The 144,179-nt window shown below is 40.9% G+C and overlaps 1 protein-coding gene and 1 long non-coding RNA gene across 2 annotated transcripts; one reads left to right on the top strand and one right to left on the bottom strand.

The window, feature by feature from the left end:
* Positions 1-24,595: 24,595 nt before the first annotated feature.
* On the bottom strand, positions 24,596-76,499 carry LSMEM1 (leucine rich single-pass membrane protein 1). Its single transcript, XM_087873282.1, has 4 exons — positions 76,390-76,499; positions 75,117-75,239; positions 28,710-28,850; positions 24,596-27,400 (listed from the first exon to the last, which is right to left on the bottom strand). Exons 2-4 carry the CDS (start codon positions 75,232-75,234, stop codon positions 27,234-27,236), a joined length of 426 nt encoding a protein of 141 aa, XP_087729408.1. The 5' UTR covers positions 75,235-75,239; positions 76,390-76,499; the 3' UTR covers positions 24,596-27,233.
* A 10,111-nt stretch (positions 76,500-86,610) lies between these two features.
* Positions 86,611-97,944, top strand: LOC148112883 (uncharacterized). Its single transcript, XR_015728986.1, has 2 exons — positions 86,611-86,769; positions 91,647-97,944. It is a non-coding gene; the product is annotated as an uncharacterized LOC148112883 (long non-coding RNA).
* The last annotated feature ends 46,235 nt before the right edge of the window (positions 97,945-144,179 follow it).

The raw sequence follows: 144,179 nt of genomic DNA, 5'->3' as shown, positions 1-144,179 counted from the left end.
GTGAGTGGCTCAAAATCACCGGCTTTGCCAGTGAAGCCCTGTGTTTTAAACAGTGGCTTCTCTTTGCGGAGTCATGCACTCCCCACGGTCTTTGGGCAGCCATTTTGTCACTGCCAGCCGCATAACTGTTAGTGGAGTTTTTCGCGCTCCCTGCCTCTCGCTGCTTGTCGGCCTTTCACCCAGGCGCGGCTTTTCTCCAGCAGACTCAATAGAGCCACTTCTCAGCTGTTTGAGACTAGCTGCCGGGTTCTGAGTGGAGTCTTTGCGCTCCCTGACCATCACCGCTTGTTGGTTCTTTTCCTCCAGGCTCTGATTCTTTCCTGTGGAAATGAACAGAGCTCTGCCCGCTGTCACTATTAACCGCTTCTCAGCTGATTGACCTTGCTGCCGGCTTCAAAGTGGAGTTTTCGCACTCCCTGTGGTTTGCCGCTTATGGTCACATCACAAGGGCTTGGTGAACTGTAAAATCGCCCTGATTTATTCCTGCTCAGCTCTTTGACTTCTCTTACCGGTCCGCATCTCAGCTGTTTGACATTGCTGATCTGCTCAGTAACGGAGCTTGGTGATCCCTGAGTTGGCAGCTTTGGCTGCCATTTTGTTTAGGGGTGAGGCGACACGTTGAGTTTCTCTCAGGCCTCCAGTCTTTCTGGCTGTGCCTGCTACCCTGACCTAACCTTGCCTTCAGCCCTTTTGGCAGACATTGCTGCACCTTACAGGCTTGGGGTTAATTGCCTTCTCCTTTCTCTGTTGGTGCCTCACATATTTATCACAGACTGCATCTAGAATTTGACATTCCCCTGATACAGGACTGCCTTGCTTAACACGGAATCTATTTTCCACTCCTTGGGTGTTATACGGCCTATCATGCCTAGTCAAAGTCAAAACATGGCCACCAGGCCACAGTAAGGGAGCAGTCAGTTGCTTCCAAGCATAAAGATGCCAAGCATGCGCAAGGGGATGGAGTATCCATTAAACCTCAGTCTAAGTTTTCTGCTAGACGTGAGGAAAAGCTTCTATGGAAGCCTGTAGTCAAGGCCAAGGACAGTGGTTCTACATCATCTACAACAGCCAGGGTTTCTCCAGGGGAACGTAGATGTGACCCCTCTCTGACCCCAGATCAGATGTTGCTGCAAGACTTCCTGGTGTCAGTTGAGTCAGCTGACTTATTGGGATCTCCCCCGTCTGTGGGGTGTCAATGCTGTGGAGTCTAGCACTCCAGCTGGGTTGGTGGTTCATCCACCTGTATCTTATGCTCTGGTCCGAGCCTCTATGGAGGCCAGCCCAGCCCGAGACCATGATTCTACCCCTTTACGTCCAGAGGACATTCAATGTATGATTGCAGCAATGGTGCAACGATCCCTGTCGGCTCATCCTTTTTCGACTGCCAGACCGATTACAGTGTATTCGGTCCATTCGGACCATTTGGCTTCGCCCAGATGGTGGCGGTCTCCAGCCATTTCTAGGGGCTGCCTTTTCTTTGAACCGCAGTGGCTGGTCGAGTCATCATTAAACATCAACTGGCTCAAGTTACATGCAGTTTATTTAGCCCTTCGAGCCTTTCAACATCTAGTGTCCGGATCTCACATCTTAGTTCTTACAGATAATGTGACGGCAAAGGCGCACATTAATCGCCAAGGAGGCACCAGGTCCAGAGCCCTTATGCGGGAGGCCAAGAGATTGGGACTCTGGGCGGAGAGCCGGCTGGCTTCTTTGAGGGCAGAACACATATCAGGGGAATCGAATGTATGCGCAGACTGGTTAAGCCGACAACTAATTGATCACGCAGAGTGGCGTCTGAATCCTCGTTTGTTCCAGGTCCTGTCATCCCGGTTCGGCACTCCAGTGGTCGATTTGTTCGCATCGCCAACAAACTCCCAACTTCCACGATTTTTCACAAGATTTCCGGCACACCAGGCAGAGGCTGTGGATGCTCTGCGCTCCCGTTGGCCCCACTGGTTGCTTTATGCATTCCCCCCGATTCCCCTCATCCCGAGGGTTCTGCGGAAACTCATACAGGAACAAGCGGAGTTGCTCCTTCTAGCTCCACACTGGCCGTGAAGGTCGTGGTTCGCCAACCTTCTGCAGTTGTCGGTGTCTCCCCCCTGGAGACTTCCCTGCCCCGTGGACTGCCTATCTCAAGGGGCGATACTGCACCCGGATCCCCAGTGGTTGCAACTGACCGTTTGGAGATTGAGTGGGACGTGCTGCTGCGAGACAATCTCCCTGCCACGGTCATAAAGACCATCCAGGCATCTAGGCACCCATCCACGGACCGTATTTACTCAGCCATTTGGCGGGCATTTTCTACTTGGTGTATCCTACACGGCGTTGCTCCCATCCGGGCCTCGATAGTTCATGTTCTCATGTTTTTGCAAGACGGCCTAGACGAGGGTCTCTCTCCCAATACTCTCCGACGATAGGTGGCAGCTCTCGCTTCGGTCCTAACCTACGGCTCCCTTCCTTCATTGTCACAGGATCCTTTGATTCGCCGCTTCCTCAGAGGAGCCTCTAATTTATGCCCGCCGGTGTTACATAGGTACCCCACTTGGGACCTTTCTATTGTTTTGACTTCTCTCACAGGTGCACCGTACGAGCCGTTGAAGTCTACCAGCCTGCGGCTTCTGTCTTGCAAAGTGCAGTCCTAGTGGCAATTACGACAGCTAGGAGGATTTTGGAAATTGCAGCGCTATTGATGAGGAGCGACTTATGTGTCTTCCATGCGGACCGTGTGGTCCTAAGGCTAGATCCTACCTTTGTCCCTAAAATAACTCTGTGTTTCACCGTTCACAGGAACTTATCCTTCTAGACTTTTGTCCTCACCCAACCACTTTGTCAGACAAGAAGTGGCACACGTTAGATGTCCGGAGGGCTCTCCGGATATACCTCAACAGAACAGCAGCGATCCGTCGTTTGGAGTCCTTGTTTGTCTCCTTCCTTCCTGTCTCCTTAGGTTCTAAAGTATCCTCTTCTACCATCGGTCGCTGGATTCGCCAGACGATTGCTACGGCCTATGAGCTTCGCTCTTCTCCTGTACCGGCAAGGTTGACAGCGCATTCGACATGCAGCGCGGCAACATCCGCGACCTGGGCCACGCATGCTTCCTTAGTGGACATTTGCAGAGTGGCAACCTGGACTTCTCCTTCCCCTTTTATTAAGCATTATAAGTTGGACAGGTTTGCCTCACAGGAGACATCTTTTGGACGTAGTGTGTTACAAGGGGTTCTTGCGGGAGGAGAGTCGTTGGCCCAGACTGAGCCCTCCCGTGCCTAACACTGTGAACTTGGGTATGTCCCAAGCATGGCTGCTGTCTCCACCCTCAATGGAGAAGAGGCGTTGGTCCTACCTGACACGCTCCTTCTCGTTGGGTGGAGACAGCAGCCATCCCCACCCATTTTCAGTCTGGGTCTTTGGGGTATTGTTTTTTTCTCTTTCTGGTACTCTTCACGAATGTCTCTGCCACACGACAAGCCTGTTTCCTTCCGTCTTCACCAAAAGCTGGGATCCCTGGCAACAGAGGCGGGACTTGTCAAATTTTACAGGCTCAGTCCTCCAATCTGATCGTATGAGTCACTACCCAAGCATGGCTGCTGTCTCCACCCAACGAGAAGGAGCGTGTCAGGTAGGACCAACGCCCCTTTTCTTTTTTCTATTCTCAATCCAGTTGTACCATTTCTCCCATGTTGCGTAGTATTCTGAATCTATTTGTCCTTTCATTTCAATTGTTAATTTGTCCATTTCAGCACAATCAAATATTTTTTTAAGTACTAAGCCTTTGGAAGGTATGTTTGTATTTCTCCAACATTGCTCAAAAGCTATCCTTGCTGCGGTTATTATATGTAAAATGATACCTAAATCTTCTCCTTTTTTAAATTTAAATTTTAAACACAAATTTTAATCTGTTTAATTATGGGGTATTTTAAAATTCAGCCTAAATTATTTAATTTGTTTTAATCTATTTTAAATTTTGTATCTCTGTGTTTTATCCTCTGGCTGTTCACCACCCTGAGTCCTTCGGGAGAAGGGCGGTATAGAAATTTAATAAAATAAATAAATAAAATAATAAATAATATTTTTTGTCATATTTCCTTTTAACTATCCCTAGGAGAAATATTCCAATATTTTTTCGTTTCAGGGCACAACCACCATGTATGATAAAATGTACCTTGTTTTTGACCACATTTCCAACAATTCGGGCTTAAATTTTGGTATATCTTCGCTAGTCTAGAGGGTGCCAAATGCCAGTGATAGAACATTTTATATTGGTTCTCTTTGTACTTTGCAGATTTAGTTATCTTATAATTTCTATTCCAAATTTTCTCCCAATCCTCCAATTCAATACTATGCCCGACATTTTTTGCCCACGCTATCATAACTCCCTTCACTCTATCTTCAGCTCTATCAAATTTTAATAAGTAATTATAAATTTTTGTTATTAATTTTTCATCTGAGCCAATCAATAATTTGTCCAATTGTTCTGGCACCATCTCAATTCCATACTCATCTTTATCTTTTTTGTACTGTGATTGAAGTTGCAAATAAGGCCACCAATCTATAATTATGCCGTTTTTCCAATTTCTGCCTGTTTTTTAAATTCCCTTGGTTATCTAGAATTTCATTGCATTTGACCATTTTACCTATATCCAAAGTGTTAGGATGGATCATCGCTTCAATTGTCGATAACCAACTGGGGAGTTTGATATAATGCTTTCTCTTAGTCTCTTGCCATATTTGCATCAGAGCTTCGTTTACTTTATGTCTAAAAAAATATAAATGAGATTTATTCTCCTTATCCCATAAGAAGGCATGCCATCCTTTTTGTAAATCATGTCCTTCCAATGTAAGTAATCTTCTGTTTCTCAAATTAATCCACTCCCTGATCCATACTAAAGTTGCTGCTTTATAGTAAGTCGCCAATCTGGAAACCCAAAGCCACCTCTGATTCTACTATCCTGGAGATCTGTTAATTTTATTCTTGTTTTCTTACTTGCCATATAAATTTTGTTGAAATTCTATTCAAATCCGTAAAAAATTTCTTCTCCAATTTTATAGGTATAGTTTGAAAAAGGTAGAGTAATTTCAGCAAGATATTCATCTTGATAGTTGCAATTCGACCTAGTATAGATAGCTGTAATGCCCCCATCTTTCCAAATCCAATTTTATTTGTTGTATTAATTTCATATAGTTGTCTTCTTTAATCGAGGAAACCTCGCTGTCAACAATTTCCCAATTTATTATATTTCTGGTCTTGTTTTTTGATATGCACTTCCTGGAGACATATAATATCTACATTCTCATGAATATATTTTTCGTTTTCACAAGATCATTCAATCCATTCACATTTATTGACAATAGTTGGGGTTTTTTTCTCCATTTTCTTAGTTGTTCACTGATCTCTGATTTCTATTTATTCTGGTAGTTCTTTGTGCCCTAGTTCTAGTACCTCTTTCTTCTTCTTGGTTCTCTTTTATCACCTTGCTTCTTTCTTCCAACTCTTCACCTCCGGATTCTTGCCTCTGTTCTTCTAGACTAGCTGTCTCCAATTTCTCTCTGCTACTTGAGTCTTCTCCCATCAGTATAATTCTTGGGCTTTGTCTAAATCGTTGACTTTAATTCTTTTACCCTGCCAGGATATCGACATTCCTTCTTTGATGATCCATCAGAATAATATGCTCTTCTTATTCAGCAGAGATGCTAGGAACTGGTAGTCTTTCCTCTGTTACCTAATCTGCCTAGGGAATGCTTCAACATTATGATTTCTTTTCCATTATAAAGCATAGGTTCGTCCCTTGTAATTTTATAGATGATATCTCGGACCTTCTTTCGCACGAACCTGATATGTACTTCTCTGGGCAGGTGATGGTGTTTTGCATAGTTTGGACTATTTATTTATTTATTTATTTATTTATTTATTTATTTATTTATTTATTTATTCATTCATTCATTCATTCATTCATTCATTCATTCATTCATTCATTCAACTTGTATGCCCCCCTCCCAGATCTTCTTTCATTTCCACAACATTTTGGAACCTCAGATCTATCCATTTCAAAGTGTATCAACGAACTCTCCAGATCTTTATTTACCGCCATATTTTTTTGATCCATTTGTTCTAGTTTTTTTTTCCATTTGCTCAGTTTTCATTTCCACTGACTTAATTTTTTATTCATTCCTTTGTATCGCCTCTTGAATTATATCAGCTTTATTGTCCAAATTCTGTATATCGGTTTTCAGCTCTCCATGATTTTTTGTCATATCATCTCCTGCAGCTTAACCATGGTGTCCTGTACCGTTAAAAGGGTAGATTGCATCATTTGGGAAGTCAGGCTAGAACTTGATTTTTCCATGAGTATCATCTCTTCTATCGATCTCTGAGTTGACGGAGAAGCTGTTGCTGCCGTTGGGTTGGATGCTGTCTTTTTCCCTGCCCTCAGTGTTGTAGTGGTAATGCTTGTCATTTCTCTTAGAATTCTCTTTTGTTCTCCCAAAATTTTGTAAATCTTTTCCCAAATTACCATCCACCATTTTTATAAATACTAATAGTTCCTTTTTATCCTTCGAGATTACTTCTTTTATATCTATAATTCTTTCCTTTAAATAGATTAAATTAAACCACCGATAAGTTGCTAATGATTATTAAATGTCTTCCCAATGTCCTATAGCTATAAATCAATGTAAAAGTGTACAGTACAATACAATATGACTAGAAATCATTAAATATATTTCCTCTATATTCAACCAATTAAGTTGATTTAATTAATTAAGTTGTCAGGTTTCGAAGTCGTCTTGAATAAATTGCATTTCAAACAAAGTCTTTGAAAAGAAACTCTAATTTATTAAGCATGTACATTCTATCTCCGACTCATTGCAGCCAAGCCTGGCTTCCTCAGGCAAACCCTCCTTTTCCTTTCTCCACTCCTCTATACTCATTGGCCATCTTCCCCGTCACTCTGCCCCTAATCTACTGCTCCCCTCAAAGGAATTTCCGCCCTCCCATCCCATCTCTTAGGTGATATTCTCTCCAGTGAAAATAAGTAAGTGAAGGGTCAAATGTCTCTTTCCAAATGCCTCCGCTTCTTCTTCTTATGTCAGCATTGGAGTAAGTGCGGTGTGGAATGCTGACATCAGTAATTAATTAAATTAAATTAACTATAGTAGATAAATATAATTTCCAATAAATATTAATTATTAATAATTCTGTTTTAAATAAAGTACCTTCAATACAATCTAAATAGCTATAAATTAATATAGATATAATTATGTATGACTGTAAGTACAAACTTACTAAGGGAAACAATACACAAAAGCAATATTCAAGGAAATCGTATTAATCAGGGTATTATTCACTATATACAAAGTAACAATCTGTTTGATACTCAGAATTGGGCGATTCCACTGTTTAAATATTATAGTTCTCTGGGTTTTTCAATGATCTTAGATAATGTCGTCCTCGTTATCCATTCTGCCTCTTTCAATTTTTCTGTTTAGTCACTCAGTGTTATGTCCAGATCTCTCAATCCCAACAATTCCTCTCCCTTCTCCTCTCCGCCCTTTCACTGTCTCTTTCTAGCATTTTTACTTTCACTGTTAAGCTCCGGATTACCCAAAACACTCACCTTTTACTTCTTCATCTTATATCACAATTCTCCTCCAACGGACACTGTCCTCACCAATTTATTCCTGGCTCTGTCTGTTCTCCACTCCTCTCCAGGCTCCTCTCCTTTCACTCTTGTGCTCTCTCTGGTCACCCGTTTTTCCTCAGTCCTGAATCTCCTTTTTTAATCCCCTGATTCTCTTATCAGTTACCAGTTATCAGTCTTTTCCATCCTCCGTTGTCTTACACTCTCCCGCTCTTGCTCTCACTTTTACAGTCTTTTCCAATTTTTCCTTTCTTTTAGCTCCTCTCTCTTGGCAGTTGCTTTTTAGTAAGTCACAGCTCTTCTCTTTAAATCGCCACTAGTTTTCCAGTGCGCTGCGTCTACACTCCATAGCTGGGTAAATCCTACTCATCTCTGTCAACAACTGAGAGAACTTTCAATTAATTTAAGTCGTCACTCTGTACTCTAACCAAGCCCCCTCTGCCCTCAATTCCCCAGTCTTTCTCTCAGTTGCTGTCAGACTAAGAGGATTTTTTTGCCTCTGTGCTCTGTGTAGCCAGTGCGTTTAGGATCTTTATTTTATTTTGATTATCTCCCTTTTTCGCGATCGGTGGAGAGCGGAAGATTTGATTTTAAGTGCCCACTGATCAGCTGTGTGGCCGGTAGCATGCCTGTGGCTAAAGGCAGCTCCGAGCGTAGCACGGGGAGCGCTCACAGCCGCTGGACTCTGTCCCTTCGGGGCGGATCCGGCCAACAATACAGCCGCCGGTGGTGAAAGGGCTGGGCGGTTCGCCGTCATAACCCTCACCACTCCATTTCCCGAGCTCTCCTGTCAGTGAGGGGCGGCGGAGCGGTGCGCGCTTTGTTTTTCGGTGCCTTCTTTGCCTTTGGATGAGCAGCTGCGGTCCCGGCAGTTACGGGCGGCGCCGTCATTCGTGAAGCATCTGTCAGTAGCTGGCCGGCAGATCCCATGGGAGTGAGTCTGCCTCATCTTGGGGGGCTGTGCGGCCACTTCTAGGTCGCCAGCCTCAGCGTCTCCCTTTTACCACTTTTGGGGCCTTGCGCTTCGTAGCGGTAACGAGCCTTCATGGGACTAACGGTTGCGGCCGCCATTTTGTTTGCCGCTATCCCGCCCGCTATTTTGCCGGCGTGTTCCCTTTTCGCCTCGCAGTGATCTCTCTCTGCTTGTTTGGGGGGGGGATTCCCATCCCACACAACGCTTTGCGGGCCGTTTGGGCTGAGTCGGCCCGGTTATTTGGCTGCATTAAACCTTGGGAGGCTCGTTTGAATTCAAGTTGACAGTTTCGCTGTTTGGTCATTGTTTTTGGTTCGACTTCCTGGTCGGTGCCTTGTGGGACCTCAACCTTGCGGCAATTCATCTGTTTGGCTTCCGGAGCAACTTTTTGCCGTGTGGCAATGGTAGATTCGTCTCTCTCGTCGGAGATGGAGCAAGACACCAGCCCTCCCAGGCCCGCCAGGTCGCAGAAGAAGAAAAAACAGGGCAAGCGGCCTAGATCCGACAGCCGCAAATCCCTTCCTGCTAAAGTCTTGGCGGCTGCCGACAAAGACACTCTCCGACGCCATAAAGCCCTTGAGCGGCGGTTCGATAAGGCAAAGCAGGCTGCGGCATTTTCGTCCAACAAGGCGCCAGGGCCTTCTCCGTCGACATCGCTGGGCTCGATATCTTCTGCTCCTGGAACTCTGAATCCAGTTCCTCTTGCTTTGTCGAAGGGTGTTTCTCAATCTCTACCTGATGTCTCTGCTGCCGGCTGGGGTGCTTCTCAACCATCCCGCAGACGGGCTCCTACTGCCACACTTACTCCTACTGCAGCGGGCCTTTGTGCAGCTGAGCCGCTGCCTGTGGGGGCTCAGTTTGATTTACAGACTATGCTTTCCACGGCCTTAGTGGCCATCATGTCAGCGAGCACTCAACAATCTTCTTCAGGACAGTTTACTGGGGCGTCTCAGGCGGCGCCTTATACTTCAGCTTCCCATAAATCACGTTCTCCTCATAGACACGAGTCTGACTCTTCTTCGGATTCGGATCATAGGGACGACTATCCTGAAGAGCTCAAATTTTCTGAGGATGAGGGTTTGCTGCCTGATGCCCCTGCCTTTATGGGGTTATTTCGACCTGTTTTGTTTAAGTCACTCCTCCACAAGGCGCGTTTAACAACTAATTTGGGGTCGGTGGGGGTGCAACCCACTCCATCCCAGTCGGAGGTTGGTCCACATGATGCTTTGTTCAAGCAGGCAAAGCAGGAAAAAGATTTTGTACCATGTCCCCAACTGTTCATGGACGTTCTTCAAGCTCCCTGGGCTCAGCCCGGGTCCTTAACTGCACCCAGTAATCAGGACAGAAAACTTTACTGTCCTGCCCCGGAATTGGAGGCGTTACTGGAATTGCCAGCTGTCGATGGGCCAGTGGCGAGCCTCTCTTCTCAGTCGGTGATATCGTCAGATCTGTTGGACGGCCTGAAATCGGATGATATGCGCATGGAACTGGCCTTTCGCAAATCTCATCAAGCAGTGGCCTGGGCCATTAGAACAGCTACGGCTACTTCCTTTTTTAATCGCGCTTCATTGATCTGGCTGCGACAGTTACAGGAACGCTTGCCTCCCGAGGCAACCATTTACACCAAGATGTTAATAAGATCATTGCGGCCACAGAATGTTCAGCATACGTGTCACTGAATTCTGTTAAATTCGCTTCACGCACCATGGCGGCTTCCATCACGTCCTGACGTCTTTTTTGGCTGCGTCCTTGAAAGGCTGACGTCAAAACAAAATGGAAGCTGGCAGCAGCCCCTTACAAGGCGCCCAGTCTTTTCGGGGCCGCACTTGAGCCGGTCCTTGTAGAGGACAAAGATAAGCAAAAAGTTCTGCCTTCCGCTTTTTGCAAACAGGACAGACGTTACACACCCTACACACCACGGCAGTCCTTTCGGTCCTATTCCAGGGACGGGGGTCCTCTGCCTATCGGCAACCATTTCAGTCTTCGGACCGCTTCTCAGACAGGCAGTGGTTTCGCTACTGCGGACGACCTCAGACCACTGCGAAATGTCCCTTTCGGGGATCCGGCTCCAAGTCCTTCTGGTGGGGCAAATGACTCACCAGCGTCCGGGCCGGTTGGCGGGTGTCTCCAAGCATTCCACCGCCAGTGGGAACTGTTGACATTAGATGTTTGGATACGGCGTGCCATCTCCGAGGGCCCTTTGATCGAATTCGCGGACCGTCCACTGAGCCATTTCGTCCGGTGCCCCATTCCGCGCTCAGCCGAGCTCCATCGCCTGATGCTTGCGGAGATAGCGCACCTGCTGGACATCAAGGCGATAGAACCGGTTCCGCCAGACCAGTTGGGGACCGGATTCTATTCAATTCTGTTTTTGGTGCCCAAGAGCTCGGGGGGCATCAGGGGGATGCTCAACTTAAAACGACTGAATCTGGCAGTACGTTACCGCCGTTCAAAATGCACTCCCTACGTTTGATCCTTTCCTCAGTGCGTTAGGGGGATTTTATGCAGTCGGTGGACTTACGCGAGGCCTATCTACACGTTCCAGTGCATCCCTCGCATCGCTAGTTTCTACGCTTCGAGTTTGCAGACAGACATTTCCAGTACTGTGCCATGCCGTTTGGGCTTTCCTCAGCGCCCAGGACTTTCACCAAGTTGGTGGCGGCGGTCACCGCAACTCTCAGCATGATTCCTGTAAGAATTTTTTTTTTCCCCAAAAATATTTTTTATTTTTTCCAATATAACACTTAAAATACATCTCTTTCGAGAGCGAAGTCTCGATCCGGTCATGAACAGGTACATTTTAAAAAGGCTCCATTCACAATTTCCCATTATATCTTTTAAAATTCAAAATCAAAACACAGAAAAAAATTTAGTCAAAGCTCTACAGTAAAAGTTCGAAACCTATAAGAACAAGATTTAATATAAATTCTAACATCATCATCTAAACAAATCTATTATATCAATACAATTTTAATTTCAAATTAACTCACTCATTTTTATTTCTATTAATCAATCTTAATCATATCTTGTTCTTCTTCACCTTATATCTTTTTCCATCAGTATCAAAAAAGATTTTTTTAACAATATTCTAACCTCTTGTTCTAATTATTTACCTTACAATTTTATCACCACAAATCTTGATTTCAAATTCTATACCACTCCATTCTTATTACACTTTATAAAGCAAAGTTCTATCTAGTTCTTAGTCTCTTGACCTTTTCCTTAATTCGTAATATCTTAAACTTTATCAATTTATCTTTGATTTTATCTCCCTTGTCATCTATTACTCTTTTCATGTTACACAGATTTATCACAAAAATATGTTTTGTTTAGTCTAATTTCCAGGATATTTTCTTCCATACCTCCCTCTGTTATTTGGCTATTATTCAACATATTCTGTTTGGCTAGTTCCCAACATATTTTTCTCCAAAACACGAACTATTTTTGGCTAATTTCAATATAATCTCCTCTAAGCCTATCATCGTTATTGGCTGCTTTCCAGCATATTATATTTGGCTGATTTCCAGCATAGTTTCCTCCTATACTCCCTCCATTGTTTGGCTGATTTCCAGCATATTCTCCTCCAGCTCTCCTCCTGTTTGTTTGGCTGATTTCCAGCATTTTATTGGCTGGTTTCCAGCATATTATGTTTGGCTGATTTCCAGCATAGTCTCCTCCAGGACTCCCACTCTTATTTTGCTGATTTCCAGCATAGTCTGCTCCAACTCTCCTATAATTATTTGGCTGATTTCCAGCATTTTAACTAGTTCCAACATATTTCCTCCGAGTCTCAAACTCTTATCTAGTTGGTATCCATCCCTCTTATTTTAACTTCCCCTTAACATATAATTATCTATTTTATGTCAGCTTCCAGCACAATCTTTCAAATTAATTCTCAATATATTTCATAATAATCATCATTTCCAATATATATTAAATTAAATCACAATTTATCGCTAATATCTGTGTGTTTGATAGTTTGTTCAATAAAGCCTTAGTCCAGCATACTCATCAAATTAACATGTTTACCAATTAACATTAAAGCATATTACATCAAGCAGTAAATTTTCCTTAAAATTGTCTCAGAATAATATATACTCTTCTTTATTGTTTTTAACCACCTGTATATCATCCTCTATTTTAATTGCCATCTCTTATTTTCTATTTTTATTACTCAAAAAGCTTTTCTGTTTTTTTCCAAAAATCATATATACTTTTAGGCTTTTAATCTTTACATTTCAGTTCAGTTACGTTTAAAATTTATTACTTTACTTCCTACTTTTCTTCCTTTTTCTATCTGTCCATAATTGTTCCATTTCAAAGTTCATCCATTCGAATTAAAAAAAATTCTGTATGTTCCTTTAATGCTTTTATAGTCTGTTCCGTGTGTACTGCATCAACATCAACTTGGACGTTAGACAATGGAAATTAACAAGCCTTGAAAAAAAAAATAGGTGTGGCGCAGATTCCTGTAAGAATTCTATGTTATCTGAACGATGTCTTGGTGCTATCGTCCTCCCGGACACAAGCAGCTCTCGACATGGAACTGGTGCTCTCGGCCTTTCGTTCTCACGGGTTCACCATAAATCTGGACAAGAGTCATCTAGTGCCGTCCACTTCAATCTTGCACCTCCGTTCCGTGATAGACTCTGTGAGGGGCCAGGTGTTCTTGTCGCCAGAGAGGGTGCGGGACATTGCGACCTTGATAAGTCAAATACTGGATCAGAGATCTGTCCCCTTGTTGACACTATCGCAACTGCTCGGGAAGTATGTTTCGTGCTTCTGCATTGTGCCGTGGGCACGCAGGCACTCTCGCCCGCTCCAATGGCTACTCCTCCCCTTTCAGTGGACGGGATCCTCCAACACGATGAAGAAGGTGTTGTTGCCCCCACAGGTTCGTCTCTCCCTGCGTTGGTGGATGTCGTCAGCCATCCAGAGGGGCTGCCATTTTCTGGATCTGGATCGGATTGTGATCACTACCGATGCCAGCCTCCACGTGTGGGGGGCACACCTCACCAATCAGGTTGCCCAAGGACTGTGGTCTCGCTCGGAATGTCTCCACAGCATCAATCTTCTCGAACTTCAAGCAATTCGGCTTGCTCTTCTGCACTTCCATTCTGCCATTCAGGGACATCACATACTGGTCCTTACGGACAACAAAATCGCCAAGGCACATGTGAACCGAGAAGGGGGGACGAGGTCACGTTCCCTGATGTTCGAGTCGGAGAGGCTCTTCAATTGGGTGGAACGTCATCTTCTATCGTTGCGCGTGGACCATATTTCCAGAGCAGACAACACACGAGCTGACTGGCTCAGCAGGGAGTTGATCGATTCCACCGAGTGGCAACTGCATCCGCGGTTGTTTCACGAACTGTCACTCCGCTTCGGAAAGCCGCTGGTCGACCTGTTTGCCAGTTCCGCCAACGCCCACCTTCCTCGCTTCATTTCCCGTTATCCGACACCATTGGCAGAGGACACCGATGCCCTACGGTGTCGCTGGCCGACCGGACTGTTGTATGCTTTTCCCCCCAATCACGCTGATTCAACAGGTAATCCGGAAGATGATTGCAGAGAAGGCGGAGGTACTGCTGGTGGCTCCACATTGGCCACGCCGGCCCTGGTTTGCCGACCTAGTGGAGCTTTCAGTGATCAAACTGTGGTTGATCCCTCCACATCGGATCGCCCTGTGCCAGGGGGCCATTTGCCATCCAGAGCCTCAATGGCTCCAGTTGGCCGTCTGGCTTTTGAACGGGTCATCCTGCAGAAAGGTCGGCTGTCTGACAAAGTGATCAGCACAATGTAACCGTCTCGTAGACCTTCCATGACATGGATCTATGAAGCTTCCTGGAGGGCATTTTGTCGTTGGTGTTCTGGACACCATGTGGACCCGACTTTGGCAGTTATCCAGGACATTCTTGACTTCCTCCAGTCAGGTTTGGACAGCAGTTTGGCTCCCACCACCTTGTGTCGGCAGGTGGCGGCACTTTCCACGGTGATTTCCATTCCTCCATACCACTCCCTGTCTCACCACCCATGGGTACGTGACTTTCTTCATGGCGCTTCGAATTTATGTCCTCCGTAGGTCTATCGTTACCCGTCCTGGGATTTGCATTTGGTTTTACAAGCTCTTATGGTTCCCCTGTTTGAGCCACTTGGCTCCGTTTCTTTAAAGTTCCTTTCGTTTAAAGTGGCCTTTCTTTTAGCGATCACGTCGGCTCAGAGGATTTCCGAACTTGCAGCGCTTTCTGTCAGGAAAGACCTATGCATTTTTCATGCTAATACAGTGGTGCTCCGGCTTGATCCTGTGTTTACGCCCAAAGTAAACTCGTGGTTTCACTGCTCACAAGAAATTATTCTACCGGATTTCTGCCCTTCGCCCAGGCATCATCATGAAGTTCTTTGGCACACCCTCGATGTCCGCAGGGCTCTGCGTCATTATATTCACCGAACTGCTACCTTTCGTAAATCAGAAGCTCTTCTCGTTTCGTTTCACCCGGGTTCCATGGGCCAGAAGGTCTCCTCGTCAACGGTGGGCTGCTGGATTAAGGCCTGTATCTCAACCGGTGCCGGCTAGGATTTTACCTCACTCTACACGGAATGCGGCCACTTCAGCGGCCTGGGCGACACAGGCCTTGGTTTTAGACATTTGTCGAGCGGCCACTTGGACTTCATTGTCGTCCTTCATCCGCCACTATAAAATTGATGTTTACGCCTTGGCTGAGGCATCTTTTGGGCGGAGGGTTTTTACAAAGGGTGGTTTCGGGGTCTGCTGATGGGAGCAGTCAGCTGCCCGGCCCTGTGGATTAGGCTTGGGTATGTCCCAGCTATGGAGTGTAGACGCAGCGCACTGGAAAACAGACGTTGACTTACCTGAACGTCCATTTTCGGGGCGCTGCGGATACACTCCATCCCCACCCTGGTTGTAGTTAAGGCTTCCTGCTCCCTTGTTTTCTTATGATTGACGTAATGAGTTTGTTTCCTAATAAAGTTTTTGGTTACACTTTCTGTACCGCGCCCTCGTTCAAGACTGGGGAATTGAGGGCAGAGGGGGCGTGGTTAGAGCACAGAGTGACGTCTTAAATTAATTGAAAGTTCTCTCAGTTGTTGACAGAGATGAGTAGGATTTACCCAGCTATGGAGTGTATCCGCAGAACCCCGAAAATGGACGTTCAGGTAAGTCAATGTCCGTTTTCTGCCGGAGCTTCCTTCCTCTTTGCCAAATATTTTAAAGTTACTCTTTGACAGTTCAAGCTGCTGCATGTATAGGAGTGCCTCACAAATGAAAATGGGCACAATCTGCTAATAACGTTTTCTCTTCCAAGTCTATTGTGGCTTGTCACGGCCTTAGGTCCGCCATGTCAAAATGACATGACAGGACACTTTTGCGCCGGGTTAAAGAGGGTTTCCCTTGTTTCAGCGGGTGGTTGCTTTCCACCTCGCTGTCCCCCGAGCTTCCCCTCTGTTTTGCGTGGCTCTCCAAACTCAACACGCCTTTGAAGGGTCCCCGAGCACAAAAAAATCAGAGTCAAAGGGCGGAGATCATCCTTTTCTCCCTGCACTGCCCCAACATCGCCACTGGAAGTCCAAAAAACCCCCCCTGAACTTCTAACTGGAACCCAGACTATGAGCCTTGGTAGTACAGGGGTTTAAGGCACCCTGTTATTAAGCTTATTAAGACCAGCTGCCTGCAATTACTGCAGGGTTCGAATCTCGCCAAGGCTCAAGGTTGACTCAGCCTTCCATCCTTTCTAAGGTAGGTGAAATGAGGACCCAGTTTGTGGGGGCAATAAGCTGACTTTGTATAAATATACAAAAGGATGAAGGCTATTGCTGAGCACATTGTAAGCCGCCCTGAGTCTTCGGAGAAGGGCGGCATATAAATCAAATAAAAAAAAAAAAAAGACAACTGTTTCTTATCTGATGGTCAGTAGTAGGATGCTAAGAGCATATGTTTCCAATATGCTTCTTTTTTTTTAAAAAAAAAAAGCTTTACGTAATAGCAATATCTTTAGTATTTTTCATGCAAAGAAAACTAAATATGACGCTCTTTAGATTTTTTTTTTTTAAGGTCACAATATCACATAGCAATTTTTTGAAAGGACAAAAATCAGCCTTTATCTGAGAAAATGCTTCAGCCATTTTGTTATGCTTGCCCTGCTTTCTATAAAGTCATCCTGCCCCAATCTCTTTCCCCTTCTCCCAAAGAGATAAATGGGAAGTTCTGGGTAGACAGAATTAGGAAGCCTTTCCAGATAGTAACTGCTTGTCAGCCCTTTTGCCATGCAATTTATGTGACAATTAGCACCATTTTCTTTTCTTTTTTAAAAAATAATTTTTATTGAGTATTTTACATTTTAAAACCAAACACACAATAGCAAAAGAAATCAAGAGACAAAAACAAAAAACAAAAACACACACACATCAGACGTTAAAATACAATATTAACAACAGATATATACAATTTTACAACTTTCTGCATCGACTTTTGTCTTTACTCTTAGCTTTTATCCTCCCGCTCCTTTTCTTTATTTTTAAATATTCATAATTAACTGGTTTGTTAGCAGGATCATTATTTACATTTATATCCAGTATGTTAATATCAAATTTCACTTTATATTCTTATTTCTTAATTTGATTTCTGTTTTCCAGCCATGTATAAAACCTATTCCACACTTTATAATAATCCGAGTCTTCTCTTTCTTTGATCTCCATTGTTAATTTATCCATTTCGGTGCATTCGAGGATTTTCTTTATTATTGTTTCTTTCGATGGTGTATTGGTCGACTTCCACATTTGTGCTAGAGTAATTCTGGCCGCTGTTAGAATATGCAATATAATATAATAGATGAATAATAAATATAATTTTTTCCATTTTTCTATCAATCATTCCTAGGAGGAACATCTCTGATTTAAAATCTATTTTTTGGGGTGTAATCTTTTCCAACCACCCTTTAATTTTATACCAAAATTTCCTCACCTTAGGGCACATCCATCACATGTGGTAATATGTCCCTAGTTTGTGACCACATCTCCAACATTGGAGAAAATAATTAAATAATTATTAAAATTATTAAATAATTGGCTCAATTATAAAACCCCCAAATTTAAAATCCCACACTTAAAACCAATTAAAATCTTTACATTGATAGCCCGGCCTGGCGGAACAAGAAGGTTTTGAGGGCACAGCGAAATACACGGAGGTCGAAGATCTTACGCATATCTGGGGGCAGTTCATTCCAAAGGGCAGAGGCTCCGACAGAGAAGGCCCTCCCCCTGGGTGTCACCAGCCGACATAATTTGGCCGATGGCACCCTGAGGAGACTCTCTCTGTGGGAGCGGACTGGCCGGTGGGAGGCTACTGGTGGGAGAAGATGGTCTCGAAAGTACCCAGGTCCAATGCCATGGAGCACTTTAAAGATGGTAACCAACACCTTGAATCGCACCCGGAAAACCACTGGGAGCCAGTGCAGCTCGTGCAGGAGGGGTGTCACTTGGGCACAACGAGTTGCGCCCATAACCACCCGCACGGCTGCATTCTGGACCAGTTGGCGCTTCCGGGTGCTTTTCAAGGGGAGCCCCATGTAGAGAGCATTACCGTAGTCCAGTCGGGAGGTGACAAGGGCGTGAGTGACCATGCGCAAGGCGTCGCAATCCAGAAAGGGCTGCAACTGGCAAATTTATCATAAATAGTTTTTATCATCTTTTCAAAATTTGTTCCAAATCCCATTATTTTAATTTGTTTAGTCATGAAATTCCAATTTAAATTATCGAATGCCTCTTGGGCATCCAAAAAGACTAAGGCCATCTGCTTTTCCGGGTGTTCTTCATAATATTCTAGGATATCCAACACAATTCTCAGATTGTCCCTAATTTGCCTCCCCAGGAGGAATCCGTTTTGATCTTTGTGTATCCAAGTGTTTAATATTTTTTTGGTTCTTTCCACCATTCTGCTCATAAATAATTTGTAATCAGTGTTTAGAAGAGAAATTGGCTGTAGTTCTGAATTTGTTTTAGGTCGGCACCTTCTTTCGGCAGAAGTGTGACATGCACTTCCCTCCACGAATCTGGGATTTTTGAGCCCATCAAAGCCTCATTGAAAATTTCCACTAATTTTGGTTGTAATGTTTCTTCTAATTTTTTATATATTTCTCCTGGGAATCCATCCGGGCCTGGCGATTTGTTATTTTTGAGTTTAGACAGGGCTGTTTTAAGTTCTTCAATTGTTATCTTTCCATTGAGCATTTCCCTCTCTTCCTCAGTTATTTGTGGAAGCTCAGAGTTTACCAGGTATTGCTCTACTTTTTCTTCTGAGACCTCCTCTTCTTTGTATAGGGCTTTATAGTATTCCCTCGCTCTTTCTAATTTATCTTCTTCTTTATTTAAGAGGTTATCCTCAGCGTCTTCCAATATTTGAATTGTCCCTTTTTCATTTTCCTTTTTTAATTTATAGGCCAGCCACCTGCCCGACTTGTTGGCATTCTCAAAATAATATTGTTTTGTTCTTTTTATTTTTTGTGCTAGCTCCTCTTGATCTAAGATATTCAATTTATGTCTCCACATCAGCCAATTTTCTTTTGCTACTTTATCTCCGGGGTTTTTTTGGAGTTTTCTTTCCACTTCTCCTAGGTGGTTTAAAAGATCTTCCAGGGATTTTCTTTTTTCTTTGTTTTTATACACACTATATGATATCACAACCCCTCTTAGATAGGCTTTCATTGCACCCCATACTATTGCACAGGATGTTCCTTGGTTTTCGTTTTCTTTAAAAAAAGACTTTACTGCTTCTTTCAGTTTTTCTACACACTCTTTATCACTCAATAGTTTCACGTTGAACCTCCATCTCTGTTGTTTCTTTCTCTTTGTACTCTTCTACTTTATTTCTAGGGGGTTATGATCTGCCCAAGTATTTGGGCTGATTTCTGCCGTTCCTATTCCTAATCCAAGCTTCCTGGTGACCCATGACATGTCTATTCTCGACCATGACTTTTGCGGGTTGGAATAAAATGTGTACTGTCTATCACTCGGATGTAGGGTTCGGCATATGTCAATTAGATTCAATTCCTCAGCTAAGTCAAAAAAAGCTTTTGGTAGAGTTGCCCTTTTATTTTTATTGGTTTTATTACTTTTATGGTCTTTATCCGAGTCCACAATTTCATTAAAGTCACCTATTATACAAATGTCGTTATATTCCATTTTTCCTAATTGCTCATGAAGTTTTTTAAAGTATTCTCCCTGTTTTTTATTTGGAACATAAATACCCACTAGTAACATTTTGGAATTACCTCTCATAACTTCAATCATAAGAGTTCTTCCCTTTGTATCGTTGTATTTTAGTTCTGCTTCAATTCCTTTTTTAACATAAATTACTATCCCCCTCTTTTTTTTTTCTGCTAATGAAGTGAATGTTTTACCATATTTTTTGTACTCTATAGACATTTACCCTCATCTTTTTTTTATGTGGACCTCCTGTAAGCAAATTATATCTACATTTTGTTTTGCTAGTTTTGTAAGTGTTAATTTCCTCTTTTTACGATCATTTAATCCATTAACATTTACTGAAATTAGTTTCAGATCGTTCATTCCTATTTTCCTTGTCCGGTTCTTAATTTCTGTTTGTTCTTACGGCTCTTACTGGTCTTGTTTTTTTCCCCTTGGCTTCTTCTTCTATCTTCTTCTCCTCTGTGGTTCCTTCCTTGGTATTCCGTTGGTGTGAGGTTTCCTCTTCTAGATTTGTTGCCTCTATTTCCTCTTTGCTGCTTTGTTCTTCTTCCGCACCTCTTAGCTGGTCAAGAAAATCTTGCGCCGTACTCAAACTGTCTATTTTTATTGTCCTCCCCTGCCAGGTGATTAGCATCCCTTCTGGCAGGAGCCATCTAAATAATATATTCCTTTTATTCAGTTGCACAGCTAGAAATCTATAATCCTTTCTCACCTCCCTCATTCTTCTTGGCACCTGTTTTTAAATTATCATTTCTTTTCCTCTGTATGTTATTTGTCCTTCTCTCACCATATTGTACAGGATGTCTTTCACTTTTTTTCTCACGAACCTGACATGGACTTCCCTAGGGAGCATATTCCTCCTTACGTAATTTGTTTGTACTCTGTAGATATCGTCCAATTCTCTGATGATCTCTTGCTTGTCTTGTTGGAGTACTTCCGCAATCAGTTTTGCCATCTTCTCTCCCAGATCCTCCTCTTTGTCTTCTACAACATTTTGGAAACGTAGGTAAAACAACGCCCTGTCCATCTCCAATTGAATTAACGAATCCTCTAGTTTCCTGTTTTGCATCGTCAACGTCTGGTCTACCATATCTAGTTTCTTCTCGTTTTGTTCTATTCTTAGTTCCGCCTTCTGGATCCTTTGTTCGTTGTTAAATATTGAGACTTGAATCTCGTTCATCTTCTGGTCCAGTGCATGAATATCTGTTTTTAATTTGGTATGATTGTTTGACATTTTTTCCTGCATAGCCATCATATTTTCTTGAATTAGCATCAAAGTTAATTGCACGATTTGCAATGTTGGTGTTGCTATGGATTTTTCCGTTTTGGATAGCCCTTCCATTGATTTCTGAGTAGCTGGGGAGGTCATAGTTATGGTGGGATTTGAGGGGGTCTTTTTTCCTGTTTTCAGAATCGTTGATGACATGCTTGTCATTTCTTTCAGGATTATTTTTTGTTCTCTAATTATTGTCTCAATGTTTCTCCAGATTATCATACACTGGCTGCCGCCTCTTTTTGTCTAATATTATCTGTTGTTTTATATTGCTAATGCCTTTTCTGATTCTTCAGATATGGGTAAGATCTATTTATCAATCAATATCGATCTATCAGTCTGTATCGCTTCCAATCAATATCTTAGACAAGTATCAGTTTGTAGTATTAGTAATAGAAATTAATTTATGGTTTATAGTTAGTTTATACTTAATTAATGTAGCAGTTAATAATTAGTTAATAGAAATTGGTTATACTTGGTTACACTTGGGGTGATAAATTGGGGTACATTTTTGCTAGTCTCGCTAGTGCTAAATGCCACCTATAAAACATTTTATAGCTGTTTTCTTTGTATGATACTGCCATGGTCAATTTATAATTTTTCTCCCACAATTTTTCCCATTTATCCAATTCTATGTTATGTCTGGAATTCCTAGCCCAACTTATCATCGTTTCCTTTACTGTTTCTTCTTCCAATTTGTATCCTAATAATTATAGATATTTGTAATCATTTTTCTTCCCGATCCTAATTTATCTAATTCCAATTGTTTCCTGTTTATGCCAAATTGTTCCTTATCTTTTTTAAATCTAATTTTGATTTGTAAATATGGCCACCATTCCAAATTTATTCCTTGTTTTTTTTCAAATCTTGTATTGATTTTAATTCTCCTTTTGTGTCTAATAAATTTGTGTATCTTACCATTTTATTTAGATCTGTGGTATTTGCTTCCATTGTAGACAACCAAACTGGGACTTTCATATAATGATTCTTTTTAATCTTTTCCCATACTTTCAGTAGTGCATCCCTTACCTTGTGATGTTGAAAATAAGTGTGTGGTTTGTTTTTCCCATCCCATAAAAAGCCATGCCAACCAAAGGTCATGGCCTTCTATCGTTAATATCCGCTTATTTTTAAGTTGTATCCAATCTTTGAGCCATGTTAAGGATACCGCTTGATAGTAAAGTTCCCATTCTGGTAAACCGAAACCTCCTTTTTTCCTACTTATCTTGCAATAATTTGAATTTAATGTGCGGTTTTTTGACCATATGAATTTCGATGTCAATTTATTCAGTTGTTCAAAATAAAATTTCCCTAATGTTATTGGTACTGTTTGAAATAAATATAGTAACTTGGGCAATATGTTCATTTTTATCGTTGAAATTCTGCCAATTAATGATATTGGTAATTTAGTCCAGTTATTCAAATCTTTTTGTATTTGTAATAGGAGTGTATCGTAATTGTTCCTCTTTATGGTAGTACACTTTTCTGATAACCAAATTCCCAAATATTTAATTTTCTTTGTTATCGAGATTCCCAGTTCCTTCTCTAAGTGTTCACTCTGTTGTTTAAATTCTTAGTCAATATTTTAGTTTTGTCTTTATTCATTTTAAATCCTGCTACTGCGCCAAATTGGTTTATGTCTTGTAGTAAAATAGGTCCAGATTCTAAAGGTTCCTCAATAATAAATGCCAGATAATCTGTGAATGCTTGGACCTTATATTCTTGTGACTTAATTTTTAATCCCTTTATTTCCAAATTATCTCTAATTTGGGACATTAATGTCTCCACAGACAGAATGAACAACAGACAGAATGAATGACACAGTGGGCAGCCCTGTCTTACTCCTTTAGTTATTTCAAAACTTTCTGTTTGTTCCCCATTGATTATTATCTTTGCCTTTTGTATAGTGTATATGGCTCTAATCGTGTCTATAAATTTTTCTCCAAAATTCATTCTTATTAATTGGTTTATCATAAAGTCCCAGTTTAAGTTGTCAAAAGCTTTTTGTGCATCCAAGAAAACCACAGCTACCTGTTTTTCGGGGTGAGCTTCGTAATATTCTAATGCAGTGATGATAATTCTTATATTGTTTTTTATATATCTGTTGGGTAGAAATCCATTTTGGTCCAAATGTATAATTTCGTTCAATATATTTTTAATTCTATTATGGCCATAAATATTTTATAGTCAGCATTTAGCAACGAGGCCGATAATTCTGTATCTTCTGTTGTTTACTATTGTTTTTGGGGATGAGAGTTATTAATGATTCCCTCCAGGATTCTGGTATCTTGGCCTTTTTCAGCACTTCATTAAATGTTTCTAATAGCAGTTGTTCTAACGACTCTTGAAATGTTTTATAAAATTCAGCGGGAATTCCATCTGGGCCTGGAGTCTTATTATTTTTTTGCTTTTGAATTGCTCTTTGTATCTCCAGTTTTGTTTCCTCGTTTAATATTTCTTTTGTGATATCTGGTATTCTGGGAAGATTCCTTTTTTGAAGTTATCTTTGAATATTCTCCTCTTCAATTTTTTCTGTACTGTATAGTTTTTGAAAATAGTTTACTGCTATACTTTTCTTTTTTTCTTCCTGTAGATGCACCATTCCATCCACATCCTCTAATTGTTTTATTAATTTCTTTTCCTTTTCTTTTTTTAATTTATAAGCCAACCATCTTTTGGGCTTATTGCCATTTTCAAAGTAATTTTGTTTAGTTGCTCTAATTTTTTGTGCTACTTCTTCTTGGGTTATTAATTGTAATTTGTGTTTAATTAACTCTCTTTGTACTTTGATTTCTTGGTTTTGGGGTTCTTTCTGTAATTTAGATTCTGCTTTTTCTAATTTTCCTTGGAGTTCTGCCAGTTGTTTCTTTTTATTTCTATTTTTCCTTATTGTATATGCTATCGATAAACCTCTTATATAAGCTTTTGTTGTATCCCATAAGTTTTGAGTTCTAGTTTCTTCATTCCAATTTTCTTTTAAAAACAGGCCTAATTCTTTTTTTGAGTATTGAATAAAATTCTTCTCTTTCACTATCCTTTGGTTCATGGTCCATCTCCCTCTCCTCCTGACTTCTCCTTTCCAACTAATTTTTAATGGATTGTGGTTTGCCCAGGAATTGGCTTCAATTTCTATTTCTGCAATGTCTTTCCCTGTTTCTGGGTCCATCCACGCCATATCTATCCTTGACCATGATTTTTGGGGGTTAGAGAAGAAGGTATATTGTTTTTTTTTTGTGGGTTAATTTCTCTCCATGTATCTTTTAAGTTAAATTCCTGGGCCAATTCAAAAAATGTGGGTGGTAATATTTTCCTTTCATGATTTTTCTTTTTTCCAGTTTTGTAGTCTTTTTTAGGGTCTGCCACCGCATTGAAGTCACCTAATATGCATAGGTTATCTACTTCTAATTCTATTAGTTTTCTGTGTAACTTATTATAGTATTCTCTCTGATGTATGTTGGGTGCATACCCAACAATGACATAAATGACCACAAGTAATGTTCTTTTTTGTTTTATTGAGATTTCAATCATTAATGTCCTTCCCTCATTATCTGCATACATTTGTTTGGGATTTAACCTTTCCTTTATATAAACTGCTATCCCTCTTTTTTTTTGTTTTTGCCAATCCTACAAATAATTTCCCTAGTTTGGGGTCTTCCAAAAAAACCACTTTTCCCTTTTGGAATGTGCACTTCTTGTAGGCATACTATTTCTATGTTCAATTTTTGGAGTTTAGTAATTGTTTGTCTTCGTTTTATTGGTGCATTCAATCCATTTATGTTGATTGATATTAAATTCACCACCTCTTCCATTAAGTTACTTATTTGTCCTTCTTGCTTCCCGTTTTTGTGTTACTCCCCTCTGCTGTCTTGTTCTTACACCCTCTCTGTATTGGTTTCCAGTCTCTAACTGCTCTTCCGATCCTCGATTTGATTCGTTTTCTTCTTGACTTTTGGATTCTAATTCCTCTCTACTTTCCAATTCCTCTCCAAAGTTTTGTTCACTGAATTCCTGAGCCTTTTCTACCATATCTATTCTTATTTTTTTGTCTTCCCAGGTTATTAACATGCCCACTGGTATTAACCATCGGAACATGATTCTATGATTGGTCAATGTAACAGAGAGGAATTGATAATTCCTCCGTTGCTCACAAATTCTTTTGGGTAATTGTTTTAATATTATGATCTCCTTCCCTTTAAACATCAGTTTGTCTTCCCTTGCCTTTCTATAAATTTTGTCACGAATTTCTTTGTTAATCTGACATGAATTTCACGTGATAGTCTATGTCGTTTCGCATAATTTGTATAAATTTGGTAAGCCTCATCAATACTGTTCCCTAATTCCTGTCTATCTATATGTAGGGGTTCTGCTAGTACTTCCACTATGAGTTTATATAGATCCTCTTCTCTGTTTTCTACCACATTTTGAAATCTTAAGTAATAGGAGGATCTCTTTAGCTCAAGGCGGGTCACTGTCTCCTCCAACTCCTTTTTCTCCATTTCCCATCTCTCTTCTGCAGCTTCCAGTTTCTTTTTGGTTCTCTCTTAGCCTCTATTACGTTTATTTTTTGTTCATTGTTTGCTATTGATTCCTGAATCTTTTCCATTTTGTCATCCAGTTTTCTTATGTCTCCCTTCACCTCACCCATATCCCCTTTCATTTCTTCATGATTGTTTTGCATTTCTTCATGATTTTTTTGCATTGTTTCCTGCATTTTCATCATGACCTCTTGAATCATATTCAAAGAGGTCTGCATGTTCTGCACAGCTGCTGCTGTTCCTAATTTTTCAGTAGATGGCATATCTGTTATTAATTTTTGCCGTGCAGGTGAAGCTGTCACAGGGGTTGTCTTTTTTACTGTTTTTGTAATTGTAGCTGTATTTGACATTTTAATTTTTTGTAGAAGGGTTTTCCACAACACTATATATATATATAAGTTTTTACCCCAAGTTGTATCTATAGTTCTTTCTATTTCTAATCTTTCTTCTTAATCTTAAATTAATATAGAATACAAGATTTTCAATAGCAATAGCAATTATCAATAATATCAGACAATTAGCACCATTTTCACTTCAATGTCAATTTCTACTGTTAAAGCTTCTATTTCTTTTCTTTTTTTTTTTAAACTTCCACAAGAAAAGTTTCAAATACCTGGCTTAGCTAGTTCATAAATTATCATAAATCCTAAGGAAATGTGTTTCTTGTTTGTTTAGTAACACACTATTCAAATATACTGACTACAGCAGTTTGCAAAAAAGAAAAACAACCCTATAACCTGCAATGTGCAAAGAAGAATAGTAGGTTGAAAAGGAAATTGCACCAGTGGAAAACCAAAGAAACTATAATTAGGTTCCATAAATTTGCAAATTGGATTTTTTTTTTTTTTAGAATTAGAAGTGAGATTGCTGTTTCAAGAATGAAGTCATTGCCATTCAATACTTCAAATGAGCATAATGTGAAATAAAAGGTAGAGTAACTGAGACACGTGGAAAAACTTTCCATAAATCTCTTATGAAATATAAATTATTGAGCTGATTCTATAGTTGTTTACAGTTCATATATGAATCTTTTGTGGTAATCTTAAGATCTGGGAATCAGATAATTCATGTAAACTGCAGGTTTAATTTTTTTGCTTTTTCTTCTCTTTTGGCTCGAAGCACAAACTGCAGTGATGCCACACAACTGGAATCTAAATAATATAGCTGGTGTTTTTTATTACTGAGCAGCCTGATTCCAAAGTGTTCTTTTCAAATTAATAATGCCTTCTCCTTTTTTTCTATCTCATGATGCAAGATTCTTTTATAAATATATAAATTTGCTATTTGGTATATATCACAAAAACTTCCTATTTGGTAGTCCAGATGCTGCCATAGATATAAGTACTTGTCATAAGCTCACCCATCTAAATGATAATAACCATGTGAATGAGCATGGATTTAAAAATTGCAATGCTACAGAAAATCAATAATTTAAAAAACAGCTTGATTTTGCCAAGCTATGCCTGAATGTTGTAAAATGATTAATAGAAATATTTGTTAAAGAGAATACATCCAACATTTGATGACCAACTTGAGAGTGGATTTCATAGCAGAGGAACCTCCTGTCATTAGCCAGTAATCTGAAAAGTCAGGCCTCAATAGTCTTTTTTGAGCACCGTGCTGAAATTTCCTATAATCTCTATTATTTCTGTCTGGTTGAAGTATTGTAATATCATGTCATTTAATTTCTTGAGATTGTCAATGCTCCTCCTTTGTAGTATTATTTTTCTTGAAACTTCATCCATCTTCTCTCCAGTGTGTACTGTTACAAAAAGAAGAAAAAAAGAGAAAGAGAAGAAAGAAAGAAATGATTAAGTTTAAACGAATCTTACCATGTCAAACTCCATGATTATTATTACCAAGCTATTAAATAGCCTATTTTAAACATCAATCTAAGTGTGATCGAAATGCAATATGTGATATTTTATGACAAGTTGCTCCGTACTAGCTTAGCATAGTGAACACAACAAATCCTGCCACTTTATCAAAATCCTAACTAAAGTCTTATATACATTGCAAATGGTCCAACATTCACTCCTTTCCATCAGTCCATAGTAAAAAAGGACAGATTGAGACCATTTGGCTTCTCAACTCAATATCTGAAGATCTGGTAACTGCAATGGCATAGATTTTTTTCAGCTTATCTAGTTATTAACACAAGACATATGCAGATGTAGTCCAGAAACCATTATAATTTCTCAGCTACTTTACAGTAAAATCTGTGCTGAAGGCTGCCATTGAAGACCCTTCACAAGTTAGAATTAATCCTAAATTAGTCCAACTGTTAGAACTCTAGTTGGAATTAGGAAAATCAGAAGCATCATACCATTTTATTTCAATTATATATGAATTTTTTTCCAGGTGCAATTCAAGATAATTCATATGACTGAAACCTGTAAGCAGCTTGGGATAAAGAACCAAATTGACTATCTCCTTCATCATAAATGTTCCCATTTCTTAAGATATGTTACAGAGTTAGGATTGCTGCTTCTTTCTTTTAGAGAAGTGCTGCTTCTCCCTGAAACAAAACCAGCATCTACACAGATCTGGGATTCTCCCATGTTATAGAATTCTTTACTGTCCAACATTTGGTCAATAGTTCATTTATAGCTTTCAAATATAATGATAAGCAAATTTAACAATAATCTTCCATGTTTTTTAAATTGTTTTAAATTATTCCAAATGCTTGAATATTTTTTTTAAATGACTTGCAGTAGAAAATCAGGATTTTTTTAAAAAAAACATAAACAAAATTTAATAAATTAAAAAATTAAACAATATTACTAGAAGGAAGGTTAATAAAGTTTTTGTATATTACCAAAATTCTATCACTCCAGCTGTAAAACAAGTCAATGCTGAGTCAGTAAAAGATTTTTTAAATTTCTGTTGGTCTAAAGTTCCTGAATATACACACTCCTGTTAAAGGAATTTCATACAATCAGTATGCAATATGCATTCATTTGTTCATATTTTGTTTATGAAGAGAACATGCTATAAGCATAAAACATGCCATTAACTTCTAGCTTAGTCATCCATTACCATATCCTAAAAATTAAAGTGTATTTACTTACCTATTAAGATTACTACAAAGGAAACAAGTGCCAGGCTGACAATTAAAATGATGATTAATGTGACAAAGTACCAGCTTTGACATCTTATGCCCCTTTGCATTATTGGACACCCATTACTATCTATGTCGTCTTCGCAGGCCACTATGAAACAAAAATGAAATTCTAAGATAAAGTCTTATAATGGACATTAAGAATAACTATTATAAATTGTTCTAATTCCATGGAATAAATAAATCATATTTGTTGAACTTAATCCAATGATTCCTCTTAGAAAAATGTCAGCCAAATAAACTAAATTACATCTTGTAACATTTTATAAATATTTAAATTCTACATCTGAAGAACTTGTTTATTTCACAGTTAATTATATAAAGTACATAGAGATAGAAAATGTGATAGAAAATATGGGATATATGCACACTATCACATGAAAAATATTCTGTACTACACCCTATTCACTGAAACGGTTTATCAAAAAGTTTGAAAGGAATTGGTAAATCTGTATTGAGAAGAACACAGGCTATCTACCAGTCAGTGTTTATGAAAATTACTCTTAACCACTACTGCAAATTGGATCCATGAATAACAGTATATCTGGTGATCACAATAAGAAAGTGAGTCTCATCAAGAATATGAATTCCAGTGTTTAGTTTATCCTTTCAACCTTTAGTTTATCTTTGATTTCTAAATCTCATCTTCCAACGACAGACCTTTGTACTCATATCATTAGATCATTGGATTCATACATCTTGCTGCTCATACTCCCTGACCCTTCTGCTAGTGTCGAAGCAGACCAGGATTTAGTCTTCAGATTGTTTGGCCTATGAAGTTGGCTTTGCTATACATTATTGGGTTCTTTATTATAGACAAAACCCCAAACCAAACACAATAATTGATTAACTGCTAGGGAAAAGTGTACGAATGTATGCACTCAAGGAATTACACTCAAAATTTCTTTTTCTTCTAAATGAATGCATACTTTGCACAGAGTTGGTGTCACCAAAGCTAAGTGATTGTTATATGTTTACATAATAGTCTTTCTGACTTGAACCCCATTTGGTTCCTGCCTCAGGCCTTATACACCCTACCTGCTGGAATATTTTTCATAAATTCCAAACATTTTTACGTTTTCCAAGGCAACTGTTCAACTGTTCCAAGGCAACTATTGCATTCCAGGGCAAATTATGATGACCAGAGTTTTGCAGCAGATTTTGAAATTTGGGCAGGGTGGGTTGGTGTTATCAATAATTTTGGAACTATTTAAAAAATACCTAGGTTAAGTAACTAAAAATGAGTTTTGAATTGTTGTAACTGAAATAGCTCTTGGATCCCTTAGGAATACATTATCAGAAAGCCTTCCTTTAATTTCCCTCAGTGCTCAAGATTAATACTAAATAAACTGCATTCTAGAGAATGCCAGGTTTTCTCATAGCTTCAGATTTAATCAGGCAAGTTCTATCTGTTGAGGCTCATAATAAAATAATACAGGTAGTCCTCAACGTATAACAGTTCATTTAGTGACTTACAATGGCACTGAAAAAATGACTTATGACCATTTTTCACACTTACAACTGTTCAGCATCCCCATTTCACATGATCAAAATTTAGATGCTTGTCAACTGATATTTATGAGGGTTGCAGTTTTCTGGAGTCAGGTGATCACCTTTTGACAAGCAAAGTCAATGGGGAAGCCAAATTCACTTAACAACTGTGTTACTAAAGTAACAACTACAGTAATTCACTTAACAACTGTGGCAAGAAAGATCGTAAAATGGGGCAAAAATCTCTTAATAATTTTCTCACTTAGCACAAAACTTTTGGGCTCAATTGTGGTCGTATATCAAGGACTACCTGTACAGAGCCATCTTTTAAACTTAAAATCTTAGACTAAATAGCCTTCCTGACTACTGCTTTTATACCCTGCTAAATCACTACACTGGACAACAACCATTTTGCTTCCTGAACACTCTTGGATGTATCTTATGTATCTTGATTGCTAATCGTGAAAATAATCTGTAATTTAATCTATCGCATACAATTTTATATAAATATTCTATTTTTACACAATGGCAACGTACACCCTTCAATACATTTTGGCTATGTTGCACACATGAAAAAAACAAATGAAACTATGCAACTGTTGTTGTAGCACATCCAGTACACCAAGTACAAGTGAAATATCCTTATAGATCTAAAAGTCATGGTTCTGCTGCCTGCACTTCAACTTGGATATACCAAGTACTGTTGTTACATATGCAAATAGGACAGCCATGCAAGAGATAAATATACAAATTAAAGGTTATTTGACTATAGTAAAAAAAAAAAAAAAAGAATATTTAATAGTTTCCAAACAGGATCAGAAACACATGTATAGTATAAATACCAACCAATCTTTTAAAATAGGTTTATACACTTATACTCTTTACACCGTTAGCTAACGTTTGTTTAAAAATTATAATCTTTATTTCTGTAGCCTAAAATATTTAGCCATAGATTACTATAAACTTTGAATTAAATACTTTTTTTAATAAAAAAAATTTATTCAAAAATACAAACTAAACAAAACAAATCACGACAAAACATGTAAACATATAAACAAAAATTCAAATATATATCAAGTTTATCGTAACTGTATTGTATTTTGGATATTTTTGTGCTTTTGACTCCTCATTATTATTAGTCTATCTCTTATGTCTATCTTGGTGGTTCATTGTTAACCTGTGTTCATAGTTTATATTCCTATTACTATATTAGGTCACTCCACTTACTTCCTAATTTTTCCTTTTCTGCCTTCCAACCAGGTGTACCACTTTTCCCATACTAGGTAGTAATCGTGTTCTTCTCTATTTTGTAATTTTAAATTAAATACTTTTAAACTGAAAAATTCATATTGGACTTCTGGCAGTGACATCAGCGTGAATGGAGCGAGGGGACGGGACTCCATTCCTGAAGCCTGAATTTCCAGCCAAGAAGCCTAAAATAGGCACTAACAATCCCGGAGAGATTGGTAGAAAAAAGGGGGATCTTTGAGGACCTCGGGAAGAAAGGCAATTCCCCTGAAGGTTCAGGAGAAAACTCTTGATTCCAGCAGGGAAGAAAGCAGCCATTTTGGCTGGCCCGAAGCGCTTACAGCCACGGAGAAGGAAGCGAAGATCGAGAAAACAACATAACTGCAATCGGTAGGAGAGAAAACCCAAAAAAGGAGGTACAACTATATTGTTGAATGGTGGAACTGAAATATTGAGACTCTAAAACTAGAGGCAGGAACAAATAAATGTGGCGACTAGGAGGACGGAGAGGAGCGAAGAAAATAAACTGACAAGCAGTGACAGCGCAAAAAGGCGAAGTAACAGATGAAAAGAGGAAAGAACTCCGGCTGGATACAACTTTGTGACTGAGTGAATTGGTGATTATAAACTCTATATATCTATCTCTTTATTGTTAATAGTACTGTGAAACTTACAGAAGACTTTAAGGGTGGAAACTTTTGATATAGTTAACAGTGGAATTTGAATGGCAATTCTGGACATGGTGGATTTAATGGCTGTCTAGAAGGAATAGAGGTAGAAAACGAGGATTAGTTATTGTTAACTAAGACTGTCAAAATTGGATATTTTGGATATTTTTGGAGACTGATAAAAAATTTACAAGTGGAGAGAACTGAAGAGGAGGCTAAAGGACAGACAGGATAAAAAAAGAGGGACCTACAGAGAATGATGCAAGACTGAGTGAAGATTACACAGACTTAATAAAAATATATATGTAAGAGACTTCACTTTGTGGAATACAAAACCTTCAAGAAACAAGTTCAATTCTGAGAGATGAAATAAATGTTCAACTGAAAGTAATCAAGATAAAATTGTGGAATATATAAACTAGTAAGCCTACAAAGTTTTGTATGGTTAAGTAATTATTGATATATATTTGAATGTTGATATGTGAAAATTAACTCTGAATAATCTAGATTAGCTATAAGCAATAAAAGATAAGAAATATAAATCTGTGTTTTATATTATATCCACATATTATATTATATTATATTTATATTACATCCACAGTAGTGTGTGTGTGTGTGTGTGTGTGTGTGTTTTCTGAGGTTTTCGCGGGTGTTTGTATGTAGGTCTTTGCTTATTCGGGTTTTCTCCTGCATAAAATTGGAAGTGTCTTGGTGACGTTTCAATGAAGTCTCATTCGTCATCTTCAGGCTGGTGTTTTCTGCTTCGTGCTTCTAGGAGCAATGTGTGATCGCAGCTGTTTCTTCCTTTTAACTGCCAGTGGGGGTGTGAACTGATTGGGTGGGAGCTTGGCTGTGTTCTGATTGGGTGGAGGTGTGTTCTGATTGGGTGAGGGCTTGGCTGTGCTCTGATTGGCTGGGGGTGTGTTCTGTTTGGGTGGGGGCTTGGTTGGGCTTGGGTTAGTCTGAGTTGCAGGGGGATTTGAGCTGGTGAGCTGTGTTGCTGTTGTTTGGCTTTGCGTTCGTGGTCATGCCACATCATGGTGGGTGTCAGTTTGCTTCATGTATGGATTGGAGGGGTTTAAAGTGGCTAATGATGCAGCTCTGGTCTGGCTTCTGGTTTGTGGTCGTGCCTCATCATCAGTGTGGGTTTGAGTTCGCTTTTTGCGTGGATGTCTGGTGGTGACATCCTGTGTAGTTTTCATGAGTATGGGTCTGGTGTCATTCTTTGTGGGAGGTATCATCTCGTTTATTCATGCTGTGTGGGCGTTTTTCTATCTCGATGGCTTCTCTGATTATTCTGTTGTTAAAGTGTTCAGTTTTGGTGATAGTTCTGGTCTTTTTAAAGTCAATTTCATGTCCTGTGGCTTTGAGGTGTTGGACCAGGGAAGAAGTTGGTTCCTCTTTTCTGACTGAGTTCTTGTGTTCTTCAATGCGTGCACTTATTCTTCTGTTGGTTTGTCCGATGTATGTGGTGGGGCAGGCGGTGCATGGGATTTCATATACTCCTTGATTTTCTAACTCAATTTTGTCTTTGGGATTTCTTAGGATGGTGGATATTTTTCAGTTTGTGCAGAATGCTGTCTTGATGTTGTGTTTGTGGAGGATCTTGCTGATTCTGTCTGTGGTGCCTTTTATGTATGGGAGGAGGGCTTTGCTGTTTTCTTGTTCTCTGTCTTGGATTTTAGTGGGGGTTTCTTTTTGGATTAGGTTGGTAATCTTATTTCTTTGGAATTGGATGTTAGTACATTAGTTAGAGTGTGTAGTTCGGTTTTTAGGTGTTGTTCGTCAGCTAAGCGTTTTGTTCTGGAGATGAGTGTCTTGGGTTGATCTGTGCTGGGTGGTAGTGTGAGAGTGCGTGCAGATAGCGGTTTGTGTGTGTTTTCTTCTGGTAGATGGTGTGTCCTAGGGAGCCATTGGATTTCTTGTAGACTAAGACATCCAGGAAGGGAAGTTGGTTGTTCGCTTCTGTTTCTATGGTGAACTGCATTTTGGGGTGTTCATAACCACTGTGGCGTTGCCCTTGTCTCCTGATAGGATTATTATGCTGGTGTCTTCTTTCAGGTTAAGTAGTGCTGTCTGTTCCTCTTTGGGTAAGTTGCTTTTGGGTGGCTTGCTGGTGCAGAGGATGTTGGTGATTTCGAGTCTGATTCTGTTAGCATCGTCGGGGTTGATTGTGGTCAGGCTGGTTTCAACTCCGCATATAAGAGAGCCGAAACACAGACCACCCTCAAGACAGACACACACACCAACAAACTCTGAAGACTACAAGAACGCCAGAAACAAACCCCTCCCCCCTCACAGCCACACATGAAACAAACAGTGCATAACATTTCAGATAGGGTCCTCACCAAAGCCGAAACCAATGTCCTTTCCAAAGGATTCAACTTTGCAGTCACTCCCAAACACATCCCCACCGAAACCATTATATGCGGAGTTGAAACCAGCCTGACCAAAATCAACCCCGACGACGCTAACAGAATCAGACTCGAAATCACCAACACTATCACCAATCCTAGCTCCCTTTGGGCACTATTAATTAGTGATTCAAAGGATTGCCTCTGAGTCACTGCATGTTAGGGCCTGATTGTGTAGGCTAAGACACTCCAGAGATGATAAAAGAGAGTGGAACTTTCTTTCAGTCTTGGAAGACCATTTGATCCTCCTTGCATACGAGGCCACATAGGGATCCAATATTTGGGGGCCCCTAGGCAGATGTATATTTGAAAAGAGCCCAATAATTGTAACCAGGAAGTAGTGGTCGCTCTCCGTGAGGCAGTCCACAAAAAAGACATGGACTGCCTGTCTTAGTAGCTGGGAAACCAGCACAAAATCGATAACTGTCAGGTGTGCTTCCTTCAAAGTCCAGGAAAGAATGACCCAAACTCCATGTTTTATAGAGGAAGGTACTTTTACTAGAAATGAAGTGAACGCAACCACGGCTAAGCTGAAATTAAAGCAATAGGCGCAAAAAGTGCATATAGAAAGCATCCCCTCCCACTGTCCATCGTAAATCATCCAATCCAAAGGTCTCCCAGGGTCAGGTGGAAGCACATCTGGCAGCGTCATCAATCAGGAATGTCACGACGGTTACCCAATAGCCACTCCAAGGATTCAGTTTTGTTTCTTCCGAAGCCACGCCCCTCCTCCAGCATGCTTCCCTCCCCCAAGCTCCCTAGCTCTCCCCCCTCCCGGTTCCTATGGCAGCCAAAGCAGCAAAAGCGGAGGCTGACAATAACACTACTCCCCTGTGAGGAACTGAAAGTAAATTCACCCACTAGATCGCCTGGGGTACTCCCATTAAGGATTATCTTATTATGTTGGGATGCTAAAAGGGCTAGCTGAATGCTGGCAAAATTTGTTAATTCATCCTTAGAATGTCTGGCTGAAATCTGGTGTCCTATGACCTGGCAGATTTCTTGGGAGTAGAGTGCCTCAATCGATGGGGGAACTTGGCATTAAAGTCACCCCCTATAAAGATGTGCAGTGCTGAAAATTTGGTTTCAATACAGGTGATATAACTCTCCAGCTCGCCCCATTGAGCCTTAGTATCGGCTTGCCTCACTGTCGGGGGAAGGTAGACGTTGAACACTAACATTTTGCTGTGACCTCTCTTGATTAGGAGTGCCATAGCTAAGGAGCCACAGGGGGGCAGCTCCACTGCCTCCACTTTTAAAGAGGTAGAGACCAAGCAAGCTAAGTCACCCTTAGGTCTTCCCGTCATAGATTGTTTGGTAGCAGCCAAAGAAATGGCTGTAAATCCTGTAAGGGATATCTTATCATATGCCCAGGTCTCCTGAAGCAGGACCACATCAAATGACTGAATATAGTTGATAAATTCTGTGGTGCCGCACCTTCTCCCCCAACCTGCTATATTCTATGAGAGGCATTTAAATGTGCAAGGGGGAAATGCCAGGTTTGCTAGTCATTCTGTATAATTAATTTTTTCCAGAGAGCCCTTCAGAGCTGAAAAGATACACCTGTTATTAGATGGGAGTGCCATCCTCTTGGGAGACAAAGGCAACGAAGAGTGGGAGGGAGGCGAGCCATCCTCTTGGGAGACAAAGGCAAAGAAGAGGGGGAGGGAGGCTGTAGGGCTCTGAACACAGTCCAGTTTGTGCTTGTAACATTAGTTGGTTGCTTACCTGGCAGGCATTCAGTGACATCAGCAGACAGGGTTTGAAGTAGCCCTGGATCTTCAAATTTACAAATTGGACATTCCGGAGAAAGGGCCGAGGGAACTGCCTTTGGTAAATCAGTGTGTACTCCCTGAAGTCCAAGGGGATCCTTATCAGGTAGTGAAAGACTCCAAAGCTTGGATTTAACTGCAGTCAGATGCTTTATAATTTGGGCCCTTTCTGATTGTGGGAGTGCACAAAAGGAGTTGAAAAGGTGTATCTCCTCCAAATTCCAGAAATCGTCTAGAGATGAATCGATTTCATGGATGGATGGAATCCCAGAGGCACTGGCCGGAGGCTTTTTAACTAAGGAGCCTTGGAAGCCCAGGGCTGGTGTCACTTCCTTTGGAGCCATTTCTTCCCAACTGATCAAATCATGGCAAACTTCCTGATGAGATGTACCTCGCTGAGGGGGGTTGGTTTGACCGGCTGTAGGAGGAACAGCCAGGGTACCATCTGAGAGGACGCCATCAGGAGGTCTTACAGGAATGGATGAATATTTAATAGATGGACTAGTATTGGGAATGGCATTCAAAATTGGCATATGTGCTGCTAAGGGGATATAAATCTGATGCTCACAGGTTGTCGATTTCTTAAAAGTGGCTTAATTGACATATCTTTGAAGACTCTACTTGGCAAGATGTCGAAAGCTCTTAGCAGAGATCTTCTCCTGAAGAATAGTTTAGGGGTGTTGGGGTTGTCAAAATTGAGTAACACTCTGGTACAATATACAGAGGAGGGTAAAAGTTCAACCTCCTTCAAATCATCAGCAATCAGCTCCAGTAACTGTAGTATATGGCCCCTTGCCAGCTGTATTGAACCCCATTGAGGCAAATTGCCATTAATGGGATTAATTAAGGGCCGCCTGTTTTGCTGTAAAACCAAGTGGCTGCCTGCATCCAGAGGTATGGAATTCGACTCCCTGGCAGGGCCACACTGACCAGTACTCTCGCTGGGGCCCGACAGGGAGGGCCCTGTCACTGCATCAGGTTGCCGAGCAGTCAATCCAGGGCAACCAACGGTAAGCCAGGAAACTAGGCAGTCTAAAGTACTTATTATTTTATCAAGCTGTGACTGTATGCTCGCTGTTGTTTCTGCAACCAAGAAACATTGCTGGGCCAAAAGTTCAATAAGAGTAGGCTCATTTGAAGGTTGAGTGGAGACCGTAGTTTTTGGAGAGCCTTTGTTCTCAACTCGGGGGATGACACCCTCAGCCAATGGAGATCACGATGACCAGCAGCAGTCAGATAAAAGGGAGCTAGAGTTTCCAAACAGTGAGGTCAAGGTCGAGTTAAAGCAAAGTCCTCAATCTTGGATTGCTTCAGAGAAGGTTGGGGAGCCAGGTCAGTAAGGGATCTGGTCCTTTTCCTTGACTTCATTATGTTAAATAACGCAACAGAGGGGGAGCTGTATAATATAACCTAAAGTCTAGTTTCTGAGGCGAGTCCGGAGGGAGAGGAGTCGAGAGGAAACTAAACAACTCTGATGCAAATAATTACTGAACTCCTCACAAGTAAGGCAAGAATCCTACCCTCCTGGCAGAGCAGGGAACAGGGAGTAAGTAAGTAAAAATGATAAAATAAATAGAGTAATAAAAATGGTAGATAAAAATGACGACAAGCAGCAGTCAGATAAAAGGGAGCTAGAGTTTCCGAACAGGGAGGTCGAGGTCTGTCTGACAGCAGAAGTAAAGGTTTTTAATCTTGGCAACAGAGTTCTGATAATAATTGTCTTGTGACTTGGCAGGGGAAAGAAAAAGAACCAGCTGTATAATAGACTAAATATCCAATTGCTTTCCCTCTATTTTCTGGATCTATAATTTTGAATTTTTGGATTTCTTTTGACATTTGGAAATTTTGGAATTAAATTTTTGGATATTTTTTAATTCCTTTTTTTCCTTATCATCATCATCATCACCATTATTATTATTATTATTATTATTATTATTATTATTATTATTATTGGTTAATCTTTAGTGAGATTCACAGCCTTTGAGGCTAGTTAATAGCTCAGCAGCTCGAGTCCTAACCAAGGACCTAGGAACTGTTAAGGTATCGTTGGAGGATATAAGCTGTTCCGAGTAAGGTGGTTTTTTGTAGGGTCAAAATGTTCAAGTCCGGCAAATTTAGAATTTCTAAATAGCGGGGTAGTCCTTTGGGTATTGCTCCAAGGGCTCCAATTACAATCGGGACAACACACGATTTCTTTTTCCACAGTCGCTCAACTTCAATTTGCAAATCCCGGTACTTTGTGATTTTTTTCTTGCTGCTTATCTTCAATCCGTGCATCACCAGATATTGCAATGTCAATGAACCATACTTTTTTCTTTTCAACTATTGTTATGTCAGGTGTGTTGTGGACCAAGTGCCTGTCAGTCTGAATCCTAAAGTCCCACAAGATCTTGAGTTTCTCATTCTCTAAAACTTTCTCAACCTGATGTTCCCAGTGGTTTTTGCTGTACTCAAATCCAAACTTCTGGCACAATTTCCAGTGAATGATCTTAGCAACACGGTCATGGCGTTGTAGGTAGTCAGTTTGTGAAATTTTGCTGCACCCACTGATCAGGTGGTTGACTGTCTCATCTTTCTCATTGCAGAGGCGGCATTTGCTGTTGGTGGTAACATGTTGAATTTTTGCCTTCATGCAGTTTGTGGCTAGGGCTTGTTCTTGAGTTGCCAAAATAAAGCTTTCTGTTTCTTTTTTCAGTACTCCTGATCTTAACCAGTTCCAAGTTAGTTTCTGGTCAGCTTTGCCTTCAATACTTTTCAAGTATTGGCTATGCAGAGCTTTGTGTTTCCAATTTTCAGCTCGCTGCTCAATTACTTCTTTCTTATATTCTGCTTTTGTTTTAGTTGTCTTTAAAAGGCCTCCTTTATTTACTTCCTTAATCATTAGTTCTTCACTTTTCTGGATGTAATCATTCAAACTGCATTTTTCTTCTTCCACAGTCTGCTTTACTTGTAGGAGTCCTCGACCACCCTCTGCTCTTGGTAAATATAATCGGTCAACATCACTTTTAGGGTGCAAGGCATGATTCATTGTCATAAGCTTCCTTGTTTTTCTGTCCAAATTGTCTAACTCCATCTGGGTCCAGTCAATTATTGCTGCAGAGTATCTAATCACAGGTATAGCCCAGGTATTTATGGCTTTTATGATGTTTCCTCCACTCAATTTGGACATTAGTATCTTATGAATTCGCCGAATGTACTTGGCTGAAGTTAATTCCTTGACTTTATTATGCATTAAGTCAGAGGCTTCTAAAATCCCCAAGTACTTGTAGCCTTCTTCTGATTTTACTGCCTTTATCATTTCTTCATTCTCTAGTTCTATTCTATCCTCTTCTATGATCTTGCCTGCTTTGGTTGCTATTGTTGCACATTTGTCAATTCCAAACTGCATACCAATGTCTTGGCTGAATTCTTTTGTGTTTTCAATTAATAAATTCAGTTCAGTTTTTGTTTTACCAAACAGCTTCAAATCATCCATGTACATTAAGTGCGAGATTTTCAATCCTTTCTTTGCAAATTCGTATCCACAGTTCATCTTCAAAATGATGGTCAGTGGTAGCATTGAAAGTATAAAAAGTAGGGGTGAAAGGGAATCACCCTGGAAAATGCCTCGTTTAATTTCAACTTCACCCAGTTCTTCTTCATTAGCCATAAGTTTCGTTTTCCAGAGGTTCATTGAAGATTCCATGAATTTTTGTATGTTGCTGCTGATGCCTAAGATTTCCAGGCATTTCTTGATCCAGCTATGGGGAACTGAATCAAACACTTTCTTATAGTCTATCCAAGCCATGAACAGGTTGGTGGTGGTATTATTATTATTGTTATTATTGTTATTATTGTTATTATTATATGCTTTTCCTTTTTTATCCTGGGCAGACATTTTTTCTCCTTTTGTTTTTGTTGGATATTTTTTTTTCTTTTTCTTTTTTTCTCTTTTGTTCCTGTTCTATTTCCTTCAAATTTATGTGGATTAGGGTAACAAGAACCTGAAGATTTTGGATTGAATTTTAATTTGGATTTGGATTTGGATTAAATTTGGATTTAATTTGAAAGCGGAATTTGATTGCTTGGTGGTGGAACAGAGTGGAAGTGGATCAATTTCAAGATAACAAATGTGGATTACAATTAAATTCGATATTTGGATTATAAATGTTGTGGTTTGAAAACAAAGAACAAGATGAAGAAAATAACAGCACATTTATCATCACCATCAATAACAACAACGTCCAGCTCCACAGTACAAAAGGTAGTAGATACTACAACACAACAAGAGAAAGCTAATATGGAATTAAAAAATATGTTACAGGCAATGCATGAAGATCTTAAGGAACGAATAAACAAAGTAGAATAAGAAGTAAAAGAAGTAAAAGAGATGGGGAAAATGAACAACAACTGAAGATAGTGGAAGACAAAGCAGAATCAACAGAGAAAAAAGTGGAAGAGATGGATTATAGACTTACTACAACACACAAAAATCAGGAAAAGACAATTATATCATTGGAAATGGACAAGGCTGATTATTATCTAAGATTCCAAAATATTGAAGAAAAAAAAGGAGAGAATCTACCCCCAAAAATTGCAGAGATATTAGCAGAAGCAATGGAAGAGAGTACAGAAAAGATATTAAATGGGATTGATTAGATTTTCAGAGTACATACAAGATATGCAATGAGAAATAATTTGCCTAGAGAGATACATGTCAGATATATCAAGAAAACATTGAGAGCAGAGATTTTGCAGTTAATAAGAAATACGATGATAAAACATAAGGGTAGAGAGATAGTGGCATTGAAACAAGTTCCAAGAAGGGTTAGAGACTTAAGAAAAGAATACCAGTTCTCCTGTCAGGGTGGTCACGGCAGTCAGGATGGGAGGCGACACGGGTGCGAGCTGTTTAGGACCGAGTCTGCAGAGGAAACGAAGCCCCGCCTCCCTGCTCCAGGAGTCAGTTTTTTCGACTCGGTAGAGTAGGACAGGCGTGTCTCATATCCTTTCCTCTACAAACCCGGCTAATTTAGCGAATTTCCAGCGTGAACGGCATCGGATTCCGCTGAAGACCGCTAGACGGTAGGGCGGCCGGCTGGCTGAGCCCTCGGCGCGCACGAGCCTGCTCTTCCGCGCTACGCAGAATTCGCCGATTTCGAGCTTGGGGCTGCGACTCGGGCTTTGCCCTGCAGCCGGGAGGTGCGACGGCCATTCCGCGCCTCTTCTTCGCGCCAATTTGCCTCCGCAGCTGGAAAGCCTCCCTCTTCATCAAAGGACGCTGAGAGCTTTCCTCTTCGCCTGGCAGCTTCAGATTAACAGCGGGAGGCTAGAGCGGGCGGCGCAGTGAGTTTTTATTAACTTTTACCTCAGTTTGAGTTACCGCTCCTCAGCAGCTTTTCAAGATGGCGGACGCCAGTTTAAAAGTAGTTTCCCGCTCTAAGAAGAGCAGGGAGAAACGGGCCCGAGGGCCCGATCCAGAGGAGGGCTGCTCCGGGACCCAGCTTGCGAAGAGGGCCAAGAGCCAGGAGAACCCTAGACCATCAGGGACACGCTCCTCGTCAACATCCAGGCATACGAGGGACGAGGAGCGTCGTCATAAGGCCATGGAGAGGGCCTTTAATAAGGCCTCTTCTTCTGCCTCAGTTCGGGAGAGATCCCTGGCTTCTACAAGCGTGTCAAAGGACAGCCGGCCGGCTGGACCTTCCTCCACCCCTCCTGAGGCTCCCTCTCTCTCCCCTGACCGATCCACTCATGATGACGGGGTCTCGCTTTCTGACGCAGCAGCGGTATTTCAAGGAGGCCAAGGGGTGACAGTGGGGGCCCCCGAACCTAGTCAGGCCCCTCAAGTGGCAGAAGCCCTGACCCAGGGACAGGTGGTTCCTCTGACCTCATCCATCGCTAGTCAAGGACAGGCTATTTCGCCGGATTTGGCTAATTTAATTGCACTATCCATAAGACAGGGAATCGCCCAAGGCCTGCAAGAGAGAGCCTCTTCTCGGGTCTCCGAGTTTCTGGATGATCAGGCTATCTCTCTTCATTCGGACCCCATTGAGTCCATCCATCTTCATCAGGATCGGGCCCTATCTCCTTCTAGGGACAGTCAGGGTTCCGTTTCAGCAGAAGAAGAAGAGGGAGAAATTCTGATTGACCAGGATTTGTCGGAGGACGAGGGGTTACAACCTGACCAACCCTCTTTCGTGGGTCTTTTTCGACCACAAATGTTCCGCTCCCTCTTGTTTAAGGCCCAGACTACCACCCGCTTGGGCATTCCTGGGTCAAAACCTTCAGATCCGGCTTCGGAAGCTGACCCCGCTGCAGCCTTGTTTGAGGAACCTTTGATTATGACCGAGACTATTCCTGCGCCCAAGTTGTTCTCGGATGTCTTACAGAGGCAGTGGAAGTTTCCAAGCTCAGGTCCGGTGTCCAACTCCTTGGACCGATGGTTTTACCACTTAGCGACGGAATATGCCGATCTATTGCAAGTACCTAAAGTGGATACTCCAATAGTGGCTCTATCTTCTCTGACTCCTTTGTCTGGTCCCTCTGAGGAATCGTTACGACCAGAGGATCGGAAATCAGAAAGATCTCTAATCAAAGCTCATCAATCATCAGCATGGTCGGCCCAGGCTTCCTCAGCAGCCTCCTTTTTTAATAGAGCCTCTATCCTCTGGCTAAAACAATTACAAAAATGCATTCCTGGTTCGGATGTCCGTTCACACCAAGATTTAAACAAGATCCTGGCGGCGGTGGAATTTTCGGCCGACACCACCTTGAATGCTGCACGTTTTTCGGCCAAGGCCATTGGTTCTACTATTACTTTGCGGAGATTGCTCTGGTTGAAGAACTGGCAAGCTGACATCCGCCACAAGTGGCGCCTTGCCTCTTCTCCATATACAGGGACTAATCTATTCCTCCCTGGATCCGCTGCTTATTGAAACCCGGGACCACCGCAAAATTTTGCCATCCATTTCTCGTAGGTCTGAATACCGCCAGTCTGGTTCCTTTTGTCCTTCGTCCTTTCGTCCTTCAGACTCACCAGCCTTTCAACAGCGCTATCACCGTTCCTTCCAGGCCAGAGGAGCTCCTTCCCAGGATCATCAGGTCAGACAAGGCCCCCGATTTCCCTCCAGGAGAAACCAGCGGGAGGGATGTAGTAGACCATTTCGCAGATCTCGTTAACCTTTCCCAGTCGTCTGCGATTGGTGGGCGCTTAGCCCTTTTTGCCTCCAAGTGGGAGTCTTCTGTTTCAGATAATTGGGTTAAGAATGTAATTAAATTCGGTCTTCCCCTTGAGTTCAAATCCACACACCCTCAGCTATTTTTACGTTGCCCAGTTTCCCTGGTTAGAGCTAAGAGGGCCAGGGTGGAGGCTTCTATTAAACATCTTTTGGCCTCCAGGGCTATTCAACCGGTTCCGACCTCGGAGTTTGGGAAGGGATTCTATTCCCGTTTATTTCTCGTCCAAAAGCCCTCAGGGGATTGGCGTCCCATCCTCGACCTTAAATCCTTGAACCAGCACATAACTTATCGCCGGTTCAAGATGCAATCCCTTCAAACTATATTGCTTTCCCTTCAGGTAGGAGATTTCATGTCATCTATTGACTTAACCGAGGCCTACCTTCATGTCCCTATACTTCCGGAGCACCGTAGATACCTTCGTTTTTGTTATAATGGGAAACACTATCAATACCGTGCTCTTCCCTTTGGCCTCTCCTCAGCGTCCAGGGTTTTCACCAAGATTATGGCAGCCCTTATGGCCTATGTCAGTAATCTCCCCATAAGGGTTCTCTTTTACCTGGACGACATTTTGATTTTGTCCCGTTCAGCCGCCCAAGCCCAACATGACTTAGTTTTGACCCTTAGAATCTTGCAAGAACATGGCTTTTCCATTAATTGGCGGAAAAGCCACTTAACCCCTTCCACTAGACTACAACACCTGGGAGCTATTATAGATACGGTTTCCTCAGAGGTTTTCCTTTCTCGGGACCGTATCTTGAGTTTAAAGTCTCTGGCAGCCCGGGTACAGGGACAACGCTCAACTTCTCTCCTCACCTTGTCTTGTCTACTCGGCAAAATGGTGTCTTCATTTGGGATCGTCCCTTGGTCCAGACTACACAGCAGGGACCTCCAGTGGTTCCTCCTGCCCTTTCAACGGTCCCGGCGGGGGTCATCAGCCATAAGAGTGGTCATTCCCTCTCACGTGCTACGGTCTCTGATGTGGTGGACCACAGACAGGATCTCCAAGGGCAGTTCCTACCGCGAGCCCCAACGGCAAATCTTGACAACGGATGCCAGCCTGTCAGGTTGGGGCGCACATCTAGGGAGCCACCTGACGCAAGGACTTTGGTCTTCCCAAGAGTCGCAGCTGAGCATCAATGTATTGGAGCTTCGGGCCATTTTCCTCGCTCTTCAAAGGTTCCAGCCTCTGCTGCAGGGCCGGGACGTCCTCGTCCTAACGGACAATGTCTCAGCCAAGGCCCATATCAACAGGCTGGGGGGGACGAGGTCTCGACTTCTCATGCAAGAGACACACAAGCTAGGCGCCTGGGCGGAAACCAACCTAGCCTCCATCAAAGCGGCGCACATTTCGGGGACCGAGAATCGGGCGGCGGACGCCCTCAGCCGGTCCACCATAGACCCAGCAGAGTGGAGCATCCATCTGGATCTCTTTCAGGAACTGGTGCTGCGATTCGGTCGCCCGGCCATAGACCTGTTCGCCTCGGGGTCAAACCATCAGACACCTCGATTCTTCTCCAGGTTTCCGACCCCGGGAGCGGAGGCGGTAGACGCCCTACGCAGCAGCTGGCCATCGGACCTTCTATTATACACATTTCCCCCAATACCCCTAATTCCCCTAGTCATCAGGAAGCTTCTACAACATCGAGCGGAGCTCATCCTTCTTGCTCCCTTCTGGAGCCGACGTCCTTGGTTCGCGGATCTCAGGTCCCTCTCCGTACATCCACCCTGGCGGATTCCGGAAGATCGGATCGTGCTACTGCAGGGACCCCTGATCCACCCGGACCCGCAATGGCTTCGCTTAACCGTGTGGAGACCGAGCGGCTCCTTTTAATGAACATCCCCCTTTCTCAAGGGGTTATTGACCTCATTCAGGCTTCCAGGAGAAACTCCACGACAAGGATTTATGAGGCCACCTGGCGGTCTTTCTCAGCATGGTGTCGGAGGGGTCACCGGTTACCTACTTCCGCTTCCTTGGAGCAGGTTTTGGAGTTTCTACACGAAGGGTTTGTGTCAGGTCTCTCACCAAACACTCTGCGGCGCCAGGTGGCAGCTCTCTCTTCTGTCCTCTCCTGTGGTTCGAGGGATCCCATTTCTCGTCATCCCCTAGTTCGGCAGTTCTTGAGGGGCACTTCTAACGTCCATCCTCCACCAGTTCACCGTTTTCCGACGTGGGACCTCCCTAGAGTCCTTTTGGCTCTTACGAAACCTCCATTCGAACCTTTGCGGGAGGTGTCCCTCTGGTTTCTCTCTCTGAAAGTTGCTCTTTTAGTGGCTGTCACTTCTGCTCGAAGAATCTCAGAGATGAACTCACTGTTGGTCAGCAAGGAGCTCTGCACCTTTTTCCTGGACAGAGTTGTCCTCAGACTGGACCCTTCCTTCATCCCGAAGGTGAACTCCTTATTCCATAGATCCCAGGAGTTGATTTTACCGAACTTCTGCCCCCGGCCACGACATCGTTTGGAACAAGACCGGCACATGTTAGATGTGCGACGTGCTGTCAAGATTTATATCGCTCGTACGTCCTCCATTTGACGAACGGATGCCTTCTTCGTGTCCTTTCTGCCCTCATCATTGGGACTCAAGATCTCTTCAGCAACCTTGGGCCGATGGCTTCGGGCCTGCATCTCAGCTGCTTACGTCTCCCTGTCTCTGCCGGTCCCTCGGGGCATTACAGCGCACTCCACGAGAAGCGCCTCAACTTCAGCGGCCTGGTCGACTAGGGCCCCCATGGAGGAGATCTGTCGGGCGGCCACGTGGGCTTCTCCAAACTCCTTCATCAGGCACTATCGCCTAGACGCTTATGCCTCGGCGGACGCAGCATTTGGCAGGAGGGTCCTACAACAGGTCCATCAGGCTTCCTGGGTCCAGGGCCGGCCGTTACCCTCCCGACAGGACACAGAGCTTGGGTATGTCCCATTCTGACTGCCATGACCACCCTGACAGGAGAATGAGCGTTGGTACCTACCTGATACGCTCCTTCTCTGGCTGGTGGGCACGGCAGTCAGCCCCACCCTTTAGCGGCCGTCCCCGGTCTGGTATCTTCTCGGGGAGGGGTGGGATACACTTACCTCTATTTCTTCATTTGTTTCCTCTAGACACGCCAGTCTGCATTGAATTCCTCGTCTCAAAACTGACTCCTGGAGCAGGGAGGCGGGGCTTCGTTTCCTCTGCAGACTCGGTCCTAAACAGCTCGCACCCGTGTCGCCTCCCATCCTGACTGCTGTGCCCACCAGCCAGAGAAGGAGCGTATCAGGTAGGTACCAATGCTCATTCCTGACAAAATGTTTGATTAAAAGAAGACTGAGTTCTAAAATGGTTGGTTCCAGAAAGAATCTTGGTGAACTGGCAGGAACAAAGACATAAATTGGATACAATAGAGAAGGTGGAACTATTTTATGAACAATATATATATAGGATTCCAAGAAGAAGAGAGATTGAGAGAAGAAAGAGGGACTGGATATCAGGAAGAGAAAAAGGAACAACCAAAAGAGACAGCTAAAGAACAAGAAGAAAGAGCAATAAGAGAAGGAGCAAGAGTGAAAGAAGCAAAAGAACAAAGAAAGATAAGAATGACTAGATCTACTAAGGAAATAAATATAAGATATGGAAGAAAAAATAAAAATGATATCAATAAACATAAATGGACTAAATTCGGCAATAAAAAGAAGAATATTTAATAAATTAGAGAAGTTAAAATTAGAGATAATATGCTTACAAGAAGTCCATATTAGAAAACAACATAAGAAGTTTTTGGATCAGATTAAATTGGGGACATTATTTACAACACTTGCTTGTCAGAGTAAAAGAGGAGTAGCACTATATATTAAAAGGACAATTCAATCCAAATAAATTTTTGAGGATGAGGAAGGAAGAGTATTAATGGTAGAAATAGTAATGAAGCATAAAAAATATTGTTAATAGCGATATATGCTCTAAATGAAAATCAAGAAGAATTTTATGCGAAATTACATAGAAACATAATAGAATATGAAGATGAAGATATATGTTTAATAGGAGATTTTAATGTGATTGTAAATAATGAATTAGATCACAAATCTACAAAAATGAATAAGAAGTTAAGAAAGACTCTTCCTAGAGCATTTTTTACAATGACAGATTAATTGAGCTTGCAGGATGCTTGGAGAAGAAGATATCCAAAAGAAAAGCAGTACACATTTTATTCAAACAGAAACATGTCATGGTCAAGAATAGATATGATGTGGATGTCAACAGAATTAATATAAAATACACAAAATTGATATAGAAATGGGCATGGGCAGACCACAACCCAATAATAATGACATGGAAGGGGCAGAGGAAAAGAATAAGATGGACATTGAATGAAAAACTATTAAATGAAAAGAATTTTCAGCAGTATATGGAAAAAGAATTGATGTCAACTTGCAAAGCTTTCAAGTTACCATGAGCAGGAGGGAGGGAGAACTGATGGAGCTGATTGATTTCCCTAACTGAAACTACATTCCACAGATGCTTTCTTACTGCAATCAGTAGGAGAGTGTTGGGTTTCACAGCCAGCCAAAGTGGTTAATTGGAGAATGTGATTTATGACATGGCCAGGGAGGAGGGGAGAGACAGGGTCATAGGGGAACATAAATCTATGTGGGATTAGTTCTAACTGCATCCGAATATTGCCAAAATGGTGCTTCTAATAAATGACTGTATTTCTTTTGATGTGTGACTGGTGGCTCATGAATTAATTAGGGCATCTTTTGGAAACTTCACAGACAGTTAGAACTACTTTTAAAATCTATCAAGATCACCAGGTTTCCTGAATCCTGCACTCTCCAATCGCTCCCCGATATCTAGGGTGCTGGGAGGGAAAATCAGGCAACCATGGCCAAAGACGGGCTATCTGAAGAGAGCCTGATTTCAGCCAGAGTGCAGCCTCCTCAGACATCAAAGCTGAGATGCCTGCTCCAGCACCAGAAGCAAGAAGAGATAAGTATTGGTGGAAGTTAATCCCTAAAGCAGCTGAGGTTGAGTTCCCCCACCCCAATGCCCAGAGAAAGGGGAAGCCCCTGAGCGATCTGGGAAGACTGGAGTGGAGGCTGGACTGGAAACAAGCCAGGCTCCCAAAGCCTCTGGGGAGTTCCAGAGAGCAGCCGAGGGAGGAATTTGACTGGGCCACCCTTCCCAATGAGGGGCCATCATGCAGGCCAAAGGAGGGGGGAGGAGCAGTGGATCCCTGTGAAGTGAGGAGAAGCAGACAGGAACAGAGCCCCCCTTCTCCACCCATCAGAAGGAGGCTGCAACCAGTGTCTTTTCCATGCAGCAGGCAGGCTGCCCAGGGCAGACAAACCCCTCTCTCCCTCCAAACTAGAGCTGGGGAAGAGGGCCAGCCACATCAAATGCAAGCAGACAGAGGCCAACGGGGGAGAGAAGAACAGTGCTGAATGAACCACCCCAGTTCAGAGGAAAGTTTGATGGGGACTCAGACCAGCTAGCTCTATTCCTTGACTCAGCTGAGATCTACCTAGAATGTTATGGACACCTCTACCCATCCCCCAGAGCCATGGTGAATACCATTGCAGAGGGGCTAGAGGGGGAAGCAAGGGAATGGCTAGCAGCCCTCCACAAGAGGAGAGCCCCCCAACTGCAAGACACAGATGACTTTCTATGACTGCTAGAGGCCAGATTCGAGGAGGCGGATGAAGACCCGTATGCAGAAGATGAGCTCAGCTGTCTAAAGCAGAGGGGCCGCCCCATTAAAGAGCACATCCACGAGTTTAGGAGAGTCATTGGGAGGCTACCCCCTTTACCAGAGTGGTTGCTAGTCACTTTTTCATAACAAGCCTGGACAAGCAAATTGGCCAGGTAACCGCTTACTGGGACATCCCGAACCAGCTCTCTGAGTGGTTCCGAGTAGCAATAAAAGTCGACAGTGGATTGCACGCCAACAACATGAGAAAGCAACCAGACACAAAAGAGAGGGGGCAACCCGACCTGAAACCTCCCAGCCAATGGGGAACCACAGCACCACGGCAGAACCCGGAACCAGCCCTCCCTCAAAGTCTGCTGAAGTGCTACAGATGTGGGGGGAGGGGCCACATGGCATTTGCATGCACGACTCCAGCCCCGAGGCCTAGGCCAGGGCACAACTGGAATGAGGCCCCAAACGGCCCACCCCAAACACATCCCGGAAGGTCCTCCAGGCTGAAGAGGTCCCTCCCACCCAGCCGAGGTGGGGGGGCAACCCCAGGCAACGATGACCAGTTGCCAGAATCCTATGACAGCGAGGACGAAGGCGAAAACGACCTAATGGTGAGGGGACCAGTTCACCCTTTCGTTTTCCCAATATGCCTCACAGCCCCAAAAACGGGAACCCAGGGGGCTTTTCAAGCCCTGATAGACTCAGGCTGCACTAGATGCTTGATCAACCTAACCACAGTCCTGAAACTGGGGATCAGAGCAAAAAGACTGGCCCACCCAATCCAGTTCAAACAGGTTGATGGGTCCCTAATGGGAGGCGCCTATGCCACTCACCTGACCGAACCAGTGAGGCTAGAGCTAGCAGATCACTGGGAAGTAATTCAATTCGTAATAGCCCCCAAAATGACAGATCCAGTCATACTGGGACTCTCCTGGCTAGACAAGTGGGGACCAACCAACTTTCACACTTTACACACACAAAATTCCACATACAGCTTTGTGAGATTTTGTGTGTTTGTGTAGTTAGAGTGAAACACTACAGAAACACACAAAATCTCAGAAAGCTGCAGAAATATTATTTTATTTTTATTTTTATATAAAAGCAGCTAAAATTAAAACTTCCTAAACTTTAAATGGCTAGGTCTAAAAAGAGAACAACTAAAAAAAACCCCAATTAACTATTTTTTTAAAGCTCCAAACTTACCCAATTGAAGGGATAAGGCAGGCAGGGCTATAGAGCTGCTCACTGATGAGTTTGATTGCAGGCAAGGAGATTCAGTTGCTTGCTGATGCAATGAATTGCAGGGATTACAGCAGGCAAAGCAAGGCAGGCGTTGCGACCAGCAGCTCAGGATTTGAAGAGCAAAGGTAAGCAAGCTGGAGGCTGAGAGGGGAAGGGATTTTTGCTACCGGTTCTCTGAACTGCCCACCGCCATCACTACCTACTCGCCCGAGCTGGTCCTAACCGGGAGTATTTCACCCCTGCTATACCCCCTCCCCCTCATGAAGGACATGCTATCTCACCTGGCCAGAGGAAAAATCTTCACCAAACTAGGTGTCAGGTTTCGAGGTCATCTCAAATAAATTGCATTTCAAACAAAGTCTATGAAGAAAAACTTCTATTTATTAAGCACAGCATTCTAAACCCGACTACAATCGAAGCCAACACTGACTTCCAGCCCCAAAACCCTCCCTTTCCGTTCCCCACTCCCCTGCACTCATTGGCCATCTTCCAAGTCATTCTACCCCTAATCTACTCCAGCTCAAAGGAATTTCCCCCCTCCCATGCCATCTCCTAGGGGATATTATCTCCAGGGAAAATAAGTAGGTGAAAAGTCAAACGTCCCTTTCCAGACGCCTTCGCTTCTCCTTTTTATGTCAGCACTAGAGTAAATGCAGGTTGAAGTGCTGACACTAGGCCTCAGAGAAGCATACTACCGAGTACGCATCAGGAAGGGAGACAAGTGGAAAACAGCATTCAACTACCCCCTAGGGAGCTTCCAATTCAAAGTGATACCTTTCGGACTGCAGGGAGCCCCAGCGGTGTTCATGCAATTAATAAATGAGGTGCTCCATGAGCACCTCTATAAGGGGGTTCTTGTCTACCTAAACGATATCCTCATTTCCACTGAGACCATGGATGCGAGGCCCTGGAAAAACCTCTGGCAGCCAACCTGTATGTCAACTGTCCAAATGCGAATTCCACTGTGCATGTCACTGCGTTATTTTATTTACCAGCTGAGCTCATTATTTCTGGACTGTCAGACTCTCCGTAGCTTTGCCAACTTCTTATCAGTAAGCTACGTGTTTCCGTATCCACCCACATTCCTTCACTTGCTCTCACACTCTTCCTTTGTCCTTTTCCAGCAAGGTCCGGCTGAAAGATAGCCGGCCCGAATTACTTTCAAAAATGTAACAATTAACTTTTCTTAGTTAGTGAGGTGTTTTATTTTCTTTATAACAAATAAATGAGTTTTATTAGAAACCTTCCTTCGCGTTTCTTTTCAAAATATTGCAACAAGGATAAGCCTCGATTCATCTCCTCCAAACCAGGGTAATTAGTCCCAGAGCCAAACATGGGATTAATAAATGCCCTGACATTCTGGTAGCACGAGGATGGTCTGATTTATGGCTTTTTCCTTGTTTTTGTTACTTCTGATAAGAGTGCATAGGCAATTAGTTTTTAGCTACTGAGGTACGCTAATTATATTGTTGAGATGCCGAAACAGAAGAAAAAAGGCAAAATGAAACTAAGACCACTCTTCGTAAATGATTTGATTGATCTTTCCAATGAAGAGGTGGCAGAAAGTAGGTTTCCAGATTTCCAGCCCCTTACTTCAGCCACACGCCTGGAACAAGAAAAAGCCGTGGGAACAGAAATGGAGACAGATAAGACAGAAGCTGTTTTTGAAGATGATGATTTACGACTGAGGTCAGTAACATTTTCTTCTGATCTTCCAAGCTCTGAAAAAGTCTCCCCAGAACCTTCTGAATTTGTAACGCTCGGTGCAAGCACTGCTGAGCAAAATTACTCCCACGCACAGAGAGAAACAATTCATTACTCTTTTCAAAGCCCTGAGCTCACCCAGCGTGAGATGGCTATGAAAGCCTATCGTGACCGTATAAAACTCTATGAACAGCAGCTATCCCAGGCAAAAATGACTATATCTATGCTTGAGCAAGATATGGGAGATAACTTAAATTTTTCAAAAAGCGCCATATTGTCTTCTTGCTCAGAGCCAAAGACACTCCCCCTGGTGGATTCTGTGTCAGGCCAATTAAGGCAAAGAGCACTGCATACGTCACATGAAAGTCTCCCTGATCAAGTTACACATGTCTTACATAACCACTCCTACTCTAAAGCATACAATGCCACGTATGCAAAGCTGCCCAAAGGTGCAGCGCCATCTGCTGGTAAAAGTAATTTACTACAGGAAGCTGAAATGCCACAAGTGTTTCCACAGGCCCAAACTCAAACACCCCCTGGCGGTGTTGGTGTCCTTTTAGATGGAACACAGCAAAGGCAAATGGCTGCATCTCCAGCAGGTCATGCCAATATTGCAGATCAAGCACAAATGGCAACTGGAATACAGCAGATTCCAGTGCATCAGCCACAGCAGCTACAAATGCCTGCATATGTGCCCCAGCCACAAGTGCAAATAGGGCCACCTCCTGGCCCACCTCCAATGGCACAACCAAGACCATTTTTAGGTCCACAACAGGCACAGCAAATACCACAGGCATTCCTGCCAGCACAGCCAGCATACCAAGTGCAGGCTCCTCACCAGGCATTTTCTGTCTCTCCACTAACTGGTGAGTCAAAACTAAAAATGTCAGGACACAATTACAAAGCCTGGGTCAGTGAGATTACACTATTGCTTCTTAGAGAAGGCAGTCACTGTATGGTATTTAACCCACCTGCTCAACCATGGGACTTTGCAATAAGAGATTTAGAGATAAGGGCTCGCACAACATTATTGATGTCCATGGATACTGAACTGCAGGTCACTTTTCCACCAAATACAACAGCCCGACAAATTTGGGCTGAATTGGAAAATTGCTACAGGCCTATCTCAATTGAATCTTCATGTTTAGTCATGTCTGAACTCCACGGTTCGAGATTGAAACCTGGTGAACAAATTGGAGGACATTTGACCAAACTGAAAGGTCTGAGAACAGAATTGAGAGAAAGAGGTCATAACATTGAAGATATTCAAATGATCAGCATCATTATTAACTCTTTGAATTATAAATGGAAAGATGCTGTTACAAAAATTAACCAAGTCCCTATTGCTCAACGCACAGTGGACAATGTTTGTAGATTTTTAATTGAAGAAGAGGCATTCATGCTAGCTACTCCACACTTGAGAGGACCACCCGCATCAAGAGCTCCAGCTAGGCGCCCCTTCCGAGGAAGGACCTACGCTCCAAGGACGCCAAGATGCAACACCTGCAATCATGTGGGACATGCCACCCGGGATTGTCCCCAACGAGTTCCAGCTCCTGTCACACACCAGCCCAGAGGAACAGATTCCAGAGGCAGAGGCAGAGGCGGTAGACAAGGTCATCGTGGTCCCCGGCGTGATCCACAAACTCCACTCGCCACATTGGCTTTAATCAATGATCCACAACCTCAACCAGAGTATGACAGACGACTCCTGTGGACTTTGGACAGTGGTGCAGCATTGCATGTTACCTACAGAAAGGAACTTTTCACAGAAATGCACGAGCCTGAACCTGAACTACGTGAACTTTATTCTTTTTCAAATCATCCTTGTCAGGTCAAAGGAAAAGGAACTGTTTATGTTGAAGAGCTCGATGCATTCATTCCTGATGTTTATTACATACCAACAGCAACCAGTAATTTGCTTAGTCAGTGTCACTTGTCTAGAATGTTAAAGTTCCAGGTTCACCACCTTGAAAAAGCAAGTTACATAGTTAAAGATGGAGATATTGTTGCTGAAACCATATTAATTGGTGGTGTTTATTACTTAAAGCCAAAGCCTAAAACACCAACACAGGCAAGTATGCAAACTCCAAAAAGGCAGAGCACAGGCCCAGAGAGAGATGCTCCAGAGAGAGATCCTGTTGCTATTCCTAAGGCTCCTAAAGCCAACAAAAAGAGAGTTGGTAAACAGGTTGCTCAGAGCAAGCCTGAGGTTCCGCATAAAAATGTTAATGTTGAGAATTCACTAACAGGTAAACCTTTGCATTCCAGGTGTATCCACAAATGGCATAGAAGATTGGGGCATGCCAGTTTCCGTGTTCTTAGGAAGATGCCGGAGTTCGCAAAAGGTTTGGATCTAAAGGGGTGTAAGGTGTTTTTGGATTGTGCTGTCTGCAAAAAGGGCAAATCCAAAGCAGCAGCCATTCCCAAACGCGCTACACGCCTGTCAACACGCATTTTTGATTTGGTTCACATTGACATAGTTGGTCCATTCCCGCCATCATTTGGTGGTAGAAAATATTTTCTAACAATTGTTGATAATTACTCTAGATATGGATATGGATATCCTATGAAAGAAAAATCAGAGACCTTTCAGATCTTTAAAGACTTTGCAACCCTTGTTTCTACCCAACACCAAGTTCGCATCGCCAGAATCCAGAGTGATCGTGGTGCCGAGTTCATGTCTCAGCGTTTCCAGGACTGGATGCGTAAGAATAGAATTATTCATCAGACTTCGGCCCCTGACACATCGGCTCACAACGGAGAGGTACTGCAAACCATGATGCGTTGTCTCCTAGAAGACGCCAATCTTGATATGATATACTGGGGTGAAGCTATCAAGTACGCAAATTACATTGTCAACCGTACTTGGAGCAGTGTAACAAATCAGACTCCTTTCTTCATGTTGTATGGCTACAAGCCTGATCTTAAAAACATCCATATTTTTGGTTCATATGCTATGGTGAACATTCCCTTAGCTCAAAGAAGAAAAGGAAGTCCAGCAGCAAAGAGACTGAGATTTATGGGTATTGATGATAATTCAAAGTGGAGCAAATTTATTGACTCTAAACATGTAATTGTGATTTCCCAATCTGCTAATTTTGAAGAAGATATTGACTGGTCCAGGATTCATTCCAATGATCCTGGAGTTTATTTTCCTAGAGATGATACTGCTGATGCCACGCAGATTGATGATCAAGATTCCACTGATTCTTCTCAACCCGATGTTCCGTCTTCGCAAGCCGCGGATGCTGACGCTAGCGACGAAAGTGAGGATGAGGAAGCAGAAGAAGACTGGACAGTTGTTCCGAGACACTCCAAGAGGGCCACAAAAGGAATCCCTCCACAACGATATTCTTGGCAACTGACAAAAGCACCCTTGCCTTTGATTTGCAATGTCACACTTCCACCTGATAATTTCACACAAATCAAGCAGCTCCCTGATTCAGAGCAAGACAAATGGTATGAGGCAATGCAGGTTGAAATGGACAGTCTAAAGAAACTTAAAGTATTTACACCTGCAAAACCTCCAGCAAACAAAAAGGTCATTGGCACCCGATGGGTCTACAGAATCAAAAAGAAACCAAATGGTGAGTCATTGTACAAAGCCAGACTTGTAGCTCAGGGTTTCGCTCAACGTTATCCTGAGGACTACACAAATACTTACTCACCGACAGTCAGAACTGAGAGTGTAAAAATTGCTTTAGCAACTGCAACTATCCTTGGTTTAGAAGTTTTCCAGTTTGATGTTGACACGGCTTATCTACATGCAGACCTAGACGAAGAGATCTACGTGAGAAGTCCTCCAGGATTCCGACAGCAAGAAGGGGATACCTGGTTCCTAAACAAAAGTCTTTATGGTCTGAAACAATCTGGTTTAATGTGGTATTTATGTCTTACTGACAAACTAAATTCAATGGGCTTTATTAAGTCCGAAACTGATGAGTGCGTGTTCACAAAAAGATCTAACAATGCATATGAGATAGTTCTTGTTTATGTTGATGATATTGTTTATATTGGTCCAAATAAGCAAATGAATGAAATTTTTGCCAAAGCTTTGCAGAGATACTTCACATTGAAATCATTAGGTCACATTAGCACTTATTTAGGTGTTCAGATTGAAAAAACACAGAAGGGGTTTAGTCTTTCACAAGAAGATAAAATTGAACAAATTTTGCATCATTGCAACATGAAAGATACTAACACAACAAAGACACCCATGCAAACAGATTTTCACAACTTGACACAAGAAGAAAGTCCTGAGTTCGAGGATCAAACACTTTATCGTTCAGTCATTGGGTCACTGTTATACATTAGTAGTTGGACCAGACCCGACATTGCACTTAGTGTTAATCTCTTATCACGACACGTAGGTAAGGCAAAACAGTTTCATTGGACATGTATTAAGAAATTATTGAGATATCTAAAATACACTAAACACATGAAGTTATTGTTAGAACCAACACATACTGATTATGCAGAATTATGTTGTTATGCAGATTCTGATTGGGCAAGTGATAAGAAATCACGTAAAAGTACTTCAGGTTATATGATGTTCTTAAATGGATGTCCTGTTTATTGGCAAGTACGTAAACAGAATTTTGTTTCTTGTTAATCTACTGAAGCTGAATATGCTTGTGTTTCAGATGCATGTAATTCCCTAACTTGGTTTGATGCTTTAGTTACAGATATCTGGACACACTCGATCCGACCGATCACCGTGATGGAAGACAATGAATCGGTGGTTTATATTTCTGAATCTCATTTTACAGGTTCTAGGTCCAGACACATTGACATTCGTTACCAAAACATAAAACATTTAGTGAAAAAAGGTTTTGTCAAAATGCAGTATGTATCTACACATGATCAAATTGCTGATATGCTCAACAAACCACTTCCAGCAGCTCAACACGAGTATCTGCGTGAGAAGATGTGCCTTATTTGATGATGAACTGATATTCGCTCAACTGGCAAAGAAGGGGAATGTCACTGCGTTATTTTATTTACCAGCTGAGCTCATTATTTCTGGACTGTCAGACTCTCCGTAGCTTTGCCAACTTCTTATCAGTAAGCTACGTGTTTCCATATCCACCCACATTCCTTCACTTGCTCTCACACTCTTCCTTTGTCCTTTTCCAGCAAGGTCCGGCTGAAAGATAGCCGGCCCGAATTACTTTCAAAAATGTAACAATTAACTTTTCTTAGTTAGTGAGGTGTTTTATTTTCTTTATAACAAATAAATGAGTTTTATTAGAAACCTTCCTTCGCGTTCCTTTTCAAAATATTGCAACAAGGATAAGCCTCGATTCATCTCCTCCAAACCAGGGTAATTAGTCCCAGAGCCAAACATGGGATTAATAAATGCCCTGACAGTGCACGGCTAGACTACCTGGGTTATCGAGTGTCAAATGAGGGAATAGAGATGGATCCAGCCAAAGTGCAAGCTGTCCTAGGCTGGCAACCCCCTCACACCCGTAGACAGCTACAAAGCTTCCTAGGGTTTGCGAACTTCTACAGGAAATTCATCCCCTCCTTTGCGAAGATTGCCAAACCCATGACGGGCCTCCTAAGACAGGGAGCCCAGGAACAAAACGAAGCAACCAGTGTTGAAGCATCCTGACCCTGAACAACCCTTTGTCATCCAAGCAGATGCCAGTGACATGGTAGTTGGAGCAGTGCTACTCCAAAGAAATAGTCAAGGAAATCTACAGCCCTGCACCTACACCTCCCGCAAGCTCACGGACACAGATGATGGGCAGCATGGGAAAAGGAGGCGTTTGCAGTGAGATGCACACTGCTAACCTGGTGACACCTGCTGGAAGGGGGCCAGAAACCGTTCGAAGTCTGGGCTGACCAAAAAAACCTGGAGGCCCTCAGGACCCTGCAAAAACTATTGCCCAAACAAGTCTGTTGGGCTCAATACTTCAACTGTTTCAACTTCATACTTAAGCACATTCCAGGGGGGAGGAACTTTCTAGCCGACGCACTCCCACATGTCCCAGTACAAATGCAAGCGGGAGCAGATAGTGGATGCCATTGTCCCCCCTGCCCAAATAGTGGTCCAAGTATCCACCAGACGACAACGCCGTGACCAGAATGACCAGCCAACATGTGATCTAATTGCAAAATTCAAAAATGAAATGCTGGCAGACCCCTGGTTCTGAGACAATCAACACATCCTGACAAAAAGGGATGACCTCACATGGAAGGGGACAAAGCTCTACGTCTCGGAATCCCTAAAAGTCAGATCCCTAAAAGTGATACTGGAGGAAGTGGAGGAAGGGGGGACTTGGATTCGATTTACTAGCATGGCCTGGGTCATCAGATATTTTACAACCTATATCCTGGCGCCAAGGAGGCCTGAGATTCCCTTTACATGCAGGAATTTATATGATAGCCATGTGGGTTGTCTCACTTTAAAGGGTAGTGGTTTGTTCGGGTTCTCAATGGAAATAGTAAAGAAAACATCTTCACACTTGTGTATTGGCTAAAATCTGCATTCAGACTTAAAGGGAGGGGTCTCTACCACTTTAATCCTACTGCTATGCCTAAGGGCATTCAGATTGTGCTTTAACTGGATGGCTGTCACTTCTGCTTAATAAAATAAATCCTTTTGAACAACCACATTTCAAGAGTTCTCACTTTATTAAGTTGGAAGGAGAGGCGATCCTTATATACGCATCCTGATCCTCCAGAGGAGCCATGACGTTAAACCGGCAGGCCACTTTGGATTCCTAAAGACTTTACACTTAGCACGGAGGCAGTTCTGGTGGCCCAGCATAAAGAAAGACAATTATGTGAAAAGTTGCCCCATCTGCGCCACAATGAAGAAACCACCAGGAAAACCCCCTGGACTGCTACAATCAGTAGCAGAGCCAACAAGACCATGGGAGGAGATCGCAATGGACTTTATAGTGGAGTTGCTGGAAAGTGGGGGAAACACAGTGATCTGGACTGTAATAGATCTATTTTCCAAACAGGTGCACTTCATACCCTACAGCGGACTACCTTCAGCCCACCATTTGGCCAAACTGTTCCTGAAACACATGTACCGCCTGCATGGAGTACCAAGAAGAATTATCTCAGACAGAGGAGTCCAGTTCACGGCTAAGTTCTGGAGGGAGTTCCTATGGTCCATTGGGTCATCCCAGGGCCTTAGCTCGCTTTTCATCTGAGCACCAATGTGCTCAGCAGAGAGGCTGAATGCCACCTCAGAGCAGTACCTGAGGTGCTACATGAACTATCAGAAGTCCAATTGGGCGGACCTCCTGTCTTTCACTGAGGTTGTGTATAATAATGCAGTTCACAGTAGCACGGGGCTAACTGTTCTGTCCCCCTTCCTCACACAGACAAACATAATACCAAGCACGCCTCCCAGTATTTTATTAGGTAAACAGATTAGAATTCTTTGCAGACCAAGGTTTTGGCAGCAAAGTGCCGAATGCCTGCCAAAACCGTTTTCACTCCCATAAAGCAGAAGAGGACTTATCTTCAGTCCATTCCAGGAGCAACAAATTATCCACAAGACAAGAGTTTAGTCAATGTTCAGTCCAAAATATATCCAAGCCGAATTTCAGAGATCACGATGTGACTTTCAGGGTTTAACTTTGTCCATCACAAAGCCTGAAGAGCAATCCCACCCACTTTTATTCCTGGTGGGGCATGGCTCTGTGATTCAGCTCAATCTCTGACCCTCCCACGCCTCTTCCATTGCTGCGCACGCTTCTCCCTCTGACGCTGCCTGGGATCAAGCCAGGATTCATCATCCTCGCTCCCTATCAATTGGTGCTTCGATATGCCTTCCTCCTGGCACATCCCAGGCTGTTCCTCCTGGCCTTCGGATGGAACCTGAGGCATTGCCAGAAAGGAGGGTCCTGGAGAGGGAGGCCTTGTCAGTTCCTCCCCATTACCTTCTGAGTCCTCTTACTCTGTTAGGACAGGCTCGGGAGTCAGGGTCACAACACTAACCCCGTTCAAGGTAGTGAGCGGCATGGACTTTGTCCCAATGCCTGAGTACCCAAGGGAGCCCCCCTCCTCAGTCAGCTTGACCAATTGGACAGCGACGCTGAAAGCAACCTGGGAGAATGTCAAGAAAGCGCTAGCTAAAGCAGCACAAACCTATAAGAAACAGGCAGACAAACACCGAGCTCCCCAATGTCCATTTCAATTGGGGGAGAAAGTTTACCTCTCCACAAAATATTTGAGGTTAAAACTCCCTAGCAAGAAACTGGGGCCAAAGTTTATGGGACCATTCCCCATAGTAAAGATAATCAACCCTGTCATGGTGCAATTGAAATTGCCCCAACTGCTAGGGAAGATACACCCGGTATTCCATAGTAGCCTCTTAAAACCCATGGTCAGATTGACCCTGAGGCTACTACCCCATGAGCCCCCAGATCCCGTAGTCATAGAGGGCCAGACCCATTATGAGGTGCAGCAAATCCTCAATTCAAAGTGGCACAGGAGACAACTCCAATATTTAATCAAGTGGAAGGGTCACCCCTTATCAGAGGCATCTTTGGTAAAGAGTCGAAACATCCAGGCTTATCGTCTTATAAGCCAAATCTCACATGGAAAATGCAAACAAGCCAGGTGGGGGGTTGCATCCCTAAACTCTACATCTGTATTCAAATTGTTTTGCTTTCCGCAGGTCACCCTCAGGAAGTCAGGGGAGCCAAATGTCAATTTGTAAAGCTTTCAAGTTGCCATAAGCAGGAGGGAGGGAGAACTGATGGAGCTGATTGATTTCCCTAACTGAACCTACATTCCACAGATGCTTTCTTACCACAATCAGTAGGAGAGTGTTGGGTTTCACAACCATCCAAAGTGGTTAATTGGAGAATGTGATTTATGACATGGCCAGGGAGGAGGGGAGAGACAGGGTCATAGGGGAATGTAAATCTACGTGGGATTAGTTCTAACTGCATCCAAATATTGCCGAAATGGTGCTCCTAATAAATGACAGTATTTCTTTTGAAGTTTGGCTCATGGCTTATGAATTAATTAGGGCATTTTTCAGAAACTTCACAATTGACCTATTTCTTTAATGAAAATAAAAAAGAGGATATGTCATTACAAAATGTGTGGGATACTAACAAAGCAGGGGTGAAATGCTCCCGGTTCGGACCGGATCACCCAATCCGGTAGCTATGGCGGTGGGTGGTTCGGAGAATCGGTAGCAAAAATCCCTGTGCCCCACCCCCCCCCCATCCACCATGCCCAGCTGAGCCTTCTGATCATCAGAGGCTTTTTTTTTTGGTTACTTTTAAAAGCATTTTTTCTATAACTTCTTCCGCTGAAAAAATGCTTTTAAAAGTTAAAAAAAAAGCCTCTGATGATCGCGCGGCTCAGCTTGGATCTCAGAGGCTTTTCAAAGCATTTTTTTCTGCAATCTCTTCCGGGGAAGAGGTGGTTAAAAAAATACTTTGAAAAGGCTCTGACGATCAGACAACACAGCTGGGATCATCAGAGAGACTTTTAAAGCATTTTTTTCTGCAAACTCTTCAGCGGAAGAGGTGGTTAAAAAATGCTTTGAAAAGGCTCTGACGGTCCCAGCTGTGTTCCTGATCGGCAGAGGCTTTTCAAAGCATTTTTTTGCATTTGCAGAAAAAATGCTTTGAAAAGTTTTTTTTTAAAAAAAGTTGGCCACGCTCACCTAGTCATATTACCACCACCACCACCAAGCCACGCCCACAGAACCAGTAGTAACAAATTTTATATTTCACCCCTGTAGCAAAGCATATATTAGAGGACTGACAATGACTTATTTAGGAAAACAGAACAAACAGAATAGACAAACACAAAAGAAACTGGAGGAAGAGTATAAGAACTTAGAGATGGAACTACAGAAAAATCCACTTGATAAAAAGATTAAGAATTTGATGGACCTGCAAAAAACTAATTGTGAATTTAATGGAAAATGAGGATTTGGCAAATAAAATAAAATCAACAAAGCAAAACTTTCTTGAAAATGCAAATAAACCAGGATGATGGTTGACATATAAAATGAAAAAAGAGAAAGAAAAGAAGTTAATAAACCGACTAGTAGATCAAGATGGGAATATATGCTACCAAAATGAGGAAAAGAAAAAAGTAATTGAGAAATATTACAAACGACTATACCAGCAAGAGACAGTTGCAGAGGGAAAGATAGAACAATATCTAGAAAATGGTGGGATACCCAAGATTCCAGAAAAATTTAAAAAGTTATTTGAAGAAAGAATATCAATGATGGAATTAAGAGAGGGAATTAAGAGACAAAAGAATGGTAAACCACCAGGATGGATTTCCAGCAGAGTTATACAAAATGTTGCAAGTTGTATTAAGTAACGTAATGTTGCAGGTATTTAATGATTTATTACTAGAAGCTAAGAGCCTGGACTCGTGGATGGAGGCATACATAACTCTTATACCGAAAGAAGAATCAGTTCTTCAACAAATAAAGAATTATGGACCAATTTCCCTATTAAATGCGGATTACAAAATTTTTGCATCAATCATGGCTGAAAGACTGAAGAGACTGCTAAATGAACTTATACACACAGATCAGAATGGTTTTTTTACCTAAAAGGCAGATTAGAGACAATATGCGAATTATATTGAATACATTGGAATACTATGAAGCACATCCAGAGAAGCAAATGGCATTGTTATTTTTGGATGCACAGAAAGCGTTTGACAATGTTAATTGGCAATTTATGATAACACAATTGCAAATGATGGACTTTGGGGATAGGTTTATAAATATGGTCAAAATTATATACAAAGGACAATCGGCAAAGGTAATTGTAAATGATGAAATGACAGAAAAAGTGGGTATTAGAAAAGGAACCAGACAAGGATGTCTGTTATCTCCATTATTATTTATATTGACATTAGAGATTTTAAACAGAAAGGTAAAACAAAATAAAGAAATAAAAGGAATGAAAATTTAAAAAGAATATAAATTGCAAGCATTTGCAGATGATTTAGTGTTTATTATGGAAGATCCTATAGAAAAAGGCCCAAAGTTACTGGAACAAATAGAGGAATATGGAGCAGTAGTGGGACTGAAAATTAATAAAGATAAGACAAAAATTTTAGTTAAAAATATTAAAGAAAAACAAAAAAAGGAAATTTTATTTATTTATTTATTTATTTTAATTTGATTTATATGCCGCCCTTCTCCGGAGACCCAGGGCGGCTTACAGTGCGTTAAGCCTTCATACTTTTGTATATTTATACAAAGGCAGCTTATTGCCCCCACAATTTACCTACCTTAGAAAGGATGGAAGGCTGAGTCAACCTTGAGCCTGGTGAGATTCGAACTTACTGTAATTGCAGACAGCTGGTGTTAATCACAATGCTATCAGTCTGCTGAGCCACCAGGCCCTCCAAATAATGGAGAAATTAAATATTCAAATAGTGAAGAAAGTGAAATATTTGGTTATTCAGCTAACTTCAAGATGCGTAACCATCAAAGAAGATAACTACTATAAATTGAGAAATCAAATTGAAAAATCCTTGGAGAAATGGAGAAATTTGCAATTATCATTAATGGGAAGGATAGCGTTAATTAAGATGAACATGTTACCCAGAATCTTTTTTGCAATTTTTTTTTTAAACAGAAACAACATAAAAACATCAACCTTCCAAATACTTACAGACAGTATTTCGATCGGTGAAAATCTTTCGTGCTCTCAAAATTTTCAACCTCTCATTATATGACAGATATTCTTACCTCTAACAGGAAAAACAAGTGCTTAAACATTTTATCCAAATTTCATTTCATATACAGTATAATATTTCATCTCCATACTTTATTATCTATCCATTGATAAAATAGCTCCCATATCAAATAATATTGTTTATCCTGTTCTCTTATTTCAAATGTCAATCTACTCATTTCGGCACAATCCAACATTTTCTTAATAATTTCTTCATCAGTAATCATCTCTCCTTTCCAGTTTTTTGCAAATACAATTCTAGCCGCTGTTAATATATTCACAATTAAATATTGTAATTCTTTGTTAAATGTCTATGGTAAGATCCCTAATAAAAATATCCCTGGTTTAAGGTCAATATGTCTCTTTGTCGTTTTTTCCAACCATGTGTGTATCTTAGTCCAAAATCTCCTTGCTTCTACGCATGTCCACCACATATGGTAATAAGATCCTGGGGTCTGATGCCACTTCCAGCACTTCTCCAATTTGTTCTTGAACATTCTGGCTATCCTCATTGGGGGTAAATGCCACCTGTAAAACATCTTATACAAATTCTCTTTATATGCTGTAGACATTGTCATTTTATAATTATGTGACCACAATTTTTGCCATTTCTCTAAATCAATACCACAACTAAAATTTTTCCCCCATGCTATCATTGACTCTTTAACTTGTTCTTCTTCCAATTTTGCCTCTAGCAAGTGTCCATATAACTTTTTAATTACATGGTCATCAGAACTCATCAATATCTTATCTAAGATAATCAAAACATTATAAAAACCTTCTTGTTTAAGATCCTCTCGATATCTAGAAAATATTTGCATATATGAAAACCAATCCATCTTAAATCCTTGATCTTCTAAGTCTTGCTTTAATTTAAATTCACACTTTTCATCCAATAATTCACTATATCTAACAATTTTTTCCGTTTTGAATATCACTGGATACGAAAAAGCTTCAATTGTAGACACCCAGACTGGAATCTTCAAATAATGATATTTTTTAATCCTCTCCCAATTCAAAAGCAAAGCTTCACGTATCTGATTTCTTCTAAAATACCCCTGTATTTTAGTTCCTTTGTACCATAAAAAGGCATGCCACCCCATCAACAAATCATGTCCCTCCAAATTCAATAGTCTGGTATTTTTCAATGTTACCCATTCTTTAATCCACATTAAACTAGCTGCTTGATAATATAATTCAAAGTTAGGTAAACCAAAACCACCCCTCACTTTAGCATCTTGTAACAACTTAATTTTTATTCTTGCCTTTTTCCCTTGCCAAATATATTTCAATATCATTTTATTCAAATCTGTAAAAAAATCCTTGTTCAACTTTATCGGAATTGTCTGAAACAAATACAACATTCTAGGCAAAATATTCATCTTAATGGTTGCAATTCTCCCAATTAAAGATAGTTGCAAGTTTCCCCATTTTTCCAAATCTTATCCTATCTGTCGTTTAACCTTATAATTATTTTCCTTAAGAGAACTGCACCTTGCTGTCAATTGTATCCCCAAATATTTTACCTTATTCATAACCTGTATATTTGAAATCTCCATCATTTTTTCTCTTTACTTTTTCAACATATTTTTAGTCATTATCTTTGTCTTTTCTTTATTAATTTTTAGACCAGCCACTTCTCCGAACTCTCCAATTCTTTCTAGCAATTTATTTATTGATGTTAAAGGTCTTCCATAATAAAAACCAAATCGTCTGCAAAAGCTTGTAAGTTATATTCCTCTTTCCGAATTTTCATACCTTTTATCTCCTTTTCTTCTCTAATATTTGTTTAACACTTCCAGTGTCAATATAAACAACAATGGGGACAATGGGCATCCTTGTCTAGTGCCTTTCTCTATTTCAATATATTCAGACAATTCTCCATTTATCATTACCTTAGCCTTTTGTTTTGCTTCAATTGCTTGAAGAAATTTTTTCCCAAAGCCCATCTCCTCCATCTGTAACATCATAAATCGCCAATTGACATTGTCGAAGGCTTTTGTGCATCTAAAAATATCAGAGCCATCTGCTTTTCAGGGTGCACTTCGTAGTATTCTAAAGTGTCCAAGATTATTCTTATATTGTCTCGGATTTGTCTTTTAGGTAAGAATCCATTTTGGTTGTAATGTATAAAATTATTCAAATATCTCTTAAATCTTTCTGCCAATATCATAGCAAAGATTTTATAATCTGCATTTAGCAGGGATATCGGCCTATAGTTTTTGATTTGTTGTGGGTCTGTCTCTTCCTTACGAATCAAAGTGATGTATGCCTCAGTCCATGTCTTGGGTATTTCTTTTTTTATCATTACTTCATTCATAACCTCCAGCATTGGGATTACCAAGAATCTTATTTTTCTTCCAAACGATACCAATAAAGATTGAGAGTACTTTGAGAATTTGAATAGGACAATATGGAAATATATATGGCAAGAGAAAAAAGCAAGAATTAATATAAAAATGTTACAAGATTCTAGAATTAGAGGCGGGTTTGGACTTCCAAATTGGGAACTGTATTACCAAGCGGAAGTTAACGTGGATTAAAGAATGGATCTTATTGAGAAATACAAGATTATTGACTTGGAAGGGACATGATTTGCAATTAGGTTGGCACGCCTTCTTATGGTATGGGAAAAACAGGATACATGGATACTTCCAGAGATATTATTTAAGAAATGGTTTATTAACAGTGTGGGAGAGAGTGAAAGAAAACATTACATGGAAATACCAATGTGGCTTTCGACAATGTAAGCTTTGACACATCCAAATATTGTTGATATGAAAAATATTATTAGATATAAGGATATTTTAACAGAAAATGGAGAACTAAAACAAAAACAAGTTGGAAAAGTGACCGGAAGTTGACGCCGCAGCGAAACGGATGCACAATTTTGGGGCTCCAGAATCGCCACTGATAGCCCCGCTGCCAGACGGTCCAGTTAGGACCCCACAGTCTAGGTTTGACTGTGGTAGTGGAGGGCACCTCCTGTCAATCTCAGGGACATCGCAAACTCCCTGATTGATCCAGGAAAGCCCTTTTTCCGGCAGCGGGGACGCAGCCATTGCGGCTGCCAAGGCTGGGGCAGCTTCAGAGGAAGAAAGAGGAATGACAGCTATCCGATCTGATGGGAGAGCTTTATTTTGACTGACAAGTTCACCATAAGGGATGAATGAGTGGATGATTATCTAAAGGAAGTTAAGCAGCGAATTTATTTTGAAATAGACTATTTAAAATCCAATTGTTGATTGGAACTGCTTTTAAACTAATTGTTTTTTTTAAGACCGAGGCTGGACTGAAGGGAAGGCATTGATTTTTGGGACTCTGCTTTGTTTAAAAAAAAAAAGAAAGAATCTTGTCTGAATTGTGATTGATCCATTGTGAAGCCTTTTTTTTTCTCCTTTCTTCTGATTTTTTTTCTCTTTTATAACTTTTCCTTTTTTTAAAAAAAAATAACTTTCAATAAAGATGATTTGGATTTTTAAAGTAGGAAAGCTAAGAGAGTGAAAGTGCTGCCATCTACTGGGGAAAAGAAAAGAAGAGAAGAAATTCATTTGCAATGTATCCAGGCAGAAAGATCAAAGATATATTGTAGCCAAAATAATAACAAAGTGGCTCTGAGCTCCAGCTTGTTTAGCATAAGTGAAAAGAACATCTGAGACAGTATCTATGTGCATTGTTGATTCAGGTGTTCTTGGTGACTTTGAAGTAGGAGCCTTGGAAAAGTGTGAAGGGGAATTTTCCTCTCTATTATCATCACTCTTTGGGGCAGCTACTATTATTCTCTCTTTTTGAGGCTTGTATGAGAGAGAACTCTCTGTACGCTTTCCGGATAAATATAAGGAAAGATCTTTTTTCATTTTAAGGCTTTTTAAGGATTGAATCGAATTGGATTTAGGCATTCAAGAGTCTGAAGCTCTTTTCTTTTTCTTTTTTCTTTTCCTTTTTTTTTCTTTTTTCTATTTCCTGTGGTTTTTTTACTCCCCTCCATATTGTTTCCTATTGTGGATTTTTGATTTTGGACCTCTATATTTTTGTAATTCATCATTTTTTTTCTATCTCCTTGATATTTTGTTTATACAAGATTTTTTTTTCTCTCCTCTTTTTTTTTTTTTTTCCTTTCTTTTTTCCTTTTTAATGGAATCTTAGTTGGATTAAGGTTTGGAAGAACCTGAAGAGTTGGCTTTTTTTCTTTTTTCCTTTTCCATATTTTTTTTTCGCTTTTTGCCTCTCCTTTTCCTTATTCCCTTTTTGGTTTCCTTTTTGCTTTTTGCTTTTTAATTTTTTATCTCCTCTTTTGGTCTCTACACCATTGGATTATAATAAAAAGAGTAAAAAAACAGTAACAGTGGGAGCTGCAACCACATCTTCTGCATCTCCAGCTGGAGGACAACGTCCGGCCCAGACCATGACACAAGAGAAAAAGAAAGAAGCGTCACTACAAGCAATTTGAGTGCAGTTCAGAGGATGGAACAGCAATTACTTAAGACAGATGAGAATGTCCAACGGATGGAACAACAATTAATAAAGACAGATGAAAAAGTGGTTAGCATACAACAGGCAATGTCAAAATTTGAAGGAAGACTACAAGAGCTTGAGAAGAAGGATGACCAAAAGGGGGAAAAAATGAAAGATTTTGACAATAGACTAAGAGAGGTGGAAAGCGAAAGAAGTGCAGTAGTGGAATTGGAAATGGATAGAGCAGAATTCTATCTTAGATTTCAAAATGTAGAGGAAGAGAAAGGAGAAAATCTTGCGAATGTCATGATTTCTATGCTTGCTGATGCTTTGGAGATACCTAGAGAGTAGATGGCATACGGTGTGGACGAGATTTATCGAGTTCACACTAGATATGCTATGCGCAATAAATTACCAAGAGAAGTCCATATAAGATTTACTAAGCAATCGATCAAAGCACAAATTCTTCAAGTGGCGAGAGAAAAAACATTGAAATTCAAGGAGAAGGAAGTGGTAGTCTTGAAACAAATACCAAGGAAAGTGAGAGATGCGAGAAAAGAGTATACATTTTTGACTAAGATACTAATTCAAAAGGGTGTTAATTTTAGATGGCTGATACCAGAAGGATTGATCTTAACATGGCAACTGCAAAGATACAGGCTAGATACAATTGATAAAGCAAGAGCTTTTTATGAAGATTTTTTAAAGGAAAAGGAAGTGGCAATGGAAACAGAAACACAAGCTACATTGATGTCGACAAAACCTACAGAAGAGGAAATGGTAATGATTGAATCAACAGAAGGCGCTGTTGGCGGGACTGTGGAATTCAAAGAACAACGGGAAGTAAGATCAACTAGAGCAATAAAACCTACATATAAAATATGAATATGGATACAATGAAATTAATTTCAATAAATATAAATGGACTTAATTCAGCTGTGAAAAGAAGAAAGGTTTTTCATAAATTAGAGAAGCTAAATTTTGATATAATTTGTTTGCAAGAAGTTCACATTAAAAAGCAACATGAAAAATTATTGGTACGAACCAAACTTGGGAAAAAATTTTCATCATTATCGCAACACAAAAAGAGAGGCATTGTTCTATATATTAAAAATTCAATAAAAGGGGAACAAATATATGCAGATTCAGAGGGTAGAGTTTTGATAGTGGAGATAATTGATAATAACATGAAGATACTTCTAGTTGCAATATATGCGCCAAATAACAGAGTGATTTCTATCAAAATTTACATATGAAAATAATCGAAATGGACTATGCTAATATATGAATATAAGAAGAAATTTTAAATGTTTTAATTGGTTTGTATTTTTAATTTTGGGCCAAATTTATATATATTTTAATTGTTTTTTAATATTTGTATTTTATGTTTTTTAATTCTGGCTGTACACCGCCCTGAGTCCTCAGGGAGAAGGGCGGTATATAAATTTAAAATAAATAAATAAATAAATAAATAAATATGCATGATGGGAGATTTTAATGGAATAGCAGATGAAAAATTGGACTATAAAACAACAAAAACAGGAAAGCATAATAGAAAGACACTACCAAACTCTTTCTTTAAAATGACAGAGGAAATAAATTTGAAAGATATATGGAGAATTAGAAATGGGAAGAATAGACAATACACTTTCTATTCAAACAGGCACTTATCTTGGTCCAGGTTAGATATGATATGGACAACAATGGACTTAATTCCAAAAATTGAACAGGTGGAAATAGACACTAACTTATGGGCTGACCATAATCCAGTGATAGTAACTTGGAAAGGTCAAAAAAGGAAAGCTAGATGGACTTTGAATAATACAATTCTAAAAGAAAAAGAATTTGTACAGAAAATGCAAAGAGAGATGGAGTTATTCTTTAAGGAGAATAAAAAAGAAGATACATCGATACAAAACCATTGGAATACAATGAAGGCCTACACTAGAGGTATAATAATAGATTATATAAAGAAAAGGAATGTGAAAAAAAGACAAACTTTTACAATATTAAAGAATGAATATAAGAGATTTGAAAAGGAACTCCAGAAAGATTCGCATAAGAAAGATGTAAAAATGAAAATGGATATGTTAAAACATAAAATGGACTTACTGGAGAAGGAAGAGCTAGCCCAAAAAATAAGAAGTGCTAAACAGAATTATTTTGAAAATGCAAATAAACCGGGAAAGTGGTTAGCATATAAATTGAAAAAAGAAAGGGAATAAAAAAAAATAACGCAACTGATTGCGCAACCAAGGACAAAGTAAATTTGGAAATAAAGAGATGGGGAAAATAATACAAGAATACTATAGGCAACTTTATAAAAGAGAGCAGGTTGAAGAGGGGAAAGTTAAAAAATACTTACAGAACGCAAAACTACCTGTGATCCCTAAGAACATTGAAGAAATGCTAAACGGGCATATAACAATGATGGAACTAACAGAAGCAATTAAGAAACAAAAAAAATGGAAAGACACCAGGACCAGATGGTTTGCCTGTTGAATATTATAAGACATTACAAGAATCCTTATGCCTCCCACTTTTGGACGTCATGAATGAAGTAATGACAAATAAAACAATACCCCAATCATGGATTGAGGCTTATATCACACTGATTCATAAAGAAGACACAGACTCACAGCAAGTTAAAAACTATAGGCCTATATTCCTGCTAAATTCGGATTATAAAATCTTTGCTTTAATACTGGCAGAAAGACTTAAGAGATACTTGAATAACTTTATTCATTCAGATCAAAATGGATTTCTTCCAAAAAGACAAATCAGAGACAATATAAGAATAATTCTGAATACTCTAGAATATTATGAAGCGCACCCTGAAAAACAAATGGCTTTGGTATTCTTAGACGCACAAAAAGCATTTGATAATGTGAACTGGCGATTTATGATGTTACAAATGGAAGAGATGGGCTTTGGAAGGAAATTTATTCAGGCAATTGAAGCTATATATACGAAACAGACAGCAAAGATAATGATTAATGGAGAATTGACTGATGCTATTGAAATAGAAAACGGTACTCCACAAGGATGTCCCTTATCCCCAGTGTTATTTATATTGACGTTGGAAGTGTTGAATAGAAAGGTTAGAGAAGAAAAAGAGATAAAAGGAATGAAAATTAGAAAGGAAGAATATAAATTACAAGCCTTTGCTGATGACCTGGTTTTTATTGTTGAAGAACCATTAATATCAATAAATAAATTGATAGAAAAAATAGGTGAATTTGGGGAGGTTGCTGGTTTGAAAATTAATAAAGAGAAGACAAAGATAATGACTAAAAATATGTTAAAAAAACAAAAAGAAGAACTCAGGGAGATCTCTAAGATGCAGGTCACAAATAAGGTAAAATACTTGGGGATTCAATTAACAGCAAGATGTAGTTCTCTCAAAGAAAATAATTATAATAAGCTTAAGCAACAGATAGGACAGGATTTGGTGAAATCCTGGGGAAACTTGCAGTTATCTTTGATTGGTAGAATTGCAACTATTAAGATGAATATTTTACCTAGAATCTTGTATCTTTTTCAGACAATTCCTGTAAAGCTGGGTAAGGAATTTTTTGGAGATTTAAATAAAATGGTTTTGAAATATGTTTGGCAGAGAAAGAAGGCAAGGATAAAACTCAAACTGTTACAAGATGCTAAAATGAGGGGTGGTGCTAGATTACCGGATTTTGAATTATACTATCAAGCGGTTTGTTTAATGTGGATTAAAGAATGGGTGACATTGAAAAATACTAGATTATTAAATTTGGAGGGACACGATTTGCTGATGGGATGGCATGCTTTCTTATGGTATAAAGGAACTAAAATTCAGGGGTATTTTAGAAGGCACCAGATACGTGAAGCTTTGTTTTTGACATGGGAAAAGATCAAAAAATACCATTATCTGAAGATTCCAGTCTGGGTATCTACAATTGAAGCTTTTTCTTATCCAGTGGTATTTGAAGGGGAACAAATTGTTAGATATAATGAATTATTGGATGAGAAGGGTGAACTTAAATTGAAACAAAACTTAGAAGATCAGGGAATTAAGATAGATTGGTTTTCATACATGCAAATACTTTCCAGATATCGAGAAGACTTTAAACAAGAATGTATTTATAGTGTTTCGACTGGTTTAGACAAGATATTAATGAGTTCAGATGACCGTATAATTAAAAAGCTATACAGATATTTACTTGAAGCAAAACTGGAAGAAGAATAAGTTAAAGAATCAATGATAGCATGGGGAAAAAATTTTGGTTATAGTATTGATTTAGAGAAATGGCAAAAATTGTGGTCACATAATTATAAAATGACAATGTCAACAGCATATAAAGAGAATTTGTATAAGATGTTTTACAGGTGGCATCTACCCACAACGAGAATAGCCAGGATGTTTAAGAATAAATCGGAGAAATGTTGGAAGTGTCATCAAACTGCAGGATCGTATTACCATATGTGGTGGACATGCGTGGAAGCAAGGAGATTTTGGACTAAAATACATACGTGGTTAGAAAAAATGACAAAGAGACATATTGACTTTAAACCAGAAATACTTTTATTAGGAATTTTACCAGAGACATTTAATAAAGAATTACAATACTTAATTGTGAACATTTTAACAGCAGCCAGAAATGTATTTGCCAAAAACGGGAAAGGAGAGAAGATAATTACCGATGAAGAAATTATTATGAAAATGTTAGACTGTGCTGAAATGAGTAGATTGACATTTGAAATAAGAGAACAGGAAGATAAACAATACTATTTGATATGGGAGATATTTTATCAATGGTTTGACAAAAAAGCATGGAGATGAGATAGCATATATGAAATGTTTAAATATTTATCTTCAGTTTAAGTAAAGAATAATTGCTATATGAGGAGATCTGGAGAATTGTAAGCACGGAATGATTTCAGCCGATTGAGATGCTGTCTATAATTGTTTGTAAGGATGATATTTTTATGTAGTAGTTGTGTTTTTTTTTTAATCTAAAATAAAACTTTCAAAAAAAAAACAAGTTGGAAAAGCAAGGGATTGAGATAGATTGGTTTACACGATTGCAAATATAATCAAGATACGAAAAAGATCTTAAACAGTATGGTTTTAATATGGGAAAATCAGAATTGGGTGAGATACTGATGGGAACAGATGAAAAAATGATTAAGAAATTATATAATTACTGCAAATTAGATTAGAAGATGAAGAGGTAAAAGAAATAATGATAGCGTAGGCAAAAAACTTTGGTTATACGATTGAATTAGAGAAATGGCAACAACTATGGGAAAGGAATTATAAATTAACAATGGCAACAGCATATAAAGAATATCTATATAAAATGTTTTATAGATGGCATCTGCCACCAGAAACGTGAGCAAAAATGTTTAAAGACAAATCAGCTAAATGTTGGAAATGTCATCAGTCGCCGGGATCATATTACCATATGTGGTGGTCATGGAAGGAAACAAAGAATTATTGGGTTAAAATACAAACATGATTAGAAGGAATGCTACACAAGGGTATAGAGTTAAGAGCAGAGACATTTTTATTGGGAATTTTACCAGAGAAATATGGCAAAGAAGATACGTATTGGATTATACATATAATAACAGTGGCTAGAGTAGTATTTGCACAAAACTGGAAAGCAGAAAAAAAAACTGTTAGAAGGAGAGATAATAAAGAAAATGTTAGAATGTACAGAAATGAACAGATTAACATTAAGAATAAAAGATAAAGAGGAATCAGTATATTTTAAGACATGGGGACGTTTTTATGATTGGCTAGAAAAGGAATATGAATAAAAATAAATGAGAGAAAAGACCCCAAAAAATAGAAATCCAGATGATACCTGAGTAAATGAAAAAGGGGGAAGGAGGGGGAAAATGAAAAAGGGTACTATATAAATGTATGTTAAGGATCATATATGTGTAACCAGCAAAATAGAAAAGAAATGGAAAGGAAAATGTGGGTAAATATAAGTCGGGGTTGCTCGAATACCATCTTGATAAAATATTGAATTGAAAATGGACATAACAACGGAGAGGGAAGGGAGAGAGGAGTAGAAGGACAGGTAGGAAGGAGAGAGGAGAAGGGAGGAAAAGAGAGCGAGAAGAAAGGGAAAATGAGAGGAGGAAAGGGAGGGGAAATAAGAGTAGGAGAGAGGGTTAGAAAGAGAGGAAGAGAGGAAGGGTGGGGGAAAGGAAGGGGAAGGAGAGGAGGAAAGAAGAAAGTTGAAAAGAATAGAAGGAAGGGAAGGGTAAGAGGAGAAGGAGAGGAATGGTTGTTGTGGAAGAAGGGAAATATGGAATGGTAGAAGAGCAACTCCAAATGTTTTAAAGTTTTAGGATGAAGAATGAATATGGAAACCAAAAGATAATATGTGTGATAAGAATGGTTAAAGAGATTGTACATATATGATTAAAGCTGCAATACACACATCATACCCTCTACTCTATGAAGAAGCTAGTTTGTTTTAATTCAATAAACCCAAATGTGTTTTACTCTTCAAACGATGGCAAATGGTTCCAGAAATTATTAACCCACAATTTCCAGCAACTCTGACCTGCATGATCAATGGTGCTATTGGAAATTCTAATTCAGCATCATCCAGAGGACCAGGAGTTTCTTGCTCCTGTTTAATTATTTATTCTATTCATTTTTCTAAATTTAAACCATTCAGAAAACATATTTATCTTGTTAAATGCCATCAAGTGAACAGCATACATAAATCTGAAAAGCTATTAACAAAATATTGTGTAGCATACATACTTGGGGGCTGAGTTTGAGCTGCAGAAACATGTTCATTTAAATTGTTCAATGAATCAACAGTATAAAGTTTCCCTTCTTCGTGTAAATTTTTAAACACACTTTCAGAAGAACTCTCCATGATACCTATGAGATGACAACAGACTTTATTTAAAATGAAAAAAGGATTGTTCAATTTTTTAGGAATTGTAGTCAAGCATGCTCAAGATAAGGGAAAGAAACATGTCCTAGTTATGCAGCATAGGCTATATGTAAATATGCACATTTGAATGATCATATATAAACTCTCCAAATGGCCTAGATTCCTTAAATCTTATCTTCCCCTTGTCTACATGCTCATATGCAAAATTGCGTTCAGTTACACTGCTTATTCAGCCTATACTACACAAATACTATATATGAATTTGGTTTACTGCTATTTCTTGATTCATGTATTGCTTATTTGCTGTCAATCTTAGAACTTAAGCACAGACCACTTTTAAGTTCAATTAAATATTCAATTCTTTAGGGAAAACTGTGGAAACAGGATTCTTTCAAACAGAATGACATCATAAAACCCAGAAAACTTCATTCTGCTCCAACTATTGAGGGCTATAATGAGAGGTTCCAATTATAAAAAATGGACCATGTTGATTAGAAAATTATATATACAACATTGATTGAATTCAGAACAGATGAGTTATTGTTCCTTTGGGAAAATATGTGTTGGAAAGGAATAACATTCAATAGCCACATCGTTGTTGCTATTTTGGGATAGTCCCTTTGGAAGCCATTCAGGATAAGCTCAACATCTAGGTCAGACTGCATTTGAAAACATGTTCTGCAATCCTCTGAATCTATACCACAAGTATTGAGGTTATTTGATATTTTGAAGGTGGGTGCTCTATTTTTCCCTAGACTCAAGAAGCAAAAATTAAGAAACAGGATGATACTTAAATGTAACTCAAATATATTTATCTAATATAAATATATGGTGATTGATTTTAAATATCATCTGAAATAACTAAAGCTTGCTATCCCATTATACATTTATGATTCTTGAACAATTAAAAACATAATGTTATATCCATTCTTTACTTTCAGACGACTAGAGGTAGAAAATGGAAAGTTTCTTACAGAGGACTCAGGACTAATTCTTTAAGTTACCACTATCAGATGTCTTATGAATAACTTTAATACGCAAAGGCTACCAATAAATACATCAATATATACTTCAGTTCATGAAGGAATAAATTCTTAACACATTTAAAGGCTTAGAGAACTGAATATTACTCACATCTAAACCATCCCCAATTAATCTTCTATTTTCTTTCACAATAAAATGCTAGAAAAAATGCATATATCAACAGCGTTGTTCCTTTGTCTTCTCCAAATCCAGTTGAATGTGTTAATGAGAGCCACAAGCTCAGCCCTGAAGCAGAATGTTGTTGCCATCTATATTTAGCATTCATTTTTGCAAGGTGTCAGGTTTCAAATATTTGATTGGACATGGTAAATTAAAAGCCAACATGTAGAAAACACTGTTAATTTTACCACATTTACAAATGTGCTGATGATCTTCACTTTATATTATCCTCTTCTTCATTATAATCAGGTTTCTGAAAACCAGCAGAACATTATCAGGGTGGGAACTAAATGGTTCTCTAGGGAGAAATCTTTTTAGAGAGCAGGTATGCAACACAGAAGGAGGTCTCCTAAATCCCAATAGACTGCATTATTTCATCAAATGCACTTGAAACATGCTAACTCTTTCTGAGCTTGCTAAATAGTCGGGTTGTGGGAGATAGGTTATCCCTTTAATAACCTATGCCATAAAGAGCATCCCAAAATAATTATTCCCCTTAAAATAGTTCTGTATTTTTTTATTATTATTATTATAAAATTTTATTATAAATTAGAAACAAAAAACAGAATAAAGACTATAACAAAACACAATCACATACATACGACTGAGGTTGATTCAACCCCCATATATATACAGTTTCTAAATAACATTACATATCATCATACTACAGCTTCAATTTGGTTTATCATACTGCATCTTGCATTTGTTAAACTTCTTATATCTAATATTCCCTTATTTATATTTAGCTTGCTATTTACATATCTATGCTACATGCTTTCCTAACATCTACCTCATGACATTTTTACTTCTATCCATTAGTACCATTTATCCCAGCTTTGATTGAAAATTGATTCTTGTCTGTTGCATTCATCCTGGCGGGCTCCTCATGTATGGTCCAGATTAGAGAAGACACAAGGACAGGTGTTTCTCGGGATGATGGAGCCCAGAGCTGACTCCGTCACCCTCTTTTATCATACCAGGGTATAGGGCGTATCAGAAGGCATGATTACAGCTATACATTCTCATATTACATCTGTGATACAAAGGATTTTCTCCATATCTGGACATAACTTTCACATCCTACCATATTACAGTAAATCACGTGAATTCTAGGAAAGCAATACTTAAGGTGCAAAACAAAACTTAACTCTGGCTGTGTTATCATATTTGGCTTTGTTCCCAGCATCCCATCACCTGCCAACAAAGAGGCCCCGTTCTATAAGGAGATGTCTCTGCTTATGCAGGCACAGCCTATGTTATTAACAAAGAGAGAACGAATAGGGCCCTTCAGAGAGTATCCATATGAACCCGCTTTTCATAGTCAGATTATTTCGGTGCTAAGCTCCATACACGTGTCCAACCAGTTAAACTGGTCTATACATGTACTATGGCCACCGCATTCCCACATTTCCTCTGTTTTTGTTTTTTGCAACAGGGTTCAGCTGTGTTGTTAATATGATGTTCTCTTTATGCCTGGGAAACATGCCCAAAAGGCATTCGACAACTTGAATTGGACGTTTGTGATAAATCAAATTGACCTAATGGGATTCGGTACTAACTTTAGGAAGATGATTGAGAATATCTATAAAAACCAGAGGGCAAATATACTAGTGAATGGAGACAGAACCCAATTGTTCCAGATTCAAAAAGGAGTGAGGCAGGGATGCCCCCTGTCTCCCTTATTATATATTTTGGCGCTAGAGGTGCTACTTAGAAAAATAAGAGCTAACAATGATATCAAAGGATTAAAGATTAGGAACGAATTATTCAAAACCCAAGCTTTTGCTGACGATGTAGCCCTCATAATGGAAGACCCATTAGAATCCGGTGGAAAATTAATGCAGGAAATACAGGAATATGAAGAGGTGGCGGGCCTTAAACTCAATAAGGATAAAACTAAATTATTAGTGAAAAACATGACAGACCTTCAAAAGGAAGAATTGGAAGATTTATTAGGCCTCCAGACAGTTAGGAAAATAAAATACTTGGGAATATGGATCACCGCGAGATTCTCCTCATTAAAAGATGATAACTATATCCCCCTTCTGCAGAAAACACACCAAGATCTTGAAAGATGGAAAAAGCTCAAATTGTCTCTGATTGGTAAAATTGCAGCGATTAAAATGAATATCTTACCAAAAATTTTGTTCCTATTCCAAAACTTTCCGTTATCTTTAGATAAAAAATTCTTTTTGGACTTGAACAAACATATCAGGAATTTTCTGTGGGAAGGCAAGAAATCGCGGATTTCTTTTAAGATACTCCAAGGGAAAAGGAATTTGGGAGGTTTTGGGCTCCCTGACTGGGAACTATATCAAAAGGCGGCAAAAATAATCTGGATTAAGGAGTGGATCAAGTTACAAGATAGGAGAACCCTGACCTTGGAAGGACATGACCTTCTAGAAGGATGGCACTCCTACCTTTGGGATATAAAGAACAAGAAAAAATCCTATTTTCATAAACATAAAATTAGGGAGACCCTTATTCACACGTGGGTCGAAATTAGACAGAAGATCTATACGAAAGTACCCAACTGGCTTTCCATCATGGAAGCGTTGGCGGCACCAAAGAGGAGAGATGAGTACAAATGGGGTACATACAAGGATATCCTCGATGAAGAAGGGAAACTTAAATCGTTGGATCTATTGAGAGATCAGGGCCTAAACTTGGATTGGTGGAACTATTTTCAGATCAACTCAAGATTCCAAAAAGACAGAGACAAATTTGGTATAGCAGCGAAATTTGGGAACTTTGACAAAATTATTTGGGGAACAGATAAGAAAATGTTATCAAAAATCTATAACTTTCTATTAGATGAAGATAGGGCAGAGTCCATAGCAAGAAATCAACTGAACATCTGGGAAAAAAATCTAGGACATAGACTAAATTTTAATGATTGGGAGATAGCTTGGAACAGAAACTACAAAATAACTAAATCGACAACGTTTAGGGAAAATCATTACAAATTGTTACACAGGTGGTATCTAGCCCCAGCGAGGCTAGCCAAGATGTTTCCAAATCTCTCTCCCACATGTTGGAAATGTGGAAAAACGGTCGGCACCTTCTACCACCTATGGTGGACCTGCCCTGAGACTAAAAAGTTCTGGTCCAAAATCCGACACTGGCTCTGTGAAATAACGGGACAGGAGGTAGACCTAGCCCCAGAGCTTTTCCTCCTAGGCATAACCGAAGAAGGCTTTAACAACAATAAAACCCAACTGATAATCCAGATTATAACTGCGGCTAGATTAGCTTTCGCAAAATGCTGGAAAAACAAACTTATGCCCTCAGAAGAAACTCTAATAAATAAGATCCTAGAGTGCGCAGAAATGGCGAAACTGACAAGTGAGTCAAAAAACGAGGACAACTCAAAATATTATGACGTATGGGGTATTTGGTATCACTGGTTGAACAATAAGACGAAAACATGACCTTAGAATTTGACTTGGCACATGTATTATAGTTGTATTGTATAAAATAATGTATAGTTAAGGATGAAGTCTTTTTTTTAACTTTTGTTTCACTATATTGTATAAACACTGCACCTCCAAAAGGAGAGATAGATTGTATATTTTCTTTTTTGTTTTGGAAAACTCAATAAAGTATTTAAAAAAAAAACCATGTCTATCATCATAGCAAACAAAGCAGGAATATATTGAATACTACAACATACAGAAATAAGCAAAGCAATAATCATGAGTACAGTAGACAATATGTTCTTCAGCCATCTGGTTTCTGCAAATGTTTTTAGCTCACCCATCCTTTTATTACGGTGAACAAAGTTAGTGGAAAAGTGGCCAGGAGATGTCAAGCGAGGTAGGCCATCAAGTTTCTGAGTTGTATTCCAGTTATACATTTCCACAAATCGCTCACATAAATTGTAAATCCATCCGGTTTCAGGCACCCAAGAAAACCACATGTCAGGAGTTTGTAACCTCTGAGTTATCTTGGAAGCCCTATCTTGCAAGTCCCGAGCACCTTCTCTGACTACACCTGATTTGTTCCTCCAGTTCCAGAAGGGCTTTGGTTTCACTTTTCAGGACGTCCTTCCTATTGGAGGGAATAAAACCTTTGCACATTTGCAGAAGGGAGGGGAGACATTGGATACAGCAACAAAGCAAAACAAGCAGTACAATTATAGATACAATAATTGGCATAATTGATTTCAACCAAGAACCATCCGGGAGCCATGACCAAAGAGCAGCCCAGATGTCAATGGCGCCAGATCCATTGGATGATAAGGGATTGTTTTTTGATCTAGTTTTCCATATGTTCTATGGTGTGAGTGATGTTATACTGATAATCAGATACATAGGTACAACAATGTGAGTGTATGAGGGCACAATCGCCTCCTTTAACTACCAGCACAATATCTAAGGCATATCGGTTTTGTAAGACTACCTCCCTGATTTCAACCAGTTCTTTGTTCATCAGCTTCAGCACCTTGATAGTCTCGTTGAACATATGTACTGTCCAGTTATTTAATAAATGAAGTTCCCGATAGTTCATTGCCACCCGAGATTGGGCAAGATGCCTCTGGATATCTGAGTTTTTAATGAGCCACCCAGTGTCAGTGGTGGGTGTGGTTTGAGAAATAGGAGTAGTGGAGTTTGTCCGATTAGCAGCTATTTGAATGTCTTTTATTACTGTCCCATCATGATTGAATATAGAGATTGCTGACATGAAGGATCATGAGATGTAGGGGCAATAGATGCAAGATCGTGACTTAATTCCAGAATCCGTGATATATAGTCTCCTTTATGCAATTGTTACAGAGGCCCATTGTCCTTATCCACTCCCCCCTCAGCTGGAAATGTCAATATGGGAACCTTAGGTGGTGGAGTAGACTTAGGTAGAAAGTAAGGAGCTTGTGCATAGACATTGCGTTTGTGGCAGGAGTGTACTTGACTTGAAGTGTATGTATGTGGGGATTTGATGTTCCTTACATGGTCATTTGAGAGTCCCAAAGCTAACAATGTCCAAGGCCATAAACAAATCATAGTCACTTATACGTGTGAAACAAAATTACTAGCAAAATTAGAAAAACAATTCTACTAACATTAGTATGTGTAAGAAAGTGTTAAAATGTATATGTACAATATGAAGGTAATTTCCTCCTGATGAATCTTCCGCTGTGCGCAGGGACTAGCTTCCGGTGTAGTCCTGCAAAGCTGATGGTCACCACCGTGCGTTAAGAGTCTGTTGCCAGGAGGACTCAGCAAGGCTGTTTTCTCCTTAAATCTCAGCACCAGGGGTTTCTCCTTCTTTTTGTTGTAAATGAAATGGTCTTACGTGTCTTCTGGGGGTCCAAATGATGTGATCATTGTCCTGGACAGCAGCATACCCATGGCCCCGGGTAATAAGGTCAGCAGGCCCTCTCCATGCAGGATCAGGTAGTTGGTGGAAATAGACCTTCGGTTTTAGGGCAGCTGATGGATAAGCAGAAAAATGACAGGTCGCAGCCGATGTGGGAGGCTGTCCAGTCAGGTTAAGGAAGTTCAAAGTATATAAACAAAGATTGAGTTTGTTTTGCATGGCTGGGAGGCCGAGGCATTTTTCCTCATTCAATTTTATAAGCCAAATTTGTGTGTGATGGACCACTTCTTACAAAAGTCTGCAAAGGCAGTACTGGTGTATGCAGGTCCATTGTCAGTTTTAAGTTCAATTGGGCGTCCCATCGATGCAGAAGTCCGAATACAATGATTTATTACATGTTTGGTTGCTTCTCCCCTTTTTTGGGAATGCCAATAATAAATCCTGAATAAGTATCCATGGAAACATGCAAATATTTCCATGGGGCAAAGGATGGATACTGAGTCACATCCATTTGCCAAATTTCACAAGCTTTGAGTCCTCTAGGGTTTACACCCATAGGGATAGAATGAGCTTGTTGACTACAGGTAGGACATTGTTGTATGATGGCAGTCGCTTCGGCTGCCATGAGACCAAATTGTTTCGCTAATGCTTTTTATTTTGATGAAAATAGGCATGGCTGTCCCATGGTGTGATGGAAGATATAACCATGAGCGCAGTTGCAGCTTTGTCATTTCCCTCTTCCAATCTCTGTCTCCGCTACCCACAATATCTATAACCTTCCAATAAACAAATCTCCTTATAACACTAAACATTCAAGTCCTTCTCCCACTGCCATTCTGATTTCCAGCCCAAGTCTGTGCAAACCAACTTTCTCTTAAACAATTCAACTCCTTCTCTGCACCAATATCTGATCGTCCTTCTAAATCTCCTTGTAAACAAGCATACTTCCAAAAGTCAACTTTCTGCTTTCCTTCACTAACTCTCTGTTACATTCCCTGTAACACTGGGTTCTTTGCATACCAGTCTTTATACAAAATAGCACAATTATCTATTCACAGCCTACAATATCCAGTCAATCCTAAAAATTTCCTCAACTCTTCAGGTGTTATCTTCTGTCATTAATTAAATGTCCTATGTATTTTATCTCTTTTTCTACATATTGTAACTTCTAACTCATCTCTGTGATAATTCCTAAAAAGGCAGCAGCTTATGCTGCTGACAAACAAACAAACAAACAAAGAACAGACAAACAAAGAACAAACATGCCATCTGTTAAGTATGCAAAATGCACGCAGACATAAAAACATTAAGGAGTATTTTGAGTCAATGCTCCGAAACTGCAAAGGCAGGTATCAGATATCACCCTTTCACTCCCGCCTTTCTCTGGCTGGTTCTCTGAGAGAGAAAAAAATGGTTAAAAGAACAGAAAAACTGTAGGGCCCCCCCCCCTCTTTCGTGCCTCTCATCTCCCAGGGAAAAAAAGGAGGGGGTGAGGGAAAGGATTTTTTTTTTAAACAGACAAGAAAGGTGCTTATACACAAAATTACATTTCATGCAATCCAATACACACCCATTCACATCTGTACTGCAATCAGACCTTTTGTATAATACGTCCTTCATGCAAATCAGTCATTCAAATTATTTCAATGAACTAGTTTATCCCCAAAACCATGCAAAACATAGGCAGCAGTCATAATCACAAAAGTGATATTTGGGCCCATAACCATTGCCCTGTTTCCCACAGTTTCAAGTTCAAACCCAGTCAATTTTTGCTGGCCAGCCAAAAATATCATAATTAAAATTATTTCAACCACATACAATTCCACACACTATCATTATAGATGTACATCAACAAAATATTTTTAACAGAAATCAAGTTGTTTCAGCCTGTCAAACATACTGAGAGTCATAGATCAGATTAAAAGCTTGTTGAGAAAAAGTGTGAAAGCTAAGATAGTCGCAGACAATTAGTGTAAGATTCTTTCCAGATGTCGTCATGAGTATCCTTGTAAGCAATGGCTCCTCTGGAGGAAATCATTAAGCAAGTAAACCTAGGATCTTTAGGCAAATGATATGAAATACAGCTTACATAGTCAGTTAGAGCACACTGAAGAGATGAATTATTCTGAAGATAAAAGTGAAAGTCAGATTTTGAGATAGAAGAATAATATTTATTAGATTAGTTCCATTTCTTCGACAGTCTGGCGTACGCCCCAAGGTTATAATTTCAGCAATAGCTTAAATAAAGGGTAAAACATTTTTAGATGGTAATGAGACAAATAAAGCAATGTACTTTTTGCTGTTCTAAAACAGAATTAAATCTCCTGGCTTTTTCTTTTAGTCAATAACTCAAATAATGGGCTAAGTAAATGCATAGGTAAAGAGAAATATGAGCAGTCCCAATTAATAGTACCCAGTAATTGTTGCAAATTTAACTTTGGGTAACTTTAAAAGCCAGAGCAGAACGAGATTGCACATACAGATAAGGAGTGTACAGCTGTATTTTCTCTGGGGCAATGTGCAATTCATTTACACATAAATCATTTTGCATTTCAAAAGGCCAATTAGATTGTATTTTTTGCGCTCCATTTAAAATGTCTTAATACTTTTCCTTAAGGTTTGCTGCCTGATGATAAGGCAGTGCTAACAAATTAGTTTTATACGATGTTCCTATATCCTGACACACTTTAATCATATCTGCCAAATAAACGTGCAAAGTTGCAGCCGGTAGACAGACTGAAAGCAATTCAAGAATTTATTCTATATTCCATCCCCCTTCTTTTTGTCTAAACTGTTTCTTTAAATTCTGCTTAGTGGGGGTGTAACTGACTCCTTCAGAATGAGCTGATGTTTAATTTCATGCCGTGCGTCTGCGTGGGTGATTTAACGCGAGATCGCAACTTGAAGTCTCTCAACAAAGTCTGAAAAGGAACCATTAACAGTGTCCTGAAGGCTTTTTCTTTTTCTTTTTTGCATCATTAAACACTCTATAACTAATCTCCAGAGTGCAAAAAAATTTTTTCAGGGCTGGGGAGGTTTGTGGAGGCATGTTCCCATCTGCTTCCACATATTCACTTTTAAAGAGCCCTTTTATTGCCAAAAGTATTTTAGAAGGTAAATCAGATTCTTTTCACGGGCAGGACTTTCCCGTTATCTTTTTAAAACAATGATTGAGGACTTGGCCAATTCTCTAAGTTTGTGGAGGAGTTTAACCTGGGGCTTAGAGAATTCTGCCCTCATACTCACGATTTATGGGAGGGTGCTTCGTTCGCAGATGACCGGCCCTGGTTTGCAGAGGCTCTTGCATGTCTAGCCGAATGAGTATGAGGGTGCCAAGAGACGTGCTCGATCCACGAATCACGTTGGGGTCACCATATGTTGCATTCATCCTGGCGGGCTCCTCATGTATGGTCCAGATTAGAGAAGACACAAGGACAGGTGTTTCTCGGGATGATGGAGCCCAGAGCTGACTCCGTCACCCTCTTTTATTATACCAGGGTATAGGGCGTATCAGAAGGCATGATTACAGCTATACATTCTCATATTACATCTGTGATACAAAGGTATCTCCATATCTGGACATAACTTTCACATCCTACCATATTACAGTAAATCACGTGAATTCTAGGAAAGCAATACTTAAGGTGCAAAACAAAACTTAACTCTGGCTGTGTTATCATATTTGGCTTTGTTCCCAGCATCCCATCACCTGCCAACAAAGAGGCCCTGTTCTATAAGGAGATGTCTCTGCTTATGCAGGCACAGCCTATGTTATTAACAAAGAGAGAACGAATAGGGCCCTTCAGAGAGTATCCATATGAACCCGCTTTTCATAGTCAGATTATTTCGGTGCTAAGCTCCATACACGTGTCCAACCAGTTAAACTGGTCTATACATGTACACCGCATTCCCACACTTGTCTATCTTTAAGTATATCTGTTAATCTATCACATTCTGCACACCACAAAATTTTGCACACCACAAAATTTTGTTGATGATCATCTGATCCTGTTGAATGTGTTCAAGGATCGCGCCCAATAACTCCACAAGCAAGTATTCATCAAATCAGGTACTGTTTATTAACAAGGCATCTTATCATTACAGGTACAAGGCTGGAACTGCTGCAGGACCGCATGACTGACCCTTAAGTACCCCCTGGGCGTGGCTAAGGTAAGGAAGGGTTATTGGGTTAGAGTGGACCTTGGGGGTTGGCTTGCCCAGCCCCCCTGCCTCTAGCTCTGTGTGAGAAATAAAGAAATTAGGATTATTCCTGTAAAACCATATAGCCTAAGTTACGCCATTTTAAAATCATGTCAAGGCTTTATTTTACTCTGTATAACCTGATTATATAATTTAGCTGACAGTTTAAGAAACATGGGGAAGGAATTGTGTGGTTCCTGTGTTCTTGAGAAAGTGTTTATCTAGGAGGAAGTATGTTTTAGGTCGACTTGACCTCGTTAAGAAGGGGAAGTACGCATATGCTGATATTACACGTATAAGCAATATTTTTAAGTAGGGTATTTTTATATATTGGAGTTATGGGGACTTTCCATAATGGGGATATCATGTGTTTATGTGCTTATCTGTTATATAAAGTCTGAAATTGTACTCAAGGGACATGCTTGTATCCTGTAAGGTGTAACCTGAAATTGTATAAAAGACGGCGAGAACGAATGGTAAATTGCTCCCTCACTTTGAGGGGGACCTTTGCAAAGAAATAATTAATAAATTGTATTCTTGTCTTATCTCTCAACTCTCTGTCGATTATTTTCTGGGTGACAGGCATTTCCTGTATATCACAGTTGGCGCCCGAACAGGGACCTTGAGGACCTTTCGTCAGGTAAGCAAATAAATCTAAAAAGCGCGCTAAACACTGTTTTGGCATTAAGGTTTGTTTTCTTGCCGGACGGGAGCAGCTTCTCTAACAGCCCTGGGACGGAGACTTGGAGGTTAAGACAGGAGACAAGAGGAACGTTCCGGGGGACTGCACTGGGAGTGAGTATTCTTTTTCTCTCTGGGGTTATTATTAGGTGTGCTGTGTGTGTGAATGTGACAGTATGGGGCTTTCTTGGAGTAAACGTAGTGAAAATACTAACAATGAAATACCCTCTAGCCCTCCGATATCACCTTTAGGGGAGTTGTTAACTCAGTGGACAGAGGATTGGTTGAAGGTTTATACCAAACAGTTGGATAAAGTAGCTATGATTAATTATTGTACTAGGGTGTGGCTGAAATTTATATTGATAAAGCCTAATTATAGGTGGAGTAAGTTTGGGGAGTCTGACCCGTATTGGATCAATGCCTTGAAGAAGGTATTGGAAGGCAAGAAACTTATTTCTCAGTTGCCATATGTTGAACCGTGGTTTCATGTTCAATGGTTTGACCCATTCCCCCCCAGAGATTCTAGAGTGTTGTATGGGGAAGAGGAAGAAGAGAAAAGGTGGGACCCTTTGGCTTATGCTACATGCCCACCTTTACCTCCTCCATATAACCAGAATGCTGCTGGGGCAGTGGGTGGCTTAGCTGAGGCAGCTGCTGCTGGGAGCAGTGGGGGAGTATCTTCAACAGCTCGGCGATATCAACAGATAAAGAGGGAGTCGGAGGAATTGCCAGTACCTGTAAGACCTCCTTCCCCTCGCAGGACACGTTTGCAAACTAAGAAAATGTTGCCTTTAAGGGAGATGCCAAATGGTTTAACTGGTGCAGGCCTCCCAGTGACAACGTTTGTAAATGTGCCTTTAACATCTTCAGATTTGAGAAATTACAAGAGTAATATGCCGTCTTTGCAAGCGGATCCGATTAAGTTGTCAGAATCATTGGATCTGTTCTTGGGGCCCAATTTGTATACGTATGCTGAGTTACAGCATATATTGGGTTACCTGTTCTCCCCTGAGGAGAGGTCACAAATACGGAAAGCGGCTATGGCCTATTGGGATAAGACCCAGGTCGGGGCTGCTCAACCCGTGGCTGCAGAGACAAAGTTTCCATTAGCAGATCCTGGTTGGAATAATAACAATGTAGCTGACTGCGGGCAAATGGAGGACCTGAAGAGGATTATACTTCAGGGAGTTAAGACAGCTGTACCTCAAGGAAAGAATTTAACTAAAGCTTTTGAGGTGGAACAGCTGCGAGATGAAACACCCTCAGTGTTTCTGGAACGTATTAAGGACAATTTAAATAAGTATTCTGGTCTTTCTCCTGAAACGCCAGCTTATGAGTCCTTAATGAAAATGCAGTTTGTGACAAAGGCATGGCCAGACATCAAGAAGAAAATACAAAAAATTGATGACTGGGCTGGGTCTGATATTACCGCTCTGTTGAAGGAGGCTCAAAAAGTGTATGTAAATAGAGAGGAAGCAAAGACTAGACAAAAGAGTCAGATGATGGTGTCGGTAATGAAGGCTGCAAATAAGCCAGCAGACAGGAAAGAGGTGATAGGGCGAGGAAGTAGTTTTGGAAAGAATCCGTCCACTGTATTGAAACAGCGTCCTGGAATAGGAAAAGGGTTTCCCCAGTTGAGAAGGCCTGGAGTTAGTGGCCAGGAAAGTAGGAAATGTTTTGCGTGTGGCAAGGAGGGGCATTTCGCTAGAAATTGTCCAGAGAAGAGGAGGTCCCAGAGGATGGAACCGCGCCTCTATACCCTTATGGGAGAAGAGGATGATTAGTGGGGTCAGGGGCTTTTGATAGAGGGATCCCACCAAGAGCCCTTGATAAATTTGTTAGTGGGACCAGAAGAAGAGGAATATGTGTTTTTAATAGACACGGGAGTAACTAGAACTTCTATTTGCAAAATACCTAATGGAGTGCATCAAACAGGTGCAACCATTAAGATAAGGGGTGTTCAAGGAATACCTTTTGAAGTGCCATTATTGAATAATATGACTTTAGGTTGTGGAAAGCGAAAAATCTATCTAGATGTTATATTTGTACCAGAAGCTGGCATTAATTTGCTTGGGAGAGATGCGTTATCACTTCTTGGTTGTGAGTTAAAATTCTCCTGTAATGATTCTATAGTTAATGTGTTGACTGAAGAACAGGAAAGGAATATTGATCCTATTGTGTGGGAACAGGAAGGTAATAGGGGTGTTTTAGATATTCCCCCATTGAAAGTGACTTTGAAGGAAGGGACAGTTCCTGTGAAGGTTAAGCAGTACAATATTCCTATAGATTTGAGGAGAGAGTTAAAGCCAGTGATTGAGAAGTTGTTAGCTGATGGATTGATTGAACCTACTATGTCCCAATATAATTCACCTATATTACCTGTTAGGAAGCCTGATGGGTCGATCAGAATAGTTATTGATCTGAGGAAAATAATTTATTGGTTGCCAATAGACATTCAATAGTGGGAAATCCTTATACGTTGTTAGGGAGAATACCACATAGTCATAAATATTTTAGTGTGATAGATCTGAAGGATGCGTTTTGGACATGTCCTTTAGATGAAGAGTCAAGAGATATTTTTGCTTTTGAATGGGCTGATCCAGATACTCATAGGAACCAGCAATATAGATGGTGTGTTTTGCCACAGGGATTTTCTGAAAGTCCGAACTTGTTTGGACAGATGTTGGAACAAGTGTTGGAAGGATTTTGTATTCCTTCTGGACTGCAGGTGTTACAATATGTAGATGATTTGTTGTTATCTGGAGAGAAAAAGGTTGAGGTTGAGAAAGGAACAAATGCATTGTTGAATTTTCTGGGAAGAAGTGGCTTGCGGGTGTCCAAAAGGAAACTTCAGTATGTGGAGTTGGAAGTTAAATACTTAGGTCACTTGATAAGCCAGGGAAGTAAACGGATAAATCCTGAGAGAGTAGAAGGAATAATAACTCAGCCTTTGCCAAAAACTAAGAAGGAAGTTAGGAAATTGCTTGGTTTGGTGGGTTATTGTAGATTGTGGATCGATGATTATACAGACAAGGTGCAGTTTTTATATGATAAGTTAATAGAGGAAGAACCTTGGACAGTTGTATGGAAGGAAGATGATGAGTCTAAATTGAAGGAATTGAAAAGATCTTTGATGCAGGCTCCGGTTTTGAGTTTACCAGATTTGAAGAAACCGTTTCATCTGTTTGTGGCAGTAGAAGATGGAATTGCAAAAGGGGTGCTTGCTCAAACTTGGGCGGGAAAGAAGAAACCTATAGCTTTTTTGTCAAAATTAATGGATCCTGTAGTACGAGGGTGGCCGTTGTGTGTGCAGGCAGTGGCAGCAACTGCCTTATTGGTGGAAGAGAGTAGAAAATTGACATTTGGGGGTGCATTAGTTGTGAGTAGCCCACATCAGGTTAGAACTATCTTGATGCAGAAGGCGCATAGGTGGTTAACTAATGCAAGACTTTTGAAGTATGAGGTTATTTTATTGTCTCAAGAGAATTTGGTTCTTTCTACAGATAGGAATTTGAATCCAGCAGAATTCTTGTCAGGAGAGAGACAGGAGTGGGATTCTATAGAGCATAATTGTGTGGAAGTAATTGATTTGCAAACCAAGGTTAGGGAAGATTTAGAGGATAGTCCATTAGAGGGCGGTATTAACTTATTTATTGATGGTTCTTCTCGAGTTGAGGGCGGAAAGAGAGTCAACGGATATGCTGTTGTGAATGGGGATACTTCAGAGATTTTAGAAGCGGGGAAGTTACCGTCTGAATGGTCGGCACAAACGTGTGAGGTTTTTGCTTTATTGCAAGCTCTGCATTTGTTGGCTAATGAAGTGGGAAATATTTATACAGATTCAAAATACGCTTATGGTATTTTAAATACTTTTGGAAAAATCTGGATGGAGAGGGGATTGATTTCCACTAAGGGAAAAGAACTTAAACAAGTTGATCTTATAACCGCTGTTTTAAAGGCAGCTGAAGGTCCTACTAAGCTTGCTGTTATACATGTTGAAGCTCATAAGAAGGGAACTTCAAAATTGGTAGTGGGAAATAGGTTGGCAGATGAAGCAGCTAAGGAAGCAGCTTTAGGGGAAGAAGCTATTATGATTTTAGTTCCGGCTTTGACTGTTGACGTAATGCCAGTATTTACTAATGATGAAGAACAACAAATGATAAATGAGGGTGTGCGTCAGGTAAAAGGTAAATGGATAACTAAGAATGGGGTGCAAGTTTTGAATAAAGCAATGATGAGGAATGTACTTGAACGTGTGCATGAGGGAACTCATTGGGGAACACAAGCTCTTATTGATTTTGTTAAATGTACATATGTGTGTAGGGGGATGTATACAATAGCTATGCAAATATTACGAAAGTGTATACATTGTGTAAGAATTAATAAAAAGATTATGAGAAAACAACTTATGGGAGGTAGAGAGTTGGCTGTCTGGCCTTTTCAACGAATCCAAGTGGATTATACTGAAATGCCAGCGGTTGGAACTCTTAAATATTTATTGGTTATAGTGGATCATTTGACGGGATGGGTTGAAGCTTATCCTTGTGCTAGGGCAAATGCTCAAATGACTGTTAAAATTATATTGGAGCAATTGATACCATGTTATGGGTTAATTGAATCAATAGACAGTGATAGAGGTACACATTTTACGGCCCAGGTGGTAAAGCAAGTAATGAATCAATTGGGAATTGATTGGCAGTTTCATTTAAGTCATTAGCTAGTTCCTCTGGACATGTGGAAAGAGCTAATCAGACTATAAAATCTGCGTTAAAAAAATTAATGCTAGAATTGAAGTTGCCTTGGACGAAATGTTTGCCTTTAGCTCTATTGAGGATAAGAACAAGTCCGAGAAAGGATATAGGAATATCTCCATATGAGATGATGTTTGGATTGCCGTATACAGGAAAAGTTGGAATGCCCAGAATAGAATTGAAGGATGTTTTTCTAAGAAAATATATACAAGGACTGTCCCAGTGTTTTTCTCTTTTAAGGTCTAAAGGATTATTGGCGCAAACCCCACCGCTTGAATATAAGAGTGGAGACTGGGTCCTGATCAAAGCACTTAAGGAGAAAAAGTTGCAGCTGGTGTGGGAAGGACCGTTCCAAGTTTTGCTGACTACTGAATCGGCTGTGAGAACAAAGGAACGAGGTTGGGTGCATTATTCCAGAGTAAAGGGACTGGTGTCTTCGCCATATGGATGGACGGTGGATGCGAAATCTACAGATCCGCTTAAACTGACCTTTCGTCGACAACCCTTAGATGATTGATGACCAACGGATGGAAGAAAAGTTTTATGAAGAATTTTGTATTTGGCTAGGAGTGATATTAATTTTTGTTATATTTTTGATTGTATTAAGAAAAGATATAATTGACTGGTGTAAATCTATGCTTTGGTATCCAGTGGATGTAAGTTCACCTCGACAGTTTGATACTTTGGTGGTGAGATAATAATATTTTATCTTTCTGGAGCTATATAGAAGAGGGGGATTAGTCCACTAGGAAGATGGGGTATATGGTGTTTCTGTTTATTCTTTTGGAGGTGCAGATAGGGATGGAAAAAGAGATGTTGGATGTGTTACATGATTATCCAATAACATGGCAGCAGTTATGTTTCCATACTGAATTCGAGCATCAATATTCTTTAATAGAAACACTGACCCTGATAGAAGGTGCTGAAGAAGCTGATATATGTATAAGATCATCTTTTGTAGATGGTATACCCTTGGGCAGATATGCCAATTGTAATAACACATATGACATTACCCCTAAATACACTGATTTGTCAAATAGAATGGAGTTTTTATATAATCAATGTACTGATCTTTATGGTAATCATACTCCTTCATATAAGATGTTCCGTATTTTGGAGGAGGGATTACATTTTCCATATTTTGAAATAAAGGCCCCTTCGAAGTTAATGTTTCTATGTGGAAATTTGGCTTTGCCTAAATTGCCTTATTTCTGGAAGGGAAGATGTGCTGTTGGTTATCTTAAGGCACCTTTACGATATACCAGAAGTATTGCTGAACGGAGAACTAGAGAAGGCAATATATTTCTGGATTTAATGAAGGTAGCTTTAAACAGTACTTCCTTTTGTATCAGGGGTGAGACAACTGTCTCTGATATAATGGCTACATGCTTTGTGGGGGTACCAGTACCGGGAAAGTTTTTGTTTGAAGAAGCAAATATTATAATAGAACCAAATAATCTTAATTTGTCACATATTATAACATTATTTGGGAGTCCACAAAAGCCAACTAAGTGGACTAATCAGAAGAAACTGGTGATTGAAGTTAAAATGATATTGCCAGCATATGATTGTGTAATATATAAACATCCTGAGAAATGACCAGAGAAGGTAATATATGTTCCTGTGCCTAATAAAAAGATTTTTCATTGCTCAGAGACGGAGGAAGTGGAAGCTATAAATCAGGTTCTATATTTGCCTAAAGGTTGGTTTCTCTTTTGTGGATTATATGCTTATGCATATATTCCGGCACATGCCGTAGGTGATCCTTGTACTATTAGCCGTTTAACTACTGTAATGGCTGTTGCACATTTCAAAGATATAAACTATAAAACAGAGTTTTATTATGAAATGATGAATGCAAGTCTGTATCATACTGACCGTGTTCAGAAGAAAGTGATGACTAAGGTAACTACGCATGAAGGTGTTGAAAATGTAGAGGGACATGGAGATGGAGAAATTCCTAGGCCTGAAAGAGAACCTCATTTAATTATATATGCTCCTAAAGATCCTACTAAATGGCATATTACTCCAATAGAATCATATGACCATGTTGAAGAAGGAACATATAAGGGGATTTATAGAGGTAAAAGAGGTGCTACACATTTGGAATTTGATGCTAACTGTAATGATGAAGTGGTAGTACTGAATAAGGTTCAGGCTGGACTTTTGGGAATGTTTCCATGGATGTCTACACAATATAGTCAGAATCAACTTGGACACCTAGCTTGTGCTTTAGCTAAGAGTATAAATGAGACATCGTCTGCTATTGCTGCATTAGCTGATGAGATGGGAGAAATAAGACAATCATTATTACAAAATAGAGTGGCTATAGATTATATGCTATTAAGAATGGGTCATGGGTGCGAGAAATTCCACGGCCTTTGTTGTTTCAATATATCCGATAGGTCTCAATTTATAGAATCTAAGATAAAAACATTACATAATATTACTACACATTTAACATATGTAACTGAGAATACAGCTTTTAGGGGAGTTTGGGATATATTAACTTCATGGTTACCTAGCTTTGCATGGTTAAAGGAATTGTTTGTAGGCATATTATTGATTGTAGTTATATGTCTTATTTCTTGTCTTTGTATTAAATGTATACCTCTTTGCTGTAAGTGTTGCTGCCGAATAAAGAAGCAAAAGAAATTAGTTGGGGATTCGCATGGTGGCTTAGGGAGAAGAGAGGTTTCTATAATGTTGCAAGATATACATAGTTTACAGGAATAAAAGATAATGAAGAGGAGAAGGGGGGATTGTGAGAAATAAAGAAATTAGGATTATTCCTGTAAAACCATATAGCCTAAGTTACACCATTTTAAAATCATGTCAAAAGTAGAAGGGGAAAGTAGAAGTTAGGAGGAATCACAAGAGGAAGAAGAGGTAGAGGAGAGGAGAGAAGGAAAGGCGGGAAAGAAGGGTGGGGGAATACGAAAAGCCGAGGAATTAACAGCACCTCAGAGGGAGACAAGACAAACAGTTAAGAAGGCTATAACAGCGGGAAAGTAAAAACTTAGGTGAGAAAAGAAAATGGGGGAATTAGTGCGTTTGATATCTGTAAATATTAACGGTTTAAATGCTCCTAATAAACGTAGTAGGATTTTGAATAAATTAAGAAAGGCTAAGTATGATATTGTCTGTATGCAGGAGACTCATATAAAAAAAGATCAAAACCATTTGTTAGAATGCCGGGCGATGGGTAAAACTTATACCTCATTAGCAGGTCAAAAAAAAAGAGGGATAGTGGTATATGTACGACATCATTTGAAATCCCAACAGGTTTTTGCTGACCAGGAAGGCCGGGTTCTCATGCTCGAAATAGAAATTGCCCAGTGGAAGTCTTTATTGGTTTGTATTTATGCCCCTAATGATAATCAGAGGACTTTTTATCAAAACTTATATGTTAAATTGGGGGAACTGGAATATGAACATGTCTGTCTAGTGGGGGATTTCAATGCTGTAACGGATAGAATGCAGGATTATGTCCCGGGAAACATACAAGGAAGGTTAAAGGATATTAAGAGAACATTACCAAAAATATGTATGTGGAAGAAAGGATGCAAAATGGATTAACCCAGACAACATTGATAGAGGAAAGGGAGTACTGGCAACACCAGATTAAATTATTAGATCAAGAGGAATTAGCAAATAAACTAAAGTGGACTAAACAAATTTTTTTTGAAAGGGCGAATAAAACAGGAAAATGGTTGGCTTACCGGCTTAGAAAGGAGCAGGAACAACGGAGAATAGAAGGGCTGAAAGATGTAATTGGGAATTTCCATTGTACTAAGGAAGGCAAGAGAATGGTAGTTCAGGATTTTTTCACACAGCTTTATCAGAAAGGAGAGGAAAATATCTGTGAAATTCGGAAATATTTGGAAAAGACAGACTTGCCTAAAGTCTCGGAAACAATGAAGGAAATTCTTAATGCAGAATTTACGATGGAGGAAGTAGAAACAGTTATGAAAGCACAGGCGAATGGCAAAACCCCGGGTAGAGATGGCCTTCCAGTTGAATTATACAAAATAGTGTTTGACGTGATAGGAAGACACATGACGGATTTATTCAATGCGGTTATGAAAGAGGCTCAGGTTCCAGTATCTTGGACTGAGGCTTATATTTCTATTATCCCAAAAGAAGGAACTGATCTATCTCTTATTAAGAACTATAGGCCAATATCATTACTAAACTCCGATTATAAGATATTTGCGGGGGTTCTTGCAGCTAGGCTTAGCTGCTTCCTTAACCAATTCATTCACTCAGACCAAAACGGCTTCCTTCCTAATAGATATCTACGAGATAATCTTAGAATTATCATGAATACATTAGAATTTTTCGAAAATCGCCCGGATAAACAATTAGCCCTAATTTTTGTTGACGCCCAAAAGGCATTTGACAGAATCAGTTGGGAATTTATGATTTCTCAATTGGAATATATGGAGTTTGGTGGGAATTTTATTCGGGCAATTCGAGCTATCTACCGAGAGCAGACTGCAAGAGTTCTCATAGATGGAGAGGAGACGGAGAGAATTCAAATTCGTAGAGGTACAAGACAGGGATGTCCCCTTTCCCCATTGCTATTTGTATTAACTTTAGAGCCCCTGCTTAGAGAAGTGAGAGGAAACACGAAAGTAAGAGGAATGAAGATTAGGCAGGAGGAAGTTAAAGTTCAGGCTTATGCAGACGATCTTGTATTTATCTTGGATCAACCACTGGACTCGGGCCTGAAATTATTATGCTTGATTAGAGAGTATGGGAAGGTAGCGGGGTTAAAGATGAATGAAGAAAAAACTAAAATCCTAGTGAAAAATATGACTCAGATGCAAAGGCAACAGCTGGAGCAGTTAATGGGCTTAAGAATAACAAATAAAATTAAGTATCTGGGTATATAGTTGACCGCCAGATGTTCCTCCATAAAGGAGGATAACTATCTTCCTCTTTACAGCCAGATGCTCAGAGACTTAGAAAGATGGAAAAATCTCCAGCTATCAATTTTGGGAAGGGTGGCAACCATTAAGATGTGCGTGTTACCCAAATGGTTATTTCTATTCCAAACAGCCCCGGTAAGGTTGAATAAAGAGTTTTTTACAAATTTGGATAGGAGTATATCTAAATTTATCTGGCAGGGAAAGAGGCCGCGGATTAGACTTAAAATGTTACAAGAACCCAAAAATAGAGGAGGATTTGGACTCCCAAATTGGGAGCTCTATCACCAAGCAGCGAACTTGATTTGGGTGAAAGAATGGATGGTCCTACAAAAGAGACGACTTTTGACATTTGAGGGAGCCGGTCTTCAACATGGCTGGCACTATTTTCTATGGCCGGGAGCATCCGGCCGTCCTAGACACTTTGATGATCACTATTTACGTAGGACGCTTGGGTACACTTGGGAAAAGGTTAGAAGAAGAGTATATACAAAAGTTCCATGTTGGATTTCGGCGCAGGAAGCTCAGGTTTACCCGACATTGTATAAAGGGGAGAAAACCTTGACGTATGAAGGTTTCTTGGATGTTCAGGGTAATCCAAAGTCACGAGAATTATTAACTCTTCAAGGATATAAGATAAAATATGATCAAGTTCAACTAGAAGAAACAGAATTAGATAAAATGGAATGATTGAAAACTAATAAGTAGACTATACAAGTTTCTAATTCGGTATAAAATGGAAGAGGAAATGGTGAAAGACACGATGATCAAATGGGCACAAAACTTTAACCATGTGATAGAACTAGAGAAGTGGGAGAGGATGTGGAAAATGAACATGAAACTAACAATTGCGACGGCATACAAGGAAAACCAGATGAAAATGTTTTATAGATGGCACCTCCCACCGGCCAGAATTGCAAAAATGTTCCCTACCAACTCCCCAAAATGTTGGAAGTGCAAGACTGGCTACGGAACATACTATCATCAATGGTGGACCTGCATGATGGCACAAAAATTCTGGAAGAAAATCAAAATTTGGATAGTAGAAATAACTCAGAATCCAATAGAGGGAAAACCGGAACAATTTCTGTTAGGAATCTCAATAGACAATTATACTAAAGAAATACAGTACCTTATATTGCATATATTGACTGCAGCACGTATTGTATACACATAATATTGAAAGAAGGAAACACTACTAATGGAAGAGGATTTAATTAAAAAAATTCTAGAATGTGCAGAATTAGATAAATTAACTAAAGAAATTAAGGGAAAAGAAGAATCAAAGTATTATAAGGTTTGGAGTAGATGGTATGAATGGTTGAAACATAAGGAAATAAGTTAAATGAATGAAGAAAGGAGGGGGGAAATGTGTATGATCTTTTGTTAGTAAAGAAGAAATGATATAAAGTAGAAAATGAACGTCAAATAAGTTTATACTTAAATATTTGTAAATATTGATGTATAGAAAGAGCAGACCGCTGTGTATAGCTGAAAAGAAAAGTGATATTTTTCTTTTTTGTGTTACTTTTTGTTGTATGTACATGTTTGATTTTTAATGTGTTTTTAATGTGTTTAAAATAAAAAACTTTTTTTAAAAAAAAAAATTCTGGTAACCTTTTTTGATATATACTTCCTGCAAGCTTATTATTTGATATCTCCCCCGCTGTAACTTCATTTGTATTTTCTTCCTTTTTTTCAGCAGGTTTAATCCATTAATTGATATTAACCGAAGTCTGTCTCCTGCCAGTTTGTTTATTTGGTTCTTTTGATCTGTTTCTTTTTCTGTCTCGTCACCATCTGGGATCCCGAGCCCCCAGTAAATTGGTCTTCTTCTTGTTCTCTTAAATCCTTCTGCTCCTTTATCGCTTCCGTTTCAAGCATCTCTTCTTGACTTTCACTTTGTACCTCTTCCCCGCTCTCTTGCTTATCAGCTTTAAAGTGCACGTCAAAAAATTCCTGCGCATCTCTTAGATCTTCTATACGTATCCGCTTATCTTGCCAGCTTATAATCAGCCCGTCTGGTAATAGCCATTTATAACGAATTCCAGTCTTCTGAAGCCTCCTCATAAGAAATTCATAATTTTTCCTTATTTCTCTTACCCGTTTTGGTAATTGACGTAATATAATTATTTCTCATCCTTTATACGTTATTATTTTTTGAATTTTTTGAATTTATTTTAGACATAAAACATCTTTTTAGAGCAAAAGTTTGATCTGGTATAAAATAAGCATAGGTTCCAAATTTCATCCATTACCATCTTAAAGAAGAAAAAAGAAGAAAAAGAAAAAAGAAAAAAGTTCTAAACCCAATTTTCCATTCAATCTAACATTTTGTTCTAACATTTAACATTCTATTAAGTATCTATTAATCTTAAATTCCAAATCTAGACAGCTTTTTATAATATTCATTTATCATTTTAACAATCAGTATTTCATATATTTCCCTTACTTCAAAGACCCAAATTCAATCAGTATTTCTTCAAAATTGCATCTAAAAACCAACACAAAGTATTTTATTCCTCTCTTACAAACATTTCAAAATCAATTCACTTTAAAATTAACTTCTACGATATCTCCTTCACTCCTCCTAGGTTTATTTTTAACTTGGTCAGCTGATTTCCAGGGATGCTTCCCTCCACTCCTGACCTTGTTTAATGATTGGATCACATTTTGGTTTTAAATGCTCTCCAATTTCTCCTCCACTCCTCCTAGTTTTATTTTTAGCTGGATAACGGCTTAATCAGCTGTTTTCCAGGGATGCTTACCTCCACTCCTTACCTTAAATTTAACTGGTTCACAGTTTGGCTCTAACTGCTTCCCAGCATTGTCTCCCCTACTCCTCCTAAGTTTATTTTTGGCTGGTTCACAGCTTAATCAGCTGTTTCCCAGGGATGCTTACCTCCACTCCTTACCTTATATTTAACTAGTTCACAGTTTGGCTCTAACTGCTCTCCAGTATTTTCTCCTCTACTCCTCCTAGGTTTATTTTTAGCTGGTTCACAGCTTAATCAGCTATTCTCCAGGAATGCTTTCCTCCACTCCTAATCTTATATTTGACTAGTTCACAGTTTAGTTTTAATCATCTAATCACCCAGATTGTACTTCTTTTCACTCCTAATTTCCATTTAATTAACTGATTCATAGTATTTTATTTTAACTTACCAATTAAAAATAATAATACATTTTAATATCTATCTTCTCTCCTGTTCTCTCCTAAACTATTAGTTTTCTAAATTTATTCAAAAATTCATTCCCATTCTTTTATTTACTATACAAAGAACAAACAGTATTTTAATCCATTTTGGAATCAATTTTCTATAACCATTAAGACTCTTATTAATATTTAAAATATTTTTTTTCCATAGTCTTCACATTTCTTATGGTTTTCCTATGGTAACATTTCTCACTTTAAAAAATAATCATAAACTCTATAAACAATTCTTGTTAATATTCAAAGCTTCATTTCACAAACCTTTTTTTAAAAAAAAACAATTTTCTGTAGTTATTAAATCTATCAGCAATTCTTGTTAACAATCAAAAATTCGTTCATCATTTTCATATTTATTATAATTCTTCTATCATCACATTTTTCCCACCTTAAAAACACTTCTCTCAGTGATAATAATGAAAAATAAAAAAGGAAAGAAAAAGGGAGAAGAAAAAGAAGAGTATGGCAAGAAAAAATTAAAAAGAAAGTTTCAAAAAAAGAAGAGAAAAAGAAAAAAAGAAAAGAAAAAAGAGGCATAAGATAAAAAAGATAATAGGAAAAAAGAAAGAAAAGAAAGAGAAAAAAGAGAGAAAAAGAAGAAAGAGGATATCTCCTCCTTACATTATTTAAACATCAATTATCTAAAAAGCATTTACATCCATCTTAATCAGACTATAACGCTTTTTTCAACTTACTACCCAATATATTCCAGTTTTTCCCTTTCTCTATTCTGTCCAAGCTCTTTTTTTCCTTTTCGATTCCAATATCAGTAAGCTTATAAAGACTAAAAGACTTAGTTCTTTTGTGTTCCATATATGGTATCATCTTGTCTTCTTCCGCTGCTACATCCTTCCCTTTTATTAGCATGCTATTAATCAGCAGTTTTAATTATTCCAAATAATTCCTTCTTTCCAACCATCCATACGTAATCCAAAGTCAAATTAAGTGCATCTAAAGTCAAACCTCTTTAGTTTTTCTTCAAGGTAATCCAATTTAGGAAGCAAGAGTTAAATATACATTATTTTTTGATCTCTCGCTTTTTGTAGTACTTCATCACATAAAGTCTTCTTGGTGCATCGTACATGGACTTCTTTTGGTAAATTATGACGTCTAGCATAACTGGTATATACTCGGAAAGTTTCATCTATATATCAATATACTTCTTCTCTGTCTCTCCCTGTAATCTCTGCCACCATAGCTGTCATAATTTGGTCCAAGTTCTCATCTTTGTCCTCCGAGATATTCTGAAACCATACATAGAAGGCTGCTCTATCCATTTAGATAAATATTAATTCGTCTTCCAACTTCCTATTTACTCTAGATTGTTTTGTTTTAGTCACATCACCTTCTCCTCCACTTTCCCCACTTTAGTCTCCATTTCCACAATCTGCTCCCCATGTGACACCATTGTCGAGTTCATCTCTTCCATTTTGACATTCATTTGCCTTAACTCGTCCCTCACCACTGTTACATCTGATTTCAATTCATCTATTCCTTTAGTTGTTGATTCTTGGTTTTTTACCATTGTCGTCATTGTATCTTGTAGTGTTTTGAGAATGTAATGGGCGCTTCTGGCATGACGTCATAGCAATAAGGAGCAGGGTAAGGAGCTCTCCTAGATACCCATTCCCTTTTTGGCGGCTTAATTTGGCCATTGCTGTTCGTGTTTAGATCGGCAAAAGAAGAGGGGATCGCAGGGCGACTGTGGGGTGGTGCGGACCCCTCAGGAAACCCTGAAATTTCCCAAGGTGCCGACACTGAAAGAAGGCATCCATTATGGTGCCCCTAAGCTGTGAGTCTGCCGCTATCTGAAGTCTATTATCATCATACTATAACCAATAAGTGGCTGGTAGCTGATATTGAAGATCAAACTTTATTGTATTACTTCTATCTATATAGGATCGGATATTTGACCTATCAAGCCAGTGATCGGGAAGCGGCAAGGAGGAGGCTGAAAACAAACACAGAAAAACTAACCAATGATCGCCAAAGGCTGCTGGTTCAGGTGAGATTGCTGCTGGAGCGAGACAGTCTGAAGGTGATCGTGGAGCTGCTGTCGGATTTATTGGATTTTTTGGATTTTTCTATTTGCTACTTGCCTATTCGAATTGTCCCAGACCGAGTTGAGTTGAGTGGTAGAAGAGGGAAAAGGAAAGAGGAAGTTGATAGATTGCGCATTCCTACTGGAGTCATAATATATAAAAGACTTGAACACCATCTTGTGGCTGGTACTGGAACTGCACTTTGACTTTTTCTTTTTTCTCCTTTTCCTGACTCTTCCTCTCCCTCCCAACTTGTCTCCTTTCTCAAGCCTTAAAGGTTGAAGTTGAATAAGTTTCAAGATTATTAGCTATAAATTATTTAAATTGGTTTTTTGCTAAATAGCCTAATTGATATTAAATCAAAACCTCTAGATTCATCAAGTGTTCTAAATTAATCAGTTGACGGTTGATTGATATATTTAATTAAGATTGAACTTGATTATTTGTTTATTTTGTTGAACTCCTCTAATTGAGATATTTACTTGTGAAGACTAGGGTAAAGATATACGCTGTATGTTAGAGTGGAGCAACCTTTTCTGTCCAACAAAGATGGACAGAACCACAACCACAATTACTACCAAGAAGAAGACTCTCACAGTACCATCAGTATCATCTCCAGTTATGACCTCCCCAAAGGCACATAAATCATTGGAAGATATGACATCAATGGCATCAGTAGGGAAAGCTTTAAGTACAACTGGAATACCCTCAAATCTCCATGACATTCTCAAAACACTACAATAGTTCTGTATTTTTTGTGTGCCTGTAAAGATCTGCTTCAACTCCTTTCCCAAGAAAGTAAAACTCTTGAAACCAGTCACATTTCAAAAGGAACTTTTACTGAGAGATATTGATTGCAGAAAAGTCAGGTGGAGTCTGAGAATCAGGTGCAAAGTGTAAAGCTAATTTTCCCCTTCAGCCCCCATCTCAATACCCAGTGTCCATCATTAGCCAATCATTTGCTGCAAATACGCTTTGACTTCACCAAGGTGGCATGGTGGAGAAGATGCCATCCTTGGAGCATGGCAGCCTTGAACACCTGGCATGAACCGGTCAGAAGGGGTTGATGGAAATGGTATAAACCTCTCCACCCTCAGGCTCCCAAGCAGTTACAGCTAAGTGAAAGCATGTAAACTATTTCTAATGCCTTCCTGCTCCCTTCCAGAATGGCAGCCGTCTGACAGGAACCTGACATGCTGCCCCCCTAGAAGAAGGAGATCTGCATCTGCAAGAGAAAAGGACAAGATAAACAAGGAAAATGGGTAAACTGGTTTGTTAGGATATTGGGCATGGAAATGTTTGAGCAATGTAGAGGCTCTGACATACAATTTATCCACCCACTCACTCTCAGAACCTGAGAAATCCTTCCATGGGACCAGATATTGAATCCTTCCCTCTATGAGCCTGTGAGTCAAGAATCTGTTTAATCTCAAAATGCTGTTCACCTTCAATCATAAAAGGTTCAGGGGCAGGAGGAGGTGTTGGCCATAAAGGCGAGGTTGACTTGGGTTTTAACAAACTGCAATGAAAGATAGGTTGGACCTTCCTCAGCGATTTAGGCAATTCTAGTTCCACGGTGGCTGGATTGATAATGCATTTGATGGGAAAGGGGCCTACGAATTTAGGGCCCAGTTTTTTTAGAGGGTTGTAAGGATTGAAGGAACTGTGTGGACAAATAAACACAATTCTCAACTTTAAAGTCCTTGGGCTAAGTTCTTTTTTTGTCTGCTTGAATTCTGTAAGCAGCCCTAGTGTTGTCCAGGGACCTGCGAACAACTTGCCAAGTGTTTTGCAACTGTGAGATCCATTCCTTTAATGAAGGGACTAATGCAGGGCTGCCAAACTCCCAGCCCATGGGCTGGATGCATCATGCTCAGATGCTCAGATTTGCAGAAGAAACACATAGTCATTTTCCCTATGGTCTGAAAAGCGCAAAAAAACATTCAGTTGTCAAGTACGAGCTTTCCCTTAGGAGTTAGACCAAAGTGTATCTGAGAATTGTCAGTACGGATCAATTCAGCCAGAAAACGAAACTTGTGACACAGAATTCTGATTTGCAGAAGAAACACATATTCATGTTCCCTATGGTCTGAAAAGCACAAAAACAGATTCAATGTTCAAGTACGAGCTTTCCCTGAGAAGGTAGACATAATGTATCTCAGAATCGGCAGTAGGGCTCAATAGAGCCAGAAAAAGTAACTTTTAACACAGAGCTCCGATTTGCAGAAGAAACACATATTCATGTTCCCTATGTTCTGAAAAGCTCAAAAACACATTCAATTTTCAAGTACGAGCTTTCCCTGATCTGTTACACCAAAGTGTATCTCAGAACTGGTAGTACGGATCAATTCAGTCAGAAAACGTAACTTTTGACACAGAGCTAAATTTTCAGAAGAAACCCATATTCATGTTCCCCACAGTCTGAAAAGCACAAAACACATTCAATTTTCAAGTATGAGCTTTCCCTGAGGAGTTAGACCAAAGTGTATCTCAGAATTGTCAGCAGGACTCAATTCAGCCAGAAAATGCAACTTTTGACACAGAGCTCAGATTTGCAGAAGAAACACATATTCATGTTCCCTATGGTCTGAAAAGCATAAAAACAGATTCAATTTTCAAGTACGAGCTTTCCCTGAGAAGGTAGACATAATGTATCTCAGAATCGGCAGTAGGGCTCAATAGAGCCAGAAAATGTAACTTTTAACACAGAGCTCCGATTTGCAGAAGAAACACAAATTCATGTTCCCTACGGTCTGAAAAGCGCAACAACACATTCAATTTTCAAGTACGAGCTTTCCCTGAGGAGTTAGACCAAAGTGCATCTCAGAATTGTCAGCAGGACTCAATTCAGACAGAAAACGGAACTTTTGACTCAGAGCTCAGATTTGCAGAAGAAACACATATTCATGTTCCCTATGGTCTGAAAAGCACTAAACACATTCAATTTTCAAGTACGAGCTTTCCCTGATCAGTTAGACCAAAGTGTATCTCAGAACTGGTAGTACGGATCAATTCAGCCAGAAAACGTAACTTTTGACACAGAGCTAAATTTTCAGAAAAACCCGTATTCATGTTCCCCACGGTCTGAAAAGCACAAAACACATTCAATTTTCAAGTATGAGCTTTCCCTGAGGAGTTTGACCAAAGTGTATTTCAGAATTGGCAGTACGGATCAATACAGCCAGAAAAAGCAACTTTTGACACAGAGCTCAGATTTGCTGAAGAAACAGATATTCATGCTTCTCACAGTCTGAAAAGCACAAAAACGCTTTCAATTTTAAAGTATGAGCTTTCCCTGGTGAGTTAGACCAAAGTGTATCTGAGAATTGGCAGTACGGATCAATACAGCCAGAAAACGTAAGTTTTGACACAGAATTCTGATTTGCAGAAGAAACACCTATTCATGCTCCTCATGGTCTGAAAAGCACAAAAACACATTCAATTTTCAAGTACGAGCTTTCTGTGAGGAGTTAGACCAAAGTGCATCTCAGAATTGGCAGTAGTGCTCAATTCAGCCAGAAAATGTAACTTCTGACACAGAGCTCAGATTTGCAGAAGAAACCCATATTCATGTTCCCCACGGTCTGAAAAGCACAAAACACATTCAATTTTCAAGTACGAACTTTCCCTTAGGAGTTAGACCAAAGTGTATCTCAGAATTGTCAGCAGGACTCAATTTAGAAACAAAACTTAACTTTTGACTCAGAGCTCAGATTTGCAGAAGAAACACATATTCATGTTCCCCACGGTCTGAAAAGCGCGACAACACATTCAATTTTCAAGTACGAGCTTTCCCTGAGGAGTTAGACCAAAGTGTATCTCAGAATGGTCAGCAGGACTCAATTCAGACAGAAAACGGAACTTTTGACTCAGAGCTCAGATTTGCAGAAGAAACGCAAATTCATGTTCCCCACGATCTGAAAAGCGCAAAAACACATTAAATTTACAAGTACGAGCTTTCCCTGAGAAGGTAGATCCAAGTGTATCTCAGAACTGGCAGGAGGGCTAAATTCAGCCAGAAAACGTAACTAATGACACAGAATCCTGATTTGCAGAAGAAACACATATTCAGGTTCCCCATGGTCTGAAAAGCGCAACAACACATTCAATTTTCAAGTACGAGCTTTCCCTTAGGAGTTAGACCAAAGTGTATCTCAGAATTGTCAGCAGGACTCAATTTAGAAACAAAACTTAACGTTTGACTCACAGCTCAGATTTGCAGAAGAAACACATAGTCATGTTCCCTATGGTCTGAAAAGCGCAAAAAAACATTCAATTGTCAAGTACGAGCTTTCCCTGAGGAGTTTGACCAAAGTGTATCTCAGAATTGGCAGTACGGATCAATTCAGCCAGAAAACGAAACTTGTGATACAGAATTCTGATTTGCAGAAGAAACACATATTCATGTTCCCCACGGTCTGAAAAGCGCAACAACACATTCAATTTTCAAGTACGAGCTTTCTCTGAGGAGTCAGACCAAAGTGTATCTCAGAATTGTCAGCAGGACTCAATTCAGACAGAAAACGGAGCTTTTGACTCAGAGCTCAGATTTGCAGAAGAAACACAAATTCATGTTCCCCACGGTCTGAAAAGCGCAAAAACACATTAAATTTACAAGTACGAGCTTTCCCTGAGAAGATAGATCAAAGTGTATCTCAGAATTGGCAGTACGGATCAGTTCAGCCAGAACACGTAACTAATGACACAGAATCCTGATTTGCAGAAGAAACACATATTCAGGTTCCCCATGGTCTGAAAAGCGCAACAACACATTCAATTTTCAAGTACAAGCTTTCCCTTAGGACAGGGATGGCGAACCTTTTTCTCGTGTCGTGCCGGAAGTGTGTATGTGCGCGCGCAACAGCTCCTGTGCGTGCCAGCACCCATAATGCAATGCGAACCCTCCCGCTTGTGCATATGACCCTTCCCCGCGCATGCCCCCAACATTGTGCATGCGCGCCCTGCACATGCACTTCGGGCACCCCTCTCCCAGTTTTTGGCCTGGAAAGTCATTCTTTTGAGGGCAGTCCGGGGCTTCCCTGTGTCCCCGCCCGATAAGACTTCTGGCATAGCCCCAGGCCTCCGGAGAGAAGCCCTGGCCTGCTGCTCCTGGCACCGCCATCCCCTTGCCCCCAGCAGGAGCGGTTCTCGTACTGCCCCAGGACTGGAGGAGAGCGCAGCTGCTCACTCATGGAGATCCACCGGTGGGGAAATGATCATGGAAAGCGGTAACACATTCAATTTTCAAGTACGAGCTTTCCCTTAGGAATTAGACCAAAGTGTATCTGAGAATTGTCAGCAGGACTCAATTTAGAAACAAAACTTAACTTTTGACTCAGAGCTCAGATTTGCAGAAAAAAGACATAGTCATGTTCCCTATGGTCTGAAAAGCGCAAAAGAGCCTTGATAGTACAGTGGTTTAGTGCACCCTGTTATTAACATAGCTGCCTGCAATTTCTGCTGGTTCGAATCTCTCCAAGGCTCAAGGTTGACTCAGCCTTCCATCCTTTCTAAGGTAGGTGAAAGGAGGACCCAGTTTGTGGGGGCAATAAGCTGACTTTGTATAAAATATACAAAAGAATGAAGGCTATTGCTTAACGCATTGTAAGCCGCCCTGAGTCTCCGGAGAAGGGCGGCATATAAATCAAATTTTAAAAAAAACAGACATTCAATTTTCAAGTACGAGCTTTCCCTGATGAGTTAGACCAAAGTGTATCTCAGAACTGGTGGTACGGATCAATTCAGCCAGAAAACGGAACTTTTGACACAGAGCTAAATTTTCAGAAAAACCCGTATTCATGTTCCCCACGGTCTGAAAAGCACAAAACACATTCAATTTTCAAGTATGAGCTTTCCCTGAGGAGTTTGACCAAAGTGTATTTCAGAATTGGCAGTACGGATCAATACAGCCAGAAAACGAAACTTTTGACACAGAGCTAAATTTTCAGAAGAAACCCATATTCATGTTCCCCACAGTCTGAAAAGAACAAAACACATTCCATTTTAAAGTACGAGCTTTCCCTTAGGAGTTAGACCAAAGTGTATCTGAAAATTGGCAGTACGGATCAATACAGCCAGAAAACGTAAGTTTTGACACAGAATTCTGATTTGCAGAAGAAACACCTATTCATGTTCCCTATGGTCTGAAAAGCGCAAAAACACATTCAATTTTCAAGTACGAGCTTTCCCTGAGGAGTTTGACCAAAGTGTATCTCAGAATTGGCAGTATGGATCAATTCAGCCAGAAAATGTAACTTTTGACACAGAATTCTGATTTGCAGAAGAAACACATATTCATGTTCCTTATGTTCTGAAAAGCGCCAAAAAACATTCAATTGTCAAGTACGAGCTTTCCCTGAGTAGTTTGACCAAAGTGTATCTCAGAATTGGCAGTACGGATCAATTCCGCCAGAAAACGTAACTTTTGAAAAAGAATTCTGATTTGCAGAAGAAACACATATTCATGTTCCCTATGGTCTGAAAAGCGCAAAAACAAATTCAATTTTCAAGTACGAACCTTCCCTGAGAAGGTAGTCCAAATGTATCTCATAATCGGCAGTAGGGCTCAATACAGCCAGAAAATGTAACTTTTAACACAGAGCTCAGATTTGCAGAAGAAACACATATTCATGTTCCCTATGGTCTGAAAAGCGCAAGAACACATTCAATTCCCAAGTACGAGCTTTCCCTGAGGAGTTAGACCAAAGTGTATCTCACAATTGTCAGCAGGACTCAATTTAGAAACAAAACTTAACTTTTGTCTCAGAGCTCAGATTTGCAGAAGAAACACCTAGTCATGTTCCCTATGGTCTGAAAAGCACAAAACACATTCAATTTTCAAGTACAAGCACCTCTTACTGCGCCCACTCCATGAGTGAGAAGCTGCTCTCTCCTCTGGTCTTCCTGGGGCAGCTCGCCTCCCCGCTGGCAGCTTTTCCTTCTCCTTGCTGCTCCAGGAGAAGCCTGAGACTCAGCTTTCCTCGACAAAGTGCTTCATCATTTCAGCGCAGGGAACACGCGTGGCGCCGGGGGATCCGTGCAGCTACTATCCCACCCCTCCTCAGCCTTGGCCACGCCACGAGGCTCCAACTCAAGGAGGAGAAGACGGAGGAAGGGAGGGGGAGTCCAAATGGCAGCTACCTGAAGCAAGCTGCAGCGCGATTATGCAGGGCAGTTGGAGAAGCGGCAGAAATAGCAGCCAGGGCTGGGCTTTCAGCGGGTAAGCAACGCTACCTCTGCTTTGGGGAACTTTGGATAGGGCAGGGGCAGGCTGTGCGAGCAGCCTGTCTCTTAGCTGGCGAGAACGGCTACAGCCTGCCCCGGTCTCTCTCTCCAAAGTTCCTCATGGCAGAGGCAGTGTTGCTTACCCGCTGAAAGCGCAGACCTGGCTATTTCTGCCTCTTCTCCAGCCACTCGGAGCCCTGCATAATAGCGCTCCAGCTTGCTTGAGGTAGCCCACGTTTAGACTTCCCCCACCCCCCTCTTCCTCCATCTTCTCCTTGAGTTGGAGCCTCGTGGCGTAACCAAGGCTGAGGAGGGGTGGGATACTAGCTTCAGGGATCCTCTGGTGCCACCCATGTCCCCTGCCCTGCAATAATGAAGCGCTTGAGAAAACAGCAGAAAGCAGAGGATGAGGAAGTTGGGAAGCCATGAAACAGGATTAAGGGAAGGAAGGGAACGGATAATTCAAGCAGTATATTGGTCTTTCCGTACAACGGAAGGAGCAGCAGACTGGGGCTTCAATCCCTTCCCCCAAAGGTCTGGGCCATGCCTTGCACAGCCTGCCCCTGCCCTCTCCAAAGTTCCCCATGGCAGAGGCAGTGTTGCTTACCCACTGAAAGCCCAGCCCTGGTTGCTATTTCTGCTGCTTCTCCAACCGCCCTGCATAATCACGCTGCAGCTTGCTTCAGGTAGCTGCCATTTGGACTCCCCCCCCTTCCTCCATCTTCTCCTCGAGTTGGAGCCTCGTGGCGTGGCCAAGGCTGAGGAGGCGTGGGATAGTAGCTGCACGGATCCCCTGGCGCCATGCATGTTACCTGCACTGCAATGATGAAGCGCTTTGACGAGGAAAGCTGAGTCTCAGGTTTCTCCTGGAGCAACAAGAGAAGGAAAAGCTGCCAGCGGGGAGGCGAGCTGCCCCAGGAGGACCGGAGGAGAGCACAGCTTCTCACTCATTGAGATCTACCGGTTGGGAAGTGGGCGCGGTAAGAGGTGCGCTGACCACAAAGCGGTCATGCTCCCTAGCCAGAGAGGGTTGCACAAACCTTTGCTGGAGTGAACATGCAACCCTCTCCTGCCAGGGAGCATGATCGCTTCCTGGCTCGTGCATTTCTTACCACTTTCTGCGACCATTTCCCCACTGGTGGCTCTCCATGAGTGAGGAGCTGCGCTCTCCTCCAGTCCTCCTGGGGCAGCTTGCCTCCCCACTGGTGGCTTCTCCTTCTCCTGCCTGCTCCAGGAGCAGCCTGTCTGTTGCCCAGCGAGAATGGCTTGCCACCACAGCCTGCCCCCGCTTCTCTGCCCCGGCAGTTGCTCCTGGTGCTGACGGAGAAGCGGCAGCACGACAACCGCTCTTGCTGTGGGCAAGGGGGTGGCTGTGGCAGGAACAGTAAGTGCGGGCTTCCCTCCACCCCTCCCTTCCTCCCTCTGGAGGCCTGGGGCTATGCTAGAAGTCTGCTCGGGCGGGGAGACAGGGAAGATCCGAACCGCCCGTCCTTGCCACCACCGCCCCTTCGCCCTTGGCGGCAGCGATTCTCACACAGCCGCTTCCCTGGCAGTGGTAGGAGCAGCTGGCAGGGGAGAGGGGATGGCGGCCGGCTGCGGCAGAAGACTGTTTGAGCTGGCTAAGAGGCAATGTTCTTCCTCCTGCCAGCCTCGAGCTCAGCTCCAGGCAGCATCCAGCCAGCCATACCTGGCCTCCCCCTGTGGCAGACCACATGGATTCCAGGCAGCGCAACTTCGGGGCCTTTCCTCATGGTGGCGGTGATGAGGCAGGCAGGCAGCCGGGTGCATGGGAGAGACTGGCGGCAGTGCTCCTGGCTGGTAAAGGGCGGAGTCCCGGGGCTGCATGCAGGCAATGACGGCAAAACCGGTGCGCACGCGTACTAAGACATTGAGGCCAGCCGATCGTTGCACACGGATACGCACCAGTAACCAGCAGACTAGCTGGCTGTAGCGCATGCGTGCCCTGGAAACCTGGAAGAAGAATGGGTGATGCCACGCGTGCCGGGCGACATGGCTCTGTGTGCCACTTCCGGCACGCGTGCCATAGGTTCGCCAACACGGCCTTAGGAGTTAGACCAAAGTGTATCTCAGAATTGTCAGCAGGACTCAATTTAGAAACAAAACTTAACTTTTGACTCAGAGCTCAGATTTGCAGAAGAAACCCATATTCATGTTCCCCACGGTCTGAAAAGCACAAAACACATTCCATTGTCAAGTACAAGCTTTCCCTGAGGAGTTTGACCAAAGTGTATCTCAGAATTGGCAGTACGGATCAATACAGCCAGAAAATGTAACTTTTAACACAGAGCTCAGATTTGCAGAAGAAACACATATTCATGTTCCCCAGGGTCTGAAAAGCGCAACAACACATTCCCTTTTCAAGTACTAGCTTTCCCTTAGGAGTTAGACCAAAGTGTATCTCAGAATTGTCAGCAGGACTCAATTTAGAAACAAAACTTAACGTTTGACTCACAGCTCAGATTTGCAGAAGGAACACATAGTCATGTTCCCTATGGTCTGAAAAGCGCAAAAAAACATTCAATTGTCAAGTACGAGCTTTCCCTGAGGAGTTTGACGAAAGTGTATCTCAGAATTGGCAGTACGGATCAATTCAGCCAGAAAACGAAACTTGTGATACAGAATTCTGATTTGCAGAAGAAACACATATTCATGCTCCTCACAGTCTGAAAAGCACAAAAACGCCTTCAATTTTCAAGTACGAGCGTTCCGTGAGGAGTTAGACCAAAGTGCATCTCAGAATTGGCAGTAGGGCTCAATTCAGCCAGAAAATGCAACTTTTGACACAGAGCTCAGATTTGCAGAAGAAACACATATTCATGGTCCTGACGGTCTGAAAAGCACAAAAACACATTCAATTTTCAAGTACGAGCTTTCCGTGAGGAGTTAGACCAAAGTGCATCTCAGAATTGGCAGTAGGGCTCAATTCAGCCAGAAAATGTAACTTCTGACACAGAGCTCAGATTTGCAGAAGAAAAACATATTCATGCTCCTCACAGTCTGAAAAGCACAAAAACGCATTCAATTTTCAAGTACGAGCGTTCCGTGAGGAGTTAGAACAAAGTGCATCTCAGAATTGGCAGTAGGGCTCAATTCAGCCAGAAAATGCAACTTTTGACACAGAGCTCAGATTTGCAGAAGAAACACATATTCATGCACCTCACAGTCTGAAAAGCACAAAAACGCCTTCAATTTTCAAGTACGATCTTTCCCTGGGGAGTTAGACCAAAGTGCATCTCAGAATGGGCAGTAGGGCTCAATTCAGCCAGAAAACGTAACTTCTGACACAGAGCTCAGATTTGCAGAAGAAACACATATTCATGCTCCTCACGGTCTGAAAAGCACAAAAACGCTTTCAATTTTCAAGTATGAGCTTTCCCTGGGGAGTTAGACCAAAGTGCATCTGAGAATTGGCAGTAGGGCTCAATTCAGCCAGAAAACGCAACTTTTGACACAGAGCTCAGATTTGCAGAAGAAACACATATTCATGCTCCTCACAGTCTGAAAAGCACAAAAACACCTTCAATTTTCAAGTACGAGCTTTCCCTGGGGAGTTAGACGAAAGTGCATCTCAGAATTTGCAGCAGGGCTCAATTTAGCCAGAAAACGTAACTTCTGACACAGAGCTCAGATTTGCAGAAGAAACACATATTCATGCACCTCACAGTCTGAAAAGCACAAAAACGCCTTCAATTTTCAAGTACGATCTTTCCCTGGGGAGTTAGACGAAAGTGCATCTCAGAACTGGCAGTAGGGCTCAATTCAGCTAGAAAACGCAACTTTTGACACAGAGCTCAGATTTGCAGAAGAAAGACATATTCATGCTCCTCACACTCTGAAAAGCAAAAAAACGCCTTCAATTTTCAAGTACGAGCTTTCCCTGGGGTGTTAGACCAAAGTGCATCTGAGAATTGGCAATAGGACTCAATTAAGCCAAAAAACGTAACTTCTGACACAGAGCTCAGATATGGAGAAGGAACACATATTCATGCTCCTCACGGTCTGAAAAGCACAAAAACACATTCAATTTTCAAGTACGAGCTTTCCGTGAGGAGTTAGACCAAAGTGCATCTGAGAATTGGCAGTAGGGCACAATTCAGCCAGAAAACGTAACTTCTGACAGAGAGCTCAGATTTGCAGAAGAAAAACATATTCATGCTCCTCACAGTCTGAAAAGCACAAAAACGCCTTCAATTTTCAAGTACGAGCTTTCCCTGGGGAGTTAGACGAAAGTGCATCTCAGAACTGGCAGTAGGGCTCAATTCAGCTAGAAAACGCAACTTTTGACACAGAGCTCAGATTTGCAGAAGAAAGACATATTCATGCTCCTCACACTCTGAAAAGCACGAAAACGACTTCAATTTTCAAGTACGAGCTTTCCCTGGGGAGTTAGACCAAAGTGCATCTCAGAATTGGCAGTAGGGCTCAATTAAGCCAGAAAACGTAACTTCTGACACAGAGCTCAGATATGGAGAAGGAACACATATTCATGCTCCTCACAGTCTGAAAAGCACAAAAACGCCTTCAATTTTCAATTACGAGCTTCCCCTGGGGAGTTAGACCAAAGTGCATCTCAGAATGGGCAGTAGGGCTCAAATCAGCCAGAAAACGTAACGTCTGACACAGAGCTCAGATTTGCAGAAGAAACACATATTCATGCTCCTCCCAGTCTGAAAAGCACAAAAACGCCTTCAATTTTCAAGTACGATCTTTACCTGGGCAGTTAGACGAAAGTGCATCTCAGAATTGGCAGAAGGGCTCAATTCAGCTAGAAAAAGTAACTTCTGACACAGAGCTCAGATTTGCAGAAGAAAAACATATTCATGCTCCTCACAGTCTGAAAAGCACAAAAACGCCTTAAATTTTCAAGTACGAGCTTTCCCTGGGGAGTTAGACCAAAGTGCATCTCAGAATTGGCAGTAGGGCTCAATTCAGCCAGAAACAGCAACTTTTGATACAGAGCAAAGATTTGCAGAAGAAACAGATATCCATGCTCCTCACAGTCTGAAAAGCACAAAAACGCCTTCAATTTTCAAGTACGATCTTTCCCTGGGGATTTAGACGAAAGTGCATCTCAGAATTGGCAGTAGGGCTCAATTCAGCTAGAAAATGCAACTTTTGACACAGAGCTCAGATTTGCAGAAGAAATACATATTCATGCTCCTCACAGTCTGAAAAGCACAAAAACACCTTCAATTTTCAAGTACGAGCTTTCCCTGGGGAGTTAGACGAAAGTGCATCTCAGAATTTGCAGCAGGGCTCAATTCAGCCAGAAAACGTAACTTCTGACACAGAGCTCAGATTTGCAGAAGAAACATATATTCATGCTTCTCACGGTCTGAAAAGCACAAAAACGCTTTCAATTTTCAAGTATGAGCTTTCCCTGGGGAGTTAGACCAAAGTGCATCTGAGAATTGGCAGTAGTGCTCAATTCAGCCAGAAAACGCAACTTTTGACACAGAGCTCAGATTTGCAGAAGAAACACATATTCATGCACCTCACAGTCTGAAAAGGACAAAAACGCCTTCAATTTTCAAGTACGATCTTTACCTGGGGAGTTAGACGAAAGTGCATCTCAGAACTGGCAGTAGGGCTCAATTCAGCTAGAAAACGCAACTTTTGACACAGAGCTCAGATTTGCAGAAGAAATACATATTCATGCTCCTCACACTCTGAAAAGCACAAAAACGCCTTCAATTTTCAAGTACGAGCTTTACCTGGGGTGTTAGACCAAAGTGCATCTCAGAATTGGCAGTAGGGCTCAATTAAGCCAGAAAACGTAACTTCTGACACAGAGCTCAGATATGGAGAAGGAACACATATTCATGCTCCTCACGGTCTGAAAAGCACAAAAACGCCTTCAATTTTTAAGTACGAGCTTCCCCTGGGGAGTTAGACCAAAGTGCATCTCAGAATGGGCAGTAGGGCTCAATTCAGCCAGAAAACGCAACTTTTGACACAGAGCTCAGATTTGCAGAAGAAACACATATTCATGCTCCTCACAGTCTGAAAAGCACGAAAACGACTTCAATTTTCAAGTACGAGCTTTCCCTGGGGAGTTAGACCAAAGTGCATCTCAGAATTGGCAGTAGGGCTCAATTCAGCTAGAAAATGTAACTTCTGACACAGAGCTCAGATTTGCTGAAGAAACACATATTCATGCTCCTCACAGTCTGAAAAGCACAAAAACACCTTCAATTTTCAAGTATGAGCTTTCCCTGGGGAGTTAGACGAAAGTGCATCTCAGAATTTGCAGCAGGGCTCAATTCAGCCAGAAAACGTAACTTCTGACACAGAGCTCAGATTTGCAGAAGAAACACATATTCATGCACCTCACAGTCTGAAAAGCACAAAAACGCCTTCAATTTTCAAGTACGATCTTTCCCTGGGGAGTTAGACGAAAGTGCATCTCAGAACTGGCAGTAGGGCTCAATTCAGCTAGAAAACGCAACTTTTGACACAGAGCTCAGATTTGCAGAAGAAAGACATATTCATGCTCCTCACAGTCTGAAAAGCACAAAAACGCCTTAAATTTTCAAGTACGAGCTTTCCCTGGGGAGTTAGACCAAAGTGCATCTCAGAATTGGCAGTAGGGCTCAATTCAGCCAGAAAATGCAACTTTTGATACAGAGCTCAGATTTGCAGAAGAAATACATATTCATGCTCCTCACACTCTGAAAAGCACAAAAACGCCTTCAATTTTCAAGTACGAGCTTTTCCTGGGGAGTTAGACCAAAGTGCATCTCAGAATGGGCAGTAGGGCTCAATTCAGCCAGAAAACGTAACTTCTGACACAGAGCTCAGATTTGCAGAAGAAACACATATTCATGCTCCTCACGGTCTGAAAAGCACAAAAACGCTTTCAATTTTCAAGTATGAGCTTTCCCTGGGGAGTTAGACCAAAGTGCATCTGAGAATTGGCAGTAGGGCTCAATTCAGCCAGAAAATGTAACTTTTGACACAGAGCTCAGATTTGCAGAAGAAACACATATTCATGCTCCTCACAGTCTGAAAAGCACGAAAACGACTTCAATTTACAAGTACGAGCTTTCCCTGGGGAGTTAGACCAAAGTGCATCTCAGAATTGGCAGTAGGGCTCAATTCAGCTAGAAAATGTAACTTCTGACACAGAGCTCAGATTTGCTGAAGAAACACATATTCATGATCCTCATAGTCTGAAAAGCACAAAAACGCCTTAAATTTTCAAGTACGAGCTTCCCCTGGGGAGTTAGACCAAAGTGCATCTCAGAATGGGCAGTAGGGCTCAATTCAGCCAGAAAACGTAACTTCTGACACAGAGCTCAGATTTGCAGAAGAAACACATATTCATGCACTTCACAGTCTGAAAAGCACAAAAACGCCTTCAATTTTCAAGTACGATCTTTCCCTGGGGATTTAGACGAAAGTGCATCTCAGAATTGGCAGTAGGGCTCAATTCAGCTAGAAAACGCAACTTTTGACACAGAGCTCAGATTTGCAGAAGAAAGACATATTCATGCTCCTCACAGTCTGAAAAGCACAAAAACACCTTCAATTTTCAAGTACGAGCTTTCCCTGGGGTGTTAGACCAAAGTGCATCTCAGAATTGGCAGTAGGGCTCAATTAAGCCAGAAAACGTAACTTCTGACACAGAGCTCAGATATGGAGAAGGAACACATATTCATGCTCCTCACGGTCTAAAAAGCACAAAAACACATTCAATTTTCACGTACGAGCTTTCCGTGAGGAGTTAGACCAAAGTGCATCTGAGAATTGGCAGTAGGGCTCAATTCAGCCAGAAAATGCAACTTTTGACACAGAGCTCAGATTTGCAGAAGAAACAAATATTCATGCTCCTCACAGTCTGAAAAGCACAAAAACGCCTTCAATTTTCAAGTACGAGCTTCCCCTGGGGAGTTAGACCAAAGTGCATCTCAGAATTGGCAGTAGGGCTCAATTCAGCTAGAAAATGTAACTTCTGACACAGAGCTCAGATTTGCTGAAGAAACACATATTCATGATCCTCATAGTCTGAAAAGCACAAAAACGCCTTAAATTTTCAAGTACGAGCTTCCCCTGGGGAGTTAGACCAAAGTGCATCTCAGAATGGGCAGTAGGGCTCAATTCAGCCAGAAAACGTAACTTCTGACACAGAGCTCAGATTTGCAGAAGAAACACATATTCATGCACTTCACAGTCTGAAAAGCACAAAAACGCCTTCAATTTTCAAGTACGATCTTTCCCTGGGGATTTAGACGAAAGTGCATCTCAGAATTGGCAGTAGGGCTCAATTCAGCTAGAAAACGCAACTTTTGACACAGAGCTCAGATTTGCAGAAGAAAGACATATTCATGCTCCTCACAGTCTGAAAAGCACAAAAACACCTTCAATTTTCAAGTACGAGCTTTCCCTGGGGTGTTAGACCAAAGTGCATCTCAGAATTGGCAGTAGGGCTCAATTAAGCCAGAAAACGTAACTTCTGACACAGAGCTCAGATATGGAGAAGGAACACATATTCATGCTCCTCACGGTCTAAAAAGCACAAAAACACATTCAATTTTCACGTACGAGCTTTCCGTGAGGAGTTAGACCAAAGTGCATCTGAGAATTGGCAGTAGGGCTCAATTCAGCCAGAAAATGCAACTTTTGACACAGAGCTCAGATTTGCAGAAGAAACAAATATTCATGCTCCTCACAGTCTGAAAAGCACAAAAACGCCTTCAATTTTCAAGTACGAGCTTCCCCTGGGGAGTTAGACCAAAGTGCATCTCAGAATGGGCAGTAGGGCTCAATTCAGCCAGAAAACGTAACTTCTGACACAGAGCTCAGATTTGCAGAAGAAACACATATTCATGCTCCTCAAGGTCTGAAAAGCACAAAAACGCATTCAATTTTCAAGTACGAGCGTTCCGTGAGCAGTTAGACCAAAGTGCATCTGAGAATTGGCAGTAGGGCTCAATTCAGCCAGAAAACCCAACTTTTGACACAGAGCTCAGATTTGCAGAAGAAACACATATTCATGCACCTCACAGTCTGAAAAGCACAAAAACGCCTTCAATTTTCAAGTACGATCTTTCCCTGGGGAGTTAGACGAAAGTGCATCTCAGAACTGGCAGTAGGGCTCAATTCAGCTAGAAAACGCAACTTTTGACACAGAGCTCAGATTTGCAGAAGAAAGACATATTCATGCTCCTCACACTCTGAAAAGCACAAAAACGCCTTCAATTTTCAAGTACGAGCTTTCCCTGGGGTGTTAGACCAAAGTGCATCTCAGAATTGGCAGTAGGGCTCAATTAAGCCAGAAAACGTAACTTCTGACACAGAGCTCAGATATGGAGAAGGAACACATATTCATGCTCCTCACGGTCTAAAAAGCACAAAAACACATTCAATTTTCAAGTACGAGCTTTCCGTGAGGAGTTAGACCAAAGTGCATCTGAGAATTGGCAGTAGGGCTCAATTCAGCCAGAAAATGCAACTTTTGACACAGAGCTCAGATTTGCAGAAGAAACAAATATTCATGCTCCTCACAGTCTGAAAAGCACAAAAACGCCTTCAATTTTCAAGTACGAGCTTCCCCTGGGGAGTTAGACCAAAGTGCATCTCAGAATGGGCAGTAGGGCTCAATTCAGCCAGAAAACGTAACTTCTGACACAGAGCTCAGATTTGCAGAAGAAACACATATTCATGCTCCTCAAGGTCTGAAAAGCACAAAAACGCATTCAATTTTCAAGTACGAGCGTTCCGTGAGCAGTTAGACCAAAGTTCATCTGAGAATTGGCAGTAGGGCTCAATTCAGCCAGAAAACGCAACTTTTGACACAGAGCTCAGATTTGCAGAAGAAACACATATTCATGCTCCTCACAGTCTGAAAAGCACGAAAACGACTTCAATTTTCAAGTACGAGCTTTCCCTGGGGAGTTAGACCAAAGTGCATCTCAGAATTGGCAGTAGGGCTCAATTCAGCTAGAAAATGTAACTTCTGACACAGAGCTCAGATTTGCTGAAGAAACACATATTCATGCTCCTCACAGTCTGAAAAGCACAAAAACACCTTCAATTTTCAAGTACGAGCTTTCCCTGGGAGAGTTAGACGAAAGTGCATCTCAGAATTTGCAGCAGGGCTCAATTCAGCCAGAAAACGTAACTTCTGACACAGAGCTCAGATTTGCAGAAGAAACACATATTCATGCACCTCACAGTCTGAAAAGCACAAAAACGCCTTCAATTTTCAAGTACGATCTTTCCCTGGGGAGTTAGACGAAAGTGCATCTCAGAACTGGCAGTAGGGCTCAATTCAGCTAGAAAACGCAACTTTTGACACAGAGCTCAGATTTGCAGAAGAAAGACATATTCATGCTCCTCACACTCTGAAAAGCACAAAAACGCCTTCAATTTTCAAGTACGAGCTTTCCCTGGGGTGTTAGACCAAAGTGCATCTGAGAATTGGCAGTAGGACTCAATTAAGCCAGAAAACGTAACTTCTGACACAGAGCTCAGATATGGAGAAGGAACACATATTCATGCTCCTCACGGTCTGAAAAGCACAAAAACACATTCAATTTTCAAGTACGAGCTTTCCGTGAGGAGTTAGACCAAAGTGCATCTGAGAATTGGCAGTAGGGCACAATTCAGCCAGAAAACGTAACTTCTGACAGAGAGCTCAGATTTGCAGAAGAAAACCATATTCATGCTCCTCACAGTCTGAAAAGCACAAAAACGCCTTCAATTTTCAAGTACGAGCTTTCCCTGGGGAGTTAGACCAAAGTGCATCTCAGAATTGGCAGTAGGGCTCAATTCAGCCAGAAAACGCAACTTTTGACACAGAGCTCAGATTTGCAGAAGAAACACATATTCATGCTCCTCACAGTCTGAAAAGCACGAAAACGACTTCAATTTTCAAGTACGAGCTTTCCCTGGGGAGTTAGACCAAAGTGCATCTCAGAATTGGCAGTAGGGCTCAATTCAGCTAGAAAATGTAACTTCTGACACAGAGCTCAGATTTGCTGAAGAAACACATATTCATGCTCCTCACAGTCTGAAAAGCACAAAAACACCTTCAATTTTCAAGTACGAGCTTTCCCTGGGGAGTTAGACGAAAGTGCATCTCAGAATTTGCAGCAGGGCTCAATTCAGCCAGAAAACGCAACTTCTGACACAGAGTTCAGATTTGCAGAAGAAACACATATTCATGCACCTCACAGTCTGAAAAGCACAAAAACGACTTCAATTTTCAAGTACGAGCTTTCCCTGGGGTGTTAGACCAAAGTGCATCTCAGAATTGGCAGTAGGGCTCAATTAAGCCAGAAAACGTAACTTCTGACACAGAGCTCAGATATGGAGAAGGAACACATATTCATGCTCCTCACAGTCTGAAAAGCACAAAAACGCCTTCAATTTTCAATTACGAGCTTCCCCTGGGGAGTTAGACCAAAGTGCATCTCAGAATGGGCAGTAGGGCTCAAATCAGCCAGAAAACGTAACTTCTGACACAGAGCTCAGATTTGCAGAAGAAACACATATTCATGCTCCTCCCAGTCTGAAAAGCACAAAAACGCCTTCAATTTTCAAGTACGATCTTTACCTGGGCAGTTAGACGAAAGTGCATCTCAGAATTGGCAGAAGGGCTCAATTCAGCTAGAAAAAGTAACTTCTGACACAGAGCTCAGATTTGCAGAAGAAAAACATATTCATGCTCCTCACAGTCTGAAAAGCACAAAAACGCCTTCAATTTTCAAGTACGAGCTTTCCCTGGGGAGTTAGACCAAAGTGCATCTCAGAATTGGCAGTAGGGCTCAATTCAGCCAGAAAACGCAACTTTTGACACAGAGCTCAGATTTGCAGAAGAAACACATATTCATGCTCCTCACAGTCTGAAAAGCACGAAAACGACTTCAATTTTCAAGTACGAGCTTTCCCTGGGGAGTTAGACCAAAGTGCATCTCAGAATTGGCAGTAGGGCTCAATTCAGCTAGAAAATGTAACTTCTGACACAGAGCTCAGATTTGCTGAAGAAACACATATTCATGCTCCTCACAGTCTGAAAAGCACAAAAACACCTTCAATTTTCAAGTACGAGCTTTCCCTGGGGAGTTAGACGAAAGTGCATCTCAGAATTTGCAGCAGGGCTCAATTCAGCCAGAAAACGCAACTTCTGACACAGAGCTCAGATTTGCAGAAGAAACACATATTCATGCACTTCACAGTCTGAAAAGCACAAAAACGCCTTCAATTTTCAAGTACGATCTTTCCCTGGGGATTTAGACGAAAGTGCATCTCAGAATTGGCAGTAGGGCTCAATTCAGCTAGAAAACGCAACTTTTGACACAGAGCTCAGATTTGCAGAAGAAAGACATATTCATGCTCCTCACACTCTGAAAAGCACAAAAACGCCTTCAATTTTCAAGTACGAGCGTTCCGTGAGCAGTTAGACCAAAGTGCATCTGAGAATTGGCAGTAGGGCTCAATTCAGCCAGAAAATGCAACTTTTGACACAGAGCTCAGATTTGCAGAAGAAACACATATTCATGCACCTCACAGTCTGAAAAGGACAAAAACGCCTTCAATTTTCAAGTACGATCTTTCCCTGGGGATTTAGACGAAAGTGCATCTCAGAATTGGCAGTAGGGCTCAATTCAGCTAGAAAACGCAACTTTTGACACAGAGCTCAGATTTGCAGAAGAAATACATATTCATGCTCCTCACAGTCTGAAAAGCACAAAAACACCTTCAATTTTCAAGTACGAGCTTTCCCTGGGGAGTTAGACCAAAGTGCATCTCAGAATGGGCAGTAGGGCTCAATTCAGCCAGAAAACGTAACTTCTGACACAGAGCTCAGATTTGCAGAAGAAACACATATTCATGCTCCTCACGGTCTGAAAAGCACAAAAACGCTTTCAATTTTCAAGTATGAGCTTTCCCTGGGGAGTTAGACCAAAGTTCATCTGAGAATTGGCAGTAGGGCTCAATTCAGCCAGAAAACGCAACTTTTGACACAGAGCTCAGATTTGCAGAAGAAACACATATTCATGCTCCTCACAGTCTGAAAAGCACGAAAACGACTTCAATTTTCAAGTACGAGCTTTCCCTGGGGAGTTAGACCAAAGTGCATCTCAGAATTGGCAGTAGGGCTCAATTCAGCTAGAAAATGTAACTTCTGACACAGAGCTCAGATTTGCTGAAGAAACACATATTCATGCTCTTCACAGTCTGAAAAGCACAAAAACACCTTCAATTTTCAAGTACGAGCTTTCCGTGAGGAGTTAGACCAAAGTGCATCTGAGAATTGGCAGTAGGGCACAATTCAGCCAGAAAACGTAACTTCTGACAGAGAGCTCAGATTTGCAGAAGAAAACCATATTCATGCTCCTCACAGTCTGAAAAGCACAAAAACGCCTTCAATTTTCAAGTACGAGCTTTCCCTGGGGAGTTAGACGAAAGTGCATCTCAGAATTTGCAGCAGGGCTCAATTCAGCCAGAAAACGCAACTTCTGACACAGAGCTCAGATTTGCAGAAGAAACACATATTCATGCACCTCACAGTCTGAAAAGCACAAAAACGCCTTCAATTTTCAACTACGAGCTTTCCCTGGGGTGTTAGACCAAAGTGCATCTCAGAATTGGCAGTAGGGCTCAATTCAGCCAGAAAACGTAACTTCTGACACAGAGCTCAGATTTGCAGAAGAAACACATATTCATGCACTTCACAGTCTGAAAAGCACAAAAACGCCTTCAATTTTCAAGTACGATCTTTCCCTGGGGATTTAGACGAAAGCGCATCTCAGAATTGGCAGTAGGGCTCAATTCAGCTAGAAAACGCAACTTTTGACACAGAGCTCAGATTTGCAGAAGAAATACATATTCATGCTCCTCACAGTCTGAAAAGCACAAAAACACCTTCAATTTTCAAGTACGAGCTTTCCCTGGGGAGTTAGACGAAAGTGCATCTCAGAATTTGCAGCAGGGCTCAATTCAGCCAGAAAACGTAACTTCTGACACAGAGCTCAGATTTGAAGAAGAAACACATATTCATGCTTCTCACGGTCTGAAAAGCACAAAAACGCTTTCAATTTTCAAGTATGAGCTTTCCCTGAGGAGTTAGACCAAAGTGCATCTGAGAATTGGCAGTAGGGCTCAATTCAGCCAGAAAACGCAACTTTTCACACAGAGCTCAGATTTGCAGAAGAAACACATATTCATGCACCTCACAGTCTGAAAAGCACAAAAACGCCTTCAATTTTCAAGTACGATCTTTCCCTGGGGAGTTAGACGAAAGTGCATCTCAGAACTGGCAGTAGGGCTCAATTCAGCTAGAAAACGCAACTTTTGACACAGAGCTCAGATTTGCAGAAGAAAGACATATTCATGCTCCTCACACTCTGAAAAGCACAAAAACGCCTTCAATTTTCAAGTACGAGCTTTCCCTGGGGTGTTAGACCAAAGTGCATCTCAGAATTGTCAGTAGGGCTCAATTAAGCCAGAAAACGTAACTTCTGACACAGAGCTCAGATATGGAGAAGGAACACATATTCATGCTCCTCACGGTCTAAAAAGCACAAAAACATATTCAATTTTCAAGTACGAGCTTTCCGTGAGGAGTTAGACCAAAGTGCATCTGAGAATTGGCAGTAGGGCTCAATTCAGCCAGAAAATGCAACTTTTGACACAGAGCTCAGATTTGCAGAAGAAACAAATATTCATGCTCCTCACAGTCTGAAAAGCACAAAAACGCCTTCAATTTTCAAGTACGAGCTTCCCCTGGGGAGTTAGACCAAAGTGCATCTCAGAATGGGCAGTAGGGCTCAATTCAGCCAGAAAACGTAACTTCTGACACAGAGCTCAGATTTGCAGAAGAAACACATATTCATGCTCCTCAAGGTCTGAAAAGCACAAAAACGCATTCAATTTTCAAGTACGAGCGTTCCGTGAGCAGTTAGACCAAAGTGCATCTGAGAATTGGCAGTAGGGCTCAATTCAGCCAGAAAATGCAACTTTTGACACAGAGCTCAGATTTGCAGAAGAAACACATATTCATGCACCTCACAGTCTGAAAAGGACAAAAACGCCTTCAATTTTCAAGTACGAGCTTTCCCTGGGGAGTTAGACCAAAGTGCATCTCAGAATGGGCAGTAGGGCTCAATTCAGCCAGAAAACGTAACTTCTGACACAGAGCTCAGATTTGCAGAAGAAACACATATTCATGCTCCTCACGGTCTGAAAAGCACAAAAACGCTTTCAATTTTCAAGTATGAGCTTTCCCTGGGGAGTTAGACCAAAGTTCATCTGAGAATTGGCAGTAGGGCTCAATTCAGCCAGAAAACGCAACTTTTGACACAGAGCTCAGATTTGCAGAAGAAACACATATTCATGCTCCTCACAGTCTGAAAAGCACGAAAACGACTTCAATTTTCAAGTACGAGCTTTCCCTGGGGAGTTAGACCAAAGTGCATCTCAGAATTGGCAGTAGGGCTCAATTCAGCTAGAAAATGTAACTTCTGACACAGAGCTCAGATTTGCTGAAGAAACACATATTCATGCTCCTCACAGTCTGAAAAGCACAAAAACACCTTCAATTTTCAAGTACGAGCTTTCCCTGGGGAGTTAGACGAAAGTGCATCTCAGAATTTGCAGCAGGGCTCAATTCAGCCAGAAAACGTAACTTCTGACACAGAGCTCAGATTTGCAGAAGAAACACATATTCATGCACCTCACAGTCTGAAAAGCACAAAAACGCCTTCAATTTTCAAGTACGATCTTTCCCTAGGGAGTTAGACGAAAGTGCATCTCAGAACTGGCAGTAGGGCTCAATTCAGCTAGAAAACGCAACTTTTGACACAGAGCTCAGATTTGCAGAAGAACGACATATTCATGCTCCTCACACTCTGAAAAGCACAAAAACGCCTTCAATTTTCAAGTACGAGCTTTCCCTGGGGTGTTAGACCAAAGTGCATCTGAGAATTGGCAGCAGGACTCAATTAAGCCAGAAAACGTAACTTCTGACACAGAGCTCAGATATGGAGAAGGAACACATATTCACGCTCCTCACGGTCTGAAAAGCACAAAAACACATTCAATTTTCAAGTACGAGCTTTCCGTGAGGAGTTAGACCAAAGTGCATCTGAGAATTGGCAGTAGGGCACAATTCAGCCAGAAAACGTAACTTCTGACAGAGAGCTCAGATTTGCAGAAGAAAACCATATTCATGCTCCTCACAGTCTGAAAAGCACAAAAACGCCTTCAATTTTCAAGTACGAGCTTTCCCTGGGGAGTTAGACCAAAGTGCATCTCAGAATTGGCAGTAGGGCTCAATTCAGCCAGAAAACGCAACTTTTGACACAGAGCTCAGATTTGCAGAAGAAACACATATTCATGCTCCTCACAGTCTGAAAAGCACGAAAACGACTTCAATTTTCAAGTACGAGCTTTCCCTGGGGAGTTAGACCAAAGTGCATCTCAGAATTGGCAGTAGGGCTCAATTCAGCTAGAAAATGTAACTTCTGACACAGAGCTCAGATTTGCTGAAGAAACACATATTCATGCTCCTCACAGTCTGAAAAGCACAAAAACACCTTCAATTTTCAAGTACGAGCTTTCCCTGGGGAGTTAGACGAAAGTGCATCTCAGAATTTGCAGCAGGGCTCAATTCAGCCAGAAAACGCAACTTCTGACACAGAGCTCAGATTTGCAGAAGAAACACATATTCATGCACCTCACAGTCTGAAAAGCACAAAAACGCCTTCAATTTTCAAGTACGATCTTTCCCTGGGGAGTTAGACGAAAGTGCATCTCAGAATTGGCAGGAGGGCTCAATTCAGCTAGAAAACGCAACTTTTGACACAGAGCTCAGATTTGCAGAAGAAATACATATTCATGCTCCTCACAGTCTGAAAAGCACAAAAACACCTTCAATTTTCAAGTACGAGCTTTCCCTGGGGAGTTAGACGAAAGTGCATCTCAGAATTTGCAGCAGGGCTCAATTCAGCCAGAAAACGTAACTTCTGACACAGAGCTCAGATTTGCAGAAGAAACATATATTCATGCTTCTCACGGTCTGAAAAGCACAAAAACGCTTTCAATTTTCAAGTATGAGCTTTCCCTGGGGAGTTAGACCAAAGTGCATCTGAGAATTGGCAGTAGTGCTCAATTCAGCCAGAAAACGCAACTTTTGACACAGAGCTCAGATTTGCAGAAGAAACACATATTCATGCACCTCACAGTCTGAAAAGGACAAAAACGCCTTCAATTTTCAAGTACGATCTTTACCTGGGGAGTTAGATGAAAGTGCATCTCAGAACTGGCAGTAGGGCTCAATTCAGCTAGAAAACGCAACTTTTGACACAGAGCTCGGATTTGCAGAAGAAATACATATTCATGCTCCTCACACTCTGAAAAGCACAAAAACGCCTTCAATTTTCAAGTACGAGCTTTATCTGGGGTGTTAGACCAAAGTGCATCTCAGAATTGGCAGTAGGGCTCAATTAAGCCAGAAAACGTAACTTCTGACACAGAGCTCAGATATGGAGAAGGAACACATATTCATACTCCTCACGGTCTGAAAAGCACAAAAACGCCTTCAATTTTTAAGTACGAGCTTCCCCTGGGGAGTTAGACCAAAGTGCATCTCAGAATGGGCAGTAGGGCTCAATTCAGCCAGAAAACGTAACTTCTGACAGAGAGCTCAGATTTGCAGAAGAAACACATATTCATGCTCCTCACGGTCTGAAAAGCACAAAAACGCTTTCAATTTTCAAGTATGAGCTTTCCCTGGGGTGTTAGACCAAAGTGCATCTGAGAATTGGCAGTAGGGCTCAATTCAGCCAGAAAATGCAACTTTTGACACAGAGCTCAGATTTGCAGAAGAAACACATATTCATGCTCCTCAAGGTCTGAAAAGCACAAAAACGCATTCAATTTTCAAGTACGAGCGTTCCGTGAGCAGTTAGACCAAAGTGCATCTGAGAATTGGCAGTAGGGCTCAATTCAGCCAGAAAACGTAACTTCTGACACAGAGCTCAGATTTGAAGAAGAAACACATACTCATGCTCCTCACAGTCTGAAAAGCACAAAAACGCTTTCAATTTTCAAGTACGAGCTTTCCCTGGGGAGTTCGACCAAAGTGCATCTCAGAATGGGTAGTAGGGCTCAATTCAGCCAGAAAACGTAACTTTTGACACAGAGCTCAGATTTGCAGAAGAAACACATATTCATGCTCCTCACACTCTGAAAAGCACAAAAACGCCTTCAATTTTCAAGTACGAGCTTTTCCTGGGGAGTTAGACCAAAGTGCATCTCAGAATGGGCAGTAGGGCTCAATTCAGCCAGAAAACGTAACTTCTGACACAGAGCTCAGATTTGCAGAAGAAACACATATTCATGCTCCTCACGGTCTGAAAAGCACAAAAACGCTTTCAATTTTCAAGTATGAGCTTTCCCTGGGGAGTTAGACCAAAGTGCATCTTAGAATTGGCAGTAGGGCTCAATTCAGCCTGAAAATGTAACTTTTGACACAGAGCTCAGATTTGCAGAAGAAACACATATTCATGCTCCTCACAGTCTGAAAAGCACGAAAACGACTTCAATTTACAAGTACGAGCTTTCCCTGGGGAGTTAGACCAAAGTGCATCTCAGAATTGGCAGTAGGGCTCAATTCAGCTAGAAAATGTAACTTCTGACACAGAGCTCAGATTTGCTGAAGAAACACATATTCATGCTCCTCATAGTCTGAAAAGCACAAAAACGCCTTAAATTTTCAAGTACGAGCTTCCCCTGGGGAGTTAGACCAAAGTGCATCTCAGAATGGGCAGTAGGGCTCAATTCAGCCAGAAAACGTAACTTCTGACACAGAGCTCAGATTTGCAGAAGAAACACATATTCATGCACTTCACAGTCTGAAAAGCACAAAAACGCCTTCAATTTTCAAGTACGATCTTTCCCTGGGGATTTAGACGAAAGTGCATCTCAGAATTGGCAGTAGGGCTCAATTCAGCTAGAAAACGCAACTTTTTACACAGAGCTCAGATTTGCAGAAGAAATACATATTCATGCTCCTCACAGTCTGAAAAGCACAAAAACACCTTCAATTTTCAAGTACGAGCTTTCCCTGGGGAGTAAGACGAAAGTGCATCTCAGAATTTGCAGCAGGGCTCAATTCAGCCAGAAAACGTAACTTCTGACACAGAGCTCAGATTTGAAGAAGAAACACATATTCATGCTTCTCACGGTCTGAAAAGCACAAAAACGCTTTCAATTTTCAAGTATGAGCTTTCCCTGGGGAGTTAGACCAAAGTGCATCTGAGAATTGGCAGTAGGGCTCAATTCAGCCAGAAAACACAACTTTTCACACAGAGCTCAGATTTGCAGAAGAAACACATATTCATGCACCTCACAGTCTGAAAAGCACAAAAACGCCTTCAATTTTCAAGTACGATCTTTCCCTGGGGAGTTAGACGAAAGTGCATCTCAGAACTGGCAGTAGGGCTCAATTCAGCTAGAAAACGCAACTTTTGACACAGAGCTCAGATTTGCAGAAGAAAGACATATTCATGCTCCTCACACTCTGAAAAGCACAAAAACGCCTTCAATTTTCAAGTACGAGCTTTCCCTGGGGTGTTAGACCAAAATGCATCTCAGAATTGGCAGTAGGGCTCAATTAAGCCAGAAAACGTAACTTCTGACACAGAGCTCAGATATGGAGAAGGAACACATATTCATGCTCCTCACGGTCTAAAAAGCACAAAAACACATTCAATTTTCAAGTACGAGCTTTCCGTGAGGAGTTAGACCAAAGTGCATCTGAGAATTGGCAGTAGGGCTCAATTCAGCCAGAAAATGCAACTTTTGACACAGAGCTCAGATTTGCAGAAGAAACACATATTCATGCTCCTCACAGTCTGAAAAGCACAAAAACGCCTTCAATTTTCAAGTACGAGCTTCCCCTGGGGAGTTAGACCAAAGTGCATCTCAGAATGGGCAGTAGGGCTCAATTCAGCCAGAAAACGTAACTTCTGACACAGAGCTCAGATTTGCAGAAGAAACACATATTCATGCTCTTCAAGGTCTGAAAAGCACAAAAACGCATTCAATTTTCAAGTACGAGCGTTCCGTGAGCAGTTAGACCAAAGTGCATCTGAGAATTGGCAGTAGGGCTCAATTCAGCCAGAAAACGTAACTTCTGACACAGAGCTCAGATTTGAAGAAGAAACATATATTCATGCTCCTCACAGTCTGAAAAGCACAAAAACGCTTTCAATTTTCAAGTACGAGCTTTCCCTGGGGAGTTCGACCAAAGTGCATCTCAGAATGGGCAGTAGGGCTCAATTCATCCAGAAAACGTAACTTTTGACACAGAGCTCAGATTTGCAGAAGAAACACATATTCATGCTCCTCACAGTCTGAAAAGCACAAAAACGCCTTAAATTTTCAAGTACGAGCTTTCCCTGGGGAGTGAGACCAAAGTGCATCTCAGAATTGGCAGTAGGGCTCAATTCAGCCAGAAAAAGCAACTTTTGATACAGAGCTCAGATTTGCAGAAGAAACGGATATTCATGCTCCTCACAGTCTGAAAAGCACAAAAACGCCTTCAATTTTCAAGTACGAGCTTTCCCTGGGGAGTTAGACCAATGTGCATCTGATAATTGGTAGTAGGGCTCAATTCAGCCAAAAAACGCAACTTTTGACAAAGAGCTCAGATTTGCAGAAAAAACACATATTCATGCTCCTCACAGTCTGAAAAGCACGAAAACGACTTCAATTTTCAAGTACGAGCTTTCCCTCGGGAGTTAGACCAAAGTGGATCTCAGAATTGGCAGTAGGGCTCAATTCAGCTAGAAAAAGTAACTTTTGACACAGAGCTCAGATTTGCAGAAGAAACACATATTCATGCTCCTCACAGTCTGAAAAGCATGAAAACGACTTCAATTTTCAAGTACGAGCTTTCCCTGGGGAGTTAGACCAAAGTGCATCTCAGAATTGGCAGTAGGGCTCAATTCAGCTAGAAAAAGTAACTTTTGACACAGAGCTCAGATTTGCAGAAGAAACACATATTCATGCTCCTCACAGTCTGAAAAGCATGAAAACGACTTCAATTTTCAAGTACGAGCTTTCCCTGGGGAGTTAGACCAAAGTGCATCTCAGAATTGGCAGTAGGGCTCAATTCAGCTAGAAAATGTAACTTCTGACACAGAGCTCAGATTTGCTGAAGAAACACATATTCATGCTCCTCACACTCTGAAAAGCACAAAAACGCCTTCAATTTTCAAGTACGAGCTTTCCATGGGGAGTTAGACGAAAGTGCATCTCAGAATTGTCAGTAGGGCTCAATTAAGCCAGAAAACGTAACTTCTGACACAGAGCTCAGATATGGAGAAGAAACACATATTCATGCTCCTCACAGTGTGAAAAGCACAAAAACGCCTTCAATTTTCAAGTACGAGCTTTCCCTGGGGAGTTAGACCAAAGTGCATCTCAGAATTGGCAGTAGGGCTCAATTAAGCGAGAAAACACAACTTTTGACACAGAGCTCAGATTTGCAGAAGAAACACATATTCATGCTCCTCACGGTCTGAAAAGCACAAAAACGCCTTCAATTTTCAGGTACGAGCTTTCCCTGGGGAGTTAGACCAAAGTGCATCTGAGAATTGGCAGTAGGGCTCAATTCACCCGGAAAATGCAACTTTTGACACAGAGCTCAGATTTGCAGAAGAAAAACATATTCATGCTCCTCACAGTCTGAAAAGCACAAAAACGCCTTAAATTTTCAAGTACGAGCTTTCGCTGGGGAGTTAGACCAAAGTGCATCTCAGAATTGGCAGTAGGGCTCAATTCAGCCAGAAACAGCAACTTTTGATACAGAGCTCAGATTTGCAGAAGGAACACATATTCATGCTCCTCACGGTCTGAAAAGCACAAAAACACATTCAATTTTCAAGTACAAGCTTTCCGTGAGGAGTTAGACCAAAGTGCATCTGAGAATTGGCAGTAGGGCTCAATTCAGCCAGAAAATGCAACTTTTGACACAGAGCTCAGATTTGCAGAAGAAACACATATTCATGCTCCTCACAGTCTGAAAAGCACAAAAACGCCTTCAATTTTCAAGTACGAGCTTCCCCTGGGGAGTTAGACCAAAGTGCATCTCAGAATGGGCAGTAGGGCTCAAATCAGCCAGAAAACGTAACTTCTGACACAGAGCTCAGATTTGCAGAAGAAACACATATTCATGCTCCTCACGGTCTGAAAAGCACAAAAACGCCTTCAATTTTCAGGTACGAGCTTTCCCTGGGGAGTTAGACCAAAGTGCATCTGAGAATTGGCAGTAGGGCTCAATTCACCCGGAAAATGCAACTTTTGACACAGAGCTCAGATTTGCAGAAGAAACACATATTCATGCTCCTCACACTCTGAAAAGCACAAAAATGCCTTCAATTTTCAAGTACGAGCTTTCCCTGGGGAGTTAGACCAATGTGCATCTGATAATTGGTAGTAGGGCTCAATTCAGCCAAAAAACGCAACTTTTGACAAAGAGCTCAGATTTGCAGAAGAAACACATATTCATGCTCCTCACAGTCTGAAAAGCACGAAAACGACTTCAATTTTCAAGTACGAGCTTTCCCTCGGGAGTTAGACCAAAGTGGATCTCAGAATTGGCAGTAGGGCTCAATTCAGCTAGAAAAAGTAACTTTTGACACAGAGCTCAGATTTGCAGAAGAAACACATATTCATGCTCCTCACAGTCTGAAAAGCATGAAAACGACTTCAATTTTCAAGTACGAGCTTTCCCTGGGGAGTTAGACCAAAGTGCATCTCAGAATTGGCAGTAGGGCTCAATTCAGCTAGAAAAAGTAACTTTTGACACAGAGCTCAGATTTGCAGAAGAAACACATATTCATGCTCCTCACAGTCTGAAAAGCATGAAAACGACTTCAATTTTCAAGTACGAGCTTTCCCTGGGGAGTTAGACCAAAGTGCATCTCAGAATTGGCAGTAGGGCTCAATTCAGCTAGAAAATGTAACTTCTGACACAGAGCTCAGATTTGCTGAAGAAACACATATTCATGCTCCTCACACTCTGAAAAGCACAAAAACGCCTTCAATTTTCAAGTACGAGCTTTCCATGGGGAGTTAGACGAAAGTGCATCTCAGAATTGTCAGTAGGGCTCAATTAAGCCAGAAAACGTAACTTCTGACACAGAGCTCAGATATGGAGAAGAAACACATATTCATGCTCCTCACAGTGTGAAAAGCACAAAAACGCCTTCAATTTTCAAGTACGAGCTTTCCCTGGGGAGTTAGACCAAAGTGCATCTCAGAATTGGCAGTAGGGCTCAATTAAGCGAGAAAACACAACTTTTGACACAGAGCTCAGATTTGCAGAAGAAACACATATTCATGCTCCTCACGGTCTGAAAAGCACAAAAACGCCTTCAATTTTCAGGTACGAGCTTTCCCTGGGGAGTTAGACCAAAGTGCATCTGAGAATTGGCAGTAGGGCTCAATTCACCCGGAAAATGCAACTTTTGACACAGAGCTCAGATTTGCAGAAGAAAAACATATTCATGCTCCTCACAGTCTGAAAAGCACAAAAACGCCTTAAATTTTCAAGTACGAGCTTTCCCTGGGGAGTTAGACCAAAGTGCATCTCAGAATTGGCAGTAGGGCTCAATTCAGCCAGAAACAGCAACTTTTGATACAGAGCTCAGATTTGCAGAAGGAACACATATTCATGCTCCTCACGGTCTGAAAAGCACAAAAACACATTCAATTTTCAAGTACAAGCTTTCCGTGAGGAGTTAGACCAAAGTGCATCTGAGAATTGGCAGTAGGGCTCAATTCAGCCAGAAAATGCAACTTTTGACACAGAGCTCAGATTTGCAGAAGAAACACATATTCATGCTCCTCACAGTCTGAAAAGCACAAAAACGCCTTCAATTTTCAAGTACGAGCTTCCCCTGGGGAGTTAGACCAAAGTGCATCTCAGAATGGGCAGTAGGGCTCAAATCAGCCAGAAAACGTAACTTCTGACACAGAGCTCAGATTTGCAGAAGAAACACATATTCATGCTCCTCACGGTCTGAAAAGCACAAAAACGCCTTCAATTTTCAGGTACGAGCTTTCCCTGGGGAGTTAGACCAAAGTGCATCTGAGAATTGGCAGTAGGGCTCAATTCACCCGGAAAATGCAACTTTTGACACAGAGCTCAGATTTGCAGAAGAAACACATATTCATGCTCCTCACACTCTGAAAAGCACAAAAATGCCTTCAATTTTCAACTACGAGCTTTCCATGGGGAGTTAGACGAAAGTGCATCTCAGAATTGGCAGTAGGGCTCATTCAGCTAGAAAAAGTAACTTCTGACACAGAGCTCAGATTTGCAGAAGAAACACATATTCATGCTCCTCACAGTCTGAAAAGCACAAAAACGCCTTCAATTTTCAAGTACGAGCTTTCCCTGGGGAGTTAGACCAAAGTGCATCTCAGAATGGGCAGTAGGGCTCAATTCAGCCAGAAAACGCAACATTTGACACAGAGCTCAGATTTGCAGAAGAAACACATATTCATGCTCCTCACACTCTGAAAAGCACAAAAATGCCTTCAATTTTCAAGTACGAGCTTTCCATGGTGAGTTAGACGAAAGTGCATCTCAGAATTGGCAGTAGGGCTCATTCAGCTAGAAAAAGTAACTTCTGACACAGAGCTCAGATTTGCAGAAGAAAATCATATTCATGCTCCTCACAGTCTGAAAAGCACAAAAACGCCTTAAATTTTCAAGTACGAGCTTTCCCTGGGGAGTTAGACCAAAGTGCATCTCAGAATTGGCAGTAGGGCTCAATTCAGCCAGAAACAGCAACTTTTGATACAGAGCTCAGATTTGCAGAAGAAACAGATATCCATGCTCCTCACAGTCTGAAAAGCACAAAAACGCCTTCAATTTTCAAGTACGAGCTTTCCCTGGGGTGTTAGACCAAAGTGCATCTCAGAATTGGCAGTAGGGCTCAATTAAGCCAGAAAACGTAACTTCTGACACAGAGCTCAGATATGGAGAAGGAACACATATTCATACTCCTCACGGTCTGAAAAGCACAAAAACGCTTTCAATTTTCAAGTATGAGCTTTCCCTGGGGAGTTAGACCAAAGTGCATCTCAGAATTGGCAGTAGGGCTCAATTCAGCCAGAAAATGCAACTTTTGACACAGAGCTCAGATTTGCTGAAGAAACACATATTCATGCTCCTCACACTCTGAAAAGCACAAAAATGCCTTCAATTTTCAACTACGAGCTTTCCATGGGGAGTTAGACGAAAGTGCATCTCAGAATTGGCAGTAGGGCTCATTCAGCTAGAAAAAGTAACTTCTGACACAGAGCTCAGATTTGCAGAAGAAACACATATTCATGCTCCTCACAGTCTGAAAAGCACAAAAACGCCTTCAATTTTCAAGTACGAGCTTTCCCTGTGGAGTTAGACCAAAGTGCATCTCAGAATTGGCAGTAGGGCTCAATTCAGCCAGAAAACGGAACTTTGGACAGAGAGCTCAGATTTGCAGAAGAAACACATATTCATGCTCCTCACGGTCTGAAAAGCACAAAAACGCCTCCAATTTTCAAGTTCGATCTTTCCCTGGGGAGTTAGACCGAAGTGCATCTCAGAATTGGCAGTAGGGCTCAATTCAGCTATAAAAAGTACCTTCTGACACAGAGCTCAGATTTGAAGAAGAAACACATATTCATGCTCCTCACAGTCTGAAAAGCACAAAAACGCCTTCAAGTTTCAAGTAAGAGCTTTCCGTGCGGAGTTAGACCACAGTGCATCTCAGAATTGGCAGTAGGGCTCAATTCAGCTATAAAAAGTAACTTCTGACACAGAGCTCAGATTTGCAGAAGAAACATATATTCATGCTCCTCACGGTCTGAAAAGCACAAAAACGCCTTCAATTTTCAAGTACGAGCTTTCCCTGGGGAGTTAGACCAAAGTGCATCTCAGAATTGGCAGTAGGGCTCAATTCAGCCAGAAAACATAACTTTTGAGACAGAGCTCAGATTTGGAGAAGAAACACATATTCATGCTCCTCACGGTCTGAAAAGCACAAAAACGCCTTCAAGTTTCAAGTAAGAGCTTTCCGTGCGGAGTTAGACCAAAGTGCATCTCAGAATTGGCAGTAGGGCTCAATTCAGCTAGAAAAAGTAACTTCTGACACAGAGCTCAGATTTGCAGAAGAAACATATATTCATGCTCCTCACGGTCTGAAAAGCACAAAAACGCCTTCAATTTTCAAGTACGAGCTTTCCCTGGGGAGTTAGACCAAAGTGCATCTCAGAATTGGAAGTAGGGCTCAATTCAGCCGGAAAATGTAACTTTTGACACAGAGCTCAGATTTGGAGAAGAAACACATATTCATGCTCCTCACGGTCTGAAAAGCAGAAAAATGCCTTCAAGTTTCAAGTACGAGCTTTCCCTGGGGAGTTAGACCAAAGTGCATCTCAGAATTGGCAGTAGGGCTCAATTCAGCCAGAAAACGTAACTTTTGAGACAGAGCTCAGATTTGGAGAAGAAACACATATTCATGCTCCTCACGGTCTGAAAAGCACAAAAACGCCTTCAAGTTTCAAGTAAGAGCTTTCCGTGAGGAGTTAGACCAAAGTGGATCTCAGAATTTGCAGAAGGGCTCAATTCAGCCGGAAAATGTAACTTTTGACACAGAGCTCAGATTTGGAGAAGAAACACATATTCATGCTCCTCACGGTCTGAAAAGCAGAAAAATGCCTTCAAGTTTCAAGTACGAGCTTTCCCTGGGGAGTTAGACCAAAGTGCATCTCAGAATTGGCAGTAGGGCTCAATTCAGCCAGAAAACGTAACTTTTGAGACAGAGCTCAGATTTGGAGAAGAAACACATATTCATGCTCCTCACGGTCTGAAAAGCACAAAAACGCCTTCAAGTTTCAAGTAAGAGCTTTCCGTGAGGAGTTAGACCAAAGTGGATCTCAGAATTTGCAGAAGGGCTCAATTCAGCCAGAAAATGTAACTTTTGACAGAGAGCTCAGATTTGGAGAAGAACCACATATTCATGCTCCTCACTGTCTGAAAAGCAGAAAAATGCCTTCAAGTTTCAAGTACGAGCTTTCCCTGGGGAGTTAGACCAAAGTGCATCTCAGAATTGGCAGTAGGGCTCAATTCAGCCAGAAAACATAACGTTTGAGACAGAGCTCAGATTTGGAGAAGAAACACATATTCATGCTCCTCACGGTCTGAAAAGCACAAAAACGCCTTCAAGTTTCAAGTAAGAGCTTTCCGTGAGGAGTTAGACCAAAGGGCATCTCAGAATTGGCAGTAGGGCTCAATTCAGCCGGAAAATGTAACTTTTGACACAGAGCTCAGATTTGGAGAAGAAACACATATTCATGCTCCTCACGGTCTGAAAAGCACAAAAACGCCTTCAAGTTTCAAGTAAGAGCTTTCCGTGGGGAGTTAGACCACAGTTCATCTCAGAATTGGCAGTAGGGCTCAATTCAGCCAGAAAACATAACTTCTGACACAGAGCTCAGATTTGCAGAAGAAACATATATTCATGCTCCTCACGGTCTGAAAAGCACAAAAACGCCTTCAATTTTCAAGTACGAGCTTTCCCTGGGGAGTTAGACCAAAGTGCATCTCAGAATTGGCAGTAGGGCTCAATTCAGCCAGAAAACATAACTTTTGAGACAGAGCTCAGATTTGGAGAAGAAACACATATTCATGCTCCTCACGGTCTGAAAAGCACAAAAACGCCTTCAAGTTTCAAGTAAGAGCTTTCCGTGCGGAGTTAGACCTCAGTGCATCTCAGAATTGGCAGTAGGGCTCAATTCAGCTATAAAAAGTACCTTCTGACACAGAGCTCAGATTTGAAGAAGAAACACATATTCATGCTCCTCAGTCTGAAAAGCACAAAAACGCCTTCAATTTTCAAGTACGAGCTTTCCCTGGGGAGATAGACCAAAATGCATCTCAGAATTGGCAGTAGGGCTCAATTCAGCTAGAAAAAGTAACTTCTGACACAGAGCTCAGATTTGCAGAAGAAACATATATTCATGCTCCTCACGGTCTGAAAAGCACAAAAATGCCTTCAATTTTCAAGTACGAGCTTTCCCTGGGGAGTTAGACCAAAGTGCATCTCAGAATTGGCAGTAGGGCTCAATTCAGCCGGAAAACGTAACTTTTGACACAGAGCTCAGATTTGGAGAAGAAACACATATTCATGCTCCTCACGGTCTGAAAAGCAGAAAAATGCCTTCAAGTTTCAAGTACGAGCTTTCCCTGGGGAGTTAGACCAAAGTGCATCTCAGAATTGGCAGTAGGGCTCAATTCAGCCAGAAAACGTAACTTTTGAGACAGAGCTCAGATTTGCAGAAGAAACACATATTCATGCTCCTCACGGTCTGAAAAGCACAAAAACGCCTTCAAGTTTCAAGTAAGAGCTTTCCGTGAGGAGTTAGACCAAAGTGGATCTCAGAATTTGCAGAAGGGCTCAATTCAGCCAGAAAATGTAACTTTTGACAGAGAGCTCAGATTTGGAGAAGAACCACATACTCATGCTCCTCACTGTCTGAAAAGCAGAAAAATGCCTTCAAGTTTCAAGTACGAGCTTTCCCTGGGGAGTTAGACCAAAGTGCATCTCAGAATTGGCAGTAGGGCTCAATTCAGCCAGAAAACATAACGTTTGAGACAGAGCTCAGATTTGGAGAAGAAAAACATATTCATGCTCCTCACGGTCTGAAAAGCACAAAAACGCCTTCAAGTTTCAAGTAAGAGCTTTCCGTGAGGAGTTAGACCAAAGGGCATCTCAGAATTGGCAGTAGGGCTCAATTCAGCAAGAAAACGCAACTTTTGACACAGAGCTCAGATTTGCAGAAAAAACACATATTCATGCTCCTCACGGTCTGAAAAGCCCGAAAACACATTCAATTTTGAAGTACGAGGTTTCCGTGAGGAGTTAGAACAAAGTTTATCTCAGAATTTGCAGTAGGGCTCAATTCAGCCAGAAAACGTAACTTCTGACACAGAGCTCAGATTTGCAGAAGAAAAACATATTCATGCTCCTCACAGTCTGAAAAGGACAAAAACGCCTTCAATTTTCGAGTAAAAGCTTTCCCTGGGGAGTTAGAACAAAGTTTATCTCAGAATTTGCAGTAGGGCTCAATTCAGCCAGAAAACGTAACTTCTGACACAGAGCTCAGATTTGCAGAAGAAAAATATATTCATGCTCCTCACAGTCTGAAAAGCACAAAAACGCCTTCAATTTTCGAGTAAAAGCTTTCCCTGGGGAGTTAGACCAAAGTGCATCTCAGAATTGGCAGTAGGGCTCAATTCAGCCAGAAAACGTAACTTTTGACACAGAGCTCAGATTTGCAGAAGAAAAACATATTCATGCTCCTCATGGTCTGAAAAGCACAAAAACGCCTTCACGTTTCAAGTAAGAGCTTTCCGTGAGGAGTTAGACCAAAGTGCATCTCAGAATTGGCAGTAGGGCTCAATTCAGCCAGAAAACATAACTTTTGAGACAGAGCTCAGATTTGGAGAAGAAACACATATTCATGCTCGTCAAAGTCTGAAAAGCACAAAAACGCCTTGAATTTTGCAGTACGAGCTTTCCCTGGGGAGTTAGACCAAAGTGCATCTCAGAATTTGCAGTAGGGCTCAATTCAGCCAGAAAACGTAACTTCTGACACAGAGCTCAGATTTGCAGAAGAAAAACATATTCATGCTCCTCACAGTCTGAAAAGCAGAAAAACGCCTTCAAATTTCAAGTACGAGCTTTCCATGAGGAGTTAGACCACAGTGCATCTCAGAATTTGCAGTAGGGTTCAATTCAGCCAGAAAACGTAACTTCTGACAGAGAGCTCAGATTTGCAGAAGAAAAACATATTCATGCTCGTCAAAGTCTGAAAAGCACAAAAACGCCTTGAATTTTGAAGTACGAGCTTTCCCTGGGGAGTTAGAGCAAAGTGCATCTCAGAATTTGCAGTAGGGCTCAATTCAGCCAGAAAACGTAACTTCTGACACAGAGCTCAGATTTGCAGAAGAAAAACATATTCATGCTCCTCACAGTCTGAAAAGCACAAAAACGCCTTCAATTTTCAATTACGAGCTTTCCATGAGGAGTTAGACCACAGTGCATCTCACAATTTGCAGTAGGGTTCAATTCAGCCAGAAAGGCAACTTTTGACACAGAGCTCAGATTTGGAGAAGAAACACATATTCATGCTCCTCACGGTCTGAAAAGCACAAAAAAGCCTTCACGTTTCAAGTAAGAGCTTTCCGTGTGGAATTAGACCAAAGTGCATCTCAGAATTGGCAGTAGGGCTCAATTCAGCCAGAAAACGTAACTTTTGACAGAGAGCTCAGATTTGGAGAAGGAAAACATATTCATGCTCCTCACAGTCTGAAAAGCACAAAAACGCCGTCAATTTTCAAGTAAGAGCTTTCCGTGTGGAGTTAGACCAAAGTGCATCTCAGAATTGGCAGTAGGGCTCAATTCAGCCAGAAAACGTAACTTTTGACAGAGAGCTCAGATTTGCAGAAGAAAAACATATTCATGCTCGTCACAGTCTGAAAAGCACAAAAACGACTTCAATTTTCAAGTAAAAGCTTTCCCTGGGGAGTTAGACCAAAGTGCATCTCAGAATTGACAGTAGGGCTCAATTCAGCAAGAAAACGCAACTTTTGACACAGAGCTCAGATTTGCAAAAAAAACACATATTCATGCTCCTCACGGTCTGAAAACCCCGAAAACACATTCAATTTTCAAGTACGAGGTTTCCGTGAGGAGTTAGAACAAAGTTTATCTCAGAATTTGCAGTAGGGCTCAATTCAGCCAGAAAACGTAACTTCTGACACAGAGCCCAGATTTGCAGAAGAAAAACATATTCATGCTCCTCACAGTCTGAAAAGCACAAAAACGCCTTCAATTTTCAAGTACGAGCTTTCCATAAGGAGTTAGACCAAAGTGCATCTCAGAATTGGCAGTAGGGCTCAATTCAGCCAGAAAACGTAACTTTTGAGACAGAGCTCAGATTTGGAGAAGAAACACATATTCATGCTCCTCACAGTCTGAAAAGCACAAAAACGCCTTCAAGTTTCAAGTACGAGCTTTCCGGGAGGAGTTAGACCAAAGTGCATCTCAGAATTGGCAGTAGGGATCAATTCATCCAGAAAACGTAACTTCTGACACAGAGCTCAATTTGCAGAAGAAAAACATATTCATGCTCCTCACAGTCTGAAAAGTACAAAAACGCCTTCAATTTTCAAGTACGAGCTTTCCATGAGGAGTTAGACCAAAGTGCATCTCAGAATTGGCAGTAGGGATCAATTCATCCAGAAAACGTAACTTCTGACACAGAGCTCAGATTTGCAGAAGAAAAACATATTCATGCTCCTCACAGTCTGAAAAGCACAAAAACGCCTTCAAGTTTCAAGTACGAGCTTTCCATGAGGAGTTAGACCAAAGTGAATCTCAGAATTGGCAGTAGGGCTCAATTCAGCCAGAAAACGTAACTTCTGACACAGAGCTCAGATTTGCAGAAGAAACACATATTCATGCTCCTCACGGTCTGAAAAGCCCAAAAACACATTCAATTTTCAAGTACGAGGTTTCCGTGAGGAGTTAGACCAAAGTGCATCTCAGAATTGGCAGTAGGGCTCAATTCAGACAGAAAACGCAACTTTTGACACAGAGCTCAGATTTGCAGAAGAAACACATATTCATGCTCCACACAGTCTGAAAAGCACAAAAACGCCTTCAATTTTCAGGTACGAGCTTTCCCTGGGGAGTTAGACCAAAGTGCATCTCAGAATTGGCAGTAGGGCTCAATTCAGACAAAAAACGCAACTTTTGACACAGAGCTCAGATTTGCAGAAGAAACACATATTCATGCTCCACACAGTCTGAAAAGCCCAAAAACACATTCAAGTTTCAAGTACGAGCTTTCCGGGAGGAGTTAGACCAAAGTGCATCTCAGAATTGGCAGTAGGGATCAATTCATCCAGAAAACGTAACTTCTGACACAGAGCTCAATTTGCAGAAGAAAAACATATTCATGCTCCTCACAGTCTGAAAAGTACAAAAACGCCTTCAATTTTCAAGTACGAGCTTTCCATGAGGAGTTAGACCAAAGTGCATCTCAGAATTGGCAGTAGGGATCAATTCATCCAGAAAACGTAACTTCTGACACAGAGCTCAGATTTGCAGAAGAAAAACATATTCATGCTCCTCACAGTCTGAAAAGCACAAAAACGCCTTCAAGTTTCAAGTACGAGCTTTCCATGAGGAGTTAGACCAAAGTGAATCTCAGAATTGGCAGTAGGGCTCAATTCAGCCAGAAAACGTAACTTCTGACACAGAGCTCAGATTTGCAGAAGAAACACATATTCATGCTCCTCACGGTCTGAAAAGCCCAAAAACACATTCAATTTTCAAGTACGAGGTTTCCGTGAGGAGTTAGACCAAAGTGCATCTCAGAATTGGCAGTAGGGCTCAATTCAGAAAGAAAACGCAACTTTTGACACAGAGCTCAGATTTGCAGAAGAAACACATATTCATGCTCCACACAGTCTGAAAAGCACAAAAACGCCTTCAATTTTCAGGTACGAGCTTTCCCTGGGGAGTTAGACCAAAGTGCATCTCAGAATTGGCAGTAGGGCTCAATTCAGACAAAAAACGCAACTTTTGACACAGAGCTCAGATTTGCAGAAGAAACACATATTCATGCTCCACACAGTCTGAAAAGCCCAAAAACACATTCAAGTTTCAAGTACGAGCTTTCCGGGAGGAGTTAGACCAAAGTGCATCTCAGAATTGGCAGTAGGGATCAATTCATCCAGAAAACGTAACTTCTGACACAGAGCTCAATTTGCAGAAGAAAAACATATTCATGCTCCTCACAGTCTGAAAAGTACAAAAACGCCTTCAATTTTCAAGTACGAGCTTTCCATGAGGAGTTAGACCAAAGTGCATCTCAGAATTGGCAGTAGGGATCAATTCATCCAGAAAACGTAACTTCTGACACAGAGCTCAGATTTGCAGAAGAAAAACATATTCATGCTCCTCACAGTCTGAAAAGCACAAAAACGCCTTCAAGTTTCAAGTACGAGCTTTCCATGAGGAGTTAGACCAAAGTGAATCTCAGAATTGGCAGTAGGGCTCAATTCAGCCAGAAAACGTAACTTCTGACACAGAGCTCAGATTTGCAGAAGAAACACATATTCATGCTCCTCACGGTCTGAAAAGCCCAAAAACACATTCAATTTTCAAGTACGAGGTTTCCGTGAGGAGTTAGACCAAAGTGCATCTCAGAATTGGCAGTAGGGCTCAATTCAGACAGAAAACGCAACTTTTGACACAGAGCTCAGATTTGCAGAAGAAACACATATTCATGCTCCACACAGTCTGAAAAGCACAAAAACGCCTTCAATTTTCAGGTACGAGCTTTCCCTGGGGAGTTAGACCAAAGTGCATCTCAGAATTGGCAGTAGGGCTCAATTCAGCCAGAAAACGTAACTTTTGACAGAGAGCTCAGATTTGGAGAAGGAAAACATATTCATGCTCCTCACAGTCTGAAAAGCACAAAAACGCCTTCAATTTTCAAGTAAGAGCTTTCCGTGTGGAATTAGACCAAAGTGCATCTCAGAATTGGCAGTAGGGCTCAATTCAGCCAGAAAACGTAACTTTTGACAGAGAGCTCAGATTTGGAGAAGGAAAACATATTCATGCTCCTCACAGTCTGAAAAGCACAAAAACGCCTTCAATTTTCAAGTACGAGCTTTCCATGAGGAGTTAGACCAAAGTGCATCTCAGAATTGGCAGTAGGGCTCAATTCACCCAGAAAACGTAACTTTTGAGACAGAGCTCAGATTTGGAGAAGAAACACATATTCAAGCTCCTCACGGTCTGAAAAGCACAAAAACGCCGTCAAGTTTCAAGTACGAGCTTTTCCTGGGGAGTTAGACCAAAGTGCATATCAGAATTGACAGTAGGGCTCAATTCAGCCAGAAAAGGCAACTTTTGACACAGAGCTCAGATTTGCAGAAGAAACACATATTCATGCTCCACACAGTCTGAAAAGCACAAAAACGCCTTCAATTTTCAGGTACGAGCTTTCCCTGGGGAGTTAGACCAAAGTGCATCTCAGAATTGGCAGTAGGGCTCAATTCAGCCAGAAAACGTAACTTTTGACAGAGAGCTCAGATTTGGAGAAGGAAAACATATTCATGCTCCTCAAAGTCTGAAAAGCACAAAAACGCCTTCAATTTTCAAGTAAGAGCTTTCCGTGTGGAATTAGACCAAAGTGCATCTCAGAATTGGCAGTAGGGCTCAATTCAGCCAGAAAACGTAACTTTTGACAGAGAGCTCAGATTTGGAGAAGGAAAACATATTCATGCTCCTCACAGTCTGAAAAGCACAAAAACGCCTTCAATTTTCAAGTACGAGCTTTCCATGAGGAGTTAGACCAAAGTGCATCTCAGAATTGGCAGTAGGGCTCAATTCACCCAGAAAACGTAACTTTTGAGACAGAGCTCAGATTTGGAGAAGAAACACATATTCAAGCTCCTCACGGTCTGAAAAGCACAAAAACGCCGTCAAGTTTCAAGTACGAGCTTTTCCTGGGGAGTTAGACCAAAGTGCATATCAGAATTGACAGTAGGGCTCAATTCAGCCAGAAAAGGCAACTTCTGACACAGAGCTCAGATTTGCAGAAGAAACACATATTCATGCTCCTCACGGTCTGAAAAGCCCAAAAACACATTCAATTTTCAAGTACAAGGTTTCCGTGAGGAGTTAGACCAAAGTGCATCTCAGAATGGGCAGTAGGGCTCAATTCACCCAGAAAACGTAACTTTTGAGACAGAGCTCAGATTTGGAGAAGGAAAACATATTCATGCTCCTCACAGTCTGAAAAGCACAAAAACGCCTTCAATTTTCAAGTACGAGCTTTCCATGAGGAGTTAGACCAAAGTGCATCTCAGAATTGGCAGTAGGGCTCAATTCAGCCAGAAAACGTAACTTCTGACACAGAGCTCAGATTTGCAGAAGAAAAACATATTCATGCTCGTCACAGTCTGAAAAGCACAAAAACGACTTCAATTTTCAAGTAAAAGCTTTCCCTGGGGAGTTAGACCAAAGTGCATCTCAGAATTGACAGTAGGGCTCAATTCAGCAAGAAAACGCAACTTTTGACACAGAGCTCAGATTTGCAAAAAAAACACATATTCATGCTCCTCACGGTCTGAAAACCCCGAAAACACATTCAATTTTCAAGTACGAGGTTTCCGTGAGGAGTTAGAACAAAGTTTATCTCAGAATTTGCAGTAGGGCTCAATTCAGCCAGAAAACGTAACTTCTGACACAGA

This window comes from Pantherophis guttatus, chromosome 7, assembly GCF_059756535.1.
Source record: "Pantherophis guttatus breed Tessera chromosome 7, ASM5975653v1, whole genome shotgun sequence".
NCBI lineage: Eukaryota > Metazoa > Chordata > Lepidosauria > Squamata > Colubridae > Pantherophis > Pantherophis guttatus.
Note: the sequence above shows the minus strand (reverse complement) of the source record. Positions and strands in the feature narration are given on the sequence as shown.

Coding starts and splice junctions, on each gene's coding strand:
- LSMEM1 (XM_087873282.1), bottom strand. CDS start 75,234: ATGGAGAGTTCTTCTGAAAGTGTGTTTAAAAATTTACACGAAGAAGGG. Junction 28,851..75,116: donor AGCTCAAACTCAGCCCCCAA/GTATGTATGCTA, acceptor TTTGTTTCATAG/TGGCCTGCGAAGACGACATA. Junction 27,401..28,709: donor CTTTGTAGTAATCTTAATAG/GTAAGTAAATAC, acceptor TTTTTGTAACAG/TACACACTGGAGAGAAGATG.